The sequence below is a fragment of the Anabrus simplex genome, chromosome 1 (genome assembly GCF_040414725.1).
Source record: "Anabrus simplex isolate iqAnaSimp1 chromosome 1, ASM4041472v1, whole genome shotgun sequence".
NCBI lineage: Eukaryota > Metazoa > Arthropoda > Insecta > Orthoptera > Tettigoniidae > Anabrus > Anabrus simplex.
This window is the reverse complement of record NC_090265.1, coordinates 557,672,794-557,798,424: the sequence shown is the minus strand read 5'-3', so window position 1 is coordinate 557,798,424 and position 125,631 is coordinate 557,672,794. Positions and strand designations below refer to the sequence as shown.

General features: G+C 40.3%; 1 protein-coding gene across 4 annotated transcripts; it reads left to right on the top strand.

Moving 5' to 3' along the window:
- Positions 1 to 12,025: 12,025 nt before the first annotated feature.
- LOC136869478 (uncharacterized) lies at positions 12,026 to 49,639 on the top strand. 4 transcript variants are annotated; one of them, XM_067144853.2, is made up of 4 exons: positions 12,026 to 12,211; positions 40,086 to 40,291; positions 45,134 to 45,283; positions 48,940 to 49,637. In XM_067144853.2, exons 1-4 carry the CDS (start codon positions 12,118 to 12,120, stop codon positions 49,024 to 49,026), a joined length of 537 nt encoding a protein of 178 aa, XP_067000954.2. In that variant the 5' UTR covers positions 12,026 to 12,117; the 3' UTR covers positions 49,027 to 49,637. The 4 variants fall into 4 exon arrangements, with proteins under 4 accessions (XP_067000954.2, XP_067000956.2, XP_067000955.2 ...); XM_067144855.2 differs by having other exon boundaries at positions 12,048 to 12,164; positions 48,940 to 49,638; XM_067144854.2 differs by lacking the exon at positions 12,026 to 12,211 and adding an exon at positions 25,155 to 25,311 and having other exon boundaries at positions 48,940 to 49,635.
- The last annotated feature ends 75,992 nt before the right edge of the window (positions 49,640 to 125,631 follow it).

Sequence of the window (125,631 nt, the reverse complement as noted above, 5' to 3'; positions counted from 1 at the left end):
GAGGGGGTGAAAAGGGAATTTTGACCAATTGATTTTACTGTTCATAATGTACTTATTCTGATCATAAACTGTACATTTTTCATCTTTCCTTGGTTCGTTTACAAGAACAATCTTTTCTTTTGGAGTACATAAAATTAGATTACAGTAGATTCTCCTGGCAGAGAAATAAAAATGTAAACACATTTGAAATAAACGATGCGAATGATATTGACCGTGCAATTGTTCACCTCTATAATAAGGTCAATAATTCACGGAAGTATATCATTCGTGTCGCCAAAAACCTCGCGCACTTGCCTATGCGCGACGATGGTGCTGGTCACATTGTCAGCAATGACAATGGCAGAGGATGTAATTTACCGCCAAGTAGCGGTCTTGCATCTTGCTGTGGGTTCCAGACCATCAATAATAATAATAATAATAATAACAATAATAATAATAATAATAATAATAATAGCCGGGCTCAGTGGCTCAGACGGTTGAGGCGTTGGCCTTCTGACCCCAACTTGGCAGGTTCGATCCTGGTTCAGTCCGGTGGTATTTGAAGATGCTCAAATACGTCAGCCTCGTGTCGGTAGGTTTACTGGCACGTAAAAGAACTCCTGCGGGACTAAATTCCGGCACTTCGGCGTCTCCGAAAACCTTAAATGTAGTTAGTGGGACGTAAATCCAATAAAATTACTATTAATAATAATAATAATAATAATAATAATAATAATAATAACCTAAATTCAACTAATATCACCCACCCTCATAATAATAATCATCATAATAATAATAACATTCTGGACTGTCGTCAAAATGTGCGGACCGCGCTGGAAACGGGTCCTGGCCGGGTAATGGCTACGGCTGAAGTCGGGCCGCGGGTTCAGTACCGCCAAGGCACCCAAGACGATACCAGGCCAGATCTCCTCAAGGATTTGATCCATATTAAAATGCTTATAGGAAAAGATGGCAAAGATTTAGGAACCCAACTGGCCGGGTGGAATATCTGGACCTAGCCCGGGAAGTACGAAATCCGATTGCTGGAAAGAAAGATTGAAAAATTGGGAGGAACTTTGCCGTAATCTCTCAGAAAACGAGTCAGATCACGAATTTTGGCGGATTCTCTCAGAAAACGAGTTAGATCGCGAATTTTGACGGTATATATATAAAAATTTAAGCATTCAATTATAAATTTCATTATAATACCGTAGCGAAGCACGGGTATTTGCTAGTTCGTAAATAAAATATGGTACCGGTAGTTTAGAAAGTTCTGGCCGGACTGAACTCTAATGACGAGGGCATGCTTTAAAATACAGTTGTAAAATTGTCAGTAATAAAAGCATAAATCTAAATGTCCAGTTCCTTTGCTGAATGGTCAGTGTCGAGGCCTTTAGTTCAGGTAGTTTCGGGATTTTTACTGCGTCAGGTTAATTATTCTTACTTCGTGTACTGGTCATTTATGTCAATCCCAGCAGACACGCACCACTACACCAAACACTACAGGAGCACGCAATAGTGAATATATCCCTTTTCATAGGGTTGGTGTCAGAAGGTGTATCCGGCCGTGAAACAGGGTAAAATTAATTTGCGGGGCACTTCACATTCGCGCCCCACCACTGTGTGGGAATGAAAGGGAGAAGAAATATAGAGACTCGGTAACATTTCAAACAAGTGTGTATGCGATAGAGTTTTAATTAAGAGACCATCTCCGAAGGCATAACTTTTTCCAAGCGACCACTACTTGTGATATGGCGACAGCAGTCTCGTTTATTTCCTTTTTTAATTCGAACTATTTACCGTACAAATACATTTCAATTAACGCTTGTGTTTGAATTGTAATCAGCATTGGTCCAAAGCTGTCTGATCCTTAAGAGAGCAAATGAAGCAATTTTACAAACAATTCTTCCAGTTTTTCCTCCTGATTGCAACACGTTTATACAGCACATGTGGTTTCCGAGTTAAAACATTTTGTACACCATTCCTTGAACAAACAATAATAAAAATAATGTGTTTAACATCTCTTCTTCAGCTATCGGCGTTGAGATATCAAAGACACCGGACAGAGTAGCTTCGGCTAAGAGTGGCCACGGTTTTACCGTGGCTTTACAGCTCTGCATTCGGGAGGCGGCGGGCAGTTCATTTTATAGGCCACGCACGTCCCCCTCTCACCTTTCCGCATCTCAAATCGCCGCGTCCACCCTCTAGGAGGCCCGCCGTACTCCATCAAAGAAAGGATTGAAAACGTAGTAGTAATAGTAATGATAAAGGTTTCTTTAATGTAACAATAACAGCTTTGACAACTGATTATCCCGATATTCAAAGCAGGAGGCATGATCAGAAGAAGCAAGTACTATGGAGCTCTATAAACACTTGAGGTTTGAAATTGGATTACTCCACGAACATAGAGTTGAACCTGGATATTTCTAATCACCTCGGGAGCTGAATTTTATTTCGAGTTATCGAATTCCCGCCTTTCAGGATTGCACGAACAACTTGATACTGTCATAAGTGTTATTTAACCATACAAAAATAAACTCGAAGTACTCTGCCATTTTTATTGCAACACTTATTGTACATCAAGTCGTTGAAGACAGAATAGGGCCAACATACGGTAGAGGAACATGCTTTTCACTCTCAAGCACATAGTTTCCGACAACAGTATTTTTGTAAAAAAAATTGCATTCGACTGACTCTGTATGTAGGATCGAACAATAGTTGGTGCACTTAACGCCTAGTCTAGTGGCGATCCAGGATAGGGTTCATTCAGCTCCGCCTGTGGTCAGCGCACCAGGGTGGACAGATAAGGAACTGTAGTACAGACATGCGTATTAACGGTGTCCTGACATAAACAATCAACACTGCCCCACTCCATTACTGAAAAGAAGGGGAGAGAGTGAAGGGGTAGTGTCGAAGGCCAGCTCTACCAATCTTCAAAATGTATACCAGTTGCAAGATACCTCACTGTCACCGCTAATCACTCTGCCACCGATAAACAGCACCGCATGTTTGTATTTTGCCTTATTACAAAAGGCTCTACCATTCGTAGTAATTTCGCAAAAGTACTCTCACGCATTCGGAGATAGTTCTGATAATCTTCTGCTTCGGTATATTGTGTTTCCCTCAACACTTCATATGAGAATATTCTTCTTTTCCTAAGTCGATCTTTAACCCATCGTTTACGTTTAAAACAAAATGTCCGTATTTTACGATCCATTTTGATAGAATACCGCAATTGCATGTTATAAATCTCATTCCGTAGTGACGGTTATTGACTTTATATGTAAAGTGAGAATGCCGCAATGGTAAGCTAGTGCACTGGTACTGACCAAAATATTGACAGTAATAATGATCGTGTAAGGTCGCTACAATATTGATGCGTACTGTCAGTATTATTGACTCAGTAATACTGATCAGTATTACTGACCGTGTAGGGTCTACTTTAGGTTACCTACTCGTCCGGCCCCGCGGTATACGGGACAACGTCGTCCGGCCGCCCCGGGTTCGATTCCCGGCCGGGTCAAGGTGTTTTAATTGTAAATGATTAATATCCCTGGCCTGGGGACTGCGTATTTGTGTCATCTTTAACGTTCCTCACATTCAACACTCAACACTTCCGCAATTCCAATTACATGCAGGTTCATATATTGTGCAAGTAGAGGTAAAAGAACTAGGCTATATAGGTCGACGCCCCGAACAAATAGCATTTTAACATAAAATATTAAAACATTAATTACAGTATTACAGTATTAAGAGGAAAAGGAGGTTTTTAACCGAAAAGTATTTTATACTAGTTAGGAATATTTTGTAGCTGCGTTATATCGGGTATACCAATCCTTCTTCATCTCGTTCTTGCCATATTTCTATCCATCTTCAAACTGTCTTAAGGCTGCATGGTATTGCTTGTGCTATTGCTTGGGGGACCATGTGAGCCTCCCACATGCCAATAATACGGCCTCGATTCACCTGTGATAGGATAGGAGCCATCTTATTACAATGTTACAGTATAACGCCGGAATACACACACTGTGTATTCAGCACTACCTGTTCACTCCCTTCCCCTCCTTTTCAGTACTGGAGTGGGGCAGTGTTGATTGTTTATGTCGGGACACCATTAATGTGCGTGCGTGCACGTCAAGGAACCATAACACAGAAACCAAATGCCGCCCTGCACAGTTAATGTTGTACAAAATTCGAGTTACGAAATATTTTCAGCGTCTATGGAGGAAATGTCTCCTTCCCGAAATTCGTGTAATCGAATTTCGAGTAACAGAGAAATAAATATACGTGATGAATAGAGCAGACGGAATGGAAATTGAAATTATTTCGACGTATTGGAAAATCGAGTAATGGAGATTCGAGATATCGAGGTTCGACTGTATCTTGTTAGTTACAGGCAGGGCAGTAGAATTTAGGGACGGCAAAACGTTAAAACATGAACTATAATTATACGATTTATAATGGACGAATTAAACTTGACAACAGAAATTCTGTAAGTGAAAAGATGACGAGATAAAAGGAATCTTGCTGTTGGCACATCAATTTGACAACAACCCACCCCTCCAACATGAGTACCGTAATCGCCTTCTGTTGGCTCCCTCTTGTATGGGATAGATCACCCACCATGTTCAATCAAGCACTACTGATCTGCATTTAGGGCAGATTCCCTATCTGTTTGCCTAGCCTTTTCTTAAATGATCGCAAAAAAATTGGAAAATTATTGAACATTACCCTTGGTAAGTTATTCCAATCCCTAACTCCCCTTCCTATAAACGAATATTTTCCCCAATTTGTCCTCTTGAATTCCAACTTTATCTTCATATTGTGATCTTTCCTACTTTTAAAGACACCACTCAAACGTATTCGTCTACTGATGTCCTCCCACGCCATCTCTCCTCTGACAGCTCGGAACATACCATTTAATCGAGCAGCTCGTCTCCTTTCTCCCAAATCTAACCAGCCCAAACTTTGCAACATTTTTGTAACGCTACTCTTTTGTCGGAAATCACCCAGAACAAATCGAGCTGCTTTTCTTTGGATTTTTTCCAGTTCTTGAATCAACTAATCCTGGTGAGGGTCCCATACACTGGAACCATACTCGAGTTGGGGTCTTACCAGAGACTTATATGCCCTCTCCTTTACATCCTTACTACAACCCCTAAATACCCTCAATAACCATGTGCAGAGATCTGTACCCTTTATTAACAATCATATTTATGTGATTACCCCAATGAAGGTCGTTTCTTATATTAACACACAGGTAGGCCTACTTACAATGATCCCCAAAAGGAACTTTCACCCCAACAACGCAGTAATTAAAACTCAGAGGACTTTTCCTATTTGTGAAACTCACAACCTGACTTTTAACCCCGTTTATCATCATACCATTGTCCTCCATCCATCTCACAACACTATCGAGGTCACCCTGCAGCCGCTCACAATCTTGTAACTTATTTATTACTCTGTACAGAATAACATCATCTGCAAACAGCCTTATCTCTGATTCCAATTCTTTACACATATCATTGATACGTATCAGAAAACATAAAGGTCCAATAATACTGCCTTGAGGAATTCCCATCTTAATTATTACAGGGTCAGATAAAGCTTCGCCTACTCTAATTCTCTGAGTTCTATTTTCTAGAAATATAGCCACCCATTCAGTCACTCTTTTTTTCTAGTCCCATTCCACTCATTTTTGCCAGTAGTCTTCCATGATCTACCCTATCAAATGCCTTAGATAGGTCAATCGCAATACAGTCCATTTGGCCTCCTGAATCCAGGATATCTGCTATATCTTGCTGAAATCCTACAAGCTGAGCTTCAGTCGAATAACCTTTCCTAAACCCAAACTGCCTTCTATCGAACCAGTTATTAATTTCACAAACATGGCTAATGCCTTCCCAAAGCTTTCATACAATGCATGCCAAACTTACTGGCCTGTAATTTTCAGCCTTATGTCTATCACCCTTTCCTTTATACACAGGGGCTACTATAGCAACTCTCCATTCATTTGGTATAGCTCCTTCAATCAAACAATAATCAAATTATTTCAGATATGATACTATATCCCAACCCATTGCCTTTAGTATATCCCTAGAAATCTTATCAATTCCAGCTGCTTTTCTAGTTTTCAACTTTTGTATCTTACTGTAAATGTCATTGTTATCATAGGTAAATTTGAATACTTCTTGAGTGTTACTCACATCCCCTATCTGGACATTATCCTTGTAACCAACAATCTTTACATACTGCTGACTGAATACTTCTGCCTTTTGAAGATCCTTGCATACACACTCCCCTTGTTCATTAATGATTCCTGAAATGTCCTTCTTTGAACCTGTTTCTGCCTTAAAGTACCTATACACACTCTTCCATTTTTCACTAAAATTTGTATGACCACCAATTATGCTTATCATGTTATCCTTAGCTGACTTCTTTGCTAGATTCAATTTCCTAGTAAGTTCCTTCAATTTCTCCTTACTTCCATAACCATTTCTAACTCTATTTCTTTCCAGTCTGCACCTCCTTCTTAGTCTCTTTACTTCTCTGTTATAATATAGTGGATCCTTACCATTCCTTACCACCTTTAAAGGAACAAACCTATTTTCATATTCCTCAACAATTGCTTTAAACCCATCCCAGAGTCTGTTTTCATTTTTATTTACCATTTCACAGCGATCATAGTTACGTTTTAAAAACTACCTCATGCCTGTTTTATCAGCCATATGGTACTGCCTAATAGTCCTAATTTTAATACCTTCCTTTCTTTCACATTTATTTTTAACTACGATAAAAACAGCTTCGTGATCACTAATACCATCTATTACTTCGGTTTCTCTATAGAGCTCATCTGGTTTTATCAGCACCACATCCAGAATATTCTTCCCTCTAGTTGGTTCCATCACTTACTGAATCAGGTGCCCTTCCCTTATTAACTTATTTGCCATTTGTTGGTCATGCTTCCTGTCGTTCGCATTACCTTACCAATTGACATTTGGTAAATTGAGATCACCTGCTACTATCACATTCCTTTCCATATCATTTCCAACATAGCTGATTATCTTATCAAATAATTCTGAATCAGCGTCAGCGCTACCCTTTCCCGGTCTGTACTCTCCAAAGACATCCCGGTCTGTACTCTCCAAAGACATCAAGTTGCCTATTATCTTTAGAGAAGAATCCTACACCCATAATTTCATGTTTTTCATCCTTAACTTTTTCGAAGCTTACAAATTCTTATTTCACCAGAATGAATACTTCCCCTCCTACCATTCCTATTCTATCTCTACGATACACACTCCAGTTCCGTGAGAATATCTCTTTATCCATTATATCATTTCTCAGCCTTGATTCAACTCCTATTACAATATCTGCTAAGTATATATCTATTAAATTACTTAATTCGATTCCTTTGTTTACAATGCTTCTACAGTTGAGCACTAACATTTTTATGTCATCCCTACTTGATATCCAGTTCCCTGTTCACTTAACACCGCTCCCTAGGCCACCGCGTCTCCCTGAATGTACCTGCCTATAACCCTTCTAAACAAGTCTCCTAACTTATATGTACCACTGCGGTTTAAGTGAAGGCCATCTGGGCGCAAATCCCCGTCTCCTACCCACCCATTAGGATCTAGAAATCTCACTCCCAGTTTCCCACATACCCACTCCATAGCCTCATTTAAATCCCCAATCACCTTCCAGTCAGTATCGCTCCTACAGAGTATTCCACTGATAACAATCTCCGCTTCCTTAAACTTCATCCGTGCTGCATTTACTAGATCCCACACATCCCCAACTATGTTGGTACTTATACCTGCTTGCCTTACGTTGTTAGTAGCAACATGAAACACTACCACCTTCTCCTTTCCCTCTTCCTTCTCTTCTACTTTCCTCAACATTTGCCTCAACCTAATTGCTGGATAACACTCTACCCTGGTTCCCTTTCCTCCACACACTTTCCCCACATGTCTAACGATGGAATCTCCCATGACCAGAGCCTCAACCCTACCCACCTCATTTGATCCCCTCCCCTCCTGGTCAGCCCTATCTTCTCTCACTGCTGCAGAAGCTACTTCCTCCTCCCTTTTCTCCCTCCCATGACCCTGTTCCAACTGTCTTTTCCTTTCCACTACACTACATTTCCCTTTCCTACCTTTTCCCTTCCTCCTACTTCCACACATCTCAGCAACAGTTCCCTGTTCCTCATCTTCCCTCGGTTGTTCTACCTGCAGTGACTCGTACCGATTTCTAACAGACACCTGTCCGGAATTCTGATCCTGAACAGAGCCCTTAGCCTGCAATCTCCTTCCCCTTAAAACATTAGACCACCTGTCTTCTACAATTCCCCCATTTCCTTCCCATCCCTCCTTTACACCTACTGTATCCTGTGCATTACTTGAGGGAGGCCTACTTTCCTTCCTGTCCTCTGAGAGAATCCTAATTATCTCCCTCAAACTCTCCAACTCCTCCCTCACACTCCTTAATGCATGGCCACACCCACAGTTCCTACAGTTGCACTGCTTAGCCATTATTTACGGAATAATGGGAAGAAAAGGAAAAATAACTTATTCTGTGCAAATAAAAATGAAAGGAAAGAAATATTGCCTATAAAAATGAAAGGAAAGATATATTGCCTATAAGAATGGAAGGAAAGAAATATTGTCTAGGATAGTTCACAAAAATCACACAACAACAAGGTAATTAATATAAGCTACTACTACACTACAATACTACCGGTACTTAGTTGTACGAATTTTTTTCTACAATACCCTAACAGGTTGGCCTTGCCAAGATTTTTCGCACTGACGACTATCAGTTTTTCAAAAACAATTTTACGTGAAACATCTTTCAAATTGGGGTCAGGGGCTTCCGGCTAATAATCGATGAGACGCTTTTCATGGAACACTCAAGAAGTATTACTGTACATGCACGGGAATGGTTAGTCTACAGTTTTAATGTAGAAAGATGAATGTACGACGTCATCACAAGATGGCCGCTCTCTTAAAGTATGTCTTTTGGCTGTCGAAAGTCCTGATTGAGCTATATTTACTGTCTCTTAATGCCTTAGCCTTGAACCTAAGACGTAATTTACTGGCACGTAAAAGAACTCCTACGGGACAAAATTCCGGCACTTCGGCGTCTCCGAAAACACATGCAACATGATATCTCATGACTTTTGGCATGTCATTGTAGACGATACAAGACATGATTAAACTAACAAATAATGTATACACGGTTGAATGAAGAAGAAAATTACGTTGTGATAATCGGTGTGCAAGTAAGTGGTAGTCATGGATGATTGACAATGTGGATTAAAATAAAGAAATGGGGAGGGGGGCGGTGGATAGTGGAGAGGGACTTGCAATTATCGCAGGAGGCGGCATAATTCCTAGAACCGACTGTGGCTATAGGAAGGGGGTGATATAAAATATGAAAGGAACAAGGGGCAATTTTATAAAGATTCCCTGTTTCCAGTCGCGATGGGCTTCTCATTCTAGCGAGTCCCTCAAACAGTGTGAGAAGGAAAGTAAAACAAGAAGGAAAATAGGAAGGAGTAAAAGAAAGTAATGTAATACAAATTTATTGATAGTTGTACAAGAGGTTTATTCTTTATTGTTTTTCTATGAACTTATGTTAGTGTTCCAGTCAGCGAAAGGTACTTTTCGAAAAGTAGCAGGGTTGGTGGGGGAAGAGAAGAGAACAGTTGTGAGGAGAAGGGAAGAGAAGAGAAAATGGCCGGATACATAGTCAGTACATTCGAGAGAGATTTTAATCGATGATCATGACACCTCTACCAATTGCAATCTGAAATGTTACCAGCAACATTCAAATTACATACTTAAAACATCATTTTGTGATTAAACTGTATTATTTTCAACAAAATGTTAATCTTATGGATAGAATAATAACCCAAAATAATACCACAAAATTGCTAAAAAGTGTTGGTGGATAATAACAATTTGAAACGGTCATTTCCAAAAGTAGAAATCATCAAGAAAGTCGCGTTTCTTAGCTAAACAGTTAGCGTATTGGGCTTTGGATCAAAGGACGCTGGATCCGATTTCCAGACGGGTCGAGAATTTTTGATGTCTGAGTAATTCTCTGAATCTGGGACTAGGTCTTTGTATTTGTCTTAATACACATCTTCATTTACACTCAACACACTACCAACCACCACAGAAACATGCAGTGAAGAATGCATCTCTTCAGATAGAATTGGCGTCAGGAAGGGAATCCGACCATAAAAGTGGGCTTAATCCACAATATAGAGTGGACCATAAAGTGATTTCGAAAAGGCCTTCTTCTTCTACCGCTTCTTCCCACACCTGTGGGGTCGCAGGTGCGAACTGTGACACACACACACATATATATATATATATATATATATATATATATATATATAAAAAAAAAAAAGTGAATTTGGCCCTGTTTTACGGTCGCATACCCTTCCTGGCACCAACGAGATGTAATCACTATTGAGTGCTTCTATGGTGGTTGATAGTGTTGTGTGTTGTCTGAATATGAAGAGGAAAGTGTTGGGCCAAACACAAACATCCATTCCCTGAGCCAGAAGAATTAATTAGACGCGATTAAAATTCCCGACCTGGCCGGGCCGGCCGGGAATCGCACCCGCGACCCTCTGAACCGAAGGCCTCAACGTTGATCATTCAGCCAAGGAATCGGACGATTTCAAAACAGGCGATGGAAGAAAAAATCACAATGGATTTTTTTTTACGACTGTTAATATAATGGTTCAGAGATGACGGATGATAATTATTATGTTGTTGATAGTAATCCCACACGCTGTAAATCAATCATCAAGCAATCAAGCAAACAATCGATCAGTTCTTCATTTACCAAGTTATTCATTCTAGTTGCAAATGTATAAGAAATCAATTCTCTTCCAATATTTCACGTTATGCTATGTTTCATAATAATATTGTAGTTTTCCCTTATTAGTGTTACACATTATTAGACGTAACACTTATAATGTCCAATAACGGACCAACTACATGGTATTATAATACCGGTATCCAGAAACTGCCTTTCTAGCGAGACCTAGTTTCTACAGTGGACTGTGCCTTCTGGTGTGGCTTGGATCAAGTTTGTTACTTTCATTGACCTGTCTGTCTCAGCCTCATCCTTATCCTCAATTTGAAAGATTGAGTTATGAGTGATGCTAGCAATGCTATTCATTCGAACCTGGCTTTGTCTGGTGGTATTTGAAGGTGCTCACATACGTTGCCTCGTATCGGCACGTAAAAGAACTCCTGCGGGACAAAATTCCGGCAGCTTGGCGTCTCCGAAAACCGTCAAAAGTAGTTAGTGGGACATAAAACATTATTATTATTATTATTATTATTATTATTATTATTATTATTATTATTATTATTATTATTATTATTTGCTTTACGTCGCACCGACACAGATAAGTTCTATGGCGACGAAACATTAATATTAATTACAATTCTGCAGCCAGTCCCTGTGATAATTAATGTGAAAACGTCACTCATAGGGTCGGCTGTTGCATGCATTTCACTGGGCTTGGCGCACTAATATGTAACAGCGACCTCTGGCACGATGAGGAAAGCAACGGGAAACTACCTCACCCATCATTTCCTTCGTACACCTCTTCAGTAACGCTGAAGTCAATTGTAACAGCTGATGGCGGAGCTGTTGAGAACCAAAGCCGTCTTCGGGCTGAGTTCTCAACATAAATACGTAATAAAGGAATTTGTAAATAAACCCCGTGATTTCTCTTCGGATGGCTGCCATATCTCTTCCCACGCTTAGTTGTTCACTTACATAAATAGGTCATTACACTAATTGTCACAAACAAGCCTGCTGTAGAATACCAAGACATTGTTCTCGAAATATTCAGTCAATTTACCAGATTCCATCGCGAACATTTCCCTAGTTAACGTTTTGCCATGACCATAACCATGCGCTTTAGTTCTTAGTACTGCGGCGAGAGCGCGCACAACGATGACGTAATAGCCTGTGTGAGTGAGACCCAGATATCTGTAGAACGACTTCGACTGGCATAATCCATTCGTTGTTGCGTCGCAGCAAAAGCAGCGGAAGGCTTGTGTTACCGTTCAATAATATTCTATATAGTAGCAGTGTGAACGAATGAGGAGGCAAGGTTGTCTGGGAATTGCAGGAATACGGCATGCAAGGCGAGTACCACGATCACGCCCATTTCAAGGGGATGAAAATTTACCATGTGAGTAAGGTTTGTTGTTTTGACAAGCTTTGGCTGTAATCGCTTAGTGCTTGCCTTCTATACACGGTGTTGAAAGATCGAATACCGGCACAATCGGTTGGCATTCGACTTAAGAAAAGAATTCTTAAATGAGAAAGACCCGAGTAAAAACAATATACACTGACACAATGATGAACTTCTTTTCACGGTAAAATCCTGGCATTTCGGCGCCTGCTGGAATCAATAGTAGTTGAAGGGAATTGCAATTGTTACTGTCGGACTGACTGGCTCGGAGGGTAGAAGCGCTGGCCTTCTGGGCTCAAGTTGGCGGGTTCGCTCCCGGCTCAGTCCAGTGGTATTATTATTATTATTATTATCAGTTGCGAATACATCCATTTACAACTCTGCAATGTACTTAGAGACGTGTTTCCTTTTTTGTGCCTTATATTTCTTTCGTTTATTTGTTTTGCTGAGGGTTTCGTTTCTCTCCTTGGTCCCAATTGTTCTGGTTGTTTTCTTGAGTTTTCCTGCTGATCAACTTGCTATTGTGAATTTTGGATCGAAAGTTCTTTCTCCCTGTTTTGGATGTCTTCTGTGATCACTGCCAATTTGCGGCTTTGATTTCGCTACATTTTTTAAAAAAATTGCTTCACGTAGCACTGACACGAATAGGTTTTAAGGCGACGATGGGATAGGAAAGGCCTAGGAATGGTAAGGAAGCAGCCGTGGCCTTAATTAAGGCACAGCCCCAGGATTTTGCCTGATGTGAAAATGGGAAACCACGGAAAGCCACCTTCAGAGCTGCCGACAGTGGGATTCGAACCCCCTATCTCCCGGATGCAAGCTCACAACTGCCCGCTCCTAACCGCACGGCCAGCTCGCCCGGTATTATTATTAAACATGAGCTTGATTCTTATTGCAGTGTGTACTTTGTAAGCTTTGTTCCAATTCATTCCATTGTTAGAACTTACTGATAAGTTCGCATAATATTTTTACGACGTTGAAGGTGGATTGGAGAGAACTGTTGGCAATAATGACTGTAGCGTATTCAGTGTTCACAAAGGCCGCCGGCTGTGAGCAACATATGGATGTTGCTGCTGCAACCCTTGAGTCACCTGTAAAATACTTTAAAATCAATAAAGGTGAAGAGAAATTAACTATACAGTCGAAGCAAATTGTTTTGAACGTGTATAGCAGCTTACGGGATGGGAATCCGCAGTGGACGAAGGAAAAAGTGGTGAAAAAGACCGCGCACCTGACCGGCGTTTCGCGCGGAATTTAATCTTCACTTAAGATCGAACTTCCTACTGTCGTTTTAGTTTTAAGAAAGTGTCTGAATTATGTAATTAAGCAATCAAAGTGGTAAAGGAAGTGAAACAGAATGTAACTGAACTAAGCTGCAGTCAGAGTTACGGGAGAGAAAATCTCTGTTCGTTTATATTTGTTCGTTAGAATGTGCCAGCTCAGTGCGAACTACGCGCTCGTAAAACAGGAGGGGTTTTAACACGGTATGGGTATAGGATGCATCTTTCCGACAAAATCTTTAGCATACTCGAAAAATACAATAAATAAACAATAACAAATGAAATACATTAATCTTCACTTTATATTTGTGACTGCCGTACCTGCAAGAAACTTGTGGTCTTGAAAGGACCATGAGTTTGTTTTTAATTTCCGAATGACGAGACTACACTTTTCAACTCTCCTGAAAACACTGTATTTTGCAGTCGCACTCACGTGTGGATTTTCAGCTTGTTGAACCGTGAGAAACTGCCACTGACAGTCGTTGCTCGAGAGCGGCATCTTGTGTAATTATGTCATGATAGATTTTGTTTTGAGTCCCCATGTGTCTTACACAAATTGCGTTATGAAATAGAAACCTTGCTTCTCTTGCGAGAAGAGTTAAATTTCATCTCACCGCCTTAGTATTCGCCATTTCACAATCGGTATTTATACAAAACCGTCTTTCGCATTCACTGTATTTCTTGGAACTGGGGTTCTCCTTTGTAAATAGAATAACTCACTGGGCAGGTGGGCCATTCCGAAGAGCTGCACTGCTATTGAAGCTGATGCGTCTGACGTCACCGAGGGCGAGAATACAGTGCTAAGCCAGATTCAATGGCTTGAGTGTTGCAACGTACAGTTAGCCGAATATTTTTTTAGTTAATCCTGTTGGTTATTCTAATTACACTCCACTCAATTATGAAATACAGAAGTAATGGATCTTTAGATGCCGTAAGCCGTAACATTTAAAACTGATATGAAAACATAGGACTTCAAATCCGTCTCTGTAATGACGAAGGCACTCACAACGACTTTGGAACGCTGGCCTTCTGAACCCAGCTTGACAGTTTCGACCCTGGCTCAATGCGGTGGTATTTGAAAGTGTTAAAATAAGCCAGCATCGTCGCCATAAGACCTATCTGTGTCGGTGTGACGTAAAGCCACTAATAATAATAATAATAATAATAATAAATGAAATGTCGTATGGCTTTTAGTGCCGGGATATCCCAGAACGGGTTCGGGTCGCCAGGTGCAGGTCTTTCTATTTGACTCCCGTAGGCGACCTGCGCGTCATGATGAGGATGAAATGATGATGAAGACAACACATACACCCAGCCCCCGTGCCATTGGAATTAACCAATTAAGGTTAAAATCCCGACCCGGCCGGGAATCGAACCCGGGACCCTCTGAACCGAAGGCCAGTACGCTGACCGTTCAGCCAACGAGTCGGACATAATAATAATAATAATAATAAATAATAAGTCAGCCTTGTGTCGGTAGATTTACTGACACATTAAAGAACTCCTGTGGGACAAAATTCCACCTCGGCGTCTCCGAAAAGGCATTTGATCGCAAACAAATTTTAACGCAATACTTTATACATTAGTAATAAATGTCAGAATTTTATGTTTCCAAGGAAAAAAAAGAACGCTGTTATCAATTTTGTAAGGCAATTTTTATTCTCTCAGGGTGGTTGGAAAATTGCGTTCTTGGTCGCACTGTAAACTTTATAATTATATCCAGTGTTTATGCTGTATGACTGTGAAATACGTAGATGAATTCACATCTTTTGTATCAGTTTGTATTTGTATTGGATAGAATGATATGGATCACTGGCTGGCCGGTACAGGGAAAGTCCTGAGACGTTGCCGTGGTTGATGCGCTACCTCATTTCTATCCACATCGGTACCGTTTTATAAACGGTTGTCGCCGCTCAACTGTTGCCTTACAGCACGAAAAGCGTCCGGCCGGATTTTCGAATACGGTAACTTGACAAATGTCCTCTTTTGGGGGGCTTTAAACATGACTTAAACTTCACGTGGTGTTTAGTATCAACTTCACCGCCACCCTTATATAAGCAGCACTTTTTGTTTACAACTATTGTTTGCTTCAGTTTTCTTTCCAGCTAAGCGTTGTTTAGAGCTTGTGTCTGCGCATAAATTGTGTATAAATTGAGTTCTGAAAGTTTTATCAAGCATTGTTTGGTCGTAAATACGAATTTTTCTTTTGTATTAAAGTCATAATGCAAACATACAGCGAATATTTTCATTGCTTAAATTACAGTGTACCAAGGACAGAAACAAGTCCACAGTTGAGACTGTGAAAGGAGTAGTGTGTTTGCAGTATGACTCCAACATTTCACTTGCATCCACCTAGACCTATTTGGTGGAGAACAAAATACTTTTAGAGAAGATTTCATCTTCAGAAAAGTACGAATGGCATAGGAAAAAACCCATTAAGGACAAAGGTTATAGGACAATGATATGTGATGAAATGAAGTCGCTAGTTGCTTTGCGTCGCACCGACACAGATAGGTCTTATGGCGACGATGGGACAGGGAAGGGCTAGGAGTGGGAGGGAAGCGGCCGTGGCCTTAATTAAGGTACAGCCCCGGCATTTGCCTGGTGTGAAAATGGGAAACCACGGAAAACCATCTTCATGGCTGCCGACAGTGGGGTTCGAACCTACTATCTCCCGAATATTGGATACCGGCCGCACTTAAGCGACTGCAGCTATCGAGCTCGGTAAAATGAAGTCGATAAAAGTGATTAAGTTGCAGTGATTCCATCAGTAGACTATCTCCTATTTTTACAGGTTGGTGGACCTCTTTTCGTACATTGGTGATATGGCATCCCTACCTTATGGACATTACAGTACGTCGTCAGTGTGTTGAATAAGGTTACCATCGTATACCTGCAATGCCTGGAGTGTTCGAAAGTGTTCGACAATCATTTGGGTGGTGTGTTCAGGCGTGTATTCAGGTGCATGGTGGACATTTTGAGCTCTTGTCTTACCTGGAGGGCAAAATAAAACTGTCTTGGAAAATATTTACAGAAGGACTGACGCGGGATTGAACCTTGTTAACGATACTGGAAAATTGTCTGTTGCCATCCCCGTGGTGTAGGGGTAGCGTGCCTGCCTCTCTCCCGGAGACCCCGGGTTCGATTCCCGGCCAGGTCAGGAATTTTTCTCTCGACCTGAGGGTTGGTTCGAGGTCCACTCAGCTTACGTGATTAAAATTAAGGAGCTATCTGACGGTGAGATAGCGACCCCGCTCCCGAAAGCCCAGAATAACGGCCGAGAGGATGCTTCGTGCTGACCACAATACCCCTTGTAATCTGCAGGCCTTCGGTCGCTGGGCAGGCCAAGGCCCTTTCAAGGGCGTTAAGTGCCGTGGTTTTTTTTTTTTTTTTTTTTTTTGTCATGGTGACGATCCTAGTGATGCGACATGGCTTGACTTGCTTTCAGTTGCTTTTGTGATATTTGGAGTGGTAATATATTAACTGTGTCGTTATTGCTTTACATTTTTTAGTGTATCTTTGTTAGTTATTCAGTGGCTAGTTGTATAATTTTCTTAGTTTTATTCTTGAAGTGCACCGTTAACAATCGGCATTAAATAATACCAATATCAATGAGGGAAGCGTTCTATCGTGTATTATTTTATAATAACTTTCTTAAGGTTGACTGAATAATATAAGTTATGCCCTGACCAACGTTATGCATTTGTTGATGATGTTATCAGCAGTTGTTTAATTGCTGTTTGTGAGATCTCATACTTATTGGCAATAGCGTGTTCTGTTTTAAATACTGGAATTCTTAGCACAAGATTAGGGACGGGTCAAAGTTTATTGAATTGGACAATAGGTCTTATTAAACACTCAGCCTGTATTAAAGGATGATATGCCGCAGATTAGTGTAACTATGGCAACGCAGTGCACGTCGTAGTTACCGCTTTCGCCGCTCAAATGTCGGACTTCAACACTCAAGAGCCCAAGTTCAGTCATGTTACCAAGTAAAAGAATCTGCTACTAAACTCCTTGATTTTCTTCCTGTTGCCTACCTGTAATTTCTCTTCCCACTCCTAGTTGTCCGGTTATAGCCCTTCGTCGCACTCACAGACTGTCTCATACAAGCACATTGGGATATCGTTCTCCAACTATTCAGTCACCAGACCTGATTCCGTCACGAGCACTTCCCAACTAAACGTTTTGCTTTTTTGTCTTGACCATAGCTATGGGGTGTAGTTCTTCGAAATTGCGTCAAGGGCGCGCATAATGATGACGTAATCGGCTGTGTGAGTGAGACCGAATTATCGGTAGATTGACTGACATGACATATTCGGTTCCTTGTGTCTCAGCAGCTAAGTCAGCTGGAGCTCTGCGATGCCGATGCTGCTTCAATAATACTTCACAGTTGGAACGAATGAGGAACATCGTTTGTCATGGAAGAATACGATATGCAACGCCGGTACAACGATCCCGCTCATTTCCAGACGAGGAAAATTTACCATGTGAGTAAAACTAAGTATAAGGGTGGCTCATTTGACAAGCTTTGCAGTAGCAGTTGTGCTTGCGCGCTTGCCTGTTGAGCTCAGCGGTGAGGAATGGAATACCGGCACAGTCGGTTGACATTTGACTAGAGTTTCTAAGTAGGAGCTTACTCCACACTACATACACTGACGTGCTGAAGTACCTCTTTTCATGGAGAAATCTCGTCGCCTCCCCAAACCCATACTAGTTGAAGGGCTGAAAGACATTATCATTCCTGGTTTTTCCCAATTACCTTACGTGGTTTTGGTCCACTTTTACTGTCGGATGCCTTTCCTGACGCCAACTCTATATGGAGGGATGTATTCACTATTGCGTGTTTTTATGAAGGTTTGTAGTATGTAAATGGAGATGTGTATTAAAGCACAAACTCAAATACCCCAAACTAGGGGAATTAACCAGACATGGTTAAAATCCCCGGCCCGGCTGGGAATAGAACCTAGGCACTCTGAACCGAAGGCCACTATGTTGACCATTCAGCCAAGTACCGGTAGCCTAACTAATTATAATTATAATTATTATTATTATTATTATTATTATTATTATTATTATTATTATTATTATTATTATATTCACTTCTTGACTCAAATATTTCGCCGCCTTTTCCTTAACAGTAGCAGCTGGGTATTAAAAACCAGCGGCAGCGCTAGTCTTCCATGAATGCCGTTCTAAATTTAGGGTAACTAGATGCAAATATTTTTTTTTAAAGGACAACACTATTTTAAAAAGGAGGACAATGCCGAGAAAAGAGGACACAAAAATCCTCCATTGAGATTCTGAATTGAGACTTATATATTCTAATTTTCATATACATAAAAATTTATCCGTTTCAATATTATACAGTGAATTCTTACAAAATTTAAACAATGACACTAATTTACACGCCTTGCTGGTACTTTTCTGAAGATTCATTTGCCTTTGAGAGTTTTAGCTTGTCTAACATAAAAAAAAATACACATGTAAATTCCATTAGATTATATTGAACCAATACGAAGACTGTCGCAAATTCTACTTTGAAACGATTCCTATTATCAGCCCATTGTGCTGAGAACAATGAAAATACTCTTTCTATGTGCCCTGGTATAGAAAATAAGTATTCGGCAAGTTTGAATAACTCTGAACTACAATCAGCTTTGCCTGTTTCTGACCACAAAACAAATTGTTATATTCAGGGTCATTACTACCCTCATTCAGGAATTTTTTGAAATTGCAGAACTGATCAAGAGATTTCACATCATCAATTTGAAAGCCAAATGCAGAATTTATTTTTCAATATCACAATAGTAAATATAACTTTCGGCGCCATCCATTTAAAACAGGCTTCGTTCAAATCCTGCCGCTTGTCACGTCTGGTGTCGCACATTAAAATAGCAGTGTTCTGATGGGGTGCTGCTGAGGGAGAAGCATGCCGAGTAGTAGATAGCGTCTATTATCACAATACAAGGCTGCACAGAATAATCGCATGTACTGTAGGGCCTATATCGATAATCAGTAGCGGCGATTCGGAAATAGAAGTGTGTGTGTGGGGGGGGGGGGGGGGGAGGGGATGTGTTATACGCGAATCTTTTCTTGATACCTGAGCTCCCTAGTGCTGGATGGTAGACCTAGGTTATCTTCGAGATTCGTATTGGCAACCTTCGAAACACAAACTATAAATCGCTTATGCATCGCCGTGAGACATCTGGCGTACATTTTAGTACTAGTATTGCTGTTGTTTAGACAGCAAAGCCAAACTATAGAATTCATGCTAGGAACAAGATTCACATCCAGAAATGTTATATAATGTTATAAAATGTGTGTGTGACACAGTTGTTGGCTTAAGATAATAAAAGTTTAGTAAATTTATATCGATCGATCATATTATCGATTCAATTCAAATTTCATTTCCATTCAGTTGGCAGTATAACCGGAACCGGCAGAGCTCCCTGCTTACTCCTCACCCCCGTAAAACTTCGGACCAAGAAAAGGTTCGCGTATAGCACAGACAACAGAAAGTACCTAGGTTTGTGGGATATTGGGGGCCGGGAGCAGGCGGGGTGTATACATCAAAACTGAAAACAAAAGCTACAAAATGGTTTCTTATACTTTCTAAGGGAATTACGACAGAGAGGTAAAGGTTGACATTTTACCAGCTTAAGTGCGGTAATAACAGTTTTTTGAGATCTTCATTCAATACCATACAATAAAACTTTCACCAAAGGAACAATATTTTTTTTCTTGTTTTGCTATTTGCTTTACGTCGCACCGACACAGATAGGACTTATGGCGACGATGGGATAGGAAAGGCCTAAGAATGGGAAGGAAGCGGCCGTGGCCTTCATTTAAGGTACAGACCCAGTATTTGCCTGGTGTAAAAATGGGAAACCACGGAAAACCATCTTGAGGGCTGCCGACAGTGGGTTTCGAACCCACTATCTCCCGGTTGCAAGCTCACAGCTGCGCGCCCATAACCGCACGGCAAACTTGCCCGGTGGAACAATAATTACACATGTATTACAACTAAATAGAAGTACAATTAAATACAATTAAAAATCATTTAGTATTTGACTACTCACTAAGAAACTAACAGACACTAACGAGACTGCCACACTGACGACTGCGCGCCGCAAGTGGATGCATCATGCCTCAGTGCCCATCACTTTGGCAAAAAGAATATACCCCTGCTACCCTTCCTCACAGCACATGCAAACTTTCCACTACTTGCTGTGGTGCTATACAAATAGGTTAGCCGTGACGAGCAACATTTTTTTTTCTTATTTCCGCTAATAATTTTGTTATAATTAAAGAAAAAGGAAATAATTAGATGATAGGACGACAGGGCTTGTAAACATTGCTTGTTTTAATCTTCCTATAATTCCTAGTTTCAGCCGGCTAAAATGGAATACAAATGTAATGTTTTATCCACAAAGTGGGGGGATGCCCCCCCCCCCCGTAATCGCCGCTACTGTCGATAATTACGTTTCTGTATATCGATACGATATCGATGATGCCGTCGCGTAATGAAGAATACTTGTAAAAATGAAGTAATAAAACAGATTGCGCCAAAATACGCAGAATAACTAAAAAAGGACATTTCCGTTTTTTAAATAATCCACCCGACAATTGACTGAAAAGGAGGACATGTCCGGATAAAAGAGGACGTCTGGTCACCCTAGTTCTAATTATTGACTTAATTGTTGATAACATCGTGTCTCATAGCCTACTAGTTAGGAAGGATTTCCTTGGTGAGTGATCACCAATTATAATGATCTTCAGCGCTCATGCTAAGTATACAAGGGAACCGAAATTCGCGCACTCGGGCGTCTCAGCGCGACTCTTCACATGCTAGCAATAAAAAAATGTCGCCCTCAAAAGTTCGTCCTACGAATATATCCGACAGGAAAAGGACAAAAGAAAATGAGCAGTAAATCTTACAAACCAAGTAATGCACAGTGGCCTTTATAGTTGCAAGGGATTCCTCTTCGACTGTAATCTATTTGGTTAATAAGGTATTATTGTATTGTAAATATTTTGTAAACTCGGCCAATATTTAATCCTTGTATTGCACCGTTAAGAGCCTTAGCTCAAGTGCCCTTTCTAGAGTTTTTTTTTTTTTTTTTTTTTTTTTTTAAGAGAGATTGTTTTTGGGCTGGGTGATTTATCTGGAATTAGCGTCATCAAATTGCCGACATCATTGTAACCATGGCAACCAGTGTTCGTCCTTGTATACTACAGTAGGTCAGTAACGTTCTCCTCTGACTGTGCGCTTTCTTCCTGTAACTAAGAGCTTGAGCACATCTCGTATTAAGTGAACCCCGTTCTACTACTCAGCCCAGAATTAAAATCCTTGAACTGGTCGGAAAACAAACCCAGGGGTTTGGAATAAGACAGGGGCACGCTACCTCTACACCAGGGGTTTCCAATTTGTAAGGGCTCGAGGGCCATATTGGAAACGTTAGTCATGTTCGCGGGCCGCACTTGAATAATGGCCAATTTTTCTAAAATTCTGCATACAGTAGGCCTACAGAAGTACCATTATGAAAAAATAACATGCATAATTCAATTGAAATAAAGGTTTGATAATTTTAATTACTTAGGTAAAATATTATTTTACAATTGCAGAAAAGAGTGAAATTTAGAGCCGGGCTGAGTGGTTCAGATGGTTGAGGCGCTGGCCTTCTGAAGTTGGTAGGTTCGATGTTAGATCACTCCGAAGGTGCTCAAATACGTCAGCATCGTGTCGATTGGTTTACAGGCACGTAAAATAACTCCTGCGCGACAAAATTCCGGCACCTCGGCGTCTCCAAAAAACATAAAAAATAGTTAGTGGGACGTAAAAACCAACCATTATTGTTTGAAATTTGGATTTTAATTTTTTTAAATGAAAAATAATCCATTCAGATCAAGTGAATTTTAAAAAAAGAGGAAATCATATTAAAGAATGAACTAATTTGGACTTGGGTCTATAACGAATATAAAAATTAATACATTTTGAACGAACTATAAAATATTTTGTAACTATCTTCAGATTATTTATTAAAATGCTCTCGCCGGCCGCATTATATGGCTTCGCGGGCCACATGCGGCCTGCGGGCCACCATTTGGAAACCCCTGCTCTACACCATAGGGCTGCATAATAATATAATAATAATAATAATAATAATAACAATAGACCGTAAATGTAATACTAATCTATCTTTGATTTTCTCACAGTTGTTCTTGTAGATACACTCGTTTTTCTTTCGATTTATCGGAACACTTTTATCTCCCCTGTGTGTGGAGTCAAAAGATGCATTATTTGTAGCCCCTGCATGTCGTAAGAGGCTACTAAGAGAGGAGCAACCAAAGAATCTGTACTCGCTCCCTCGTCTTCTAAGCCCCAAAACATATCCGTTGCTGGGCGAGTTGGCCGTGCGGTTAGGGGCGCGCAGCTGTGAGCTTGCATCCGGGAGATAGTGGGTTCGAACCCAATTGTCGGCAGCCCTGCAGATGGTTTTCCGTGGTTCCCCGTTTTCACACCAGGCAAATACTGGGGCTGTACCTTAATTAAGACCACGGCCGCTTCCCGTTCCTAGGCCTTTCCTAACCGTCATCACCAAAAGACGTATCGGTGTGACACAAAGCAAACTGAAAAAGAAACATATCCATCATCCTTTGCTTTTTTTCGTGTAGAGGACGAAAAAATAACCAATTGCGAAGTATTTTTAGTACATAACCATCTTTGAACACCGTCCTTCAGTGTCTTCTGAAACTTGAAGTTAAATCCATTATATAAAAAAATGCCCTCTTCCTTCTCACCTATTGTCATCTCAGTCTTAGTAAATAGACCAATACAAGCACAAACCAACTGAACAGCGCACACACTTACTGACACTTCTGCGTCAGAAACAAAGTGCAATCATTGCGCCTATAGCGCGTACACAGAATGATGTTACTCTGCTTGCAAGATAATCAACGCGGAATATAGTAATTGAAAATTCAGCTATAGCATTTTACCGTGTTCCCACATGTTCAGAGGATGTAAATACGGTTGCTATGACTCATGAAGCAATCTCCGTATATTAAGTGATGGAATGTTTTTAACCAGAAATAAAAGGAACGGAGCCCTAATGCCGAGATGCGAAAGTCACGTAAAGTGGAAGTGAATTCTTTTAAATATATAAGCAATTCATTAATAGAAAAGAAGAAATCATATATAAGTGACTTTCGGTTTAGAACGAAAGTGTTACTCCCCATAGTTATTACTAAAGAAAAATGGGCAGCTTGGCTTAATTACCAGGTAATTTGTTAATAAAACAAAATAAAATTCCTTGGAGCAAATTATATAATTTCTGTTTCCGCAAAACTTTATTAATTTAAGCTTTCTGCGCAATATCTTGGTATGCTGCACAAGCTTTTTTAGAATATCTTCAACTATAATTTTTCATTTGTGCATTTTTTGGGACACTTAAACGAAAAAATCTAGCTTAAACCCCAGGGGCGTAACAAATGCGACACGGGCTCGCCTGCCAAAATAAAAATTCGGCCACCTCAGATAAACTGTAAAAACCTAGTCTATTAATTACAGCAGGTAGAAGTGCAGAAAACCATAATGTCAACTTATATAAATAAAGGGATTATTTATCGTAGGATTGTTAAACCGGAATGCTAAATAGGTTTTATTCGACTACCTCCGTGATTTAACGGCTGAGCTGCTGACTGCCAACCATTCACCACTTAGATCAGGGCCTCTCAGGGTACATGCACCAGTGCATTGCACTGTGCACGGTGCAAAAGACGACTTCGATTGGTTGACCAGAATGCAGACCCCCACTCCTCGATATGGAGCAATAGCGGTCTCTCTCTTTCCTCCACGCTTTCTTGCTCACTCCGCCTGTCTCCCTCTTCCTCAGTTGCTCCGTAGCGCTCCAAATCCGAGCCGAATTGAGCCGAGCTTAGCCGAGTAGCCCAGAGACGAATCGTTGGTCCGAGCGGAGTCGAGTGGAACTGATGCGCTGTGCACAGGAACTTTGCGCCTCAGATTGCACGCGGTGAGATTTTGGGCGTTTGAGAGGCCTTGACTTAGATGTTCGCACTTAACTTGTTTCATTTTTCAGGAACTACAGAACTATGCTCTTTAACCGATAATGAAGTGTCGGTTATAATAATTCATTTGATTACAAAAAAAATCAAGTTTGAAAAATATCAAACCGCACAGCTGATAAGCCTGGTCTATTTATTAAGTTTGCGCAGAGAGAGCTCGTTCACTGATTGCTATTACACCTACTTCTTATTGATATTTTACATTGTTGTCGAATAAATATGTGACAGAAGTTAAATATTCAGCAAAACTTGTGCATAAAACGGAATTAGGTGCACTACACGTTAACGAAGTATCATTTTCTAACTAAAATGTGATATTTTGGCATCAATTTTCATTGCTGTAATAATTTGGAGCGTGTCGCGGTGTTGATTTTTTTTTATTGCGAGGAGTCTTCGAGGCCCCTTAAAGGCCCGGGCCCGCTTGCATTGCCCTAACGTCACGCCCCTGTTAAAACCTACTTTTGCCTTGACCATGATCATGAGCTGTAGTTCTTCGCACGGCAGTGAGTGTGTGAACAGTAATGACGTGTTCGCCTGGTTGAGTTGACTGAGTCATCTGCTGGGAACTGGCATATTCTTTTCCTTGTGTGACAGCAGCAGACACGGTGGCGGAGGGGGTTTGTATAACGGTCCATCTTATATCGACGAGTGAGGGCGTACAGTTGTGTGCACTTGGAACAATGCCGTATTCAAGATCTCGTCCATTTTCTGCAGAAGAAAATTTACCATGTGAGTAAAACTTTGTAAGGCTTGTTCGACTGGCAAGCTTTGGACTGTAGTAGCTTGTGGTCTTGCCTTCTATCCTGAGTGATGCGGGGTCGAATACTGGTGCAGTCATTTGATTTGACTTTAGAGTCCTTAAGGAAGAGAGACCCGAATCGATGCATACACTGATACGTTCGTTGTAGAATGTTTTCCACGGGAATATTTCATTCGGCGCTTCCTCTAACGCATACTTACTGAAGAGATGATTATTATTATTATTATTATTATTATTATTATTATTATTATTATTATTATTATTATTATTATTATTATTATTATTATTATTATTATTATAAATTCATGTCTTGCTTACCATTACCAGATGAGTATTAAAATCAGCGATGCTTCTTCATGCGACCCAAAGGAGTAGTCTTCCTTGAACAGCGTTGATATTCATAAATGACGTAAGAGTTTGTAACATTTGTGTCATGTAACTTATATAGTTACAGTGGAAGCCATTTCATTTTCAGTTTCGATTTAGTTAATGTATAACTGACAGGTTCTTCAATCTGTCAAAACTAATACAGGACAAAATAACCATTTAAAATAAAAATACAATTTAATTGAAAATATAATGTTTCGTCCTTGAAAGTACATCATCAGATTCTATCAAGTCACACATTAATTATTTTGTTATTAATTGATTAAGCCGGCCCCGCGACATAGGGATACCGTGCCTGCCTCTTACCCGGAGGCCCCGGGTTCGATTCCGGGCCAGTCACGGCTTTTTATCTGATTCTGAGGGCTGGTTCGAGGTTCACTCAGCCTACGTGATTACAATTGGGGAGCTATCTGACGGTGAGATGGCGATCCCGGTCTAGGAAGCCAAGAATAACTGCCAGAGGATTCGTCGTGCTGACCACACGACATGTCATAATCTGCAGGCCTTCGGGTTGAGCAGCGGTCGCTTGGTAAGCCATGGCCATTCGGGGCTGTTGCGCCAAGGGGTTTGGTTTGGTTATTAATTGATAAATGGTTTTACAGTTCTTAATAATATTAATGTTAAAATTCGTCATGTTAAAACTCGTCATGCGCTTCCTAGCCCGCTTGGTGCCCATGATCGTTAAAGGCGTGAAGTCTGACTCCATGGTTAGCCGGTTCAAGTCCTATCGCAATGTTGGCCGGCAGGATAGGAGGCGTGGTGGTATTAAATTTCTAATCACTAGATTGCGTGCCAAAAACCTGGTTTAAATTCCAAACCTCTTCGCAGTGCTAATATGGAGTGAGAGCATACGAAACTGTTGATGATGATTTGTCCATCGGATGGGGACCTAGAGCCTCGAACAGACCCCTTGGTGTTGTTCGACAGGAGTAGGCTATGTACCGGCATCGAATTTTACTCTCTCCCGTCCTATTATCATAATATATCATGTCATTCATTTCCTCTGATTAGGTTGCCGTCAGGAAGGGCATCCGGTCGTAAAACTCGCTATGAAGATTCATCTCATTTCTCACCCGACCTCGTAGAGAAATGGGACAAGGGTTGGACATACATACATACATACATACATACATACATACGTACATTATTAAAGTATTTACTAAGGCTATCCCATATCATGTGCAGATAACTTTTCCTACTTGAGAATCTGCATTAATAGAGGTGCTACGATACAATGGATCAACAAAAAAGACTGGAGGAAGGATTTGTAATGTGAAACCCTTACTGCAATCAGTTTATTAGAACTTAAATAATGCATTACACAGGTACTGTTCTTTTCCTTTGCTAGTTGCTTTACGTTGCACCGACACAGATAGGTCTTATGGCGACGATGGGACAGGGAAGGGCTAGGAGTGGGAAGGAAGTGGCCGTGGCCTTAATTAAGGTACAGCCCCAGCATTTGCCTGGTCTGAAAATGTGAAACCACGGAAAACCATCTTCAGGGCTGCCGACAGTGGTGTTCGAAACAGGTACTGTTGACAATGATGTCACACATGAAACAACACAACACAGTTCTTCGGAAGGTTCACTATGTACAGTTCGTAACATTCATATTTGTACACGCCGCGTAGCAGATATATACAATGCTTGTATAATGTCTATATACGCATATTCAGTGCAAGAGACGTGGATACGTTATTGCACAAGGTATTAAGAACGGGATGTTAACGATCAAAAGCCTCCGTATATAATTGTAAACGAATGGGAGGGCAGTATGTTGTGTAGTGGCCTATTTGCTTGCAACAGTCTTGTTTGTACATACGAGGTAATGACCAGGAAATTCCGAACGAAAACAAACGTTGTGCGCATACCGCCAGACTGCGCGGCCTATGAGGCATGTACAGACATTAAGTGTCCTTGTTTGGTCAGTTCCGTACACAATGGGTATGGGCAAATTGTTAAGCACTAATTTGAAACAAGTTATCGTTAACCTGGCGCTTAAAGGCTATTCCCTAAGACAAACAGCACTCTACAGTGAATTATGTGCTTAATAATAATTTTCGGTACAATGCCACAACAAAAAATTTGCCGAGAAGAGCTAAAAAGAAGAAACTAAATGAGAGACAGGAGGGTTTCATTGTCAAACTAGTGGGGCAACATCCGAAAGTAAGTGCTCCAGAAATCCGACAGTTAACATAAACACTGTTTAGAAAGAACATTTCCAGCCAGACTGTTCACAGGGTACTTTGGAAGTATGGATACCACGGACGACGAGCAAGAAGGAGGCCGTTTGAAAGTCGAAAAAATCGAGTCGCTCGAATGGAGTTTGCCAAGACGCATGAAAATAGGAGCCAAGAGTTCTGGGACCAAGTTACAGTGGCTCACATAATTATTCGGACACGTTAGTAATTATAGTCTTTGCTACACACTGGCCCTATATTTCAGAGAATATATCGTTCACGCAAACTAGTTTCTGACAGAACCCAGTCTGACAGATTCAACACTACGTTCAAATGTGTACTTTTAGAAAACAGGAGAGAACCAGTGACCTCGGAACCTCATAACGCACTTAACGAGCTCCAACAAAATTATTCGGACACAAGTCAGTTGCCGTGCAGAGGTCGTGTGTAGAAGAGCCACGGACAGTGTGAACGTAAACATTCGGTGTGTTAGAGTGATGTGTACAACGTAAGTGAAAATGGGCCGCCGAGGAAGAGAGAGCACAATTGAACGGGGACAGCTAGTAATTTTTCACCATGCTAAAGGTAAAAGTTGTCGTAAAATTGCTGAAATTTTACAAATGAAGAAAAGTACAGTCTCTGATATTATCACAAGATTCCGGGAGGAAGATAGGATTGAACATCTACCGCATACGTGGCGTCCAAGAATATTTTCTGTGAGGAAAGAGTGTTATATCATCAGAAAAACGAGAAAGGAACCCAAGTTAAGTGCTCCAAAACTCGCTACGGAGTGGTGGAATGACGTTATATTTGCTGATGAGAGTAAATTTAATATATTTCAATCTGATGGGATGGTAACTATTTGGCGGCGTCTTAATACTAAGCTTCAAGAGAAAAATCTGAAAGCAACTGTGAAGCATGGTGGTGGACATGTAATACTGTGGGGGTGCAGTAGGTTAATTGGTTTTTATTGAGGGTAAAATAGACCACTTTCAATACCTTAGAATACTGAGGGACAATATGAAAAAGAGTCCCGAAAAGATGGGATTGGTGAACATTTAACGTTTTATCAAGATAACGATCCAAAGCATATGGCCTGGAATGTAAGGATGTGGTTATTGTTTAATTGCCCAAAGGTGCTTCATCCTCCCCCTCAATCACCAGACTTGAATGTGATTGAGAATCTTTGGGACAAACTGGATAAAGAAATAAGGAAAACAACAATCACATCTAGAGAACAACTGAAAAATCAACTTTAAGAAGAGTGGCAGAAGATATCTCCCGATTACATCCGGAAATTAGTGGAGAGTATGCCAAGTCGACTCAGGGAAGTAATTAAAATGAAAGGAGAGCCCACCAGATACTGGACCTTTAGGACCATAAGTAAAACGTGAAGTGTCCGAATAATTTTGTGCAATATTGGTTTAGGTTTTGATTTTGTTTTTAAGGATTATATATTCATTGAACGTGTTCATTAGAAGAATGATGGACGTTTAGTTTCTATATTCCATACAGCAACTTGTATCTAATTTATATGAGTGCTTTATTATTACTGAAACCACTAATGCAAAGGAAACTATAATAAATCTTGTCTGTCCGAATATTTTTTTTTTGCTATGGGCTTTACGTCGCACCGACACAGATAGGTCTTATGGCGACGATGGGATAGGAAAGGCCTAGGAGTTGGAAGGAAGCGGCCGTGGCCTTAATTAAGGTACAGCCCCAGCATTTGCCTGGTGTGAAAATGGGAAACCACGGAAAACCATTTTCAGGGCTGCCGATAGTGGGATTCGAACCTACTATCTCCCGGATGTCCGAATAATTATGCGAGTTACTGTATGTGGTCTGTTGAGACCAAAATTAACATTTTTGGACCAGATGGTAACAGCACAGTATGGAGGAGGGCAAATACTGCGAATGAGCCTAACAATACCACACCTACAGTGAAACATGTACGCGGTTTCATTCTAGTGTGGGGGTGTATGTCCTCTAAAGGTGTTGGTTCCATCCACTTTATCGATGGAGTCATGGACAAATGGGGCTATCTTGAAGTATTGCAGAAAAATGTTAAACAGAGCGCTCAAAAGATGGGGCTTCTAGCCTCGTTTATATTCCAGCAGAACAATGATCCTATACATACTGCTGGCGTATGTAAAGAATGTCTCGTATGGAGCGTTCCTAAGCAGCTCAAAACACCTGCCCAGTTCCCAGATCTGAACCCCGTTGAACACTTGTGGCCTCACTTGGAAAAAAAAAAAAAGGGGTTCGTTCTGGTCTACAATCTAAAGGTCAATTAAAGGAAACTGTGGCAGAGGAATGGGACAAAATTGACCCCACGGTCTCTAAAAGGCTACTGAATTCTATGCCGAGACGTTGTAAGGCCGGAATAAAGGCCAGAGGTTATGCCACAAGATATTAGGTTTTTCTTGTATCACAGAAAATGTTTGTTTAGTTGTTTGTATTACTGGGGTACAGTGTTGTAATATGAAATGTATGTTTTGTTTCCATCAGCATTGTTTTGTATATTACAGATGAAATGACATTGTTACCTACGTTGTCCTACTCCTTAATACCTGTACAATCAGACAGGACAAAAAGGTCCACGAGTTATTGAATTGAAAAAATGAAAACCTACAACCTGTTTTCCAGTCATTGACCGGGTCAGGTAAGGAATGAATGAAGCATGTATCTTATAGGCTGTTAGTACGATGGGGTCGCCACTCCCAAAGTGATTTTATTAATGACTGATAGATGCTATGAAATGAGAATGGAGAGTGTTGCTGGAATGAAAGATGACAGGGAAAACCGGAGTACCCGGAGAAAAACCTGTCCCGCCTTCGCTTTGTCCAGCACAAATCTCACATGGAGTGACCGGGATTTGAACCACGGTATCCAGCAGTGAGAGGCCGACGCGCTGCCGTCTGACCCACGGAGGCTCCCAGTTATTGTATTATAAAGTGTAAAATAACCACCTGTACAAATAAGACTGTTTCAGTCTGTACATAAGTGATTAATGCTATTTTTTTTCTACTTGCTTTACGTCGCACCGACACAGATAGATCTTATGGCGACGATGGGACAGGAAAGGGCTAAGAGTGGGAAGGAAGCGGCCGTGGCCTTAATTCAGGTACAGCCCCAGCATTTGCCTGGTGTGAAAATGGGAAACCACGCAAAAACATTTTCAGGGCTGCCGACAGTGGGGTTCGAACCTACTATCTTCCGAATACTGGATTCTGGCCGCACTTAAGCAACTGCAGCTATCGAGCTCGGTATTAATGCTATTAATATCTATGTATTGAACCTCCATAGTCTGTTACAAAGACACACAATATGTGTTCAAGCTATTATCATTGTTGCTTCATAACCAGGTAGAAAATGTAGTCGTAATTCTTATTAGATTCCAAATTTCTATGCAGAATAGAAAAGCAAGTCTCTGTGATCTTGTAGAACTTGCATACGAAACTCTCGAGTTCAATGGAAACACTTCGGGAAGCACTGCCTTAGATTTTCCTTTTTGTGTTTACATTGCGAAATGAATTTAGCAACGTAGGGTTAAGTCGGTGGACAGCAACATTTTTATGTCACACCCCCATGTAACATTTCTTGCGCCCCGTTTATCCTTTTTTCTATGATAGCGCAGTGGTTTTGTTGCTGGCTTCCCATTCAGACGGCTGGTCTTCGAGTTCCTGTGTCATGGGGTTGGGATTTTCACGAAAAAAGAAATTCACGCGGCATCATGAAGGGCACCCAGCCTTAAATATCGAACCAAATCCAAACTGAGCATGAGTGTTTACCCCGGCCTTAGAAATAACTGAGAACAGCGGTAGAAGATTCCTGTTTATTAAGATTTTTATTATTTAATATTAATAATACTTTAAAGAAAAGCCTCCGTGGCTCAGACGGCAGCGCGTCGGCCTCTCACCGCTGGATACCGTGGTTCAAATCCCGGTCCCTCCATGTGAGATTTGTGCAAGACAAAGCGGAGGCGGGACAGGTTTTTCTCCGGGTACTCCGGTTTTCCCTGTCATCTTTCATTCCAGCAACACTCTCCATTCTCATTTCATAGCATCTATCAGTCATTAATAAAATCAATGACTGGAAAACAGGTTGTAGGTTTTCAATTCTTTAAAGAATATAATACTTATGCACAATCATAGCGACGATGGGATAGGACAGGGCTAGGAGTGGGAAGGAAGCGGCCGTGGCCTTAAGGTACAGCTCCAGAATTTGCCTGGTGTGAAAACGGGAAACCACGGAAACCCATCTACAGGGCTGCCGACAGTGGGGGTCGAGCCCACTATCTCCCAAATGTAAGCTCACAGTTGCGCGACCCACGGCTAGCTCGCTCGGTTGTGAAATGTTAATGGTTGCATCATGTATGGCACACTGCTCGTGAGTTTCTCAGACTTCAAGTTGTCATTGGCTAAAGTAACCAAGCACTGTGGTCGTTCCTGGTTATTCACAAGAATATTGGTACAGCCTAGTTGATATTTACGCACTTTGGTACTAGCGAGAGTAGAAGCAGATATGGAAGGTGATTGTATTATTTAGACTAAATTCGCATCTTGGTATTCATTTATTCGATATTTTCAAAGGAGAATAGGTACTAAACTAATCGGGTAATCATTATCGTGGGATCGTTTCTTTTTCCCACTGTGAATTAGCCACTTGTCCATGAGTATGACGATAAGTGTAGGCCTATCACTAAGGACTTCCTGCCTGGTTCACTGTACAGTATTATGAATCTGAGAATAGCAATGAAAAAAATTCAGTTAGAAAACATTTTTATACTGTATGCCGAGAGTCCGTCTCATTCGCTGGACTGGTGCTCTACGCTTCGCAGGGGCCGGGGATCTAAACTGCGTATGTCTAATTGCTCTGGCTGGGGGGACTGAGTATTTGTATTAGGGGTTCATACCCCGTAAATAGGATTGTTCTCCTTTTTAATCTTTAGTAATCCTGCAAAAATTATATTTACCGCTATTTTAATATTAGGTGCTGTCATTGCCGTTACGTTCACTTGGGCTTTGAAATCAACTTATTATACTTTATACTCTTAATAACCAATACAAGAAACATTGTATCAACAGAAGCATCACTAAAATACTTCCTAGTACAAGCCCTAGCGTCAGCAATGTTACCCTTTTCAATTATATTTCATTATATTTACATTCTCAAATAACCGTTTCATTACAGGATCTAAAATCTTTTAATCACTAATCTGTTCAGCATTTTTATTAAAAATGGGAGCCAACCCCTTCCATTTTTTATTACCTGGAACAATAGAAGGTTTAAAGGAAAAAATGTTTTATTCTAATAACTTGACAAAAAGTCCTGCTAGCATAAGTTATCGAAGTACGTACAGTATTTTTATTAAAATAATTATTATCACCTCAGTACTAATTGGCTCGTTAGGTGGTCTAAACCAAAGCTCCTTACGTACGCTAATAGCTTATTCCTCCATCAACCACATTGGGTGAATAATTTCGGCAATAGTAGTCGGAGAAAATATGTGAGAGTTATATTTTATTGTCTACATTTTTAATCGTTCTGGTATTCGACAATCGTCACATCTATCACATCGCACTATTAACCATCACAGTAACATGCAATGGCGAAAATATGCCTTCCCAAGAAAATTGGGAAAATGGTGAAGGAGAAGAAGAATATTCTTGTACATCGAGGCCATGACATTTGTTTTATATTAAATATGCACGACCGCAAACTGCAAAATACTTGTTTTTTCTCTAAGGTTGGTTCTCCAAATATCAACTGCTGAAGCAGAATACTTTTAGCTGCCTTTTCTTTAGGCACGATTCCTGGTGGTTACTGGTCTTCATACAACGAAGAAATGAAAGTAAGGTTATAGATCCAACATAGCGGCGGCTCCGGCGAGCTCGCAATGCATTAAACAGGCTTGCCAACGTCGGCGCATAACCCACAAATACTGAATAACACGAAAGATGAACGGTATATATATAGGTTAGAGCTACAAATTATTGGTCTGTTCAAGACAATTGGTCTGGACTGGTTAGGTCTTGCTAGTGTCAAGAAAATGGTGACGTTATTTAGTTTTAGGTTGTTTCTATTTTTAATTCTTATATCAGTAAGAATACATTTTGGGGCGGGTAAGTTGGTCCCTGTCAATTATTCAGGAAGAACCTCTTCTCTATGCTACTCATTTTTCTAAGATTCCCACATCCGAACCGAATGCCTCCGAAAAAAAATTGCTCATTGTTAAGCTCGTGTTAATACTATAGACTGTCAACAACAATGAATTGTAAAAGCTTGCGGCGGCGAACGGAATTTTTACATACCGTATTAATTTATTTGCATTGTCGTACAGATTTGAATATCAATATATGCCTACAATATTATGTATTGTTGTACACGAAATCATTATTATAGCCTAATAACTCCAGTTATGCATATATATGCAAGAATATGCGCTTATTCCGTACATATGCATTTATATGCACTATGCAACTTAGCCGTTCAATTTCAAGTGGTATGAATCGCCTTTCTTTCTTATGGGCATATTAAATGACTTGAAACAGACTCTAGCTCATAACATGTATTTTTGTGAAGCTGGGAGCACATTTGGGATGAGCATTGGTTGCTTGGTAGGCCATGGCCTTTCGGGGCTGTTGCGCCAAGGCGTTTGGTTTTGGGATTGGGAGCACATTATTTCATCAAGTTGGCGGTACTGTGCGAGACAGTGCGAGCTGTTCAGAGCAAGGATGCCGCTGTCACGACGAGAGCGAATGAGGAGACATTTTTACAGAGGGTGGGCAGATGAATCGCCGGTGAGAGAATATGAGCCACAGCCGGATCTAGAAAACTTACCATGTAAGTACTATGATATTTGAATTTGGATTTGATGGATCTAACATGTGCTCTTAACCAATAAGAAAGGATGAAGTTAATGCAGTATAGACAGTGCGGGCACAATGCCAATGGAATGGAAATAGATTGTGTAGTGTAGAGGAAGGCACGATATACTTCCCTTGATCTTTACGGTAATTTAACAGGGTTTCGTCGACGTTTCAACTTCCTTCCGTGCAGACTAACACCTCGTCTGACAGTATTATCCTACACTCATATCGCTTGGAGATTTACGGGACAATAAATGAGTCGTAAGCCACGGAACGTGCTGTTTGACGTGGAATTCAAAACATTCGGACATAACTTTCTATTTCAAAAATTTCACTTGGAATTGACCAGAATTTGAACCAAGGACATAGTGAGAAGGTGGAGATGTCACTCGGCTATTACGCACTGTTTTCTTTCATTCCTTTTGAGCTGAGTGGCTTAGACAGTAAGTTGGCGGGCTCGATCCCGTCTCAATCTGTTACTTGAAGTAGCTCAAATACATAATACTCTGGCGCGACAGAATTCCGGCACCTCAGCGCCTTCAAAAACCGTAATTCAATAACACTATTATCCTTCCTTTCCTTTCAAGTTAACGCCGCGCGTGCGCGAAGCGCACCGAATCTTACAGTGGAGCAGGACCGCATACATCACTACTAGCACTACTAACCTCAGACACAGTAGACTTGAAAATGTCAAACGTTGTATAAGACGAAACTATTCTTTGCTTATTTGGAAATAAAATAGTTCAATAAATCAATCGCCATTGCTCTGCACTTAAAGCTGTCATACAGGTGGCAGATTCCCTATCAATTGTTTACTTAGTTTTTTCGTATATGATTTCAAACAACTTTGAAATTTGTCAAACATCTCCTTTCTTAAATTATTCTTGTCCCTAATTCCTTTTCCTAAAAACGAATATTTGCCCCTGTTCCTCTTGAATTTCAAGTTTTTCTTCATATTGTGACCTGTCGTACTTTTAAAAACTCTGTTCAGGCTTATTCGTCTACTAATATTTCGGAACATACCGCTTAGTCGAGCAGCTCATTTCCGTACTCCCAAACCACCCTAGACCGGGCGAGTTGGCCGTGCGTTTAGGGGCGCGCAGCCGTGAGCTCACATTCGGGAGATAGTGGGTTCGAACCCCACTGTCGGCAGCCCTGAAGATGGTTTTCCTTGGTTTCCCATTTTCACACCAGTCAAATGCTCGGGTTGTACCTTAATTAAGGCCAGGGCCGCTTCCTTCCCATTCCTAGGCCTTTTCTGTCCCATCGTCGCCATAAAACCTATATGTGTCGGTGCGACGTAAAGCAGATGGCAAAAAACCACCCTAGCCCAAAGTATATGACATTTTTCTGTCGCAAATAACCCAGAACAAACCATGCTGCTTTCCTCTGTAGCTTTTCCAGTTCTCAAATCAAGCCATCCTGGTGTGGGTCCCATACACTGGAATCAGACTATAATTGGGATCTTACCAGTGACTTAGACCCCCTCTGCTTTACATCCACATGCAACCCCTAAACACCCCTATAATCACATAAAGAGATCTGTAACATTTAATTACAACATCGTTAATGTGTTTACCCCAATGAAGATATTTCTTCTATTAACACCTAGGTACTTACAATGATCTCCATGAGGTATTTTCACTCCATCAACACCATAATTATAAATGAGAGGACTTTTCTTCTTGGTGAAACTTACAAGCTGATCTTTCATCGCGTTTACCATCATACCATTGTCTGCTTTCCATCTCGCAATTTTATCGACCTTTCCTTGCAGTCATTCACAATTCTATAACATATTTATTACTCTATACAGCATAACATCATCTGAAAAAAAAAACTTATTTGAGATGCCAGTTCTTCATATCGTATATATATATAAAGGAAACCATAAAGGTCGAATAATACTGCCTTGCGGAACCACTCTCCTAATCATTTCAGGACCAGGTAATGCTTCACCTACTGGAATTCTCAGGTTTTCTAGAAATTTAGCCATCCATTCAATCAGTCTTTAGTCTACTCCAATAGCTCTCATTCTCATCAGTAGTCGCTCATGATCCACCCAATAAAAACTTTGGAGATAGATCAATAGCGACCCATCCATCTGACCTCCTCAATCTAAAATATCTGGTATGTTTTACTGGAATCCTGCAAGTTGAACCTGTATTGCCTTCTATTAGACCAGTTAGTAATTTTGTAAACGTGCCTGATCAGAAAGAATGCTTTCCCAGAGGTTACATGCAACACATGTCAAGCTGGCTGGCCTGCAATTAACCGCTTTGTGTTTATCACCCATTCCTCTGAACACTGGGGCTACTGAAGCTCCCCGTGTGGGTGGGCGCGGTATAATAACACCCACGGTTTTCTCTGCCTGTCGTAAGAGGCGACTAAAAGAGACCCCAGGGGCTCTCAACTTGGAAGCGTGGGGTGGCGACCCTTAGCTGAGTCCTGACGTTGCTTCCACTTACTTGTGAGAGGCTCCTCACTTTCATCTATCCTACCCGACCTCTCTTGGTCAACTCTTGTTCTTTTCCGACCCCGATGGTATTAGATCATTCGAGGCCTAGGAAGTCTTTCAGTTCACGCCCTTCGTGGCCCTTGTTTTTCTTTGGCCGATACCTTCATTTTTCTATGTTTCGGGTCCCTTCCATTTTTTTTCTCTGATTAGTGTTGTATAGAGGATGGTTGCCTAGTTGTACTTCTTAAAACAATCACCACCACCGCTACTACAGTAACTCACCAGCCTGTTACAAAGACACCCGTAGATTAACTCGATACGTAAATCAACAAGAAACATGCAGAGAAATCCTGTACATGAATATTTTTTAAAATAAGAACTAGGTGAGAAACGTGTGTATATGAAACTAATTAGTATCCCGTACCCTAGAGAGATTTTAAATTTCTAACGTTTTATTTTCGGTGTACAGTTTTTGAACGATTTCCGATTTACAAGATACTGAATTAAAACTGTGATTATGCTTGACAGTGTAGAAAGTAAACATATCCACGAACCTGCTACGCTGGCGTAGCAGGGGTAGAAGTGATACTTCTACGCGGCACGTCTCAGGTGGCGGATACGAGGGTCCTAACCGGCTTGCCGGCGGACTTGAGGGAAATAAAATACCTCTCGCGGACCATACACACAACCCCCTGTGGGTGGGGGACGCAGACGAAGAATACACCCACGGTATCCCCTGCCTGTCGTAATAGGCGACTAAAAGGAGAGACCAAGGGATGATTGTATTAGAACCATGAAACTACTTGTGATTAGTACCATCACGCGCGGAACACCATTGGTCGCTTTTACTTGCGTGTAGTACCACTATGTTAGGTACCAAATAGGTTTGTGATTAGTAGCAACAGAGTACGTTGCCGGCTTTTACAGTACCTGTGATTAGTAGCACTTTAGGAGCGACACCATGGTTCTGGCTTGCCTATGATTAGTACCCACTATATGAGGAATACCACGGGCTATTGCGAGTCCCTGTGGTTAGTACACTTACGTGATGAACACCATAGGTTTGCGTTGCCTGTAAATGGCGCCGCAATGTGCGAAACACCATAGGTCTGTATTACATGTGCGAATTTCATTACCTGTGAGAAGTACCATAATGTGTGAAATACCGCGAGTCTACGCTACTTTTGATTAGTACCGCAACATGATAAATACCATGGTTCTACTTTTCTAGCGATAACTACCATTATGAGGGACCGATGACTTGGATTTTGGACTCCTTTAGACTACAAACATCATCGATTCAGTGTCGTGCTATAGAAGCAGATCCTTGGTCAGTCTCTGTGAATGTGAGGCACTGTGGGTCGGATCCACGGATTGTTTTAAATTCATATCCATCCATTTATTCTTCGTCCTCACGTTTTGAATTCTGGTCAGTGGAGGATTTTGGACTTTAAATTTGTCATTACATCTCGTCTCATTTCGTAGCATTAGGGGCCGATGACCTAGATGTTAGGCCCCTTTAACAATAATCATCATCATCAAGTAAACATACCCTCACTCGTTGCTAAATTTAACATTTCGTGCCAGGTTTAATGTGTAAGTTTTTCGGATGTCAAAAGCAGTTGAAGAGCTAATTTATTTTTCCGTGACTTTAGATGATCTGCAGCCTGACTGTCCAGCATGAGCTACGGAAAACACAGTTTTCCTTAAAATACACAACTGTCCCTTTGTTATTGAGCTTTTATCTCTAAGTACTTAAATGTGTTATTATTATTATTATTATTATTATTATTATTATTAATTGAATTTTCACTTTGTTTAAGAATCATTCCCGGTCTAGAAAGCCAAGAATAACAGCCGAGAGGATTCGTCATGTTGACCACACGTCACCTCGTAATTTACAGACCTTCGGGTTGAACAGCGGTCGCTTTGTAGAACATGGCCCTTCGGGGCTGTTGTGCCATGGGGTTTAGGTTGTTTTTGGAGGCATTACAAAGGTTAAAACACGTTAATAAAACCAAATCGTTCCTGTTTCACTTGCAAGAAAAAAAAAAAAAAAAAAAAGAAAAAAAACCAAACTTGAACATTAAACAACCTGAAAACTTAACCGTTGCCATTTGTTGTAGAGTTCAAATTTCAAATTGAAATTACACCTGATTGACGAACACACTGTAAATTACTTTTTAAGGTTTTATAACAAATTTGATGGCTCAAAAATTATCTCATTTATAAGACGCTTTTGAATGTTTCATTGTTTCGATATACAGTAATACATATGGCAGGCATACAGTCCGGCTTCTTGGGTGAATGATCAGCAGCTTTCAGTTCCGAGAGACCCAGTTTCGATTCCCAGCCAGGCCAGGGATTTTAATTCTCCTGGATGGTTGTATTCGTCTTAATACATATCTTGTCATCTACATACAACACATCACACTACCAGCAAGCACAGAAACACACACAAATTAATTGATACCTCTTTTTAGGGTTTGTGTCAGGAAGGGCATCCAGCCGTAAAACTGGGCACAATCCACATCGTGTGCCTGCCCTCATAAATTAGGAAAGAGACTATGAGTGAGAAGAAGATAAAGCAGGCATAAATGCATGCTTAATTTTTGAGCACTCTGTTCTGTGAGGCAAAAACCTACATTGATTTTCACTTTTGATAGAAAAGCACTTTCGGACGACTGTAACCCAGTACTGTTTCAGAAAATGTTCGATGCATAACTACCCTAACTGTACCTCTTCTTCATTTGCCCTCCTCCAAGAAAATTACTGTTGAATGTTGGTCTTTATTGTCTCATTCTCTTCTGGGCATTTATCGTAAAGTTTTGTTTCCTTTTCAGGGGAAGCAAAATGCTTCTGGTTGAAATATAGCAATGGCTTTCATCACCCAAGATCAGTGTTTGTTGGATACGATAAAGATGGTGGTAACCTGTATGTCGGTCGACTGGTAGATGGAGGAGATCTGTTACCTTGTAAAGTCGTACCAAATCATAGATGTGCCTATGCTGCTTCCAGAAACCAAGAAATAAACACTCTCCAATATGAGGTACAGTATGCAATAAACAGTGCTGCATAACACAGCAGGTCATAATGCTACTTAGGTTCCAAAATGGGTAAAAAATAAATAAATAAATGCAATGTTAAGTAATTTCACATACTGTATATGAGTTGACTATGTTTGTAAGTACAGGAGATATTATAAGTAGAATTTTGTAAACAATATAAATTTATTAAGGATGAGGTGTGTGTTTAGTAGAAAAAATTGTTAGCATAAATTGTATAATATTGTATTCTAGGAAAATTTTCTTCTTCTCTTGTTAATTTAAAATTTAGTGCTTGACAATAATGTATTTTAGGCTACCATTTGCCACCGAGGTTGACACCTCATTTGCAAACAAAGAGATTTTGATTTGATTTTGAGGTTCAAAAATTGTCCCTCCGGGTCATGTGCTGTTAGTGTGGTTTGGATAAATTTAATTTTTGTCTTTAAATCTTATTGTATGTCTTATAAACTGTCAGGAAGCTAATTCTTCATCTGGCAGAAAGATGTGGACGTATGTTATCTGATCAAAAGTATCCAGATGGAAATTAGAGCCTAAATGTCACTACGACCACCATTGCTGATACAAAAGATTGCTGAGGGCTCGATGTTGTGCGTTGCCATGAGATAGAAAGTTTAGTGACTTTGAATGAGGAATGGTTATTGGTTGCCATATCAGTAAGCAATCAATCTGGGCCATTTCTGTCCTTCTCAAGCTGTCCAAGTCCACTGTCAGGGATCTGATTGTGTAGTGGAAATGGGAAGATACAACCACAGCAAAATTGTGGCTGTGTAAGCTCTGTGTTAACTGATGGGAAATGTTGAGCATTGAAGAAGGCAGTGCGGGAAATTTTCATGACAATGTGTGATACCATCACCCATGAATTCTGCAGTGCTATTCATTGTGCAGTTAGCATCATGAATGTGTGCCAGGAGATACGAAGGCTGGGCTCAGTCTTGTGCACCTTCCTATAAACAGCACAATTTACCAGTAAAAGTAGCGCCTCATTCTGTCTCATAAAAAAATTCACCACTGGTCCCTGGATGACTTGAGACATGTAATTTGTAATGATGAGTAGCGATATACCATGCAGCAATCCGATGAGAGGGGTTGGGTATGGCGAATGCCAGATAACGATATATGCCAACCTATAGAGTGCTCACTGTGAAATCTGGTGGAGGTGGGGTTACAGTGTGTGAGTATTTTCATGGAAGGGTCTCGGTCCTCTTGTAATACTACAGAGCATATTCATGGCAGAAAGATATAAGGACATTTTGACCAGCTGATTGTTGTCTACAGTACAATACCAGTTTGGAATTGATCACAGAATTATAATTCTCCCTACATAGCATGGGGTCTGTTTGTGAGTGGTCTGTGGACAATAATGTTCTGGAAATGCCCCTGGGATGAACCAGAATGGTGACTTCGCTCCAGACTCGAATGATCCAGGCAAATACCAAGGGTTTACTATAAACCTTATAGGATGAACTGACAATATATCGTCTATATTCACCTTTGCAAAAAAAAAAAAAAAAAAAAAAAAAAAAGCTGACATATATTTATATTTGCCTAAGGTTAAAAAGACTAGCTGACAATATTTTGTTGATGGAATAAATATAAATGTACTTTTAAACTAGTTGTTTCTTTCAAAATATATTTTTCTTTGCCTTCCCTGTGAAAAAGAATAGTTTCCTCAACGTTTTGGAAAATATCATATAATGTAGAGTTTTCAAGAAACTTCAATACCAGTAATTTTTTTTCGACTTTTTGAGTGACTCTACGACAGTACTTGCTTTGATTTTGAGAAGAGAAATGTCAGGAGATAAGATTGCTTAGTCTTCCATTGACATGAGTCACATAGGAGCTGATGATGTTTGCAGTTTAAAGGGGCCTAACAGCTCGGTCATCGGCCCTCACATAGGAGAAAATCCAGCTGATCTACCCTTGAGAGGCTGTGGAGCAAAGAAACTTGTCACAGAAAAGTGGTAGGAGGGACCTAAGTGGATGACAGAACATATTCTTGGATATGTTCATGGATTTTGAGATTCATACAGAACCATCTTCGTCCAAATCTGGAGAGATCATGTCTTGAGCATTCTGTGATGCTGAAAAGATCACAATTCAAATTAAAGAGGGATCATTCTCCATTGAGAATGACTAGAACTGAGGACTTCTTTGGATTTTTTCAAAGATACTGATGGCATTTTAAAGATTAGAACTAAAATTGTTTACCAGAGAGGTACAGAAGATTTCAGTGGACCTATGATCTTGCCTTCTAAACATGACGTTGTCGGTAGGTTGATATTGTCATGTCATGAGTCGAACAAACATGCTGGTGTAATTGCCTCCTGAAACATTCTGCAAGAGCTCCAATGGATTTTTAGTGGTTGAAAGAATATAAGATCTGTAATATCAAGATGTATTAGTGTACAGAAGGAAATTGGAAACCATTGCTGCACCATTATCTGAAACCTGAAAGTGGCTGGATTAGATATGGCTGGACCTCTGTTTCTTAAAAATAGTAAGAAGACTAGGGTCTGTCTGTTCACTTGTGCCATTTATTGCATGGTGTACCATGAAGTAGTGCTATCACTTTCAACTGAGTCCTTTTAGTTAGCTTTATGAAGGTTTGTTTCCCAAAGAGGAAGATGCTTCATTATATTCTTGGATAATGGCACAAATTGTCGGGAGATGACAGTCAGCTCAAATCACTGGAATGGGGTGTAATTGTGAAGCACGGTAAGTTACTGTTTGTCAGATTGAATGGAGATTGAATCCCCCTACACCTGTCTGGTTGGGTGGTTGGTGGGAGAGAATCATAAGAATCCTGAAAGACTTTCTTAAAAGAATACTGTTTAATATGCATAGAGATGAATACTACCCTATGCTATTGTTAACCAATAATTAATTCACACCCTTTGACTTGTTCATATATCTCCAAGAATGATACAGAACCAATTCCTTTGGTTCTACATCATTTCTGCAAAACATAAAGGAAATGGGTCATCCAGACTGATGTTTGATCACTATAGATTGAACCAAAGAGAAAAATATAGACAATTGCTGCAGAGAGATCTATGAAGATGATTCTGAAGTGAGTGCTTAGGGCAATTGATGCAGCAAGTCCAAGCAAAGAAGGAAAATCAGCCCTCAGACATAGTCAGAAACATTGCCTTTGTTGGCAGTGATACTACGAAGCATATGGATTTGACTCTTGGCAGAGTCACTGATATTATCCCTAGCTGAGATGATGTGTTAAGAATGGTGATGCTGCAGACTGCTAATGGACAGCTGACACTACCTATACAAAGACTTCATTTTTTGATGTATCTACATCTGATGGCTTGGGAAGGAGCTTCAGTGAGAGATTGATGGTTGTGTTGTCTACCAGTCAAGGTGAACAGCCTAGTGGTGTTTGTGATAAGTTAGGAGAAGAGTAAGAGATGGGATGTTTGGTGAAAGTATCTGAAAGACTGAATCTGTGAAATGTGTTGAAGTGTTCTACAACTCAAGGTGGGAGGATGAAGAGTTCTCAACCAACTATGAATATTTTGTTTTTGTTTCTTGACAGTCATTTTGTTCCAAAACAGTATAGCAATAAAGTCACTTTGATTTTTGTATCATGTAAACATAGCCTTGTAGTATCTACATTAAATATCTTCAAGAAAACCTGTAGATATGAATTAATCACACTATTTATAAAAATCTTAATTACAAACTATGTTATGAATTCATGAAAAAACTGTAATGAACACCTTGATCTTTTTCATTTCACCATGTAAACGGCTCATCATTCTGGATGGACTCTTCTCAAACATACTCTATAGTAAAAGGGTTATGATCATGGCTCTTATCTTCCTAGTCCTTTCCTACCCCAACATAAATATCCCTAACTGTGTTAGTCCAATGTTAAATATCTCAAATAAGCGAGTTCACTTTGTGGTTTGGGTCACATAGCTGTTAGGTTGCAACATTTTCCATGGTCTATACTAATATCAAAAAGAGAGAAAGTTCATGAGCTTGTTAGTATATAGAGGCAAATCTGCAGATACACTCAATCGACTTCAGTAATTCCTTCACCATTACATCTTCCAGATTATTATAGGCTATAATTAGGTTAGGTTATCAGGGGAGCATGCAGTTTAAAAAGAATAGAGCAAGTTAGAAAACTTACACATCCAGGATCCTTAAAAGTGAATATGCTGCCTGAACTGTTTGTCATATTAAAACTGGAGCCATCATCGCCATAAGACCTATCTGTGTCGGTGTGATATAAAGCCACTAGAAAAGAAGAAGGAAAAAAAAAAAAAAAAAACTGGAGCCCACCAGTTATACACAGAATTCAATTTTCTTCAAAAATGTTGATGTGCATTTTCTTCCTAAATCTTATAATTTTTCCCAAAAAATGCTTTTGTCATTTCGATGCTTGCTTTACACAATAAAATCCAAAATAACAAGTCAGCCATGTGGTTAGGGTTGCGTTAGCTCTGAGCTTGTATTTGGAAGATACTGGTTTTGAACTCCACTGTTAGCAGTCCTGAAGATGGTTTTCAGTTTTTTTCCCCATTTTCACACAATTACAACTTTCACCAATTTTCTTACCAATTATACAAAGTTTTCATGACCTTGAGTGGTGAAGACTTGAACTGCTGTGTAACTTAGTTTGTTAAGAAGACCTATAGGTAGGACAAGAAGTTAAAACACAGAAATTAATTTTTTACTCCCCAGACACTTTCGTTCAGCTCTGCTCTAAAATTTCCATTGCGAACTTTGGGTCCCTTTATGTGCAACGGGTCACATATTACATGTTTTGAAAATAATATTGAAAATAATCTGTTGTATTACAGGTGCTGGTTATTGGATCAGGGGTTGTAGAGTGGCAGAAAGCTAGTGATGGAGATGTTCCAGCAAGAGCTCTTCCTGTTGGCTATACAAAGGATGGTGAAGTGTCGTACAGTGTTAGGGTCCAGATTGATGGCACTACTACTCCAGGCAAGGTAAACAGAGCTTTAACACAAAAGTTACATCCACGTAAAAAATGATTCCTTACTCAGTGTCTGGTATTCGGAACATATGTACAGGGTATCCATAAAATAGACATGCCCCATTTTGTTTAGCAATAACTTGTATTGCAGGGTCGGTAACCCTGTTAATAATCATGATGTTAAGTTTGGTAACTACAGTAACCATGAAGCTTGCAGTTAGGTTGCACAGGGGAGTAATAAACAAACATTGCTGAACAGAATCCATTTACCATCGAGCTCAGATCAGTGACAGCAGTTCGGAAAGGTATCATACTGATACCTGTGACATGGTAAACAGCATCAAAATTAAATTTTGAGACCACATTGGTATGGAACTGCCAAGGAAAGCAATAGAGTAAGGGTGTGGGTGGAAAATGTACATTCAGAAAAGGTAGTGTGAGAGATCATTCCCAAAGTGGCAAGTTAACAGCGAGGAGGAAAACAAGCCATGCTGCTGAGGCATCATTGCAAAACTCTCTTCACGATTCCACTCGGGAAAAGATTGTGCGAACGTGATGAAGGACATACAGCATGAATTACACCGCAAGCCTTACAATCATTGCATATCAACAAACAGAGTGATGCTGATGTGGATGTACAGGTAAAACTCCTGAACAGTTGGGGAAACAACATGGCAACGGAGGTCTAATTATTGGGAGTAATCTCCTATAGCACCACATTTCTAGAGCATCAATTTTCTATTGACCAGCCATCTCCATCTTCCAGGTTTCTGCTGCATATGTCATAATAGGGAAACTAAGAGTTTGCATGAGGATGAGTTTTGTCTTGGTAGTGATGGGAACTCTAGTACTGCCTTTATCCTATGTCCTTTCACTTTTGTATTGAGAAACATTGTTGTATTGCAGTGCATGTATTTTAAACACATTGTAAACAAAAATTAATATTGCTCATTGCACAGGCCTCAAATATATCCTGAGTTTGCTGATGTGTGCTAGCCTTTAACTTGTACATTTTACCCTTGTAATTTTCTAGTAGCCATAAAAGCATTAACATTTAAAAAATGAAATGCTGTTTCTGTACTACAATATTTGCTCTTTTTTGATATGATAAATATCAGTTTTGTTGAAGATGTTTACAAAATTCCAAAGTAAAACTTTCATAGCAAATATTAATGTAAACCTGCTTTATTATTCTCCCATGTACCCATTAATTATAATATGAATTAGAATGTATATAGGCAAATTGTTTATACACTTTTAAGTGCATAACCATAAAATGGTGATAGCAGTGGATGAATAATACTCTGTGACCAATTCTACCTTGCAAGTTAATTGCCCTGGGATATTTATATAATATTAAATTCTATTTATATCTGAAACTGCTATATATAAACATTTTTGGAAAAAATGATATGATCTATTTCACAGCGTGTGTCTTATTCTAGCCCTACATAAGGATGCAGTGGCATCATATAGCTAGCCTTTGGATGGCTTGTCTCCACGAATATCTGTCCTAGGCATAGTGAATTGCTTGTTGCATGTTCTCTGCTGTTAACCTCTTCAGTTGATGCACCCATTTCAATGGAGCACGTCCTCTGGGCCTTCAACCAGCGACTTTCCCTCTAGTAATAACCTTCTCCAGTCCACTGGGTCTTTTGATAATGGGCCGATGACCTTAGATGTTAGGCCCCTTTAAACAACAAGCATCATCATCATCATCATCTTTTGATAATATGAGATGATCCAGCAGCTTTCAATATAGAGATGGATAAAGCAAAAACAAATATTTAAAAAAGCGAGAATTCCCGTGTAGTGAATTAATTGTCTTGATACATTTACAATTTAATGTATGCTTTGTACTAGACTTCCTGAAATACCTACTGACCAGGTACTTGAAGTGCATTCTGTTTCACTTCAAAATCTGTATTTCATACATCTGGCTTTCAGTATGGTTAATTGAAACTTTACTTTCTGACCTGCACCCTCCCAATCTATGTTATGAAAGAACTTAAAGTTGGAATATTACAGTAGGGTTTTCCTCTTTTTTAGAGTATGTGGTAAAATATGCTATACCGGTACCATAAACTTAAATTTTCCATCAGTGAAGGTGCACAATGGATATCAGAGTGGATGGGGTTACACAAACTTTTAGCACAAAAGATTTATACCTGAGAACTTACAGTGTACAGAATTTAGAGAACTTACAGTATATAGAATTTAATAAATGAATTAATAACTATAAGCATACCTATTTCCATACGAGTATCAAATAATCTAATCTTAAATAGGGAAGAATCGTGCACATTCATTCTACAACACCACAATGTTAGGATTTGTCTTCATTCAGCAGCTCCCTTTGAAATGTAACATTCCTAAGCTGTTAAAGGACAGTGGAGGTGGTAGCATGACAAGAGCTATTCCTGACAGCTTATGAAAATAAGTTTCAGATCCTCAACGTCTTAGTACTTTAATGCACAAGACTGTGCTGTGTGTGCATGTTATGGTAATTTTTATGCAAAATATGTTATGGTTCATTGATCAAGCAAAATAAATAAAATGTTCACAACAGTTTGAACAAAAGTCAAGTTGAAACTGAAACTATTCCAGTTTTTTTAGTTTCTTCTGGAAGTATGTTGGTACCTATGTTAAGAACTGTGACCATCTCTTCTCAGTAGAAAAGCAGGCAAAAACCCCTGTTTCTGCACAAGCCAAAATCCCCTTTTAACTACCTTCGGTAGGTTTGCAACTTGCCTATAAATATGAAGATTTCTACAGATGTACAAAACAAGATGCCAGCTACTGGCAGTCATGAATACAGATTGTATTCTGGAATCTAGAATTCAGGAAAATAACTAGCAGTTGTTGTAGAAGTCCCTGTTTTACATACTGTCAAATATGGATCTGAGTTACAGGATTACCAAACAGGTCAGCTCAGTGTGTTGCAGTACTGCCACTTATAGCTGCTAACTCTGTACTCAGGAGACAGTTGGGTTTGAATCCCCTGGTAGCCATTCTCAAAATGGTTTTCTGTATTTTCCCATTTCAATTCCATGCAAATGCGACAGCTTCTTCCTTCCCATTCCTTGTTCATTCAATTACACCTACATCCATAGACTACCGAGTAAGCTGGCCATGTGGTTAGGGTTGCGCAGTTGTGAGCTTGCATTCGGGCGATGGTGAGTTCGAATCCCACTGTCAGCAGCCCTGAAGATGGTGTTTCCATGGTTTCCCATTTTTACACCAAAAATACTGGAGCTGTTCCTTAATTACGGCCACGGCTGACCTCTTCCCAATCCGTGCCCTTTTTCATTCTTCCATTGCCGGAAACCTTCATGTGTTAGTGCAGCGTTAAACAAGTAGCAAAATGAAAACACCACCCACAGACAGCACACACACGGCAGCACATGTAGCTCATCCCTATGTGGTGTGCCAAGAAAATTGGCTACAGATCTGGTGAGCAGAACATGGCATTGGACACTCCCAGTTCTACACAAAAGCTATAAGCTAAAAAATTAGAAAATATAATAAAATTGAAATCATAATAGGCTTTGCTGTTAAACCATATATCGGTACTGAAGTTCATAGTCTTATCATTCTACAGTATGTTTAAATGAAACAGTAGAGGGTTAATATTCTAATAATATATTTCCTTTTTTTTTTTTTTTTCAGCTTGTTCCCAGTGAAGGGAAGTGCTGTATTTCTTATGACTGCAAAGAGTTCACGTTCCAGGAATATGAAGTTCTAACAGTACAATGAAGAGGATCCACATATATTTGATGTTTAAAATGTTATGTTCCGTACTGCTTATAAAATATCTGTCTTGCGAGATAACACTGAATTGAATTATTGGACTATGTGCTTAGTACCGCAGTTTCGTGAAGAATGAAGATGGTCTTCAATTCTTATACTACATATTATGGCATTCAAAACTAAGAATACTAGACTTGTAACAGTATTTATTTTATGCCTCCAAATTTTTAAAAATACAAACATCTTAAAACTATGTCTGTCAAGATAGCCATGTTGTAGTTTTACCTCATGCATTTCCTTGTAGGTAAATACTTGACACTTTAGAAATATTATAATTTTCATACATGTCTGTAATGATATTGTTACTAATCTTACCAAAGTACAGTATTATACTTGTTTATATTCTTTTTATTAACTTCCTTTGTAAAATAAAGCAAGTTTTAAATTGAGTAAAAGTCTGTTTTTGACAAGAAATCTGTGAACTTTCACTTTTTTCCCTATAACCTCTTAACTTATTTTGGTGTCTGCATTTTAAAATACCATTTGTCAATCCGATACACACAAATACACAAATATACACGTGTGTGTATGTATATATATATATTTTTCTTTTCTCCCCTAAATTATTGTAAAGTACCAGTACTGAGGAATTACGTTTAGTATAGTGTTAACAGGCAATGATTTTCTTAAATGCTCAGTAATCTTTCACTCACACATAATGTACAGTACGGTATCTATATAAATAAAGTTATAAGGGGTCTGCTGTCTGTAATTTCATTTGTTTTGACAATTTTTCCATTTTATGTCAACTCAAGACCGTATCAGTAGTTTTCGTGTCTGTTTATTTGTTTGTTCCACCATCAGGCTAGATCGATCTTGACCAAACTTTATATTTAGAATACACTCATCCAGGGCAAATTTAGATATGCATATGATTTAAAAATCACTGAATAGACTGGGGGTTTATAGGAAAACCAGAACAGAACAGTTTTCTTCCATTTTCTCTTATACTATTAATTTTCTGTAAAATCCGTGGACTGTATGTGAAACATCCCTTCATTCTAAATAGTTTTTGTTATGTACATAATTTTTCTTACTATTCAAATGACAGAGAAAATTACTAGAATGCCATTTTTGTCATCATTCCTGTAAACTCATGGTGGTTCCATGGTGGGTAGAAAGCGAGGCAGACGTCAAGCTGCCATTCTGTGGGATATTTGCGGAATGCCATTGGAGGTTACAATCGTGACAGAATGGCAATAAAGGGGGGGGGGGGCTGTTAATATTTGAATAGTACCACAGAGTGCAGTCCATTATTTCACACCATAAGGTGTTTTCTGGTATTTGCAATAATTTTTACTGTATTTCTCTTCTACTTCTGTTTTCCAATTTAATTTCTTGCCTTTGCCTTGTCTCTTTAGGCTTAAGTAATAAGTCATATCATCTGTTTTCCAGGGAATACCTGCACCTAAATTTCTCCCCTGTTACCGCCTTCTTATATCTGTAACTCATATCTTCACAATTTAGTGATGGATAATTTATTTTCCAGTACATCCACTTGATATTTACGTATTTGTCGTATACGGCTATCCTCTGTTATAATCCTGTTTACTATTATTTTCAACTTTCTTAACTGCATTAGTTTCTTCCTTAATTACTCCGTATGTATGCGAGTGCTAATCCAGAAACCTGGGCACTATTTCCTTTGAAGAAAAATTCTAAGGTGTTCAAATGTACACTATAACTTTTTGGCCCAGGAAAATATCAAAATACGGATGCAATTTTAATGATGGTGCAGACCTTCATTCTGGGGCAACTGTTGGCTAAACAGTAAGTCATATCACAGGCCAGTTTACACACTTGCCACTCAAATTTGAGAGATTTTCAGCTTTGGGCCTATGACTTTTGTCATATCTCTATTCTTTATACATTAGAAAGTGCTGCATTTCTCGATTATAATCATATTTTTCCAACTCAACTGTGATTGTCATTAGGAAAAGGGGCCTGCCATTATCATCAAAAATTCCCTACTGCCCATCTTACATTGGAAACAATGAATGGCATTCTCCCTGTTTTGTTTCTCAGATAGCTCTAGGATACAGGGAATTTAATATATCTTACTCACTGTCGGTATAGTAATTTATGTAGAAATCTGTATACATGATAGAATACCGTAGCAAACACATTAAATTTTGATTTGATGACAGGATGTGGCAGAAGTCCAGGAAGAGCCTGATGCAATACTGTAATTGGGGGGACGAGGAGGAACGATGAGCGAGAATTAGTATCACAGAGTACTATCAGGTGTGCAGATGCAGCGATAATTTAAATTTTCCTTGAGCGCTATCTTCTGCAAACTATGTATCTTGATATTATAGATCTTAAATTCGTCTGCCATTGAGAACCCAGTAGTATTCTGCGGAATGTTGAAGGAGTCAACTACAGCAGCATGCTTGTTTGACTCATGATGAGACAAAATCAACCTTCTGACAACTTCCTGTTTAGAAGGCAAGATCATGGGTCTCTTGATATCTTCCTTATCTCTCTAGTAAACAATTTCTGTTCTAGCCTTTAAAATGCCACCAGTATCTTTGAAATAATCTAAAACTCCACACTTTCTAATTAATCTCATTGGAGAATGATTCCTGAACTATGATCTTTTCAGCATCACAAAATGCTTGAGACATGATCTCTCCATATCTCTCTGTGGCTTTGGATGAAAACAATTCTGTATGAATTGCAGAATTTAAGCTACTAGCCTTACAATCTTGATATAGCTTTAAAATCATTTTGTACCGGTACCAATCCTGCTCATGTTTAGCTTGAGCCAACAAGCAGGATTTCACTTTCTCTTTCAGCACTGCTTCCTCATCAGTAGGATAGTTTGGTGATGAAAACAACCAAGCTCCTGTATGTTCTGTCATACAATTAGTTACTTCCACCACTTTTCTGTGACACGTTACTTAACTCCACAGCCTTTTGAGAGCAGATCTGCTGGATTTTCTTCTCCTGTTGCCCATGTCGATGGAAGACCAACTGATCTTACTGTATTTCCTGAATTCTATTTTTTGCAAAGATGGACCAGATTTCTTCTCTTACGACCCAGGCAAGTATTGTTATAGAGTCACTCAAAAAGTAAATGTTTCTTTCACTCCACAGGATCAAAATAATCTGTATCAACACATAAAAGATTTTACTTGTCAAATGTTGACGTTTATGAGCTATTTCCCTCTTCATTAAATATACACTTTTTATTAATCTTGGATGAAAAACAAATATTTCCAGTTCCTTAACAGTAAGGGAGTCATAATGAAGGTGGTGGTCCTTAGCCATAACTTAATTCAGCTATTGAAAGTTCTAAAATTTGGACTCCAACAGCAGAATAGACTCCTTATACAAATGTTTTAGGATTATAACATTTGTCTATATGTGGAAGCATTACCCTGTACATTAACTTTCCAGATGATACGTACAGTATTCAGCTGACAGATATTGTTCACTGCTGCATCTCCAATCTTTCTGCCAGGTCTTAGTGAGCTCAAATTGTTTTCCAGTGCACTGTAATTTCTAAAAATGAATCACAGGTCAGCATGTTGATCCTATAAGGTTACTTTTCTTTCCTTGCCATCCTCAGCCTCACAATGTAGTCAGAGGGTGAGTTTCTGGGAGAAACTTAAAGTAATGTTTCAGGGTAGCGTGTATGGGGTCTGCCTCCAACATGGTTTGCCCAAAAACTAAATTGACATGCTTTTTGTCACAGAGATTAATGCAAGAACTAGCCCTCTCATTTGCAGCAATTTTTCAGCTCCTGTTAGTCTTTCTATTTTATATGATCTCAGTACTGGGTTTCATTAACTGCGCCTGCTTCACATCCACAGCAAGTGACATACTGATTTTTACAGAAATGGTGAATTGTCAAATTTTCTTTCCTCATTTCATTCAAAAAGGCTTTTCCAGGAATAGAAGTGTATTTGCTTTCTTGGCATCACTCTTTCATCATCATCGTACATTTCCAGTTTCCCGGGTACTGTTAATGAGCCTCTTCCACTTCTTCCTGTCCATATACAACTTGTCATGGAGAACATCATCCACTGTCCATTCTCTGGCAACTAGATCAACCTTGATCATGTCCATCCATCGAGTTTTAGGTCTTCCTGCAGATCTTTTCCCCTCCACCTGTCATTCCAAATTTATTCTGGCTGTTCTTGTAGGCTCCATCCTCATCACATGCCCGTACCACCGTAGTCTGGGTGTGCCGATTCTAATAGGGATGTCTTTATTCCGGCTTCTTTCATCACCTCCTCATTTCTTAACTTCTGGATGGTGGATCTAAGCAATTTCATCTCTGATGCTTGTAGTCTTGATGAATCTCTTTTTGTGAGGGTGCACGCTTCAATACCATACGTCAATATTGGTATGAAATAGCTGTTAAACATAATCAGTTTGGCTGGTTTTGGAGTCATGTAATCTTTTTACACTTTATACATTGTATCTTTATACTCTTTATACACTTCAAACATGTGGAGATGGGGTCGAAAGCAAGACTCAATAGAGATCTTTGTCAGCAATGCTTGGCAGTAATGACTGGGAATCTTGGGGAATAGTTGAAGTCAGTCATTGACATGCCTGATTGTATTAATTTTTCCCTCATTTTGAGGCGTCATGACTTCTTGGTCATCAATTATTTCAATTTCACTGTCAGCTTGAATATCTTCATGTCTGCTTACCCAGTGCTTGGAGATATGTTTAAGGGGAACTTCCTGCATACCAGTACCCTTACTTTATATCCAGCGTCTGCTGGCAAGAAAATGTCAGAGACACTGTTTTTCTGATTTTTCCAGCATTTTCTGGATCTTGCCATATCTCTATGTGTGACAACAACCTGTACATACAATATTTCTCCCCCCCCCCTGCCATATGATACTAAATTTTTTCAGAAGTGAGAAAAAGTGGTTTTCCTTTCCAACTCTAAAATCTCAAAGCAGTTGTAGGACTTTGGCATAGTTTTTGCAAGTTCTTTGTGACTGCAGTGTTCCTTCATGGCCCTTGATCCTTTTTTTGTGTCATGGAATACTGTCATTTGATTTTCTATATCCTAAGTAGGATTCTCCTTTGACATGCTTTGTCTCAAGTCTTTGTTTTTGACATAAATATGTTTTAGAGCAAAGAGTTGTGTAACAAAGTGATGTCATGTAACAAAATGTGTGACAGAAGTGTAACCTAGTAAGCATGAAGGCTGTAATGTAAGGTATGGATACATGGATGAATGGAAAGACAGTGTTATCTAGCAACTGTACAGGCTATGTCTTAGGGCTGGCAGTAATCTGAAATTAACAATCGTTGATGGATGGCCATTGCTGAGAGGCATATAAGACATATTTTTGGTCCTTTGATATTACCAATGGGATATTTGACACCGTTTGCTTGCATTTAGGTACCGGTATACACTTTTGTAATTCTTCCGTAGCATAAATAGGCATTATCCCTGAGTCACTAGCACCAGTCTCTTCTGTATCATTCTGTTAATCTGAAAGCAAGTGACCAACCTATTACCCATAATCATTATTTACTATCACATTTTCAGATTCATGACTTTGACCAGTTTTCATTTTATAAGATATCATTCAAACAGCTCATCATCATTGTATGCATCAGTACAGTGTAATAAAAATCAACACATGTTATAACCTGTTCCAAATTATCAATGATACTGGAACTGGCATCATCATATTTTTGCAAATTCTGCAGTGCAAATTCAGTAGTCTCATGCTACTGAAGTTCTAGAGGTAAAGTTAATCCAGATACTTTTAAGTGCCATTTCCACTAGGCTTTTCCCTCTTGAAGTAATCTGGAAGCATGATGTGATTATATTAAGGAATAATTATAATCACTTTGTAATATTGGACCCAACAGCACGTTTAGAATCGGGCAAAAAACAGCCACACGATGTACACTCTGAGAAGCAGGCAATCTACGTTCCAGTATCCAACTACATCATGGACAAGTATGATGTAAACTCCGTCTACAGATTTTTAGTGGGTGCAAGAGGTACATTCCGGGGGTGATGAGCGAGTTGTGGAAGAGGATTGCCCTCAAGGAAAGCTACCTAGCCAAGATTGCAAAGGCTTCTTTTAAGGAACCATTTACATTCAAAAACATAAAAATTGTACAATACTGTATCTTGTGGCAAACCCATTTAGGATCAGTTTCCTAAATGAAGGATTATATCCCTACTAGCAAGATACCCGTGCTTCGCTATGGTGTTGTACTGAAATTTATAATTGAATGCTTAACGTTTTATATATAATCCGCCGAAATTGGCGATCTGACTCGTTTTCTGAGAGAATCCGCCAAAATTCCCGATCTGACTCGTTTTCTAATAGATTACGGCAAGTTTCCTCCCATTTTTCAATCTTTTTTTTTTTAGCAATCGATTTCGTACTTCCCAGGCTAGGTCCAGATATTCCACCCGGTCAGTTGGGTCCTTAAATCTTTGCCATCTTTTCCTATAAGCATTTTTAGTAAGGATCAAATCCTTCAGGAGATCCAGCGTGGTGTCGTCTTGGGTGCCTTGGCGATACTAAACCCGCGGCCGGACTGCATTCTTAGTCTTTACCCGTCCAGGACCCGTTTTCAGCGCGTTCCGCACATTTGACGACGGTCCAGAACATTATTATTATTATTATCAGGGGCGAAGTGTCAGGGGAGACAGGGTAGACAGCGTGTACCCTTAACATTTTGTGAACGAAATATTGTCTAGTTAATTTTTTTTTTTTTTTTTTTTTGCTAATTGCTTTACGTCGCACCGACACATGTATGTCTTATGGCGACGACGGGATGGGAAAGGCCTAGGAATGGGAAGGAAGCGGCCGTGACCTTCATTAAGGTACAGCCCCAGCATTTGCCTGGTGTGAAAATGGGAAACCACGGAAAACCATCTTCAGGGCTGCCGACAGTGGGGTTCGAACCCACTATCTCCCGATTACTTAAGCGACTGCAGCTATCGAGCTCGGTAGTTAATTTTTTTTATTTTTATAATAAGTATTTCCATATTCATGGCATTATTGTACTCTCCGCTTTACACATTTTCGTCAAACTTCGGCAATATTAGGGCTCGCATCAGTTACACAAAGCACGTAGGCGAAAGTAGACGCTGTCCATTCTATGTATGTTCCCTTTGATTTTCAAAGCTTTCAGATGAGCAACACTAACGCTATCTGTAGGAGCTGACTGTGCAACTATGACTTTCCTATAGCGAGATTTCTCCGCCCAGTAGACAGACTTTCCAGCGTCTCTTGTTGCTCTCATTGGCTAGTATTTGGATCTCAGATATAAAGGTGCACTTATTGGCTACCATCTCAGACATGCTTTTAATGTAATTAATTTGAATTTATAAGACACGTCTCAAAATAAAACAATAATATTCAAATACGAAATAAAACACTCTTACACCTAACAAATGAATGACAGCATGGAAACCTTTCAAGTACATTCATTTCCTTGCCCACCAATATTAGTCACGATATTATAACCCCAACAACTATTGGCGTATATTCTTAATAATGAACTCCAGAGTGTACATACGGGAACAACAAAACTGCTTAACTTGATGCCGTATATTCCGTTAACGTCATTCTCGATCACGCTATGAGTGCCTTCAAACGAATTAAAACCTATTTAAGGAATTCGATGACCAACCATAGACTGTCTAACTTGGAAACTCTAGCTACTGTATATAGAGAGAAGAACTGTTGTGACATCTTAGCAAGATGCCTGACTTCAAAAGGAGAGTAATAGATATATTTGCTGAAATGAAGGACAGACGGATTGAATTCATTTACAAGAATATTGCTTAAGGTGACTTGTACGAAAGCCTATTTATTTCTTATTTGTCTTTTTAAATCTACATAGCAATGAAATATATTACAATTTTTTTTATTATAAAAGTATGTTATTTGACAATTCCCGCTGCCTATTTAGTATATATTTAAAACAGAACGAGTGCACGTAGGCTTATAGTTCTTTTTTTGCTATTTTGCTTAACGTCGCACCGACACAGATACGTCTTATGGCGACGATGGGACAGGAAAGGCCTAGGAATGGGAAGGAAGCGGCCGTGGCCTTAATTAAGGTACATCCCCATCATTTGCCTGGTGTGAAAATGGGAAACCATGGAAAACCATCTTCAGGGCTGCCGACAGTGGGGTTCGAACTCACTATCTCCCCGAGGCTTATAGTTTGTTATAGGATTTGTTTTAGTTTCAGTCATTAATATAATATTAAATATAGATCTGTATGCGTCGAAAACAAAATTCAATATATAATATGATTAAAATAGTTTAAATTAAAAAATGTCTGTCTACCCCCTTACTGAGTTCACGCTTCGCCACTGATTATTATTATTATTATTATTATTATTATTATTATTTATTATTATTATTATTATTATTATTATTATTATTATTATTATTATTATTATTATTACATCTGCTGCCATTGTCATTGTTGACAATGTGACCAGCACAATTGTTGCGCGTAGGCAAGTGTGCGGGATTTTTGGCCATACGAATGACGTACCTCCGTGCATTATTGACGTTATTACAGAGGTGAACAATTTGACGGTCAATCGCATTCCTGTCGTTTATTTCAAATGTGTTTAAATTTTTATTTATATGACAGGAGAATCTACTGTAATCTAAGAACGTTCTCCGAAGGAAAAGATAGCTGTTGAAAATGAACTCAGGAAAGATTAAAGATCGGTTTATAATCAGAATAAGTACATCGAAAATCTACAGCCTGTTTCCAGTCATTTGACAGGGTCAGGAATGGAATGAATAAAGCCCCATCTAGCGGCAACAATAGGAACTGTGCCGGCTGCCGAAGCACTCCTCTGGGGCAATGATCGATGAATGAAAAATGAAATGAAATATTGGACAGTGTTTCTGGAATGTATGATGACAGAGAAAAACGGAGTATCCGGAGAAAAACCTGTCCAGCCTCCGTTATGTCCAGCACGAATATCACATGGAGTGACCGGGATAAGAACCACGGAACCCAGTTGTGAGAGGCCGGCGCGCTGCCGCCTGAGCAACGGAGGCTCCTTATAAGTACATTATGAACAGTAAAATCAATTGGTCTCACCTCCTTTTACACCCCACCGCCGTTAAAAAAAATTAAAAGAAGGAGTGTGTCTTTATGTTTAAAGGAGATTCCAAACACCAATGTTCACGTCTATTATCTTCAGTTTTGAGATATAAGTATCCCCATAAAAATAACTCACTTTATTTCACTTCCTTTCACACTCATCCCCCCCCCCCCCACTAAGTGAATTTTCCGGCAAAAAATACTTGTTTCTTTAATAGTAACGGATCTTCTAAATACCGATTATCACGACTCTAACTTCTTCAGTTTTTGATTTATGTGTCCTCATGAAAGGAATTCTACTCCCTTTCACGCCCGTCCCCCAATATGGTTTCCACCCCAAAAGGAGATCCAAATACCAATTTTCACGTCTGTAACAACTTTAGTTTTTATTAGATGTATGTATTCTCATACAATTAAGTCAATATATTTTCAATTCTTTCGACCCCACCCCCCTCCACCCGCTTCATTGGATTTTCAGAGAATACGTGTTTCTTTAGTTTTAAAGCAGATTCCAAATATCTAATTTCACGTCTTTAACATCTTCATGTTTGAGATATCAGTAGCCTAATTAAAAGAAATCAACACCATTTTCAGTCACTTCCCCCCCCCCCCACCCAAGTTGTATTTCCGAAAACTAAAAATACACGTTTCTTTATTTTTAATAGAGATAAAAAATACCATTTTTCACTTCTGTAACATGTTAAGTTTTTTGAAATATACTGTAGAAATTCTCATTTTAAAATTTCACCCCTTTTTATTTCCCCTTAAGTGGAGTTTCCAAAAACATCACCTATGTTTCTTTACATTTACAGGAAGTTCGAAATACCCACTTTTTGCGTCTGTAACATTTTACGTTTCTCAGATATTCAGTAGATATAGTCTTTCAAAAATTCACCCCAATTTGTCACTCCTGTTTAACCGCCATTGATTGGATTTTCCCAAAACAAAAAATGTGTGTTACTTTATTTCTACAGAAGATCCCATATACAAATTTTCAGTTCTGTAATATCTTCAGTTTCTGAGATATATGTATCCTCATTAAAGGCATTCAACCCATTATTCACCCTTTTACACCCCTCCTATTGGGATTTATAGAAAAAAAAAAAAAAAAAAAAGCAAAATACGTGTTCCTTTATTTTTAAAGGAGATTCTAAGTACCAATTTTTACATCTGTAAACTTTAAAGGATTTGAGATAAAGATTAAAGGCATTCAACCCATATTTCACCCTTTTACACCCCTCCTATTGGGATTTACAGAAAAGAAAAAAAAGCAAAATACGTGTTCCTTTATTTTTAAAGGAGATTCTAAATACCAATTTTTACATCTGTAAACTTTAAAGGATTTGAGATAAAGATACACTCATTTTAAATCTTCTCCCCCTTTTCACCCCCCCAATTAATAGGATTTTCCAAAAACAAAAAATACGCGTTTCTTTATTTTTAAAGGAGACCCCAAACACCAATTTTCAGGTCTTTAATATCTTCAGTTTCTGAGATGTAAGTATCCTCATTAAAGGCATTCAACCACTTTTCACCCCTCCTATTGGGATTTTCTGAAAACAAAAAGTTCGTGTTTCTTTATTTTTAATGAAGATTCTAAATACCAACTTTTGCGTCAGTAAACTTTCAAAGTTTTGAGATATAGATGCACTCATTTTAAAAATTAACCCCCTTTTCACCCTCCCATTACTTGGATTTTCCAAAAACAAAAAAATACGTGTTTCTTTATTTTTGAAAGAGATCAAAAGTACCAATTTTCCGGTCTGTTATATCTTCAGTTTCTGAGATATAAGTGCCGGTATCCTGATTCAAGGCATTCTACCCATTTTCCACCCTTTTTCACCCCTCCTATTGCGATTTTCTGAAAACAAAAAAATACGTGTTTCCTTATTTTTAAAGAAGTTTTTATATACCAATTTTTACATCTGTGAACGTTTAAAGTTCTGAGATATAGATACACTCATTTTAATATTTCACCCCCCTTTTCACCCCCTTAGCGACGGAATATCCAAAAATCCTCTCTTAGCGAGCACCTACATCTTAATATGAATGTATCCCCAAAATTTCATGTCTTTATGTCCAGTAGTTTTGGCTCGGCGATGATGAATCAGTCAGTCAGTCAGTCAGTCAGTCAGGACAAGTTATTTTATATAAAATAACATGTCCTGACTGACTGACTGATTCATCATTGCCGAACCAAAACTACTGGACATGAAATTTTGGGAATGCATTTATATTAGAGTGTGGGTACTCAATAATGGAGGATTTTTGTATATTCTGTTGCTAAGGGTATGAATTGATTAAATGAGTATGTCTCATAAATTTAAAAGTTTACAGACATAAAATTTGGCATTTGAAATCTCCTTTAAAAATAAACATGTATTTCTTTGTTTTTGGAAAATGCCATTAAGTGGGGTGGGGATTGGGGGATGAAAAAGGTGAAAATGGCTTGAATACCTTTTACAAGAATACTTATATCTCAAAAACTAAAGATTTTACAGATATGAAAATTGGTATTTGGAATCTCTTTTAAAAATGAAATGCATATTTTTGTTTTTGTTTTTGCAGAATTCAGTTAATAGAGATGAACAGGAGTGACAACGGGGGGGGGGGGGGAATTTTAAAAAGGACTATATCTGTGGTATATCAGAAACGTAACATGTTACAGACGAGGAAATTGGTATTTGTAATCCCCTGTAAAAGTAAAGAAACAGATAATTTGTTTTCGGAAAATCCACTTACAGGGAGCTGAAAAAGCAGGTGAAGTTTTAAAATCTTATCTCAAAACTTAACATGTTACAGACGTGAAAATTGGTGTTTTTAATTTCTTTTAAAAATAAACAAGTAATTTTTTTTTGTATTCAGAAAATTCAGTTAAGGGCAGGTAAAAAGGACTGAAAAGGGGTTTGTATTATTTTATTAAGACAGTGATATCTCAAAAACTGAAGATGTTACAGACGTGAAAATTGGTATTTGGAATCTCCTTTAAAAATAAAAAAATACGAATTTTTTGTTTTCGGAAAATCCATTTAAGGGGTGAAAGAATTGAAAAATTAGTTGAATTCTTTGTATGAGGATACTTATATTTCCAAAACTAAAGGTGTTGGAGACGTGAAAATTGTGATGAATGAACGTACCGTTTCCTCTTCTATTATAACGTCTAAATTCAAACCTCATTGTTTGAGAAGACTTTCTCGTGGACAATCGAGATTTTCTTCTGATGACGCAGAGCAAAGTTCTCTGCGAAACGTAAAGAATTTCACCTTATTTTCTTGACACGGCCTAAGCCCAAAAGTCTATATCATGTCTATAAGTACGGGCCGCGACAGCATCAATGGCAGAAAGGAAATAACCAGAATTTGAGAAATGGGTGTTAAAACGTCGAAAAAAAAAATTATATAAAAGAAGTTTACGAAGCTTTGAATTAAAATATGGGCAAGTGAAACAGAGACTGAAAAATATTCCTTTAACTCTTTTCTGAAATTGCGTATTTCAAACATAGACTTTTACCTCCGGAACAGACATTAAATTTAACATCTTTACATTACAAAATATATGAAAGGTTTCTTTTTTATACGGATGCACCTTAATCTACAACGATATATTTCTTACTATTTGTGTCTTTACCATAAGGAGTGAAATATCTGAACGAATCGATCTACTTGAATCCAGCAGAATTCCTTCGGTTAACAATGCTTTCTTTCAGGTCGTCAGGCATTTCTTTGCGATCCTCTCTTTCGATTGAATCGTGCGTAGAAGAATATTTATTTTTATAGTGCTGCTCTACCTTTCCCGTTGGCGTGGAAAACACATGTATCAAACATCTTAATCTTTCACTCACTTGTTGAGATACATAATTTTCTTTTGATCTAAACTTCTCGAGTCTCTCCTTTCGCACCTGTCGGCTGTGTTCGTAACCATATTGCAAGGTTGAAGGAACTTGAATCCATAACTTACTTCGGCTCAACCCACTGCCTGCTCGATCTGCATCTGATGGCTGCTTAAACTGCCTGCTCATTCCATACTCAAACGTGTAACACGCCTTACAAACAATCTGCCGCTAGATGGCAGCACCAAACGTACCCATTTACCGCGTAAATACAACTAGATAAGCATACCAGCAAAATTTAAAATCTGAAAGTAAGAGAAATATTAAAGAATTTTACGTATAAAGTGGTGCTGTAGAGAGTTATAGCTTCAGCACTTTTCGAGAAAGAGGTTTCGACGAACAATAAAACCTGGAAACTTTGTCTGTATGGTACTTCCCTACATTACTAAGTAGAGGTTTCACGACTTTGGCCACCACAGTTTCTGACACAAGTTCCTGGTGCTTATTGTTACTAAAACACTTTAGAAATTTACATTGGCACAAAGAAAGTAGAACATAGTTTTTTATAGTCTGGAGCAGACTTGCAGTACGATAGAGCCGCCTCAACAAATTTCTGAAGCCTCATAATTAGGCCAATAAATCGTTGCTAGGGCTAGCGCAGCTATCAATAGGGATGAATTAAATCAGGTAGGAACGTTATTCAAGCACGTGCTGCATTCTGTTTTTTCTTCGATTACACGCACTAAATAACCACACACTAATCCCTGGTAAGCAGTTTCCGAAGTGACACACACTGACTCAGGGGGCTCACGAAAATCTTCCAGTAAATCAAGTACATACTCAGGGAATAATAATAGACGGCCTATTAGGCGACTTGCATATCTGTGAAGATGAAAGCCCTACCTAGGATGATTTCTAATGCTGAAGATGCCACACACACCCCAGCCCCCGAGCCACTGGAATTAACCAATTAATTAAATAGGCCCTACTTGCGTAAATAATAATAGTAATAAAAGGAGCAGTATATTGACACGATTTTATACTGCTAGCAAAAGACTCGTTATGGAATCTTAATCTGCTTACCCTCCAGGGTTGGCTTTTCCCTCGGACTCAGCGAAGGATACCGCCTCAAGGGCAGTGTCCTGGAGCTTCAGACTCTGGCACGGGGGGATGAAACTTGGGAAGATGACCAGTACCTCGCCCAGGCGGCCTCACCTGCTATGCTGAACAGAGGCCTTGGAAGGTATAGACAAGGAAGGGTGAAGGAAGCTCCCGGCATTTGCCTGGAGGAGAAGTGGGAAACCACGGAAAACCACTTCCAGGATGGCTGAAGTGGGAATCGAACCCACCTCTACTCAGTTGACCCCCCGAGGCTGAGTGGACCCCGTTCCAGCCCTCGTACCACTTTTCAAATTTCGTAGCAGAGTCGGGAATCGCACCCGGGCCTCCGGTGTTAGCAGCTAATCACACTAACCACTACACCACAGAGGCGGACAATGGAATCTATGACAGCATATTATTCTGTTTTGTACCTTCACATTAACAGTACAGTGTCCCCAGAGATATTATATTACTTAGTATGTAATACTTCAAACCTTACGCTTACCATTTTCTGCAATGGTGTTTGGAGAGCTCTTGTTAGACGTCTGTGTGCTTGAATCTCTTCTCTTAATCATCGCTGAAATTAGCGGTTGTTTATAAGCTGGATAATCAGGGAAAGGGCTGGGTACAGATCCTGTTTTTAATTTTCGCGTTTTGCTGGTCACTTTGAAATAGTCATTTGCGAAATGTAGAATGCAAACCACGGAATAATCAGAAGGAATATATTTACTTCCCTTGCTGTTTCCTTCCCTGGATATAATACTTAACCACTTTCGACGCAATTGTGTACTTGAAGGTATATCATCGAATGAATGGAATGGAATGAACGGCATTCTGGTTTCCCTTTCTTTGATTTGCAGAAAGGCACGCAGCAGTACACCATTTTCACTGAAAACAAGTACAGTCTATTCTATTTCCCGCTATTTCATTCCGACAGGTCTGGAGCCGGTTGGTGCTGCCACCTGCTGTGGGTATTTGTAAACGGAGTGTTTCATTTAGTGCCATGTTAAAATGTTGTAATGAGCAGGCAGTATAAGCAGCCATCGGATGCAGATCGAGCAGGCAGTGGCTCAACCATACGATGTCACAAAATTCTACTGCGCAAGCGCAGTCGCAATAGTAGGGCCTACGCTCTCCGCCCCCCCCCCCCCCCCTGCGCCGTGAACAATTATTATTCCTCTCAGTCCGAGTTGCCGTCTAAGGGCATGGCTCGCGTCCGCCTGTCATCCGGCGGCCCCGGGTTCGATTCCCGGCCGGGACAGGGTTTTTTAAATTGTAAATGATTAATATCCCTGGCCTGGGGACTGGGTGTTTGTGCCGTCCATAACGCTCCTTTCATATTCAACACTCTACACTTCCGCAATTCCAATTACACTCAGGTTCAGATCATATGGTGCAAGTAGGGGCAAAAGATCTCTATTGGTCAACGTCCCGAACAAATAGCATTAAAAAAGGGCACGGCTGCTCTATACCAAGAGTTCCTCATTACCGTTTACCTTCATGGAAATGACGTACCTTTATCTTCAACGGTTTAGAACATGTGTGAGGTGAACATCTTTGGGAAATCACCCAGTATATACCGTACATGACATACATCACTAACGACTCTATGTAATCAGTTGATAACTATCAGAATGTCAACGGTGGTTGTACAACAAAAAGACTTAGCCAGTGGCAAATAAAGTGGTCTTGCGCTGCAATACAGACTAGGAGATGAAGATCGAAGCAAATTGCATTGTAGTATTCTACTTACAGAAACTCTTACAACTGCAACAGACGTCGAACACCACATTAAAGTATTCAGCATACGTACCTGAAAAGAGAGAGTTTCTCTTAATATAATATGAGATATCATCTAGCAAGATGGAAAGTGTATTTTAAAACAGATTTACCTATTAGCATTGTTATAAAATATACCGGGTAGTTACTTTGTAATGTATTCCCCGTGGAATATTTTGATAATTCGAAAAAGGAAAACAAGAAACAACACACTGTACCATTTTAACAGATGAGTAACCAAGTGGTGTTGGCATTTAAATTAATGCTGAAATGTCGAACACTTGTTTTCAATTCCCGGCTCTCCTACGAAATTTGAAAAGCCTCGGGAAGTTAGTTGAGGAGAAGGGTTTTCGATTTCCACCTCAGCCACCCTCGAAATGGTTTTCCGTTGTTTCCCACTTCTCCTCCAGGCAAATGCCGGGATGGTACAGCCGCTTCATTCCTTCTTCCTTGTCTATCTTGTCCAATCCTCCCATCCCCCGACAAGGCTTCTACTCACCATAGCAGGTGAGGCTGCCAGGGCGAGGTACTGATAGTCCTCGTCCCCAATTGTATCCCCCCGACACAAAGTCTCACGCTCCGGAACTCTGCCCTAGATGTGGTAGAGGTGGGATCCCTCTCTGAATCTGAGGGAAAAACCAACCCCGGAGGATAAACCGAGAAAGAAAGAAAGAAAGAAAGAAAGAAAGAAAGAAAGAAAAAAGAAAGGAATGTTCAGTTGAAAAGTAGAATTACCTCGCTGTAGTACTGTTTTCTAGTTATCAAATGATAACTAATCCACATCGATTTCCGCCCCACCGAGTGAGTTGGTCGTGAGCTGTGAGCTTGCATTCGGGAGATAGTGGGTTCGAACCCCGCTGTCAGCAGCTCTGAAGATGGTGTTCAGCATTAATTGGGACTTCATATATCAGACTTCACCTTCTATATAATAGCCAACACGAAAAAGGTTACAACTCTTTTGATATGTTATGAATATATTGTTTAATGACTTTGAAGATAGTCCATAGTAAAAAAAAAGTCATTTACAAGTTTCTCTTTTATCTCTGCGGTAAAATTTTTCGACATTATTCTGCTTGCCATGATGTGAAACCGAGAACTATAAGAGATTCATATTTGTAAATTCATGTATATAATGGCATATTTTTCTGTACATTAAAATATTTTAAATAATAAGCTTGTAAATAAAATTATAGATATAGGTTTAATAAGATTGTTGCTCAGCTTTATATTGCAAATTTTATGCTTAATAATTCATTCCGATATTCATCTATAGCACTGACATGAATAGGTTTCAAGATAGAGTTATTATGTAATTATGTAGCTTAAGTATCACTAGTATGTTAACTAATGTGTTCACACATCGTATATATGTGTTTCTAACTATAGACTTTTAATCCATCAAATAAATAAATAAATAAATAAATAAATAAATAAATAAATAAATAAATAAATAAATAAATAAATAAATAAATAAATAAATAAATAAATAAATAAATAAATAAATAAATAAATAAATAAATAAATAAATAAATAAATAAATAAATAAATAAATAAATAAATAAATAAATAAATAAATAAATAAATAAATAAATAAATAAATAAATAAATAAATAAATAAATAAATAAATAAATAAATAAATAAATAAATAAATAAATAAATAAATAAATAAATAAATAAATAAATAAATAAATAAATAAATAAATAAATAAATAAATAAATAAATAAATAAATAAATAAATAAATAAATAAATAAATAAATAAATAAATAAATAAATAAATAAATAAATAAATAAATAAATAAATAAATAAATAAATAAATAAATAAATAAATAAATAAATAAATAAATAAATAAATAAATAAATAAATAAATAAATAAATAAATAAATAAATAAATAAATAAATAAATAAATAAATAAATAAATAAATAAATAAATAAATAAATAAATAAATAAATAAATAAATAAATAAATAAATAAATAAATAAATAAATAAATAAATAAATAAATAAATAAATAAATAAATAAATAAATAAATAAATAAATAAATAAATAAATAAATAAATAAATAAATAAATAAATAAATAAATAAATAAATAAATAAATAAATAAATAAATAAATAAATAAATAAATAAATAAATAAATAAATAAATAAATAAATAAATAAATAAATAAATAAATAAATAAATAAATAAATAAATAAATAAATAAATAAATAAATAAATAAATAAATAAATAAAAAGGACCTACGCGTTAGGCTCTAAAAACTAAAAGAAGGAAAAGGAACAGGAGCAGAAGGCATTCATAAAGTCTAACGTTATCCTCTGCAATTTTGAGTAGATCAGATGTTTCGCAAGTGATACAGGATGGGCTCCCTTTTAAAAGAGTTTCCGATTATGGTTTATATAGCACCACTTAAAAGGTTTTCGGTATTAAATGACTGGGTAAAATACGTTGAAAATAAGGGGAAAGCAGCTGGAATTTTCATATGGGTCGGAACTGATTTGTCAAAAAATAGAGCAGTATAATAATTTCCAGAGAGCAACGTTTAGCATACTCTTTTTCTTCTTGGTCTTTTCCCAAGTTATTGGGAGCGGAAATAGTTTTTCATTTTTTTTCAAGTTGCTTTACGTTTCACTGACACAGATAGGTCTTAGGGCGACGTTGGGGTAGGAAAGAGTTGGGAGTGGGAAGGAAGCAGCCGTGGCCTTAATTAAGTTACAACCCCAGCATTTGCCTGGTGTGAAAATGGGAAACCACACAAAACCATCTTCAGCGGTGCCGACAGTGGGGTTAGAACCCACTATCTCCTGAATGCAAGCTCACAGCTCACGGCCAACTCACTCGGTGGGGCGGAAATCGATGTGGATTCGGCCCAGTTTTATGGGCGACATTCTCTTCCCGACATCAACCCTATATAGGAGAATTTATTCACTATGGCGTGTTTCTATGGTGGTTAGTAGTGTGCTGTATTGTATGTAGGTAGATGAAGAGAAGTGCAATAAGACGAGCATCACCACCCAGTTCCCGAGTCAAATGAATTGAATACAGGCAGTTAAAATACCAACCCGGCCGGAAATCGAACCCAGGGCCCTCTGAACCAAAGGTTACTGACACTCAGCCAAGGAGCAGGGCGCAAAGTTATTCGATTTATCCCTTGGTCGTTGAAGCTACGCGGTTAGTTTTTAGATTTGGCCCGTGCTTTAAGATCAACTAATATCCTTCCTAACATAGGATTTTTCACCTGAAATTTTCCACCCAGGTTTGAGCGGGATTTGAGCCTCAGCCATCCAGGTGGAAAGCCAACAGCTAAGTACTGCGCTGATCACGCCCCTAATTTTTAACATATTATCAGGTGTATTTATCATGATTACGATTTATATCTATTGCCTGGTCGTCATCTTACTGATGATAAAATGAAAATTATAATCCTGAATGTAATAATGCACCGTGAAGGTCCAGAGTTTGAGTGTGCGAGTGTACATTAGACTTAATGACTCTTCCTCGAGCGGTCTGTGAGCTCTATCCCACAGCTGTTCATTAACGGCTTAAGACGAAGATTCCACAAGAACACAGGCTTAGCAGCCTTTGGAGCTTCATTTCCCTTGATCAACCCTCCGCAAACATGTTTACCATTCACCGTCTGACTGCAGAACTACCGACGCTAATTCCCTTGACGAACACTTCTTTAGCGAATGACGTGCAAATTCTAAACACAATTAATTTTTGTATGAGTAAAAGGAAGGCATGATAAATTAAATTAAATAGTATTATAACCAAAAATAAAGAAGTTTAACACTACGGTAATTAATAAACAAGTAGGCTACGAGGATTCTTCATGTTTTAAGAGATACGTGATAAACAGGCAGCTGCCAATGCGGCCACTTAACTATTCTATAGCATGTTCCATTTTCATTCTTTGTTCGTCGTTTAACATAACGCTAACAGGTCCTTTAATTTAAGGCAGGGCTGGGTAGCTCGGACGGTTGAGGCGCTGGCCTTCTGACCCCAACTTGGCAGGTTCGATCCTGGCTCATTCCGGTGGTATTTGAACACATTCATATACGTCACCCTCGTGTCAGTAGATTTACTGGCACGTAAAAAATTCCTACAGGACTATATTCCAGCACATTGGCGTGTCCGAAAACCGTAAAAGTAGTTGGTGGGACTTAAAGCCAATAACATTATTATGAATAGTACATTTAGGAACATCCCTACAATGTAGTTCATCATCTCTTGGTCTTGTACTTCCATTATTAAACATAACATTAAGTATCCAGGCGACAGAGATTTAAAAATGGAATTTTGCAGCCCATTAATTATTTATGGACATTTATAACTTTTGGTCACACAGCTAAAAACCTTTACTCTATTAAGGCAAAATACACATTCCTTTTGATTGGTTAAATTCAGGTAAATTAAATCTCGTGTACAGACGCACGCTGGACGTTGCTACTTACTCCACTGCAAGTCAAAAATTATGAATGAATGAATACTGATCTGCATTTAGGGCAGTCGCCCAAGTGGCAGATTCCCTATCTGTTGCTTTCCTAGCCTTTTTCTAAATGATTTCAAAGAAATGGGAAATTTATTGAACGTCTCCCTTGGTTAGTTATTCCAATCCCTAACTCCCCTTCCTATAAATGAATATTTGCCCCAGTTTGTCCTCTTGAATTCCAACTTTATCTTCATATTGTGATCTTTCCTACTTTTATAAACGCCACGCAAACTTATTCGTCTACTAATGTCATTCCACGCCATCTCTCCGCTGACAGCTCGGAACATACCACTTAGTCGAGCAGCTCTTCTTCTTTCTCTCGATTTTTCCCAACCCAAACTTTGCAACATTTTTGTAACGCTACTTTTTTGTCGAAAATCACCCAGAACAAATCGAGCTGCTTTTCTTTGGATTTTTTCCAGTTCTTGAATCAGGTAATCCTGGTGAGGGTCCCATACACTGGAACCATACTATAGTTGGGGTCTTACCAGAGACTCATATGCCCTCTCCTTTACATCCTTACTACAACCCCTAAACACCCTCATAACCATGTGTAGAGATCTGTACCCTTTATTTACAATCCCATTTATGTGATTATCCCAATGAAGATCTTTCCGTATATTAACACCCAGATACCTACAATGATCCCCAAAAGGAACTTTCACCCCATCAACGCAGTAATTAAAACCGAGAGGACTTTTCCTATTTGTGAAACTCACAACCTGACTTTTAACCCCGTTTATGAACATACCATTGCCTGCTGTCCATCTCACAACATTTTCGAGGTCACGTTGCAGTTGCTCACAATCTTGTAACTTATTTATCACTCTATATAGAGAATAACATCATCCGCAAAAAGCCTTACCCGATTCCACTCCTTTACATATATCATTTATATATATAAGAAAACATAAAAGTCCGATAATACTGCCTTGAGGAATTCCCCTCTTAATTATTACAGGGACAGATAAAGCTTCACCTACTCTAATTCTCTGAGATCTATTTTCTAGAAATATAGCAACCCATTCGGTCACTCTTTTGTCTAGTCCAATTGCACTCATTTTTGCCAGTAGTCTCCCATGATCCACCCTATCAAATGCTTTAGACAGGTCAATCGCGATACAGTCCATTTGACCTCCAGAATCCAAGATATCTGCTATATCTTGCCGGAATCCTACAAGTTGAGCTTCAGTGGAATAACCTTTTCTAAAACCGAACTGCCTTCTATCGAACCAGTTATTAATTTCACAAACATGTCTAATATAATCAGAAAGAATGCCTTCCCAAAGCTTATATACAATGCATGTCAAACTTACTGGCCTGTAATTTTCAGCTTTATGTCTATCACCCTTTCCTTTATACACAGGGTCTACAATAGCAACTCCCCATTCATATGGTATAGCTCCTCCGACCAAACAATAATCAAATAAGTACTTCAGATATGGTACTATATCCCAACCCATTGGCTTTAGTATATCCCTAGAAATCAGATCAATTCCAGCCACTTTTCTAGTTTTCAACTTTTGTATCTTACTGTAAATGTCATTATTATCATACATAAATTTTATTACTTCTTTGGCCTTAGTCTCCTCCTCTATCTTGACATTATCTTTACATACTGCTGACTGAATACTTCTGCCTTTTGAAGATCCTCACATACACACTCCCCCTGTTCATTAATTATTCCTGGAATGTCCTTCTTGGAACCTGTTTCTGCCTTAAAATACCTATACATACCCTTCCATTTTTCACTAAAATTTGTATGACTGCCAATTATGCTTGCCATCATGTTATCCTTAGCTGCCTTCTTTGCTAGATTCAATTTTCTAGTAAGTTCCTTCAATTTCTCCTTACTTCCACAGCCATTTCTAACTCTATTCCTTTCCAGTCTGCACCTCCTTCTTAGTCTCTTTATTTCTCTATTATAATAAGGTGGGTCTTTACCATTCCTTACCACCCTTAAAGGTACAAACCTGTTTTCGCATTCCTCAACAATTTCTTTGAACCCATCCCGGAGTCTGTTTACATTTTTATTTACCGTTTTCCACCGATCATAGTTACTTTTTAGAAACTGCCTCATGCCTGCTTTATCAGCCATATGGAACTGCCTAATAGTCCTACTTTTAAGATCTTCCTTTCTATCGCATTTATTTTTAACTACCACAAAAACAGCTTCATGATCACTAATACCATCTATTACTTCAGTTTCTCTCTAGAGCTCATCTGGTTTTATCAGCACCACATCCAGGATATTTTTCCGTCTGGTTGGTTCCATCACTTTCTGAATCAGCTGTCCTTCCCATATTAACTTATTTGCCATTTTTTGGTCATGCTTCCTGTCGTTCGCATTTCCTTCCCAATTGACATTTGGCAAATTCAGAAAAATTGTGTGTCATTGATTTGTTTTTAATTCTGGAGAATTAAAGGAAGAAACGTCGCTGAAATGTCACCGATCCCACATAAGGAACAAAGAGTGAAAGAACCAGAAGAAAAGAAAGACAATCGTAGGAAAGAAAATTGCGCCTCTGGTGCCATCTGTGTATTCGGGTGAGTATTAAAGCATGCTAGTTCTCCTGTACCACTAATTTAATGAATATTCACAATGATAACACAGTTATTCAAGGCTTCTAAAAAGAAGGCATGGAGTATTCTTATGCCCATCGAAAACCTCTTTCGTCAAGGGTACATGGCAGGAAAGCACCCTTGGAGGTAACTAGGCAGCGTCGTCTCTGGTTGAAAGAACATGGAGATGTGCTATTTTCTCAGATGATTCTCGTTTCGAGTTATTTCAGAAGAGAAAAAGAAGATAGTTTGACGCAAAAAGACAGAGAAATTCTTACCTGAATGAGTGGCTCCCACCGTCGAACAAGGTGGAGAGGCGAAAATGGTAAGTGGTTGCATCACATCTGAAGGTCCTGGGGGAGTTGAGGACTATGAATGAGCGGCTCGTGGCTATTCGTGTACTAGCAAGTGCATACCCGAGTTGGTTAATGAACATTCAAGAACATACAACAAAATAAAAGTTTCCAATTTGTTTTCCAATTTCTTTTCAATTTGCGCGCTTTCCTCACTGTTAATGTCGCCTCTCACAAGCATGTTGTTTCCCAGGAGAATCGCAACATCGGGATCATGCGAGCGGTCCTATGAAAAGTAATACCGGAGAGCAGGGGTAAGACAGTCTCTAAAATGACATTTAGAGACTAGACTGAATTGCTGTAGGTTTTGCGCATGCGCTTTTTGAGTGGATAGAGCCCTGCTCGGATATACAAAGTATCATCCACATCCGTGCCGCGTCCGCACTTCCTCCATTCGCACTTGCATCTGCGTCCGCGGATAGTTATCTGATGATATTCCAACCATTTAAAATATTACACCCAAGATATTGAGACGCATATATCTGTTAACATAATGCAATAGGCCTGATACCTGGCAACAAACCCCCCCTACAGTGACAAGTTTCTGAGGGATTTCCTCTTGCGACAACTACCGACATATTGAGTGGTTCTTTTCCGGAATATTTGTTTCTTTCTTCCACTAATTGAGGACAGAAGCCAGTTAGGCTTAGGTCAGATTTACGGCTATATGGACTCAAGGCTATTTATACAGGATGTATTAGAACTATACCGATAAAAAAAAATCAGAGATGTTCTTCGTGTACCGGGCGAGTTGGCCGTGCGGTTAGGAGCGCGCAGCTGTGAGCTTGCATCCGGGAGATAGTGGGTTCGAACCCCACTGTCGGCAGCCCTGAAGATGGTTTTTCCGTGGTTTCCCATTTTCACACTAGGCAAATGCTGGGGCTGTACCTTAATTAAGGCCACGGTCGTTTCCTTCCCATTCCTGGGCCTTTCGTGTCCCATCGTCGCCATAAGACCTATCTGTGTCGGTGCGACGTAAAGCAAATAGCAAACGAAAAAAAAAAACAACGTTCTTCGTGTTATGTTAAGAACGATGGTGCAATTGGATTGGCGGAGAAAATATATCTTTTCGGGAAAATGAGGTCAAGTCGCTCCCGTGCTTCAGGGAAGAGAAGGGGAGGGAGTGGAAGTGGGGCATTCACACAAGTTTCCTCGTTCAACTCGCACAGGATTGTCCTTGTCACTTACGGGCAATATCCACAGTTCGTTTATTAAACAGCCGTAACTGCACACACAGTACAAGAACATGCTGTAATTAAAACACACCTTTCAGTCAAGGAGTGCACCAGATCGTTTCTCCTCTCGTCTGGTCACGGTAACGTTCCTTATTATTTAACATGCTCGAAGATGCAACGTTGTCGCCCCACGATTGTGTATTCCTTTACTCACAACACTGTAAATGGAATAAAATACTGAACGAAGGAAACAATATTCCCAATGATCTGATTACATTAGATCAGAGCCTCTCAAACGCCCAAAATCTCACGCGTGCGTGCAAACAGCTGCACAGTACACGGTCCCGCTCGGCTCGGCTCGGACCAACGTTTCGTCTCTGGGCTACTTGGCTAAGCTCGGCTCAACTCAGGTCGGATTTGGAGCGCTACGGAGCAAGTGAGGAAGAGGGAGACAGGGGGAGCGAGCGAGACAGGCGTGGGGAAAGAGAGAGAGCGCTATTGCTCCAAATCGAGGAGTGGGGGTCTGTACTCTGGTCAACCAATTCTAGTCCTCTTTTGCACCGTGCACAGTGCATGCACCAGGCGCATGCACCCTGACAGGCCCTGCATTAGATGCTCAATACGCCCCTCTCCTACTTCGATGCACTGTTCATAACGCTGCAGTAGTGGCCTTTGGACTCTGTTCAGGATGTGTGATGTGTCGTGAACGACCTAGAAAACGGCCTCTATTCTTGGTACAAGCTCATTATCTCTTTCTACGGGATTCGCATAGTAACCTATTTATGCAGAACAAACTGTGTACACTGCCTACTGGGACTGGGAAGCGACTATGTCTCCCACTTCCCACTTCCCCTCACTTCCCTTCCCACCTCTGACACGCAGCAACAGGCAGCGACTGCCTCTCTGGCAGAGTTTGTCAATTAGAATCGCGCGCCTTTAAGTAACGAAATAACGTCATTTTCTCGGAAAGAAAATCTTTCTCCACTAATCCAATTGCCCTATCATTCTTAACATAACACGAAGAGCATCCCAGATTCTTTTTTGTCGGTGATACACTCTGTATATCACCATTCTCCCACACCATTGTCAAGGGTCAGTTAACCACAAGCAAAAATAACTTAATTACATCGGAACTTCAATATCTCGAATAACCTCAGGAGATATTTATTTCGAGTTATCGAAATTTCGAGATATAGAGAATACCGTTTTTGTGCAAGTATAGCATATAATTGAATCATATGTACAGGGTGGCGCACGATAGGTGACCCGATTGAATTTTGATCCTACAAGTATACTATTGGGGCAATAGTTTTCAAATTGTGCCCTCAACTTCGTGGAGTTCATGGAAATTACTCCAGATGTCGTTACGAGTTCATCGCTTCCGTTTTGACTCCACCATTTCAGTTTTTCGCGTTGGCGGACAAAGGATGGTTGATCGTAGCACAAAAGACGAAGATGGTGTTACTGTTCGCGGCGACGAACAGTGTTACATTGACACAGAGAAGGTTTCGTGCTCATTTCGGCACACGGTGGGCTCCCAGCCCACAGATAATACGCAGATTACATCTCAAATTTTCAGGTTCTGGATCTGTCTTGGAATGTAAGCGGCCACATGCACGTACCGTACGTTCGCCGCAAAACATTGAAGCAGTGCGAGTGGCTTTGGCTCGTAGTCCGAGTAAATCAACAAGATGAGCCAGTGCCGAATTGGGAATTTCACGCCGATCTGTACAAAGAATTATTTAATCCGAGCTTCTCTTGTATCCATACAAGATGACTGTGGCGCATAACTTTATTGTGAGAGATAAGGAGCGGGGACTACAGTTTGCAAGGTGGGCAATCGAGCAAGACCAAGAAGCAGTGCTACACAACACATGGTTTTCGGACGAAGGCAACGGTGTTGTGAACAAACAGAATGTTCGATTTTGGGCACGTGAACCTCCGCGAATAATCCACATGAAAGACACCTACGTGGAGAAAGTGTGCGTGTGGGTCGCGATGTCAAGCCATGGAATCATCGGTCCGTTTTTGTTCAATGCTACAGTAACCGGTGAACGCTATGTAGACATGCTGCGAAACCAGTTCTTTCCTCAACTCATGGCCACAGGTCTTCCATTGCAGACACAATGGTTAATGAAGGATGGAGCACGCTCCCATACTTCAACGTTGTGCTTGATTTCCGACATGAAAGACTTGATCTTAGGGTATTGTCAAACAGATTTCCAGAACGTTATGAAAAACAAACAAAACGGCAGTGATATTGAACATGTGATTCATTAGGTTGTATTTACTTCTACATCAATAAATTGCTAATATTGTCAACATCAAATGAGTTATTCACGAAACAAATCAGGTGACTTATCGTGCGCCACTCTGTATCTACGCCCTTATACTGAATACATTATTTTAACGGTATTTAAGAATATACTAACAAACTCTAATTAACGGCATCTCTTTAATTATAACCCTTATTACAGTAACATTTTACAAGACAAGATACAGTACATACAGTAGTGAAACGAGAAACAAACCTCGGTGAACACCCTTGGAAACAATCCGTTAGTCTCTTCTGTTTCTTACTGTTAACCTTTCCTCCCGTCAAGTTGAAACGTCTCGTTAAAATCACGCAGCCGAGACTTTTTTTTTTTTTTTGCAAGTTGCTTTACGTCGCGCCGACACAGATAGGTCTTATGGCGACGATGGGACAGGGAAGGGCTAGGAGTGGGAAGGAAGCGGCCGTGGTCTTAATTACGGTACAGCCCCGGCATTTGCCTGGTGTGAAAATGGGAAACCACGGAAAACCATCTTCAGGGCTGCCGACAGTGGGGTTCGAACCTACTATCTCCCGAATACTGGATACTGGCCGCACTTAAGCGACTGCAGCTATCGAGCTCGGTCAGCCGAGATTCGTAAATGGAGCTTGTCATCCGCGACTTCGGTGGTTGCTTTCGTACGTGACCGGTAATTAATTCACATCCCCGAAACAGCGAGGCTTCGCCGATTTTCCGATCATTAGAAGTTTTAGTTTTTCGATTCCCGTCATATTAGCTCCCAGCATCACTGTAAACCTTTCTTTACTTGTTAACTCTTCCTCACAAAACACAAATGCCGCATTGTACAGTTAATGTGGCACAACATTCGAGTTAGAGAGAATTTTTTTTTTGCTTCAAGGGAGGAAATGTTTGCTTTGAGAAATCGAGAAATTCGTGTAACCGAATTTCGAGCAATAGAGAAATAAATACACGTGAAGAATAGGACAAACGACCGGGAAATTTAAGTTACTTCGAGATACTGAAAATTCGACTAATGGAAGTTCGAGATTTCGAGGTTCGACTGTAAATGTATGAAAGACTGACTTATCGAAGTTTCTAGAGTATACCTCATTATTTATAAATTATCAGAAAAAATATCCGCACTGCCATACAGGTTGCATCCGCCAAGACACTAACTTCACGGATATCCGTGGATAAAGCCGCGAATATCCGCATCCGAGCAGGGCTCTAGCGGTGGGACCGAAGAACTTTCACCTCCGCTGGTTAACGTCAGGTTACAGCACCTCCTGGAGACCCTTATCTCTCAAAGAGTGGAAACTGTGTTATGCTGGAGCCCTTCCTTGTGGTGGGGGTGGTGGTGGTTACTGTTTTAGGAGGAAGTTCACCTGGGCAACCATCCTTCATTAACGCTAATCGGAGGCAAAAATGGAAGAGGTCCGACGTTTCGAATGATGAGGTATTGGTAAAAGAAAGGGAAGGGTGACGAAGGGCGTGAGAATAAGCGACTTCCTAGGCCTCGCAAACTAAACACCGATGGGGCCGGAAAAGAACCAGAGTTGACCAAGTGAGATCGGGTAGGAAAGTTGAAAGTGAGGGATCCGACACAACTAAGTAGAAAAAATGCCAGGCTCGGCTAGGGGACCCATGGTCGCCAACACATGGTCCCAAGATTAAAGTCCTTGCGCCTATTTTTAGTCACCTTTTATGACAGGTATGGGCTACTGCGGATGTATTCTACAGTCCCCACCCACAGGGGGTCAAGAGAGAGCAGGGTGAGTACGAGAGAGAAGACTGCAAATGCGCTGTTGCCTGCATAGCGAAGCTTAACATAACTCTATTCAGTGCAACACTCAGAGAACGAGAACCAGCAGCACTGACTATTCAGGCCTGGTTCCCTTCAACACACACCTCGGGGTTGCCAAGCCGTGCACAGTGACAGGCAAAGCACGGGGCCAGAGCACTTAAATTGCTGACTTAAAGGAAACGTCTCCCGTGAGAACTGGGCGTGCAGTGACCTTCGGCCACTATCCGGCAATACTTCACTTCTATTCGCTCGTGATGGGCATTTCTTGCGGCGTTTCGTTTGGAATTGCCGAGCTATACCTACGGCCGTAATAATGAAAGATACGTTCTAAGAGTTCTTAGAGGGAGGTCTGTTTATTGCCTGCCTGGGTGGGGAGAAGGGAGTAGGGGCGTATGGTTGTCATGGGAACGTGGGCGGACCCACTCCGGTTGCCATGAAGATGAGCCTGCTGGCCGGCTCGTGTTGCTTGGAATTGCCAAACCTCTCACTTCTGTGTTGTGAGTAACAGAACACAGCGGTCTGAACGAACGGGTGAGCCGGAAGCGAGGAGAAAGCGAAAGGAATGCAGAAATGTTACAACACCGTGCAATGGCACGTGCAATGTTCCTCTCACCAGCCCTAGCCGTCAAAACGCTTCTTTTAATGTTACGAGTATAAGCAACAAGAGTCTGAGATGGGTATGACGTGATGGTAGAATGTCGTATGAGGTGTTATTTGATTCGTCTTGGCAAGTTCTACAACTGTATGACGAAAGAAAATTAGTGAACATTTCAGAAAATTATGGTGAGAAGTGCGAAAAATTTCTCTTTCGCAAAAAATCATGACATATGGAGAATAAATGGCTTCAAAATTATCTGAAACACATTCGTTTGTTAGAATTCCAAAAGTCCTAAATCAACTATGTTGAGCATCAAACGTCTTATCGGTAACATCTCCGAGTTAAGGCGAGGCGAGTTTCGCGCAACTGGAGCCCCAGATGAGCACATCTATGCTCTAGTGGTGGAAAACGATGTGAATACTTAAGGTGCTTTTTCCAAGGTGCGACTGTAGCAGCCACGGCGGCCAAAGCCGCAACTACTGGGGTCGCCATATGCGTTGGCGACAGCAGCCGCAAGCGACGGGTACGTGGGGTGTTTTCTTAGACACGACTCCAGCCGCTAGTCGCACAGTCCAGTCCGTCAGAAATGGACGAGAGCACGGGCGATTTCGTTAGTGGCATGGCTTTCCTTGACATTTGAATGGAAGAAGAAGAATGAGTAGTAGTAGTAGTAGTAGAAGAAGAAGAAGAAGAAGAAAAGGAAGAAGAAGAATTGTTAATGTGGTATCCCGGCCCGAAAAGAAGGAAAGTCAACAGTATATTTGCATCGCACTATGAGGAAGGACGCTATAACAATTTAATTAACAGGCATCTTTTAAGTGATGAGAAAGTTCAGGAAGTATTTCAGACTGAGTGTTTAGTTATATTCCCTAACTTTTAAAAAGTGAAATTGTGAAAACCCCGCGCAATCGGTTCAAGAAGCCTATCAGCGCACCTGAGAAACTTGCATTTACTCTCAGATACGGATATCTTATTTTAACAGTGTTTAGCTCAGCTGAATAAGTGTATTTACAGTAAGACATAACGATCAGTAAATCTGTGGGTCGTAATAGACTTCAAGATTTTTTTGCTAGTGGCTTTATGTCGCACCGACACAGATAGGTCTTATGGCGACGGTGGCATAGGAAAGGCCTAGGAGCTAGAAGGAAGCGCCGTGGCTTCATTAAGGTACAGCCCCAGCATTAGCCTGGTGTAAAAATGGAAAATCACGGAAAACCATCTTCAGGACTGCCGATAGTGGGATTCGATCCCACTATCTTCCGGATGCAAGCTCACAGCTGCGCGCCCTTACAGCACAGTCAACTTGCCCGGTAAACTTGTGCCCGGTAAACTTCTTCAGGTTTACCGGGAGAGTTGGCCGTGCGCGTAGAGGCGCGCGGCTGTGAGCTTGCATCCGGGAGATAGTAGGTTCGAACCCCACTATCGGCAGCCCTGAAGATGGTTTTCCGTGGTTTCCCATTTTCACACCAGGCAAATGCTGGGACTGTACCTTAATTAAGGCCACGGCCGCTTCCTTCCAATTCCTAGGCCTTTCCTATCCCATCGTCGCCATAAGACCTATCTGCGTCGGTGCGACGTAAAGCCCCTAGCAAAAAAAAAAAACTTCAAGTTTAACAAACCCGCAACTTAATTGAGTGACACAACATTACTTGCACCAATATGTCAATTATTTACATGCCATTCCATCGGTGTAATCTAGGGAATGAAGGAATCAATAAAAACGCATAGAAACGATAATGCAGAGTGGGATTTGCATTTTATTTAAAAGTACATAATTATTACACTGTATATTCATTCCTATAAATTATGAGCCAGTAATCTTGACAAGATATCACGACGACTCGGCTTTTATCGGCCCTTGATTGACGAGGAGAATGCTTACGGAGGAGGTGTTGAGCAATAGTCACTTCCGTCGCAGCGATTGCGGCCGCCAGCACTGCTCACTGCACCAGTGTGGCGGCTCAAGCCGCAATTGCCGCGAGTCGCAGACCAAATTCAAACTGCGCATGCGCGGAGATGGAGACTGCTGTCGCCGTGCGGCTACAATCGCTGTTGCGGCTACAATCGCACCTTGGAAAACGCACCTTTAGCTGCGAGGTAAGGCGATTTAGTACGTCAAGATGACAGCGCTATTGCACCATCCGATGACATCACATCGAAGCCAGACTCTTGTTGCTAGGTACTCTGGTCCGTCCCCTTTACAATAATAATTAATTAATCTTATTGTTTTTCGTCCCACTAACTACTTTTGACCGTTTTCGGAGACACCGAGGTGCCGGAATTTTGTCTCGCAGGAGTTCTTTTACGTGGCAGTAAATCTACCGACACGAGGCTGGCGTATTTGAGCACCTTCAAATACCACCGGAATAAGCCAGGATCGTACCTGCCAAGTTGGGGTCAGAAGGCCAGCGCCTCAACCGCTTGAGCCACTCAGCGCGGCCGTCCTCTTTACAGTGAGATATGGAAAACTGTTGTCCATCAACTATTTCAATGTTAAAACTTTCATATCAGAGACCAACTGTCTTGAATATGTATAGATTTGCTTAGAAATGTGAACGATAGTATTTGATACTCATAATGACTAGACATTTTATTTCGATAATATCTACTGTATCACGCAGCTCACATTCCACGTCAAAAATTGAGGCCGTGACCCCGATACATCTGTGTTCAAATGTCCGGATGTTTTTCTAATTTTGTTCCTTGTACGGTTCACCCTTTGATCCGCATGCTGAATGTTTGATTTTTGAGAAAATAAATTCTCTGTTTTAAAATATCGTGCTTCAGACTACTGGAAAAAGTGTGCGATTGTTTATCAATGATTGGAATATTATTGTGCATACTTTGATTCTGACTTTGACCACAACCTTTACGTCACAGCCATTGAAAGTAACGTTTCTGGTAGCGTACTGCTTTAGCCACACGATGAGAAATAAGTTTCCGAATAAACGGAAAGAAAGAAAGAAAGAAAGAAAGAAAGAAAGAAAGAAAGAAAGAAAGAAATTTATTATTGGTGAAAATTAAGAAATGAAAAGAAGGACTTGTGTAGGTTTAAAAAAAAACGAGTTGTTTGAGTAATTCAGCTATAACAAGAATTATAAGGGTGTTTATTGAACAGGAAACTATTGAACGTGGTATAGCCAAATAGAACTACTGTACTTGAGAAATTTAAGTTAATGCTAATTAACTAATTATTAGTTTGTAATAAATATTTTACACGGGTGTATTATTATTTATCAGTTAGTATATCCTTGACCTTTCCATTCATTATAAAGCTGCACAGTTTCTTTTTCACGCTGCAAAGTAAAGAAATATTTCTTTTTGTTACTATTTGCTTTACGTCACACCAACACAGATAGGTCTTATGGCGACGATGGGACAGGAAAGGCCTAGGAATGGGAAGGAAGCGGCCGAGGCCATAATTAAGATACAGCCCCAGCATTTGTCTGGTGTGAAAATGGGGGACCACGGAAAAACACTCTTCCGAGCTGACGATAGTGGGGTTCGAACTCACTATTTCCCGGATGCGAGCTCACAGCTGCGCGCCTCTAACCGCACGGCCAACTCGCCCGGTAAAGAAATCAAAATGCTGCTTATTTGCCATATGGAAATCTGGCATACTCATTGAGAAGACATGTAGAATTTAACATAATGAAATGATAGGTATCCAGGAGGAAAGATAAACTTACTCACCATTCTGGAAAGACTCCAAAGGTTGCTTTCTGGATGTTCAGGGTGACAGTCAAGTACAATGCTAGTGTAATGGTGAACCATGCTAACTTCACTGATAAGCTCTGTACACAGTGCATGAGTGTGTCCTTGTGTGACACCAGTTTATAAATATACATACTTTCGTCATCTGTGTTCATTATCGCTTTGGGGAAGACATGGTAACTAAGTGTCTATGTCCAACATTGAGATGGGAAACGTATACTGTAGGCCTACAGTTTGGTGGAACCTACATGTTTCCCTTCTCAAATAATTTAAATTTACTATTTTTACGGTTTACTGAGGCACCGGAGGAATTTTAGTCCGTAGGAGTTCTTTCACGTGTTGGTAAATCTGTCAACACGAGGCGTACGTATCTGATCATCTTCGAATACCACTGGACTGAGCCGATGAGGAGGTAGGCTGTCATGCGAAGCCTTCCTCACTAAACGCAGGAAACCAACCTTTTTCGGTCATATCCTCCGAAATGGCAAGTGCAGAGATATAAAACTACTGCTAAATGTTTTCATTCCTCCCCTGAAGGGGAAGGCGGGCCTCCTAGACGGTAACGCCGTCACTCAGGCCAGGAGATTTGTATCGAAGAAGATGTGCGGAGAAGGTGAGAAGGTCGACGACCGTGGCCTATACTAGGAACTGTTTGGGGATTCGCCTTAGTTCAGAAGAATGGAAAACCATGGAAAATCCATTCTCAGGACAGCCGACGGTGGGGACCAGGCCTCTCCGTCTCCCGAATATAGAGCCACGATAGAGCCGCGGCCACTCCTCTGCTCGGTTGGTCGGTCGGAGTGCAGAGCTGTCGGACCACGGGCCAGCCGTGGCCACTTGTGGGCCGAGACCCACTCTGCATCTATCGACTGATAAAACTAATCGTAACAGGTAAGATAGAGGGAAATGTGGACATGGGCAAGTAGAACATCGCGGGCGCGGAACGTCTGGTAGTGATTCGACATCCACAATATGGTAACCTTGCTACGGGAAACATGGAACAAGGAATAAATATTTCATGGCAGTCGTCAACCATCTGTGCGGAGGAGGCACTAATAAAAGAATAATGATATTCTGTCCCGCAAGAGTTGTAAATCTAACGACGCGAGACTCGCGCGTTTGAGCACCTTCAAATACAACCTGACTGAGCCGGGATCGAACCTGCCATTTCAGCTCAGATCAGCGCTCTACCGTCTGAGGCAGTCAACCGTTCTCTTTAACGGCGATTGCTTATAAGAGATGTATGTATAAACACATGTGTTTCTTTTATGTTGTGTTGATGTTCTTCATTCAACGACCAGAAATAATTCCCCCTGTGGGTGGACGCGGTAGAATAATATCCACGATATCCCCTGCATATCGTGAAAGGTGACTAAAAGATGGAACAAGGGTTCTCAAATTGAGAGGGTGCGTTGGCAACCATGGTTCCCCTAGCTGTGTCTGTCATTGCTTCCACTTGTGTCAGACTCCTCACCTTCATCTTTCCTATCCGACCTCCCTGTCCGACTCGTTGGCTGAATGGTCAGCATACTAGCCTTCGGTTCAGAGGGCCCCGGGTTCGATTCGCGGCCGTGTCGGGGATTTTAACCTTCATTGATTATTTCCAGTGGCCCGGGGGCTGGGTGTTTGTGCTGTCACCAACATCCCTGCAACTCACGCACCACACATAACACTATCCTCCACCACAATTACACGCAGTTACCTACAAATGGTAGATGCCGCCCACTCTCATCAGAGGGTCTGCCTTATAAGGGATGCACTCGGCTAGAAACAGCCTCGCGAAATTAAAAAAGGCAGGTCTTGTTCAACACATGTCCTTTTCCGACAACCAATGGTATTAGGTTTTCGAGGCCTAGGAAGTCTTTCATTTTTACACCCTTCGTCGCCCTTCCCACCCCAGCCCCCTCTTGACCAATACCTTCATTTTTCGAAGTGTCGGATGTCTTCCATTTTTTCCTCAATTTAGTGTTAATGGAGGATGATTTGATTGCTCAGTTCTAGTCCCTCTTTAAACAATAACTACAACCACCACCATCACAAGGAATAACTGGGTCTGTTTCTTTACGTTTTTACAGTAATGTATCTGATGACCTGTCTTCTTTAGGTAGATGCACTGGTGATGGCATATGGCCTCCCGGATAGGTCTGATGCAGGTCTATAGAGTGTGACACCCATGGGCAGTCTGGCCGTCTGTGAGGATGGCGCTGTACCTAGGATGAAATCTAATGCAGAAAGCGGCACAGACTCCTAAACCTCGAACCAGAGGAAGGCGAAAAACCCTACCCGGCCGGGAATCGAGGTCGTGATCCCTTGGACCACCAGTATGCAAACCAGTTAACCACGGCACCGGACTAACCCCACAAATCAATTGGATTAATTAATTTATTACATCAATTTTATTTAGAATTTTGATAATTTCCTCAGGGACTTGAAGTACGTACTATCGCAGTGTTGTATGTTCCGAGCGACTAGTAATCTGAATGAGAAGGAAGAAAGAACTGGACACAAAGTACTCAGCTATAGTTTGAATCAATTCACTCTCCTAGATTCCTGTCCATAGTCACCCCAAGAAATGTGTTAAACATAACTCGGCAATGACCTTAGGTCTAGCTGGTGCAGGAATGAAAGAATGGATAATTTCTCTCTGTCTTTCTATGTAATATCAAAAGTTGTAGAAATGTTCGAACAAATTACGCAGTATAAAGTGCGATAGTGTGAATTATTGCCAGCGGGGTGCATTTGATTTACATGGAACACCAACGAAACGAAAATAAATCAGACTGGAGCTGAGCTTTTTTATTTTATTTTTAGGTCCCGCCCCTCCGTAGCGAGTACATTCTCGTTTATCAACTACTGCGCTGAGGGGTTTATAAACACATCTGTCGCTACACTGTATTAGAAGTCGCCGAAAAGCCATCAAAATTATTACGCATGCCTTTGTCATTGTTCTCTAGTTGTAAATTCCAATATTGTCAAGCATATTATTTGAATGCATTCTAACAATCGCATCGTTTATGTTCCAATAATAAAAAAGCATAAGAAAATAACACATAAAAAACAAACACATTGAAACAACTCCCCTGATGGCCTTCCAAGCGACAGACAAGTGGAAGCTCGGTACAATGTACAAGATAGTTTACCTTGTTGCAAGATGTTGTTAAACACACCGGCCCGATTGCAGAAACGGTGTTTAGACGATGTATACGGTTAAACAATGCCTAAGTATGGCTGCTGCATTGCAGACGTTATTTATCACTTAGACACTGTCTAAAACCGATATTCACTGCCGATAAACACTGCCGAGAACACTGTTTAACCTCAAATGAGAGGAGTGAATGACAATCAGAGGTTATGTACCATGAAACATATAATTTGTATTATCATGTTGAGATGATTCCGGGAAGAAAGGTTAGTCCGACTGCCTCTCTGTGGGTCGTCCGCTGCGAAATTGCAGCAATTCATTTGAAATGTACGGGGAAGTAGAGCTTAAAACGAGATTTCGCTTTTCAAGAGACTTGTTTCTTGAGACTGACGAAGGGACAGTCCGGTAACTGCTAACCGGAATACAATTCTTGGCAACCGATATATTTTATTATACATATCTCCAAAAATATTATCAAATATGAGGTTTTATGTATAATAAAATATATCGGTTGCCAGGAATCGTAGTTCACATCACACTGCATTCTGTGATGGAGATCTTTTTTTTTGCTGGCACCAAGTTATGTGATATCTTTCAAGTAGTGAGTGACATAATCTGCAAGCGAATGTTTCGTTTGGTTCACGGAAATGAGCCTGTATACAAATTTGACGGAATTGTGGGTTAATTTTTCAGAAAATAAATCACTAGACTGTATCATAAATTTTAATTTCATGCCATTCGTTTGCCCAGATTATTCCTTAGGAGCTTCGGTATTAAGAATGGCGTAAACATTTACAATCTGTACTCGTATATCACATATTATGACCAATTTTATTTTATTAAATCTTTGACAATATAACTATCTCTACGACCCGTCTGAGTGCCTCATGAGCCTTGGTGCAAATTTTGGTATTGGCCAGTGGAGGAGTGTAGATTGTATATAATTTTATAGTTACGCACGTTCATGAACTCTATGTTATTTTCGATACTGGTTATCGGGGGAACAAAACGAAGGAGAAGTTGAATTTTTATGACCAGGGCCAGGATTTTGATGACCTAATTTTTTTAAATGATCTAAAAATTATGGCAAAAAATCCGGTAATATGATCCGAAAACTTTAACATATGTCATATATATTTAAATATTTTACAATCAATTTACTAATCAAGCTGGTATAGCCTATATTTATGTTATAAACATTCTAAGCTTTTAGGCTTTTTTTTTTTTTTTGCTATTTGTTTTACGTCGCACCGACACAGATAGGTCTTATGGCGACGATGGAATAGGAAAGGCCTGGAAATTGGAAGGAAGCGGCCGTGGCCTTAATTATGGCACAGCCCCAGCATTTGCCTGGTGTGAAAATGGGAAACCACGGAAAACCATCTTCAGGGTTGCCGACAGTGGGGCTCGAACCCACTATCTCCCGATTACTGGATACTGGCCGCATTTAAGCGACTGCAGCTATCGAGCTCGGTTTTAGGCTTTTGTCATGTCAAGTAAACAAGGTGAAATTCTTTACATTTCGCGAAGAACTTTGTTCCGCGTCTTCAGAGGAAAATATCAACTGTTCACGAGGAAGACTTCTCCAATTGGAGGTGTGGAAATTTCCAAGAAGTAACTGGTGAACAAAGTTTCTTTAGTCCCCAGATTGAGAAAGCGTTGTGAAGATTCCCAAGTCTCCCTATTCATCCTCACTTTTTTTTTTTGCTAGTTGCTTTACTGTACGTCGCACCGACACAGATAGGTCTTATGGCGACGATGGGACAGGAAAGGGCTAGGAGTGGGATGGAAGCGTCCGTGGCCTTAATTAAGGTACAGCCCCAGCATTTGCCTGGTGTGAAAATGGGAAACCACGGAAAACCATTTTCAGGGCTGCCGACAGTGGAGTTCGAACATACTATCTCCCGAATACTGGATCCTGGCATCCTCACTTAATGTTGCGATAATATACAATATTACACGCGTAAATGCTTCAAAATCCTCAAACATGTAAGAAAATGACTCAAAAAGTGTAAAATAGTTTAATAAATTCCATAAAATGACCAAATAATGACGTATAATTTTAGATAATGATCTAAAATTACAAAATGGCAAGAAAAGACAAACATGACCTAATAAATCAGCATTTCTACAATGTGGGAACTATGATCAGGTTTTCTGTACAAGTCAGCAATGTCTGTTGTGAACCAATTAAAAGAAGACATGTCAGCCCTGTTTATGACTAACTATACGTGTGACGAGGTGAAAAATCTTGTCACCCCTGAGCGCTGGAAACTGGCTGGCAATGTTTAGCGGACATGACAACACCGTGCCTGGTTACAGGGTACAGACATGTCCACACCTTAATCCTGGCGGAGAAGAGTTACCTTGTTTACTCTATAATCACGAAGCTACCTATTCGAAACCTTGTCAGCACTGGCGTCCCTCGCGGAGAATACATCATTAACTATAGACATCGAAGGCTACCCAACAACCAGCAATGTTTGGTGCAATATTAACCGGCAAATTTCTATTAAACCTACTATAACTAGGTAGAATAATGGCTTTCCGAGTGGTTATTTCACTGCGCCTTACATTGCAATGAATGAGAATATTGGGGAGATCTAATAGTAGAAGAGGTGAATTTATTCAAATACCTTGGAGGCATGGTCACGATCAATGGACGTTCACGGAGGAGATTAGACGAAGGATAGCCCACGTAAAGGAAGCCTTTAGAAGGATAAATCAAAATAATAATAATAATAATAATAATAATAACAATAATAATAATAATAATAATAATAATACAATCAGCTGTTAACTGCAGGAAATCTCAACCTGAATCTAAGGAAATGTTTCGTCTTGAGTGTGGTTCTGAAGTCTATGGGTCTGAAACGAGGACTATCCGAAAGAAAGAAGGAAAGAACTACCGGCACCGTACCTAGAACGCTTTGAAATGTGGTTGTGAAGAAGGACGCTGCGAATCAAGTGGACCGATTGGGTGAACAACATGGAAGCACTGAGAAGAGTAGCGGAAGAACGAAACTTCATCAAGGCTCTAGAAGGAAAACGAAAGTGGATTAGACACATTCTGCGGAAAGATTGTTTGCAAAAAGGAATAATGAAAGGAAATATTTTACGAATAAGATGATAAATTTGGTATATCGACTGATCTGAAAATTGGAAGGAAGTACGAAGAGCTTGAAAGGCTCACGGCCAGAAACCCTGGAGGGAAGAGTTGGTTGAAACCTCTCTATGGATAGATTCGCAAGTGGTGATGATTACATTACCACGGGCGATAAGTATTCGGTATAAAGTCATACTGAACTAAGGTCCGCAAAGCAATTTTTAAGACAAACAAAGCTGAAATTTAGCCTGAAATGTTTTGTAAAGAAAATATTTCTAATATAATACAAACAAAGTGTCTGTTTTTACAATAAGTTTTGTCGCGATTTTGACAGGGTTTATAGTATAATCATACACGATGTGGAGACGACGTACATCATTTTCAAAGTTTTGGCTGTCATTCTATTTAGATTGAATAAACGCAGAAAATGCTAATCTGTTTTTCATGAAACTTGTCAGTATTAAAGGAGATACATCCAGAAGTGCTATGTACTTCAATTTATCTCAATATATTTAGCAGGAGCTGAGAATTAACTTTTATAACTTTGTGAAGACCAACTTTCAGCCAGAGAGAAACGAACGAGGAAATCAGCGACCTCCCTCGTGAGTCACTGAATTGACTCTCAGGTCTATTGTTGGTTTCTTATTTAACCATAGTGGTTGTGCTTGGTACTTTCTTGTCTTCTGCTCACTGTGTAGAATGCAAAGGTATTCGAACTGAACACTTTCAAGTCATTCTTATGTGCAGTGAATCGCGAGAGTTTCTCTTTTTTTTTTGATCGTTGCTTCACGGAGATATTTTAAGTCAATTTCCTTACATCCGTATCTAATGTAAATCTAGCGACACATATGCTGTTGACAGACTTCAGTTTCAGTGGTGTACGACTTCGAGGCTCCAATAGTAGTGTTCCATGATAAGGTTAAACCAATCGGAGAGCACTTCACCTCCTGCCATATTCTCACTTTATACTGTAACTCACTGCGTGGAATGCAAAGCCATCCGAAGTATCGCATTCTAACACCACATATGTTGATTTGAGACCTCAGTTTCAGTAGTGTACCACTTGGAGGCGCCAATATTAGACTTCTATCAACAAATCAACAGAAGCCAAGATGTTCCATCAGTATTAAAGAGACAGTGACCGAATTGTCGTACATATTTTAATGTTCATCACTTCTAGAAATGGCCACAATATTAATTTCCACGCTTGTAAAGCTGCACTTCATAACCGTATCATTTTCAGTATAGGCTATACTCATACGTATGCAGAAGTTAGAAACGACTTCGATGTAAAAAAAGTTAACGGAAATTTCCACAATTTATAATTTTTAAAAGATATATTTATATATTTTTTGATTAGACTAGTTGATTCTCTTGTGTTCTCTGTGTTCCTTTATGGTTCCGAGACCTGGACCCTCAAGGCAAGAGATAAGTACCGTATCGACGTCTCTCAGATGTGGTGTTGGAGAAGGATGCTCCATGTACCTTGGACGGAAAGAACTAATGCATCTATTATTGAAGAACTGAATATCTCCGAACGTCTCTCCTCCCGCGTCGTAAGGAGAATCGTCCAATAGAGATAGAACTAGCACCGATAGAGCGCAGTACTGTTGTACTGGGTAAGCGCAATGCGCTCTTCATTTGTCTCCTGTGCACTCATGCCGCTAAATATCCACGAATTTAAGTTGTTTGAGTTGTTATTTTCGTGACTATGCCGAGCTATTGCAGTGCTCCTCTTTGCAAAAATTAGGGAACCCCATTTTCACTTCACCAGTTTCCACAAAATAAAGGAATGAGGGAAATATTAAAGTGTATTCCCATTATTTTCAACCTGGCGACTTCACGAAAACTTTGTTGGGTAAGTGCGATTTACGAAGGGAAATGATTCATATTTTCTACATATAAACTGATCAGTTAATAAATTTCATTGTTTGTCCGTATTGAACCAAGATTACAACTTTTATTATAATTTGGATCCACCTTATTCAATTATGTATTATGTATTTATATATTTATATTTATATATTTATGTATTAGGTTGATTCAAATTATAATAAAAGTTGTATAAACTGATCAGGCATTTCGATAACAACCACCGAATTTATGCGTTTGTATTTAAAGGTGAGAGATTACGATTAAAACCGGGCGTTGTTCCATCGCTTTTTCTATGGACCACGAACACAACAAAAACAAGGAAGAGGCCACGCGGCAGAAAATTGCCGGATTACCACGATGAGCCTACAATATCGGAATATGCAGAAATCACTTCCTTTGGAGTACGGGAAGAAATCATGAATATACCCGAAGAAGTGAATGCAAAATTTGTGACTCCCATTTTCAAAGATATCAGCACTCAAACGAATACTAAAGAGGTAATTTGGTTGTTGAGCAAACAATCCGTAATTCTGATTCCATATTGCTTTATACAGGGTTTGTGGACGTCTAACATTGTAATTTGGTGTTTTCTGTTCTGAGAGAAAACAGATACAATTTACAGATATTCCCTCTTGAACCCAGACTGTGTTTCTTCTTGACAATTATGAAGCTACGGACCGAGGAACTAAGCCTTAACTTCGGAATCCATAAAACTACTGTTGGGAGAATATTTAATGTTTGGATTAATTTCATGTACTGCCAGTTTAAAGAGTTGAACATTTGGCCTGATAGAGAAAATGTCCTTGAAAACAGCCCCCTTGCTTTTAGACAGAGTTATAACAGGTGCAACTCAGATTATAATAGCAAAACTTGTTCCAAGGGTAAACATTCCACTTTCAGAGGGCTAACTGGCCTCGACCGTTTGGTAGGGGGATGCTGAAAAGTTTATAAATTTTGGCTGCATATTTCTGAACACTGACTAATACCAGTCTTGGGGAAGTGCTCTAATGCATAGCTTACAGCTGCAATATGCTTACAACATGTCTTGGGGTGGTGCATTCACATTCCCCTCCTATAATGTCGCCGGGTACTCCTAAAATAAGCTTCACATTATGGGTTTTACGTTTTGTGTATTCGGATTTCACAGCAATGCATTTTAGAATTTCACCCGATTGAAATTGACCTTTTATAAACAAAACAAACCAAAAGTCTGTATCCAGCAAAATACAATGATTAGTAGTGCTCCATGTATTTCCGATTTTCTAAATATAAAATATTCCATCAATAGCAAATTTGTGATAGTGATCTTCACCTTATGGCTGATGGTCAAATCTTCAAAGGAACCGGCACTGGGAACCTCAAGAAATTCACATGCCTTTGGTGGTGCAGTTTCCTGTAAGCCATCAATCTTTAAAAAATACCTGAATGGAAGTCTATAAACAAGGGGAATAAGTGCGTATTTAAATCTCTATGTATGATTTAAGTCTTGCGGAGGTATATTTATATATTTATCAGAGAATGCAAACTTTAGGAAAAGACTCCTATTCATTATTTGGATAATAAAGCGTGTTAGAATTTTCTAATTACCGCTGTACTAATTCTTCCTTCGTCCCGATAGTTTTAGTGTCTCTGGTCCGTAGCTCATTTAGCAGCTGTTTAATGCTTAAACGCTGAAAATCGTCCATAATATACTAGGAGATATACCTATACAATTAATTAATATAGTCTTGGAGTAAAATTAGAGAAGATACAATCGGCTTTGGCTCAGAAAACTCGAACACATTCTAATTACTCGCAGCTGACTGTGAGAAACATAAGACGATCGCCTTGCGGTTACCCAGTACTACACGAGCGCTATCTGGCGCGAACTTTATCTGCCTACATCCCTATTCTTCGGATATATTGTAAGACGGGATGGTGAACATCTGGAGAAGTGTATCATGGAAGGTAAAGTTGTCGACAGAACACCACAAGGAAGGACATCGAGCAGGTGGATTGATCAAGTTCTGCGTACCATCGGTCTGACTCTTTAGCAGACTTTAAGAGAAGCTGAACATCGTCAAAGTTGGCGCCGCCTAATCAAGAATATTGTGTGAAGTCAAATGGGGTCACGACGTTCAGCAATGAGTTACACGACTTATGAGGATAATATATATATTTTAAGTTGCTTTACCTTGAACCGACCCAGGTAGGAAAGTCCTAGGTGGGGGAAGGAAGAGGTCGTGGCCGTAATTAAGGCAAAGCCCCAGCATTTGCCTGGTGTGAAAATGGGAAACCCGGTAAAACCATCTTCAGGGCTGCCGACAGTGGGGTTCGAATCCACTATCTCCCGGATGCAAGCTCACTGCTGCGCACCCCTAACTGCACAGCCAACTCGCCCGGTATTTGGGAAAATCAAATGATCATAAATATGCCTTTCATTAAAATGTGTGATGCTATGTTACCTAGCAACCGTGCAGGTTGTGATGCGAAGTACTGATGGATGGCCATGTCATACAGATCTACGGCCGGTGCATAAAATTACTCCAGCTTCGTGCGGTAGATTTATCGGTGGAACTCCTGCAAGACAAAATTCTGACACCTCAGCTTCTATATAACATCACGTCACATTTTTTTTACATAACTCTATTTCGTTAAATAGGGCATAAAACACTTTCCAGTTTGTCAAAAACACAAAATTTCAATAACTGTGTATTATTGTGTATTTTTTACATGTATGTTTATGGTGTTATAAATTTTATTGACATTTTGTGTGTTTGACAGACTGAAAAATTTTCTTATGTCCCATTTGACTAAGTCGACACTGGAAAGTATGGCTTCCTTCTTAACAAACTATTTCGTTACAAAAATGTTCGGATGACCCCCAACTCTAAGACGCATTTATGTCAAAAAGTAAGGTCATTTGAGAATAACACTGTATTTACTAAGACGTTGCATGCACTTGGATCATTATGGGCGATTGAGATCTCAGTAACTTAGCAGTTTAGTTAATTATGGCTGAATCCTTTTTGTGATAAGAGTTCACTAAGTTCTCCTTCTTTGTCTGCTTATCCTCCAGGGTCGGTTTTTTCCTCGGACTCAGCGAGGGATCCCACCTCTACCGCCTCAAGGCCAGTGTCCTGGACATCGAGACTCTGGGTCGGGGGATACAACTCGGGAGGATGAGCAGTACCTTGCCCAGGCGGCCTCAACTACTATGCTGAACAGGGGTCTTGCGGGGGGATGGGAAGATTGGAAGGGATGGACAAGGAAGAGGGAAGGAAGCGGTCGTGGCCTTAAGTTAGGTATCATCCCGGCATTTGCCTGGAGGAGAAGTGGGAACCACGGAAAACCACTTCCAGGATGGCTGAGGTGGGAATCGAACCCACCTCTACTCAGTTGACCTCCCAAGGCTGAGTTGACCGCGTTCCAGCCCTCGTACCACTTTTCAAATTTCGTGGCAGAGCCGGAAATCGAACCCGGCCCTCCGGGGGTGACAGCTAATCACACTAACCACTACACCACAGAGGCGGACGTTCACGAAATTACAATGGAAAATCGTATCTTATTGAAGTGCTTGTAGAATATCACTGCATATTTGTGCAATCAGTAAGAAGAAACAAAAACAGAATTACTGCATTCGGATACTTTTTAAGCCAATACATTGTTCTCAATAGAAACAAAATAATCTAGGGGCTCAACACTTTCAGTGCCTTCCTCTTTTTCTTCATGCACCTACATATAATAATGAATCAGAGGAACATACTTACAGGAGTTACCCAAAGCAGATACTCATCCGTCCCTCGTGATGCCAAATCTGACGGGCTGCTATCATCTATAAATACTAATAATATTAATAATAGTAATAAAACTACTACGTGAATAAAACAATGGGAGAGAATTTCGCCTCGCTCTGCTTGATCAACAGTGTGGCCAACTTACGCTCACCGAAAATATTTCCTCGTAACATTTGCGTCTATCGATATACCACTCTCTTAGCTGTACATTTTGTGCAACGCACCCAGCAAGTCATTCGCATTACTGTGCAAACTAGAGCTTAGTTCACTATGGTTTATTAATGGCCAATTGTCCTCCTCAGATATTACAATGGCTGGGCTGAATAGCTGAGAGGGCAGAGCACTGGCTTTCTGAGCCCAAGGTGGCAGGTTCGATCCCAGCTCAGTTCGGCGGTATTTGAAGGTACTAAATTACCTCAGCCTCGTGCAGTACATTTATCAGTGGAATCCCTGAGGGACAAAATTCTGACACCTCCGCTTCAACAAAAGCCATAAGTAGAACTTATAAACTAGTAACATTTATTATTAAAAATTAGAATACATTTTTTCCGGCTTTTTGGCTGAATGGCCAGTGTATTGGCCTTCGGTTCAGATGGCCCTGTGTTCGATTCCCAGCTGAGCCGGGGAGTTTAACTATGTATGGTTAATTTCTCTGGCTCGGGGACAAGGTGTTTGTGTTAATCTTAATACACACATAACATAGCCTATGACACAACCAAGCACAACAGAAACATGCATTAAAGAATACATTAGGAATACATTAGGAAGTACGACCGACCTTAAACTGTGCCAAATCCACACGAAGTTCCGACCCCAATGAAAATGGGGGGAAAAGTCAGGAAGAAGAACACGATTGAAAATTAGAATGTTTATAAAATATTTTCAATTGTGCCGATTGCAAGTACTTTCAGGCCCAGAAGATCTACAAAAATCGACGTGGGTGTTTAGGTTAGTCAGCCCTGAGATGTATAAGTAGTGTTTCTACTACCCGGTGGCCCTGTGTTCAATTTTCCATTCGATCAAGGATTTTGATCCTGGACCGAGGGCTGGATCAGGGTTCACTCAACCTCGTCAGGCCACCCAAAGAATTTTTAATATGAGAGGTCAAAATCAGCAGGACCGGGCGAGTCAGCCGTGCGGTTAGGAGCGCGTAGCTGTGAGCTTGCATCCGGGAGATAGTGGGTTCGAACCTCGCTGTCGGCAGCCCCGAAGATGGTTTTCCGTGGTTTCCCATTTTCAAACCAGGCAAATGCTGCGGCTGTACCTTAATGAAGGCCATGGCCGCTTCCTTCCCACTCCTAACCTTTCCTATCTCATCGTCACCATACGACCTACCTGTGTCAGTGCAACATAAAGCAAATTCTATATATACAGTATATCAGCAGGTAATCTGGCTAGTTAGCAATCGTCCTAGCGGTCCCAAGACTCTTAATGATTATGTATATGCAGTATATATATATTAGCACGAATGCGGGATCTACCAGACAAATGGAAATATAGAGATGGGAATGGGGAGCGTAAGGTGCAGGGGAATGTATGAATAATCCCGAGTATAGGTGTAAGATCAGGGCCTCTCAAACGCCCAAAATTTCACGCGTGCAAATCGAGGCGCAAGAGCTCCGTGCACTGTGAATTGGTCCCACTCGGCTCGGCTTGGACCAACGCTTCGTCTCTGGGCTACTCGAGTAAGCTCGGCTGAACTCGGCTCAACTCGGCTCGGATTTGGAGCGCTACGGAGCAAGCGAGGAAGAGGGAGACAGGAGGAGCGAGCGAGACAGGCGTGGGGGAAGAGAGAGACAGTGCTATTGCTCCAAATCGAGGAGTGGGGGTATGCACTCTGGTCAACCAAGCGAAGTCTTCTTTTGCACCATGCACAGTGCATGCACCAGGCGCATGCACCCTGAGAGACCCTTGTGTAGGATAGAAAGCGGGGAAACTGTGAGCAATGAAATCATTGTGTTAGGTAATGTTTAATCTCAGAGAGTAGGCTATAGTAATCTTTACGGCAGATCCTGAAAGTAATCCCCTAGATTGCACAAGACGTTGCCAACGATGCGGTTGACGTCGGATACAAGTAATCTCACCATATGTGAATTTTGCAAAATGTTTCCCAGCGTTGGCAACGCCCTCTCGTGTCTCAAACCGCATCGCACGCAGTGTTATTTTTCACTTTGGAGGTGACGTCAAAATCGCATGGGAAGAGGTTCGGTAAGCATGGCGGGTGTTCCAATACTTGCGTCGTCGCATCCATTCTGTATTGACTACTTTGCAGTCCCATCGCCCTGTACGTGGTACCTGTCCAACGCATCGCTATCTCGTGCTGTGTCTACGGTATGTACAAATACAGTAGAGACAATACGCGACACTTCCGGATTTAGCCTTGTTAAATTGGGAGACAATTCGCAAGTGGCGATCCTAGTGGCGTGACCTGGAAATTCGTGTTAAATTCTAATATCAATGGAAATGCATATACGAACATGGATAAATAAATTACGTCTAGAAAGAAAGTGTTATTAAGATATTAACTTCAATGTTGGTAAAGCGATTCTGGTTAAACGAATGAAGAATTATTTAACAGGTTATTATTTAAAGACTGAAAATTGACATATAATCAAGATGTGAAATGGACTGCTGTGAAAGGGCTTGATCTTTCATTTATGAATTACTATTTTAGCTTTAGCATTCCTGCCTGAACTTTTACGGCTAGATTTGTCTCTTTTCTCATTTAAAAACATTGTATCATCACATTAAGACACTCGTCAATAAAAATATCAGCACATTCCTTATATACATGATTCAATGAATTAACATTTAAGACCTGGACAATTTTCCTCTTAACTTGAAGCCTACTAACAGAAATAAAATCTATAAATTTAGGCTCAAAACATTCAAAATTTTCCTTTAAGGAAAACTTGCCATTACGTTAGGGTAAAGTAAATTTGTATCATTTTGTTTCAACAAAATATGTACATTACTTAAGTCACCCATATTTTCTTCAGTGCTTGACAATGCATTACGGCATTCCAAATGGGGTAACTTGGAACACAAGCAGCCACACATATATGCATGTGCATTTTCCTGAATTAAATCACAACCCACAGATCGCACCTACAACACATCGGTACTGAAGGTTAACTGCTGCACTATACAATAAAATAAGTTTATTATATTTTAAGCCAGTTAAAATATGGGTCACGCAGGTCAGATGTTTAGGAAGTACTATAAAAATCTCGTGTCACTTGAAGAGATATATATGCACACACAATATTTACTTACATTTTCTTGTCACGAGGGAAACGGAAGAAAGACCGCGAATCCTTCTGTACTTCTTAGTTATTGCAGCCAAACACAGGACATATCATTCCACTCATGTTGAGAGGAGATATAAAGGAATAACACACGCTACTATTTACTTATGTCAACTTACTGCAAACGCTTAAACATCGCCAAAAATTTCAGAAACAAATACATGTGCTCTTATGAGAGAATCATTAACTCCAGGTCACTCCGCTAGACAGACCTCTAATCGCTGTCCCTCGATATCTCGCAGAGTGTCGCGTATTGTCTCTACTGTTTTTGGTATGTACTAATAAGTGTCATGCCTTCCAGGACATATGCCCATTGTATGGTAGCAGCGTACAAATACAAGGAAAAAATAGTTGCCATGACTTATACCTCAATCCTCGTGTATATACACATACAGTATATAGACTATATAAATACCTCAGGGTTTTACAAGCTGGCAGAGAGACAATGGTGATAATCATAACACTAATAATGTTGTTCTTTTTACGTCCCACTAACTACTTTTTGTCGGTTTTCGGAGACGCTGAGGTGCCGCAAATTTGTCTTGCAGGAGTTCTTTTACGTGCCGGTAAATCTACCGACACGAGGCTGACGTATTTGACCATCTTTAAATACCACCGGACTGAGCCAGGATCGAACCTGTCAAGTTGGGGTCAGAAGTCCAGCGCCTGAACCGTCTGAGCCACTCAGCCCGGCAGAGACAATGGTGCTAAGTTGGCAGAAGTGGTAACATGCAGTTAATTATAAAAATGCTGACATATCTGTACAATTACCAAAGGGAAAGAGAAACTGTATGTTCTGTCGTAAACCTGATGTCATTCTAGGGCACCATTTATCATAATTCAAATAAATCATCGAAAATTTGCTAGAGATAGCACTGAGTTCTACCGCTATCTCTATTCCATTCAATTTTAGAGCAATATATAGAGCTTAAATGGTCAGTGTCGAGGCTTTCGGTTCAGTGGGTCCTGGGATCGATTCTCGGCCGAGTCGAGGATTTTGACTTTGAGTTGGGGAGTAGGTATGCGTAATTGTCCCATTTGTTATTATTATTATTATTATTATTATTATTATTATTATTATTATTATTATTACAGTATTGTTGTTGTTTTCCTTTTTTACAAGTTGCTTTACGTCGCACCGACACAGAAAGGTCTTGTGGCGACGATGGGAGAGGAAGGGGCTAGGAGTGGGAAGGAAGTGGCCGTGGCCTTAATTAAGGTACAGCCCCAGCATTTTCCTGGTATGAAAATGGGAAACCACGGAAAACGACGGAAAACCATCTTCAGGGCTGCCGAATACTGGATACTGGTCGCACTTAAGCGACTGCAGCTATCAAGCTCGGTATATTATTGCTTTGGGAACGTATGTTCGGCTCCTTGCTTGACGGGTCGGAGATTTTAACCGCTTCTACTAGTTAATTCTTCAGAATCGAGGACTGAATATTTTGCTGGTCTCAATACATTTCTCGTCATATGCATACAACACATCACACAGCCAACTACTACAGAAATACGAATTTGTGTATAAATCTGTCTACACAGGGTTGGCGTGAGGAATGGCACCCAGCCGTAAAAACTGTGTAAAATCCACACCATTGGCCGATAGCAAATTTTTTAATAAAGGCCAGGAGGGAGTATCAGGAGTATAAGAAGTTTGTTCATGTACAGTATGTAGAATAAAATAACAATGTTTCCATTTAGACCACTCTAGTGACAACGTCCAGCACAATGGAAGACGGCCTCAGTAAAGTTGGGCCAAGCAAATTCAGAACGACCCGTAGCATTTTAGAATCCGCTTCTTTCCTTCTTAATCTGGTTACTCTCAAGGGTTGGTTTTTCCCTCGGACTCAGCGAGGGATCCACCTCTACCACCTCAAGGGCAGTGTCCAGGAACGTGAGACGTTGGGTCGGGGGATACAACTAGGGAGGGTGACCAGTACCTCGCCCAGGCGGCTTCACCTGCTATGCTGAACAGGGGCCTTGGTGGGGATGGGAAGATTAGAAGGGATAGACAAGGAAGAGGGAAGGAAGCGGTCGTGGGCTTAAGTTAGGTAACATGCCGGCATTTCCCTGGAGGAGAAGTGGGAAACCACGGAAAACCACTTCCAGAATGGCTGAAGTGGGAATCGAACCCACTTCAACTCAGTTGACATCCCGAAGCTGAGTGGACCCCATGCCATCCCTCGTACCACTTTTCAAATTTCGTGGCAGAGCCGGGAATCGAACCCGGGCCTCTGGGGGTGGAAGCTAATCACACTAACAAGTACACCACAGAGGCGGACAGAAAGGAGCAAAACAAGTGGCGTTTGTCCAAACAATCTGGAAGAGAGACATTCAGGAAGGTCGAGATCAGCCCCATTTAGGAGTCGGCTAAAGGAAGAAACGAGGAAGAGATTATTATTTAATCTATTTTTATTTTTAGGGTCGCACTAGCACATCAAAGGGCTAGAACGGTGTAAGTAGTGGTCGCAGCCTTAATTTTGATTACAGATCAGCAATATCCGCCGGTTGCGAAGGTGGTAAACCACGGAAAACCATCTTCATAGGTACCGATCGTGGGATTCGAATCCACCATCTCCCAAATGCAAGCTCGCAGCTACGCGACCCGAACCGCGCGGTCAATTTGCTCGGTGTTATTATTCCTTGGTGTTGTAGCAGTTTTATTTCAGGTTAGTTTTCTTTAATAGAGAAAACACGAGTTTAAACTTCCTCGCTCTTCGGAAATGTCTGGATGAACAGAGGTTCTTAAAAAGTGCAAAGAACAAGAGAAAGGAAAATAAAGTTGACGTTAAATGTTTCTCCACGTAGAGTCTAACTGGGAGGCTGAAGTACGATGAAGAGCGATCAAGGGTCATTTGTACTGTTTACTCTAGCTTAGTACCCCGTTGAGCAAGATGTACAAGGCACGCTCCTTTCGCGATACAAGGCTATAGCTTCTCATCTGCTGTCTTCCGCCAATTCGCTGACGCCGTTCTACGACATTTAAGAGGGAATTTAGTTCTTCACACCGGTATAGGGATACAAAGCCGCACGACTGTTTATTCTTGACTGCTCGAAACAAAGAGTACGTCATAAAATAAAACGGTCAAAATAAGATAAGTCCATATTATGATTAGTGTGTTCTACAGTTTGGTATTAAGGGTACACGTAAAAGAGTAATCTACTCATCGTGACAAACTTGGTGGTTTTAGTATACGTTAGCTGAGGATCTTCCTTCGTTACCAACTAATTATATACAATACAATAATTTAAATTATTTAAGGCGCTACGGCTATGGAGCCAAGCTCTACAATCGGGAGACGCGTGGGTTTGAACTCCACCGTTGGCTCTCCTGAGAATGGTTTTCTGTAGTTTCCCATTTTCACTTCCAGGCAAATGCTGGGAGAGTTCCTCTTCACAGCTCACAACCGATTTCTTCCACATCCTTCCTCAGTCATCATCATTCGTTTCATCTTCATTAGCTCCTCAACTGAGATTGGCGTCAGAAAGGGCATCCGGCAGTAAAACATGCTATATTAAATCACTTCACTTCACCTCACCCCTGACCCCGTATCAATGTTAAAAGTAATTTCCAGGGGGGGGGGGGTGTCTTCCTGCATCGCGCTCACTTGTTTCTCTCCCTGGCCGCCTTCTGCGTGACGTCATGTGATATGAGACAGCGCTCGCCCGTCCTGCTGACACGTATTACCACTACAGTCTAAAATGGTCATAACTTCTGAACCATTCATGCAAATAATGTCCTAACAATGTTATTGCAATCCTTATAAAATACTGGAGGAGGTCTAACAATATTTATTTAATTTTAAGGAGTTATTTTTTTACCGCGGATTATAGCATAAAATCGCTTCTAGAGGGCAACCGGTTGGAAATAGGTATAGCCTATACCATCATCATCATCATCATCATCATCTGTTTACCCTCCAGGGTCGGTTTTTCCCTCGGACTCAGCGAGGGATCCCACCTCTACCGCCTCAAGGGCAGTGTCCTGGAGCTTCAGACTCTTGGTCGTGGGATACAACTGGGGAGTATGACCAGTACCTCGCCCAGGCGGCCTCACCTGCTATGGTGAACAGGGGCCTTGTAGGGGGATGGGAAGATTGGAAGGGATAGGCAAGGATGAGGGAAGGAAGCGGCCGTGGCCTTAAGTTAGGGACCATCCCGGCATTCGCCTGGAGGTGAAGTGGGAAACCACGGAAAACCACTTCGAGGATGGCTGAGGTGGGAATCGAACCCACCTCTACTCAGTTGACCTCCCGAGGCTGAGTGGACCCCGTTCCAGCCCTCGTACCACTTTTCAAATTTCGTGGCAGAGCCGGGAATCGAACCCGGACCTCCGGGGGTGGCAGCTAATCACGCTAACCACTACACCACAGAGGCGACTGCGCCTATACCATCGCGGACATTTTTTCTTTTTTTTTGTAGAGGTTTCTGTGCTGTACAATTCGTACGCTTATACTTGGGGTCTATCGTTGATGATTCACGCAGCGTAAGCCAAGAAAGCATGTGACCGACCGACCGACCGACCGACCGACCTACCGACCTTTTTATCTCTTTCTACGTATTTACTGTATATCGGATCACGGATACTGTATTATTTCTCGAGCCTCGAGATATATTCAGAAATAAGTTATTAGTACATAATAATGTTAATGTTATTGGTTTTACGTCCCACTAACTGTGACTTTGAGGGGCTGCCTGGCCGAGGCGGTAAAGGCGTACTCGGTTCGCCCGGAAGGACGTGGGTTCGAATCCCCGTCAGGAAGTCGTAAAATTTAAGAAACGAGATTTCCACTCCCGGAGGTCCATATGGCCCTGAGGTTCACTCAGCCTACGTCAAAAATGAGTACCAGGTTAATTCCTGGGGGCAAAGGCGGCCGGGCGTAGAGCTAACCACTCTACCCCATCACATGCCGAGGTTAACAATGGTGGAAGCTATTCCTCCACTCCTCCAAGGGCCTTCATGGCCTGTACGGAGGTGACTTTGCTTTGCTTTTTAACTATGAATTTTAACACCTTCACTACCGGACTGAGACAGGATCGAACCTGCCAAGTTGGGCTAAGAGGGCCAGCGCTCTACCATCTGAGTTGCTACTCAGCCCGGCTATTAGCACATAATAATTTTATAGTGGTTCACTACGTGAACACTGTTCGTGATGCCAGTATCTGAAGTAGAACCACTGTACTGATTAAAATGCAGTCAACATATTATGGAAACGTGTGTGGTGTTATAAATTGTTGGCACTTCCGTGAGACAAAATTACGGCACCTCGAGTTTCAGAAAACCGTAAATGTTGTTAGTGTGACGTAACACAAATAACATTATTATTATTATTATTATTATTATTATTATTATTATTATTATTTTGCATATTATTAAGACAATAACGATAACAACCATAAGGCCAGTTAGTTGCTACTGAAAAAATGGAATGGCGTATGGCTTTTAGTGCCGACAGATCCCAGGACGGGTTCGGCTCGCCAGGTGCAGGTCTTTTGATTTGACACCTGTAGGCGACCTGCGGGTCGTGATGAACATGAAAGAAAGAAATGGCGTATGGCTTTTAGTGCCGGGAGTGCCCGAGGACAAGTTCGGCTCGCCAGATGCAGGTCTTTTGATTTGACACCCGTAGGCGACCTGCGCGTCGTGATGAGGATGAAATGATGAAGACGACACATACACCCAGACCCCGTGCCAGTGAAATTAACGAATTATGGTTAAAATTCCCGACCCTGCCGGGAATCGAACCCGGGACCCCGGACCAAAGGCCAGCACGCTAACCATTTTGCCATGGAGCCGGACGATGAACATGAAATGATGATGAAGACAACACATACACCCAGCCCCCGTGCCAGGGAAATTAACCAATGATGGTTAAAATTCCCGACCCTGCCGGGAATCGAACTCGGGACCCCTATGACCAAAGGCCAGCACGCTAACCATTTAGCCACTGTGATGGCATAACAATACTTCCTCGTCAGCAATGCTTGATTGTTGATACACTTCGTAATACACTCTTCAATATCTCCATTATTACAGCTCGTACGGTAAAAATGTGTCAGATATAAATGACTGAATGAAAATCATTTCTATGATTATTGTTATGTGCTAATAGCCAGGATGAGTAGCAACTCAAGTGGTACACAGCTGGCCTTCTTAGCCCAACTTGGCAGGTTCGATCCTGTCTCAGTCCGGTGGTGAAGGTGCTCAAATACATAGTTAGTGGGACGTAAAATCCAATAATATTAATATTATTATGTGCTAATAACTTATATTTCTGAATATATTTCGAAGCTCGTGAAATAATACAGTGTCTGTGATCCGATATACAGTAAATACAAAGAAAGAGACAAAAATGTCGTGCGAGAAGAGACCTGTTACTGGATCTCGGTTATTTCAAAAGGGGGCCTCACACATCGCAGTCATGAGTGGTTAAAAAACCTAGCCCAGTTCGAAATTTCATTTGGTGTGTTTCACGGTAAGACTGTATTCAGATGCAAAAACGTAATGAAAACTCTTATTTCTGTTATTAAGTCAAAATTTCCATTATTCCATGACAAAATAATTTGTCTCTACGTAAGGACCCGGACATTTATTAGGATATGGCATTTAAATGCAAAGAGTAAGGAGCTAGCACTGAGAAAACATGCAATCAATAAAGATGTCGATATGATGCATATTTTCCTTTATTATTATTATTATTATTATTATTATTATTATTATTATTATTATTATTATTTTGCTATTTGCTTTACGTCGCACCGACACAGATATGTCTTATGGCAACGATGGGATATGAAAGGCCTAGGAATTGGAAGGAAGCGGCCGTGGCCTTAATTAAGGTACAGCCCCGGCATTTTCCTGGTGTGAAAATGGGAAACCATGGAAAACCATCTTCAGGGCTGCCGACAGTGGGGCTCGAACCCACTATCTCCCGATTACTGGACACTGGCCGCACTTAAGCGACTGCAGCTATCGAGCTCGGCGCATATTTTCCTATGCCATTTGATCTAATTATTTACTTCATCTGGAAATTAATTTATTTTGAGTGCATGACAATATTTTATTTCATGTCATGTTGATGTTCTACCTGCTCAACATGTGACGAAATTTAACGCATTTCACGTTTTTAAATCTATTAGAAGTACCGTTACTTATCGAATCGGATTAAACCAGACTATTATTTGATGAAGGATTGGGAAGATGTTTCACAGGCGCGATGGGAAGATGTTTCACAGGCGCAAGAACTGACAGGCTTGCTGTACTGCGACTGTGTACCTCACCAAATACTTTAATATGATAATACCGGACAGCTTGCTGTTTTCAGTGAGAAAGTCGATAGTGCTGCTACCTACATGGCTTGGTGTGACCAACTCTTCAATAACATATTGTCATCTGTATGATTCTTGGCGCACTGCCGTGTTGTCTATTATGTATCAGTGTTTGTCACTAAATAATCTTACATTGCAGTTATATTCTAAGAAAAGTATTATGCGCTGAACAAATTACCCACAAGCTAATGGGCATGGGAACTGATAAGGACAGCAAGTATTAAAAAAGTTATGACCTCGCATCTGTGTTGAGGTTACATTCTATGACCCTTATATTAAGAAAATCAATCAAATACTCTACTGAAATGTTAGTGGGACGTAAAAGCAATAATATTAACATATATGGAACTCTAGTATACTCAAACTTGAGGGTCCACATTGTTAAACAGTACCATAAATTTCACAAACAAAAACTTGTGGGCCTGTAGCGTAATGGTTATCGCGGTAGTCTTGAAATTGAAAATTGAAGGCCATGGGTTTCAAATCCAGTCATTTTACTGTAAGAAAATAATAATAATAATAATAATAATAATAATAATAATAATAATTTTCTTTACGTCCCACTAAGTACTTTTACGGTTTTCGGAGACGCCGAGGTGCCGGAATATAGTCCCCCAGGAATTCTTTTACATGCCAGTAAATCTACCTACACGAGGCTGACGTATTTGAGCACCTTCTAATACCACCGGACTGAGCCAGGATCGAACCTGCCAAATTTGGATCAGAAGGCCATCGCATCAACCGTCTGAGCCACTCAGCCCGGCGTAAGAAAATTCTTCTTTATCTGTTTACCCTCCAGGGTCGGTTTTTCCCTCGGACTCAGCCATGGATCCCACCTCTACCGCCTCAAGGGCAGTGTCTTGGAGCTTCAGAATCTGGGTCGGGGGATATAACTGGGGAGGATGACCAGTACCTCGCCCAGGCGGCCTCACCTGCTATGCTGAACAGGGGCCTTGCGGGGGCATAGGAAGATTGGAAGGGATAGACAAGGAAGAGGGAACGAAGTGTCCGTGGCTTTAAGTTAGGTACCATCCCGTCATTTGCCTGGAGAAGGATGGCCACTTCCAGGATGGCTGAGGTGGGAATCGAACCCACCTCTATTCAGTTGACCTCCCGAGACTGAGAGGACCCCGTTCCAGCCCTCGTACCATTTTTCATTTTCGTGGCAGAGCCTGGAATCGAACCCGGACCTCCGGGGGTATTAGCTAATGACATGAACCACTACATCACAGAAGCGGGCAAGACAATTATTTCAGTGTATTACAGGCATAGGCTTGAGCACCAGTCCAACTAATTTAATACGTGTGTATGGTAATGCTTCATGCATAAATTTGTGAAAGAGACTTTAGGAAATTCTGAACACTTCTTCTTTGTCAAGAACATCCTAGTTCATTCACCGTAACCCCAATGTATTATACATATTATGTATTTCTGTCTTCAGAGGTAAAACAGAAAATTCGAAGTACAGCAAAAACGAGAGAGCAGCGTGAGCTGAGTTCTCCTGTAGCATTCGGGAAGATCGGCTGTATCGAAGAAGAAGTAGAAGAAGAAGAAGAAGAAAAAAGAAGTAAAAATAATGGATCAGAACTCCTGCTCCTTAATTACAGCTTCTCTTTTCCAAAATTGTAATAAATCATGGATGTTGTTAAGTTATCTGCCCGCTCTGGCACTTTGGCTGAATGGTTAGCGCTTCGTGCCCCCCGTTTTTATGATACCTTCATTCTTCGGAGTGTTGCATCTCTTCCATTTCCCTTCTGATTAGTGTTAATAGAGGATGGATGGCCAGTTGTACTTCCTCTTAAAAAATAACCACCACGGAAAGGTCAGCGTACTGGCCTTCGGTTCAGAGGACCCTGGTACGATTCCCGACTGAGTCGGAGATTTTATTCGTGTCTGTTAATTCCTGTAGATCGGGGGCTGCGGGTTTGTGTTCGTATTCATACGCATATTCAAATATATACAACACATCACACGAGAAACAACCACAGAAACACGAGGTAGTGAATAGGGGATAGTCCTACAGTACCGGCCACCTTAACTTTTTCCCTTATAAAAAATAAAATGCTCTACGGTATGAGATTTTCATACAATAATCTTGTACTTTACTAAATGCTTTTTCAATGTAAGTTTGTGATTTCCATAAAATCTTACCAAAAGTTAATAATATTTAAAAATACAACAAAGCTTAATTTCCATGGACTACAAAAATCTTCTTCCAGTACTGGCCAGTTACTATTTTCTAAGATATATATATCTAATACATTACTAGTATTAAAAAAACACAGGAAGAACTCGACAACACATAATTATTGGAATTGGCATCCACTAAATTCAAGTTTGGTTTATTTTTTGCAATAATTGCAAATAAAATACAAAATATTCCCGTGGTCTACACATCCATTTGGTACACTGCACCCATTCTTGATCCAATGACTCACAACAAATAATGCATGATGTGTCTTCTTCCATTTCATTAGTATTTACGTAATAATCATAATGAAACTGCTTTCCGGCAGTTTTGTTTTCTTTGTTGAATTGGTGAGGTACTTTTGAATGCTCGGCCAAAGCGAATGCTAATTGTACATTTTTTCCAGCTCAGGAACATGAAGATTTTCTAGATCCTTCATATAAGTAACCAACTGATTTTACATATCGTAATAAACGGATTTTTTAATTCTTCCCATCTGAGGAGTTAGATTCACAGCCACACCCATTCTAAGTGCTCTCAGACGTTCTCCTAACGTACTTCTTGGCGCACAAAAAGCCTCAGCAGCTTGCCTTGCTGTCATTTTGTTAGAAATAATTTAGTGCCATCTTCATCACGTCCTCGATCCACTTTCATTGTATTTTACCCCATTTCTTGGTCATTTCACACCGGAAAGTGATAAGAAATGGATATTATTTTATTTCTTTAAAAGTCCTATTGGCCGGTACTGGAAGACATATGGTTGGCCGGTACTGTACGACACTCACGTGAAGGAACTTCCCCAACTGGATATTGTTTAATAGACGATGTCGTGAAACTCTTACCAGCTATAGCGTCCTCAAGGAATCTATATAATATATAAGTAAAAACAAAATCAACAGCTTACCTAGAAATAGAGTTCCTGGGGCTTGAAAATAACTTTTCGCGCGCGATCGTAAGCCGGCCAATGTACAACACTCATATCTCACACAAGACTTAACGCTAAACGAAACCCCCAAAGTATGACACGCGGGAATGTAGCATCCTTCATATGCCACTTGTAAGCTACTTCCATATAGCACCTAAAATGACAACCAGCAATGGCCGGTACTGCAAGCCGGCCGGTACTGTAGGACTCTCCCCTATATATCCCTCCACTTACGATTGGTGATAGGAAAGGCATCCGGCCGCAAAACTAGGCTAAGTCCATACAACGTCCTTCGCCAGGCTAGAAAAAACTGGAGAGAGTAGGTATTTGTTAAATATTTCCCCCAGAGGATGGTTGGATCCTCAAACAAATGCTGCTTTTAATTTTCAAGACATAGCGAAAGGCACGTCTAACATAATGCTCGTTTGGAGGTTTATGAAAGAGGCATTTCATATTTTAAAATGACATTCTTAATTATTATGATTATTCAATTTATTATTTTAACAAAAATATTTCCAATGAGTGTAGTGCATTCCTCTCAACTGTAGCATATACGAGTATGCAGTTCACACCAACACGCTAGATGTCACCACCATCGCTGTTCGCACTCGTCTCAATGCTGTTGAGATAGAGCTGTCCGGTATTGGTGTATTAAAGTATTTGACCTCACTCGCTATCGTTCATATCGCGTGACGTCATAGCGCTCCAGCCAATGGGAGCTTCAACCGTCGGAGTAGCCTACCTAGTAGTGTAGTAATGTTATTGGCTTTACGTTCCACCAACCACTTTACGGTTTTCGGAGACTCCGTTAGCCGGAATTTAGTCCCGCAGGAGTTCTTTACGTGCCAGTAAATCTGCCGACACGAGGCTGACGTATTTGAGCACCTTTGAATACCAGCCAGGATCGAACCTGCCAAGATGGGGCCAGAAGGCCAGCGCCTCAACCATCTGAGCCACTCAGGCCGGCTATACTCTTTCTCCCGAGCAGTAAATAATTTATGTTTATACTGTTGTCTTAAAATTGGAGCCCGCAAGGTGTAGCCTACTCAGAATTCAATTTTCTTCAAACATTTCCACATGCAGTTTCTTGCTAACTCGATGAATTTTGCAGGAAGAATATTATTCTGTCTTTTCGACAAAATCCAAAATAACAAGCTGGCCAGGTGGTGTGGGTCGCTTACATTCGGGAGATGGTGGGTTCGATGTCCACTGTCGGCAGCCCTGAAGATGGTTTTCAGTGGAGCCTTGTCCTATCCCACCGCCACCATAAGATCTCTCTGCGTCGGTGCGACTTAAGACAAAAAGCCAAGGTAGCAGGTGAATCGTTCAGCCGCATCAATAACGAACAGTCATGTAAGATATAGAATTTAATTCCATACAGAAATGTCCATGCTTCTTCATACTCTCTCTATACCTCTAATAACTAAAGGTGATTTCTGACAGTTAGGGCTGGAGGGAGGAGCATTGCACATGCCATTTTACGATGTTGTCACATTCCAGCATTCCTTTCTCTTACCCCTTACTTCCAGCTCACTTGCTCCCTCGTTCATTCAGACCGCTGTGTTCTGTTGTAGACTAACTGACCAGACTGTGACTGACTTGGTCTCACGTTCCGTTATCTGAACTGCTTGCGACAAGATCTAACTCAGAAGTGAGAGGTTTGGCAACTCCAAGCAAGACGAGCTGGCCAGAAGATTTATCTTCATGGCAACCGCAGTGGCCCCACCCTCGTTTCCATGGCAGCCATAACCCCCACTCCTTTTATCCTGCCCCGGCAGGCAGTAAAAGGACCTCCCTTAATAAGAACTGTCATATTTCAACTTTAGATATTTGAGGTATAACAATTTGCCAGATAATTGAACTTCTGCGCGTTAAAGGACCATTTCCAGCATACTGCCCGAAGAGTGGTGGTGGTGATTATTGTTTTAAGAGGAAGTACAACTGGACAGCCATCCTCTATTAACAATCAGACGGATAAAGGAAGAGGTAAACACAAAGCGAAGGGCTGTGAAAAGCGTAAAAATGAACGACTCCCTCGCGAACCTGATAACTTTGTGATCGGAAAAGAACAAAAGTTTACCAAGGGAGGTCGGATAAAAAAGATGAAAGTGAAGAGCCGGTGACTCCAAAACTGCCTCCAAAAATTCAGAGGCCCTGGTCCCCTTTTTAGTCGCTTTTTATGATAGGCAGGGTACGGGCTGGATCGCTCGCACGAAGAATGTTGTACAGCTCGGTGTATTACGGTGGTAGTGATAGTGATGCAAGTTCAACAAACCTTTTTTTTTTTACTCTGTAAGAGAAACTTCGTTAAGGTGAAAGGAAGGTGGTTGGTTGTGAAAGACAATGGAGACCAAGCTAAAATAAATGTACACCTGAGCCCTTGAAATACAATATACTGCCTTATGTGTTGGAAGTACAGGTTAATGTTCATTGTTACGGGAATTGACACACTAATTGATTTAAAGGCTGAGGAGCGAGATGAAACGTGACACGTGATATAAGACTCTGGCGACTAGTGGTTTGTGGTGCACAAGGGTAGAAGGGGTGTTTGAACATGCTCTGAATTTAAAATCTTTGTACCTGATGACATATAGAGCTGAGTGAAATTCGATTTATACTCCGCACGGCCTTACTTCTAAACTGAAGTTCGCAAAACAGACGAGCATCGCCTTCCCTCTTCCGCCTGCGAGAACAGCTGATGCAATATGACCGCGGTAAACAGCCCTTTAAATTGTAATACAGTACTCAGAAAAATGCATGAATATGGATTGAAAACAAATTCACAAGAACTACACTTTCTGACAATATGTGGCACTAAAAGAGAATATATTATTAACAATAAAAGATAATGAGGAAATAGCACATTACTCACTGCTAATGGCTGGCACAGAAAGGAGGTTATGGCCTACAATGGGAACACTCCACTGATCTCAGAGTCGCTGGAACCCTCCAACAATATGAAAAACACACTAAATATTGAAGGAAAATGCAAAATATTGCGATCCGTACCGAATACCATACACGTTGAGCGAGATAGTTTAACCACGTGGCGAATGTAAATATTAGAGTTGCCAACTAGGTTTCGAAATCGTACTCTGCCGATATAAATCGATATGAATGGCAGCTTGAGATTGGTTGGATGTCTATGCTTCAGCCCAAAACCACCAGAGAGAGCTAAAATCTGCTAAAACGTCAATTTAGAAGTAGAGCCGTACGGAGTATAGTAAGTAAAATGGTTAACTACAAGCACCCCTATTTATAGAGAAAGTTCATCCGTATTTCAAAAGAGAAAAAGAAATCTTGCACATTCGCTCTACCGCAGTAAAATGCTTAGAAATGTTCTCGTTCAACAGCTTAGAATTAAATGCAAAGCTGAAATACAACATTCCTGATTGGTCGGCAGACAAGGAAGATAGCGGTATGAAAAATGCTGCTATCATACAAATATTACACCTTTCAGAATGACAACACTTTAGTAAAATACCGAAAATAAAATGTTGATTATTGTGCAGTTGGCGTATGTGTGTGCGTGTCAAAAGTATGTAAAAGTATATTGCACAAGTCGAATAAATAAAATGTTAGCTCTATTTCGAGCAAAAGTGGCGGTGGTAATTATTGTCTTAAGAGGAAGTACAACTGGACAACCATCTTCTGTTAATAACCAATCAGAAGGGAACATTGAAGAGGTCCGACTTTTCGAGGAATGAAAGTATCAGCAAAAGAAGGGAAGGGCCTCGAAGGGCGTATGAAAACTCCCTAGGCTTCGCAAACCTAATTCCGTCGTCGGGGTCAGAAAAGAAGATTTGGCCAAGGGGGGTCGGATAGGAAAGATGAAGGCGAGGAGTATGACAGTAGTAAGTGGAAGCAATACCAGACTCAGCTACGAGACCAGTGGTCGCCAACCCACGCTCCCCAAGATGATAGGCCCTGGCCCCCCTTTCAGTGATTTTTACGACAGGCAGGGAATACGGTGGATGTATTATACTACCCCCACCGATAGGAGGTTACTTCAAGACAGAAACTTCCTCGATGTTGTTTTAGTTTCTTCTGCAAATATATTGGCACCTATTTCCGAGAGTTCGACAAACCCTTCTTTGTAGAAAAGCAAGCCACGCCTCCTGGCTCTCTGACCCCGCACAAGCCTAAATCCTCTACGAACTAACCCTTCCGTAGGTTTGCAAACTACCTGCACATCTACTGTAAACGTTGATGGTCTTTACAGCCCTTGCTCTTCTACAGACGTACGGTACGTAACAAATTGCCAGGTGCAGTCATGAATGAAGACTAGAAAATAACGAACTAATATCCTTGAGAAGCCAACCCCTGAATTCAGAGAGAAGTTTTTATTGGGAGTGTTCACTATCGTTACCAACAATTTGGGCGAAAACGCAGGCACTGCCAGTTTGTATTAAAAATTAGCGAACATTATTTAATTAAACGCTAATATTTGCTCGCTGCTTTGCATGCGTGGAAATTACTTACTTTGTGGCCATTTATGGAACTAATGAACACTGGCAACTGTATAAAATTAGGATTAATATTTTTAATGATGTTGGAACAGGTTGGTTTCTATTCATAATATTTTGATAAAAGTTGAATATTTTCAGAAATAAGAGATTAGGAGTTGTTGCATAGTCAGTCGTGGTACCTGTCAATTTTGATGAAGTCCCAAAAATGGTTCTTGAGTCTTAACGTAAGTCCAAAGAAGACATCAAATAACAAGCCGTAGAGAAAAAAGAAAAATATGACATATTTTAAAGAGTTGCAACTAAGCCTTCCAGACGATGTGTTCTACCACCCGCATCCAAGGGGGAGTCCAATATTAATTACATGATCACACAGAGGTCGTAAGGTCCTGAAACGAAGTCTCTAATGAGGTGAGGCGGGAAGCTTTGACCAGGATATGATCGGTAATGATGAATTCGTATCTACTCGAGACAATTATAAATACGATAACATATTTCGTGGACCATATACTGGGGACACATTACGTACAATATGATGTATGAGTAAGATTACACTACAGAGTGTGGAGAAACCATCATCCCATACACAATAACTGAAAGTGGGCTAGTAATACTGTACCACGGTCGGGAAAACACTCTTTGTACTGGCGCCCCCAAATGGTACACCACTAAAATGGAAGTCCCAACACAGCATGTGTGGTGCTGAAATAAAGTACTTCGGGTATCTTTTGACTCCACACAGCGAGCATACGGCAAGAAAGTACCAAATACAACCACTATTCTTAGCAATAAACCAACAGTAGTCCTGGGCGTGGTAAAGGTGGCCCAAGAGGGAAGTCGCTAACTCACTGTTTGCTTCTCACTGTTTAAGAGGTGGTATTCTTGAGGTTGAAAATGTTATTTCTCAGCTCTTACGCAACGGATTGAATTATAACCAAGTGCAGGGAAATTCTGAATGTCTCCAATATTGGCCAGTTTCATGAAAAAATGGACTGCCACTTAATTTTTTGAGTGTATTCAATCCGAACCGAATGACAGACAGACAGACAGACAGACAGACAGACAGACAGACAGACAGACAGACAGACAGACAGACAGACAGACAGACAGACAGACAGACAGACAGACAGACAGACAGACAGACAGACAAAACATTCAGAAATGGGAGATACGGTCTTCGGATCGTATATACTATCAACTATTACAAAATAGAGACAACACATTCATATTATATTAGTAAGTTTAAGATGTGTAGATTATAAGATCGCTGTTACCATCTCAACACGCTGATACGGAAAAGAAGAGACAACACCACATTGAAGACGAGACTCCTCTGCAACAATATATTTTTCTCTTGGCGTCGGTAGGGTTGTAAAAGCTTTTAAATGAGATCGAACTGCAATACGTTGAGAAGAATGGAAAATAAAAGTGGATGATCGCAATGGGTAAATAACATTGAATGAAGTTCAGCATCTAGGGAGTATACAGATGCTCGGCCTTTTATTGAAAGATCGAATGCGCATAAAACGCTGCTTGCCTTCTCACCAAATCCAGTGACCTCAATCGCAAATGCCAGTAGAAAAAAATAGACTTTTAGGAACGGATATACCACCAATATCTGATCCCTGCACAAGCCTTCCTGTTGATGAACTTCCCATGTTAGGATACCCTAACCATTCCTTAATCGTGAAATTAACTTTATTATGAATTCCAATTATGCCTTTTGTACATGCAAGATATTACGCAGTTTACCCCCAGGGGCTCATTAACATTACTAGGAGTTCTCGCTTTAACCAGAAGGGCATGAGATCGATTCCCTGTCAGGAAGTTGAACAATGTAAAGACGATATTACCTTTTCTGCAGAGGCACATGTTCTTGAGGTTTACTCAGCCTACACCAAGGATGAGTATCAGATTAATTCTTAGGGGGCAAACGCGACCGGGCTTAGGACTAACTACTCTATCCTAAACAGTGCCGATGTTGTAGATAATGTAAGCCTTCACCTGTCGCTTCTCCAAGGACCTTCATGGCCTGTAGCGAGGTGGCTCTCGTTATTAGTTGCAGGCCACTCTTTCTTATCTAATCTCTCTTTGTTTGAATCGTTTCCCATTCTCGATCATTCACTCTTGGCGGTATAACAGGTATAATCGTTGCTGATGTCAGTGACATTTAAGGACGTTTAAATGACGCAAATCTGTGACGTTGGGGCAAAAGTTATAACCTCCCACCAGATTTGAAAATCTATAGCAATCGACCAGACGTTAAACGATTATTATTATTATTGTACCGGGCGGTACACCTCCACGCCGCTAATTCAAATATTGCGCCAGTTGAAACTCCTCCACAGGAGAAAGCCGGAACTTTAACAAACTGTATTAACTCACCAGTTTCTCCGAAAGGTGGGTAACTGATCAAAAAGTGTGGACGTTCTCTACCAGATGTCTCTACTAAAAACGAAGGAATGAACTTTCTTGAAGAAATTTCGAATTCATAAGTTTTGTTTTTACTATATTTTGTTCTGTGGTTTGTGGGTTGGCAATATAAATCCTTTCTTTCCGCCTGTTTTGAATTTAGCCAATCCCAAATTTCTTTAATTTATTTCCAACCAATCATGTATGTCTTCTCCGACATAGGTATGTTGCTCTAAGCTATCCAATAAAGGTGAGGGGGTGTGTCTACTCATTCTTGAAAGGTCTCGAATGTTCTACGAGGGTATATAAACTGCTGATTTTCTTGTCTCGGTGCCACTTCAGTAACATCTCTCTTAGCGTGTGAATATGTAGCAGGAGGCGGGAAGCGCCTCTTTCTTCAAGCAGCAGTTCATCTACAAGGTAATGGCCTGTTAACATCTTCAGTTCTTGCTAGCTCGGCAGTTTAACTCTCGGGGAAGGTTCGAAACCTTTAGTATGTAACCTACCTTTTACAATGTAAATTCTCTTCCGTCTATGTAAAACATATACATTTCTTTTGCTGTAAAGCGGGGATAGAGAGTGCTTTACCCTCTCGAACTCCCCTTCATTTGGAAATTGAGGTGACTACGTTCTCATAACCGTTTTTTTTCTCTGCCTTAAATTATTAAAGTTTTCTCATACGTGTCACCTCCCTAGCTTGGGATTAGCCCCTGTATGATCGGCCTAGTGCCTCTTAGGTTTTAATAACTTTGTGTAGGAGTGCATGTTTTCGCCTCCTTTTCAATTTGGTATTTTGGGCCATTTAATTAACCCAGTGTTTTGTTTTCTTCACGTGAAGGCCCTGTAGGTTGGGTACAAGACACCCCTGTTTCACTGTATGTGTGCCTTGAGGGCAGTTAGGAGTGAAGTTTGTTGTGGCCTTTGATAGGCTTGTAAAATTGAGAGCGGGACTGCTCTTTCCTAATTTGATCTCTACGTGCCTCTAGGAGGCTTAACATTGTAAGTAGGGGCAAGTGCTCCTTGGTATGAAGGGGTTTTCTGCCCTTTGGTAATTTGTGGTTGTGAGCTGAGGGCTCAAGGAATGTAAAACGGGGCTCGAAGCCCAAAACTTGTAACGAATGTAATCTATAATTTCTTAATTTGTTGATGTGCTACTTGGTACCTGTTACACTTTTGTTATTTGTTGTCATTTGTTGATTTTGAAAAGAAAATATAACCTTTGTTAAAGTTTTAAATTAACTTTAATTTGGTAGTTGAGACCTATTCCAGCCCGCACCTTCTTTCACCTCTAACTACCACGGACATCTCCGTAACAATTATTATTATTATTATTATTATTATTATTATTATTATTATTATTATTATTATTATTATTATTATTATTTCTTGAACTCCCCATCTGAGAATAACAGTTGGCTAAAGAGTTCAACACCGAACCCAGCGCAATCAGTTAGCATGAAAAGCAATTAAATGTCAACGATTCGTGAGCAAATTTAGTGGCATATTAAATGACAACTCTCAAAGCAAAATTTAGACTCTGTGAGTACTAAGGATGATTAAAAGTCGTGATTGAGACGGTGGAGTGAGCGGATGTGCTGAGTAATTCACTAGATCAGGATAGGGCAGGTATAGGAAGATGGACTTGAGGAGTGAAGTGCAAGAGTGATAGGAGAGAAGAAAAATGGACAGCAACTTGAAGTATTAGCAACCTTGATGGGAGCAGCAGCGATAGCAGTTTTGTTGGAAATTGTTGGCGTTGAATTAAATCTGGGGCCTGGGCCGGTGGGTGTAATTGGCTAGGAAGAATTCGAAATGATAAAGGAAGTGGTCAAAGAAGCATGCCGGGACGAGCAAACAAGGGATTTAATTAGGGAGACATCTAAGTAAATAAGGAAATAAAAGAGCTAAAACAGTGTGTCAAAAAAGATTTGAATGTGATAAAAGGGAAAGTGGATCAAAACACGGATGAAATAGAACGACTGAAGACCAAAGTCAGGGATTTGGAGGAGGAACATAGTCAAGTAAAGTGGTCAGAAAACAGGTCTAATCAAGAACTCAGGAGGAAAAAAACCTTTTTCTTTGTGGCGAGCGGGAGGAGACAACGAAAGCAAGGTTGAAATAGTACAGGGTCTTTATTTATGCTTGGCAAGGACTTTCTCGATCGAACTTGGCCGCCAGTGACAGTTCAGTTGCCGGCTACCACTGTGCGTATGTACGGCAGAATATGGTGCTCAGAATCATTATCATGCATTTTACTCACCATTTTTACAGTTTATGCTGAAAATGTTTCCCATGCGCTCCCAAACATAAACGGCATCTCCTTACGAAGTTTTCGGTTACTCTACCAAGTTCTTCAGCACTGATGGATGCAATTGCAGCTTTTAAAGTTCATCTAGTGTGTTCCCCACAAATGAAAATCACATGCCGTTAAATCTGGGCTACGAGGGGGTCACAGATTTTTACTTATGATCCTCGTACCAAACACGCTTCACTAAGGACATAACGACCTTCACTTCTATTTTTATTGTTTACTGAACCTGTACGTTTGAATCTCTTGGCCAGTTGTTTTATTGTCCGATTGATAGGATAGGGTCTCCCTGGAAATTTCGCTCGAAGTTTTTGTCTTGTCCCTGCACTTAATGTAAGTATTGTGCAGATATACACGTTCACGTAACGAATATTTCACATACATCACAGCACTATACACAATCACAATAAAACACTATACAATACGACATACAGTACGCAGTACCTTCATTGAACACCCTACTATCTCGGAGCTCAGCTCTCAGCAAATGCAGAAATGCCGGAAAGCGCGCGCACCAGCGGCCGATAGCGGCCTGTCATCGGCGGCCAAGGTCGAGCGAGAAAGACCTTGCCAAGCATAAATAAAGACCCTGTATAAAAAGTGGTGGAAGTGATACAAAGCAAAATGAAGATACATTTTAGTGAGGTAGAGATGGACAAGGTATATAGAGTGGGGAAAATGAAGGTTATGAGGCCGATCAAGGTTAAACTAATGACTACTACTACTACCACTCCTCTATGGAATATGGAGTGATCAGCAGGGAACGGATGTATATATAATAATAATAAATGAAATATGTACATGTCCGCCTCTGTGCCTGAGTCCGAGGGAAAAACCAATCCTGGAGGGTAAACGGACTGAAAAAGAAAGAAAGAAAGAAAGAAAGAAAGAAAGAAAGAAATATATACATTTTTACAGAAATATGGAATAATACATGGACTTGAAATCACACAGAAAGACCATTTCTATTTAATATTACAGTTTAATGAAGCTAAACAAAGTAGGCCGACATGAAACATAATGTTTCACTTCTCATTTTAATATGACCTTCGAATAACACACAATCTTTTATTCTCTGTTACCAGAAGAATGTGTCCGGCTCCATGGCTAAATGTTTAGCGTGATGGCCTTTCGCCATAGGGGTCCCGGGTTCAATTCCAGGCAGGGTCGGGAATTTTAACCACAATTGGTTAATTTCGCTGGCACGGGGGCTGGTGTATGTGTCGTCTTTATCCCCATTTTATCCTCATCAGGACGCGCAGGTCGCCAACGGGAGTCAAATCTAAAGACCTGCATCTGGCGAACTTGTCCTCGGACACTCCCGGCACTAAAAGCCATACGCCATTTCATTTTTTACCAGAAGAAAGTATTAAAAAATGTTCTTTTATGTGCTGGAAAGTGAACCATCATCTATTGTCTGAAACTGCGTTCAACATCAGGGCGTGTTTGAACCAGAGGCGGTTCGTGACATTTTACACTGGCAGCGCTGTGCCACCATCTATTCCCCAATCGGTCCAGTTTTTACTGACCAGCATCACGATATTTTTAGATTAATAATAATAATAATAATAATAATAATAATAATAATAATAATAATAATAATAATAATAATAATAATAATAATAATTCGATGTCCCCGGCTAAACAGAAATCTGCTTGCACTACAGCAGTAATTAATGAGTTATTTACCTACACTGTAATGGCATTTATGCATACACATTAACAGGCTAACAGCTACTGCAATCACGACTTCTATGGCACTGCACAAGCGACAATAACGACATTTACGAAAACATACTAACAGTGCACGCCAGGATTTCTCTCTTCTTGTTCATATCTCAGAGCATGAAGACGTATTTAACAATCTGACCAGCCTACAACATAATATGGCCGTCACCTTATGGTTACATTTTGAATCGTTATTTTAGCTTATTTATAGAACTGAATTATTAGTGGAGACCGGGGCTAGTTGTTACAGGGGCAGGTTGTTACAAACATCTTTTTGAAAAAAACAATAGTAGCAGCGCACCCCCCTCCATATAATGTGTTGACCTTACCGTACCTCACAATCCAAGGGAGTCTCAGGCTGCTTGTGGATCTGTGAAATTTTTAAAATGGAAAAGTTTATTTTCGCTGTGTGTTTAGGCAGCGTCTTGCACCTTTCCGATTTTTAACCACGTGATCAAATATACAGGTAAACAGATTTTTTATGTTTGTGATTTAAACCCTCAGACATAAGCCTTTGTTTTCTAATGTAAGATAATTCTATCTTTCCTCTGTGATTAACTGTAACACAGAATATAAGATGGCGGCTACTGGGGCTAGTTGTTACTTACCACGCGGGGCACGTTGATACATGTAACAACGTGCCCCATGCAGTTCTTATTTCGATTCTCTCGTTTCTTAGAGTGAACATGGTTCGTTCCCCTAAGAAGACAACTGAAAGGGGTAACACAGATATGGAGACATTCGAAGCAACCGCTTTAGAAGTAAGATCAAGTAAATCTTCCATTCGGAAAGCTGCTCTAGCGTTCGGAATTCAATTAATACGTTGCACCATTTCACAGTACCTAGAAAGAATTTCCTCGGGAAAATGAACATGTGAGGAAATGAATTACCAGCTGCCCTAACTGCGGACTAAATTTCCCCTTTCCCCTGATGTTACTGCACCAGTTTGCTTTACGCCTTTTACTGCCAAAATTTTGCTGGGACGCTGCACTATAGTGATAGCTGTTTCATCGCAGTTCCAAAGATCTAACGCAGACGATTCTTCGTGGAACAAGCCTGGCTCAAGTAGATCCACAGTTGCCATTAGCACAGATAGTCTCAAATTACCAAAAACATTAGAAGATGGAAATTCAGCATTACGGCATGTTTGAGACATAAATAATTTTAGGCATTTTTTTCATATTTTTTGTCTTCACTGTAGGCTACGTGAATAAATTTCAGCTCAGACCATTATAAACTTAGTAGAGTATTGGTTTAAAATGATGTTAATTAGGTCATATATATACTGTATATGTACGGTCAGTCCTAAGCCATAAGCCTGGTTGGATCCTCAACAACTCCGCCATCAGCTGTCATGGATGGCCTAGGCATCACTGAAGAGGCGTACAAGGGAAATGAGGAGTGAGGTAGTTTCCCGTTGCTTTCCTCACCGTGCCAGGGGTCACAATTACATATCAATCTGCCAAGCCCACTGAAATGCATGCACCAACTGACCTGATGAGCAACATTTTTACACCGTTCATAGCAGGGACTGGCTGCATAAGCAATGACATTACTAGCATCGCTCATACCTAAGTGATTTTCATATTGTCAAAGCCAAGGATAAGACTGAACAGATAATTATGTTATATTTAATGAATGGGCTAAACATATTTTGAATTTAAAATGAAAATTATAAATATTTATCATATTTTCAGTGACATTTTACTCCATGTAACAAAGTGCCCCTCGCATGTAACAACCTGCCCCGCTGTGGGGCATGTTGTTACAGAATACCTAAGCTGATAATAATGTATCTTATTGACAAATGTGTGCATGTTCTAGAATTTTCCAACTGCTATTCTTATGATAAAATTTTGTTCCTTCTATCAGCAAAATTGAAATTTCATTTACTATTCACCTTTACATTTAAAAAAATGAAAACCAACATGCCCCGGTCTCCCCAGTACCGGTAGTCAGTATAATGGAATTCATTGTTTTGTACAATGTTTTGGAATTAACCGTTAACAACTATTCATGAATGTAAGACGTGGGGTGAAAAAACCTAGGTACGTCGTAGTGTGGTTTGGCGATGTTACTGAGGGCTCCGCCTGGCAGACCATACACCCGCCTGCACTCTCCCTTCCCCGGACAAGCCCATATCGTCTTTCAAGGCTCCTCTCGCACCCCACACACTTGCTAACTCTAGGAACCTACTGAGGGCTTTCCTGCCACAGCCCGAACGCCTCAATGCTCAGTGTTTGCTGGACAGCAGCCACGATCTGAAAACCGTTGCCATTTCCTTCAGAATAGAAAGACAACATTTTTACAGCCAAAATAATAAAGATAACATTGTATAACTGAATAGCACACTACCATATTTTACTTCACTACATTTGTCCATGTCTTTATGTAATCAGTTACAGAGTCAAACTACGTTGTTTTTGAAAAGGTGGCGGGGCGGCGCCCAAAAGCCCTTCATGCACGAACCGCCACTGGTTTGAACTTCACAATGTCTACTGGGTTTAAGTCCACCGCTAACTCCGCTCACTAGCAATGTTTCCTATTTCTTCATATCCGGGGTTCTTTGAAAGTACAGTGTCCATCTTCATTTTTGATACATTCGCAACTTCACCTCTGCGATGATCCGCTTGCTACACAGTGTTATTCACAATTTTGAAACTTTCAGAAAGTGACAGATGCAAGTTTTGGAGCATTTTGAATGCTTTTGTGGTGCATGGAAAATGATGCCGAATGTAACTTCAGTCATTCCTCACACTTCTGTCGCAGACAACAGTTTTCGCACGGTTGATGAACGAGATTTCCCGAGTTACGAAGTTATGAGACAGTCAAAGTCTGTTAATTTAACACTTTTTAGCCGAAATATGGACCATATTAATTTTAATGACAAAGAATATGGAACATATGTGCTGAGCTCCAAAATATGGAACAATATAGAAAATAAACATTGCATTTTTCAACGCCACACGTCATGAATCGTAAAGATAATACAAAATATAATTAATTTTTGTTTCCTAAATAGATATGTCCGTATTTACATAGAAATCCGTTTCCTGATTATCAGATATGTTCTACTTCTATTATAGGCGCAAAGTTTTAGAGTGGAGTATGTATGCAAGGGAACAATGTTATATTGGTATTTATGTCCCTCTAACTACTTTTACGGTTTTCGGAGACTCCAAGGTTCCAGAATTTAGTCCTGCATGAGTCCTTTTACGTGCCAGTAAATCTACCGACACGAGACTGACGTATTTTAGCACCTTCAAATATCATCAGACTGAGTCAGGATCGAACCTGCCAAGCAGGACGTCAGAAGGCCAACGCTTCAACTGTCTGAGCCACTCAGCACGGCGTGTATACAATAGACAGAGAGACCCAAAGTTAATATTCTTCTCGGACGAGGCCTGGTTTCACCTCATGGTTATGTGCGTGTACACAAAACTTTTTTTTGGTTGCTATTTGCTTTACGTCGCACCGACATAGATAGGTCTAATGGCGACGATGGGATTAGAACGGTCTAGGAATGGGAAGGAAGCGGCCGTGGCCTTAATTAAGGTACAGCCCCCAGCATTTGCCTGGTGTGAAAATGGGAAACCACGGAAAACCATCTTCAGGGCTGCCAACAGTGGGGTTCGAACCCACTATCTCCCGATTACTGTATACTGGCCGCACTTAAGCGACTGCAGCTATCGAGCTCGGTGTGCACAAAACAGTCGTTACGGAAGTGTTGTTAAACCTGACTTCATTCATGAAGTGTTCCTCTATGACACTGCTGAAAGAATGATGGGACCAACTTGTTTCTTGAGAATGCGACTGATTCACTTACATTATGTGAATGCCTTTCTCAAAGAATTAGCCGACAGGAAGCATGATTTTACACATTTGTTCAACAGGGCTCTATCACTGTTCACACTGCGAATAACTCAATAAGATACATTCACAATGTTTTCACGAAACAGTAGTAGGGATATGTGGCCCCCTCGGTAGCCGGATTTATTGCGTGCAATTATGATCTCTGGGCTAAATAAAAAAATGTCGTATACAAGAGGAAAACACACACACAAATACACATTTAAAAAGCGGCCTTTTCTACAATAAGGTGCAGCGCAGCTAGCAGTTGCTTAAGACAGCTGTCAAACCACTTCTAATTAGTGATGAGCGATACCGTGATTTGTGAGTCACAGCGTGATTTGATATCGTGATTTTCTGATATCAGTGATTTTTAGTCGTGACGTGATCACAATCACCGCATCGTCCGTGCTGCTTGTTATTTGTAGCTTGTGATCAAGAGAATGCCTTGTTATTGTGACTAGGCTATCTCTGTGAAACATTTATAAGAAAATCAGCCACCTAAGGTTTTGCATTTAATAAACAGCCTACATTTTGGTTGCATTACAGACACGGTCGTTGCCAATTTACTTCTAGGCGTACAAACATAATCATTTTATTATTTACATTCGTTTTTTGTAGACATGCCGAAGTTCAACCAATATGTCAAGGAAAAAATAGGATCAACATTGGTAACAGTCGTGTTTTATACTGTAACCGATTATTTGGTATGTGCTAGGAAATGAAATTCTACACATTTATCTGGCACAAGTGAAAAATATAATGATGAATGACTATTCTCAGCCACCTAATGTAAGGTTAACGATACCAGTGCACCTTTCCCTAGATACCAGTACCAGCAGTTATTTAGAAAAATGTATGGTATGGAAAAGCGTTGACCCAGCTGCGTGAGGGCAGTTGGGAAGCTACAATGAGCAGCGGTCTCAGAGGCACGGCAATACACTTGAGGGATGTGACGTGCTGACCACACGGCTATCTAATATCTGCAAGCCTAGAGCTGCGCAGCAGCTGTAAATGATAGCCAAGACCTTTCGAGGCCTGGAGTGTTCTTGTTCTTAATTAACTTTAGAGTAATAGTGGTTTAAATGAAATAATTCAAAATTACAAATTTTATTCATTAGCTATTCCTTATCTTAGTCTGTAATTTTCATCACATTATTGTGTTTTACATTTCACAAGAGCATGCTGATAGTGCTAGTCACAAAGCAAAATCAACCATGAAAAGTAACATTGGACAGACTCTGTTCACACAAAGTATACCTCCCACAAACCACAGTAGTTTCTATGCTCATATGTTTAGAGCCCTAGTTGCTGAAAATATCCCCTGGAATTCTGTGCATAGTCATGTTTTCAGAGATTTGTTTACAGAAATACACCAACAACACATACTTTCAACATCTACATTAAAGAAAAACTACTTAGATATAGGAGGTAACTTTGCCAGTCACAGAGGATATTTGGGAGTCCTTACATAGGGTTGTATGTGGACAAAACCAGCAACTCTGTGGGCAGGTACACTGCTAATATTATAGTAGGAAAACTGGAACCCAATTGGCATTTACTGCTCTCCTTTGTTCTAAGCAGCTTCAGAAAATAGAGCAAAACATTGTGTACATCATCAACAAGGGGTTCCAGTAGTTGTATCCCGGGAGTGTTGATGATTCTTGTCTCCAATGCTGCTTCCTACATGATTGCTACTCTACCTCTCGTTAAAACTTTCTACCCTTCTTTAATGTTCATGTTACTTGTATGGCCCATGTCTTGCACAGACTCACAGAAATAGTTAGGGCCAAGTTGCCTGCAGTAAATAATCTGATTTCAACAACGAAGAGAGTGTTCTGTAAGCTTCCATCAAGAATAGCTATCTTCTGAGAGAAATTCCCCTCTATTCTTTTCCACCACAGCCAATCATCAGCCGTTGGGGTTCCTCAATGGAAGCTGCCCTGCATTATATCGAACATCTGTGATAGACAATATGCCTTTAACAGACAACGCTGCATGTGTGTCGTATAGGCAAAGATCTGCTAAAGGATTATTCCAGTGTTCAGAGAGACATTGCATATATTCAGGCAAATTTTTCATTTCTTCCAGTCAATCATTACAAAAATAGAAAAAAAAGTAGAGTCTCAAACAGATATATTTTGTAATTGAGGAAGCTGAGAATATTATACAAAGTAATAGGGGTAAAGTAAGGGATAAAATAAAAGACAGGTGGGCTAGTGTATTGCAGAAGAATCTAGGTAATTCAGTGCAGGAAAGGGTACATCAAGTAATGGATGGGGAAAAGTAGACCTACCTAGAGAAATTGAACTGAAAAATGTAGGTAAATTTTGCTATGCCCCTCCAACATCTGTGAGTGTAGAGCACATTTTTTCTGCTTTTAAAATTGTTTTAACAGACAAAAGACGCAGCCTGACTGTGGAAAATTTGGAGAAGATTATTGTTATGTACTGTAAAGCAAACTACGACTGAAAAGTGCAGTAGGAATGTTCCTCACAAATAAATACGCATACCAGTACTACGCATTTAATTTAATTTTAGTACAGTACTGATGAAAATTTTTTGTTTCCTAATCCATAGCTGTTTGTAATAAACGCCTGTTTAATTATGCCTTCATTTTGCAACTATTCCTATTTAGAAAGGGTAGCCTATACCACATTACTGTACTTAACGTAAAAGAAAAATATCACATTACAGTGTAGTTGACGTCCTTAAAAATTGAAATCAACAAATGTCCATACTGTTGGTAATCATGGCGATGCTGCTTCCTTGAACGCATTGCTTCGCGTGGATACCGTTGCGGCAGCACATGTCGTGATATCACGACTGATCACAACATCGATCACAGTCACAGTTTAGGTAGCAACATTCTAGTTCGGTATATGGAGTTAAGAGGGCGTGCGGTGATCACTTGAAGTGAAATCTTGAAATCACGGCTGATCACAGTGATAGCGTAGAAAGTAACAGTCGTTACTCGTGATTTATTGATATTAGTGAAAAAAATCACAGTTCGTGAAATATCGCCCATCACTAATCTAATCCGGGCGGGAATTCTCCACGGCGCAAATTTTACTCGGCGCATCTTTTACAGAACCTACAATTTAGACCGAGAGTAATCGAAATTCATTTTAAACCTGATAGGACCATTTCTGTACGTATAGTGCATGTACAGAACAAAAGTGGCCAACCGGACACCAGTGGGATCCGAACCCACAACCTCCCGATTTCGCGCTGGTTGTTCTACCATTTGAGCTATGGCGGCCTAGGTCATATTTGTTCTCTTGAAAAGGATCTAATCTAGAGATATGTCACTACTGTCATCACGCTGTAGAGTGCGTCCAAGTCGTCCACTGTGGGCCAAGTCAATGAA

Coding starts and splice junctions, on each gene's coding strand:
- LOC136869478 (XM_067144852.2), top strand. CDS start 34,650: ATGCCGCTGTCACGACGAGAGCGAATGAGGAGACATTTTTACAGAGGG. Junction 34,759..40,085: donor GGATCTAGAAAACTTACCAT/GTAAGTACTATG, acceptor TTTCCTTTTCAG/GGGAAGCAAAATGCTTCTGG. Junction 40,292..45,133: donor TAAACACTCTCCAATATGAG/GTACAGTATGCA, acceptor GTTGTATTACAG/GTGCTGGTTATTGGATCAGG.